Source organism: Juglans regia, chromosome 14 (assembly GCF_001411555.2).
Source record: "Juglans regia cultivar Chandler chromosome 14, Walnut 2.0, whole genome shotgun sequence".
NCBI lineage: Eukaryota > Viridiplantae > Streptophyta > Magnoliopsida > Fagales > Juglandaceae > Juglans > Juglans regia.
The window spans coordinates 9519995-9663266 of record NC_049914.1 but is presented as its reverse complement, the minus strand read 5'-3'; the positions used below and the strand labels follow the sequence as shown (position 1 = coordinate 9663266).

At 34.9% G+C, this 143272-nt stretch overlaps 13 protein-coding genes and 2 non-coding genes across 23 annotated transcripts; 6 read left to right on the top strand and 9 right to left on the bottom strand.

Moving 5' to 3' along the window:
• Nucleotides 1-23076: 23076 nt before the first annotated feature.
• Nucleotides 23077-26208, top strand: LOC108992964 (organelle RRM domain-containing protein 6, chloroplastic-like). The gene is made up of 4 exons (XM_018967691.2): nucleotides 23077-23194; nucleotides 23295-23363; nucleotides 23477-23583; nucleotides 25764-26208. Exons 1-4 carry the CDS (start codon nucleotides 23098-23100, stop codon nucleotides 25830-25832), a joined length of 342 nt encoding a protein of 113 aa, XP_018823236.1. The 5' UTR covers nucleotides 23077-23097; the 3' UTR covers nucleotides 25833-26208.
• Nucleotides 26209-29263: 3055 nt separating this feature from the next.
• On the bottom strand, nucleotides 29264-32261 carry LOC108999661 (glycine-rich RNA-binding protein 2, mitochondrial-like). Of its 3 annotated transcripts, none has more exons than XR_004798369.1 (6): nucleotides 32067-32221; nucleotides 31054-31122; nucleotides 30853-30959; nucleotides 30683-30745; nucleotides 30445-30529; nucleotides 29264-29999 (listed from the first exon to the last, which is right to left on the bottom strand). XR_004798369.1 is itself a non-coding variant. In XM_035685601.1 (6 exons), the coding sequence occupies exons 2-5, from the start codon at nucleotides 31416-31418 to the stop codon at nucleotides 30698-30700; spliced, it is 264 nt and encodes an 87-aa protein (XP_035541494.1). In that variant the 5' UTR covers nucleotides 31419-31445; nucleotides 32067-32177; the 3' UTR covers nucleotides 29264-30529; nucleotides 30683-30697. The 3 variants fall into 3 exon arrangements, 2 of the variants coding, with proteins under 2 accessions (XP_035541494.1, XP_035541493.1); XM_035685601.1 differs by adding an exon at nucleotides 31379-31445 and having other exon boundaries at nucleotides 29264-30529; nucleotides 32067-32177; XM_035685600.1 differs by having other exon boundaries at nucleotides 29264-30529; nucleotides 32067-32261.
• A 4599-nt stretch (nucleotides 32262-36860) lies between these two features.
• On the bottom strand, nucleotides 36861-38117 carry LOC108992963 (probable histone H2A.4). The gene is made up of 2 exons (XM_018967690.2): nucleotides 37782-38117; nucleotides 36861-37369 (listed from the first exon to the last, which is right to left on the bottom strand). Exons 1-2 carry the CDS (start codon nucleotides 37977-37979, stop codon nucleotides 37130-37132), a joined length of 438 nt encoding a protein of 145 aa, XP_018823235.1. The 5' UTR covers nucleotides 37980-38117; the 3' UTR covers nucleotides 36861-37129.
• A 19413-nt stretch (nucleotides 38118-57530) lies between these two features.
• Nucleotides 57531-58463, top strand: LOC108992961 (histone H2B-like). The gene has a single exon (XM_018967687.2). It carries the CDS (start codon nucleotides 57829-57831, stop codon nucleotides 58276-58278), a length of 450 nt encoding a protein of 149 aa, XP_018823232.1. The 5' UTR covers nucleotides 57531-57828; the 3' UTR covers nucleotides 58279-58463.
• Nucleotides 58464-61026: 2563 nt separating this feature from the next.
• Nucleotides 61027-61490, top strand: LOC108992958. The gene has a single exon (XM_018967684.2). The coding sequence runs from the start codon at nucleotides 61121-61123 to the stop codon at nucleotides 61469-61471; it is 351 nt and encodes a 116-aa protein (XP_018823229.1). The 5' UTR covers nucleotides 61027-61120; the 3' UTR covers nucleotides 61472-61490.
• Nucleotides 61491-62623: 1133 nt separating this feature from the next.
• Nucleotides 62624-62697, bottom strand: TRNAV-AAC. Its single transcript has one exon. It is a non-coding gene; the product is annotated as a tRNA-Val (tRNA).
• A 55-nt stretch (nucleotides 62698-62752) lies between these two features.
• Nucleotides 62753-66707, top strand: LOC108992972 (THO complex subunit 4A-like). 2 transcript variants are annotated; one of them, XM_018967706.2, is made up of 5 exons: nucleotides 62753-63054; nucleotides 63236-63364; nucleotides 64628-64696; nucleotides 64781-64962; nucleotides 66184-66707. In XM_018967706.2, the coding sequence occupies exons 1-5, from the start codon at nucleotides 62884-62886 to the stop codon at nucleotides 66356-66358; spliced, it is 726 nt and encodes a 241-aa protein (XP_018823251.1). In that variant the 5' UTR covers nucleotides 62753-62883; the 3' UTR covers nucleotides 66359-66707. The 2 variants fall into 2 exon arrangements, with proteins under 2 accessions (XP_018823251.1, XP_018823252.1); XM_018967707.2 differs by lacking the exon at nucleotides 66184-66707 and adding an exon at nucleotides 65423-65474 and having other exon boundaries at nucleotides 62767-63054.
• Nucleotides 66708-69480: 2773 nt separating this feature from the next.
• Nucleotides 69481-83002, bottom strand: LOC108992971. Of its 2 annotated transcripts, none has more exons than XM_018967702.2 (11): nucleotides 82612-83002; nucleotides 82151-82235; nucleotides 81653-81849; nucleotides 80199-80281; nucleotides 71381-71426; nucleotides 71229-71285; nucleotides 70983-71037; nucleotides 70769-70875; nucleotides 70578-70641; nucleotides 70360-70493; nucleotides 69481-69919 (listed from the first exon to the last, which is right to left on the bottom strand). In XM_018967702.2, the coding sequence occupies exons 1-11, from the start codon at nucleotides 82696-82698 to the stop codon at nucleotides 69749-69751; spliced, it is 1086 nt and encodes a 361-aa protein (XP_018823247.1). In that variant the 5' UTR covers nucleotides 82699-83002; the 3' UTR covers nucleotides 69481-69748. The 2 variants fall into 2 exon arrangements, with proteins under 2 accessions (XP_018823247.1, XP_018823248.1); XM_018967703.2 differs by having other exon boundaries at nucleotides 70769-70869; nucleotides 82612-83000.
• Nucleotides 83003-84435: 1433 nt separating this feature from the next.
• Nucleotides 84436-91221, bottom strand: LOC108992994 (ACT domain-containing protein ACR9-like). Of its 2 annotated transcripts, none has more exons than XM_018967741.2 (6): nucleotides 90740-91221; nucleotides 89829-90047; nucleotides 89633-89738; nucleotides 87468-87819; nucleotides 85234-85485; nucleotides 84436-84871 (listed from the first exon to the last, which is right to left on the bottom strand). In XM_018967741.2, exons 1-6 carry the CDS (start codon nucleotides 90891-90893, stop codon nucleotides 84725-84727), a joined length of 1230 nt encoding a protein of 409 aa, XP_018823286.1. In that variant the 5' UTR covers nucleotides 90894-91221; the 3' UTR covers nucleotides 84436-84724. The 2 variants fall into 2 exon arrangements, with proteins under 2 accessions (XP_018823286.1, XP_018823285.1); XM_018967740.2 differs by having other exon boundaries at nucleotides 85234-85518; nucleotides 90740-91105.
• A 1817-nt stretch (nucleotides 91222-93038) lies between these two features.
• On the bottom strand, nucleotides 93039-93770 carry LOC108993012 (histone H4). Its single transcript, XM_018967775.2, has one exon. It carries the CDS (start codon nucleotides 93682-93684, stop codon nucleotides 93373-93375), a length of 312 nt encoding a protein of 103 aa, XP_018823320.1. The 5' UTR covers nucleotides 93685-93770; the 3' UTR covers nucleotides 93039-93372.
• Nucleotides 93771-107777: 14007 nt separating this feature from the next.
• LOC108992926 lies at nucleotides 107778-110162 on the top strand. Of its 2 annotated transcripts, XR_001996412.2 has the most exons (3): nucleotides 107779-107984; nucleotides 108082-108124; nucleotides 109923-110162. XR_001996412.2 is itself a non-coding variant. In XM_018967648.2 (2 exons), the coding sequence occupies exons 1-2, from the start codon at nucleotides 107864-107866 to the stop codon at nucleotides 108126-108128; spliced, it is 168 nt and encodes a 55-aa protein (XP_018823193.1). In that variant the 5' UTR covers nucleotides 107778-107863. The 2 variants fall into 2 exon arrangements, 1 of the variants encoding a protein (XP_018823193.1); XM_018967648.2 differs by lacking the exon at nucleotides 109923-110162 and having other exon boundaries at nucleotides 107778-107984; nucleotides 108082-108128.
• Nucleotides 110163-112648: 2486 nt separating this feature from the next.
• On the bottom strand, nucleotides 112649-119616 carry LOC109008364 (UDP-glucuronic acid decarboxylase 5). 2 transcript variants are annotated; one of them, XM_035685598.1, is made up of 13 exons: nucleotides 119429-119616; nucleotides 118840-118959; nucleotides 117981-118067; nucleotides 117680-117767; nucleotides 116564-116655; nucleotides 115844-115908; nucleotides 115680-115768; nucleotides 115033-115110; nucleotides 114828-114921; nucleotides 114466-114532; nucleotides 114277-114340; nucleotides 114130-114170; nucleotides 112649-113243 (listed from the first exon to the last, which is right to left on the bottom strand). In XM_035685598.1, the coding sequence occupies exons 2-13, from the start codon at nucleotides 118927-118929 to the stop codon at nucleotides 113058-113060; spliced, it is 1041 nt and encodes a 346-aa protein (XP_035541491.1). In that variant the 5' UTR covers nucleotides 118930-118959; nucleotides 119429-119616; the 3' UTR covers nucleotides 112649-113057. The 2 variants fall into 2 exon arrangements, with proteins under 2 accessions (XP_035541491.1, XP_035541492.1); XM_035685599.1 differs by lacking the exon at nucleotides 119429-119616 and adding an exon at nucleotides 119120-119322 and having other exon boundaries at nucleotides 112672-113243.
• Nucleotides 119617-124485: 4869 nt separating this feature from the next.
• On the top strand, nucleotides 124486-124557 carry TRNAH-GUG. Its single transcript has one exon. It is a non-coding gene; the product is annotated as a tRNA-His (tRNA).
• A 1393-nt stretch (nucleotides 124558-125950) lies between these two features.
• On the bottom strand, nucleotides 125951-129276 carry LOC109008363. The gene is made up of 3 exons (XM_018988433.1): nucleotides 128831-129276; nucleotides 127779-127953; nucleotides 125951-127687 (listed from the first exon to the last, which is right to left on the bottom strand). The coding sequence occupies exons 1-3, from the start codon at nucleotides 129274-129276 to the stop codon at nucleotides 125951-125953; spliced, it is 2358 nt and encodes a 785-aa protein (XP_018843978.1).
• A 4256-nt stretch (nucleotides 129277-133532) lies between these two features.
• LOC108992996 lies at nucleotides 133533-140698 on the bottom strand. Of its 2 annotated transcripts, none has more exons than XM_018967745.2 (7): nucleotides 140484-140698; nucleotides 138389-138842; nucleotides 136970-137124; nucleotides 136037-136144; nucleotides 135092-135348; nucleotides 134248-134468; nucleotides 133533-134089 (listed from the first exon to the last, which is right to left on the bottom strand). In XM_018967745.2, the coding sequence occupies exons 2-7, from the start codon at nucleotides 138734-138736 to the stop codon at nucleotides 133715-133717; spliced, it is 1464 nt and encodes a 487-aa protein (XP_018823290.2). In that variant the 5' UTR covers nucleotides 138737-138842; nucleotides 140484-140698; the 3' UTR covers nucleotides 133533-133714. The 2 variants fall into 2 exon arrangements, with proteins under 2 accessions (XP_018823290.2, XP_018823292.2); XM_018967747.2 differs by having other exon boundaries at nucleotides 140450-140696.
• Between the last annotated feature and the right edge of the window lie 2574 nt (nucleotides 140699-143272).

Here is a 143272-nt window from a genome sequence, read left to right as displayed (position 1 = left end):
TCTTCAACATTATTTTTTTTAAACCCATGCACATTTCTTCCTATTTTTCTTTCCTAGGGTTTCAATTGCCTATATATTTTATATATCATCACATTGCACGTAGAACCTCCCTCATTTGGGATTGCCGCTTGTGATCATATTTCCCTTTAGTTATTTTTGTTCCCTTCATTTTCTCTCCCACACATCTACACCTCTTTTTCCCGAATCTCTCTCCATCTTTCTTTCAGCTTTTCCCATGATCCCAACGGTTTAATCTCTTTATTTTGTATTTGTTTCTTACCATTTTAACTTTCAAACCCACTACAGCAGATGCCTCTCACTCTCCTGTGTTTTGGCAGTCTCTGTGGGTTCCCATTGATGCGTGACTTCCATTCCACGCTGTTGGATACTTCTCACGAGTGAAATTCTTCATTTTACTTAGTAGTTTTCCTCTCCATTACCCACGCCCTTATCTCAACAACTACTCTCCCTCATCCTTTTATTTTTTTTCTCTCTCGTGCGCCTTTCAATGCCATTTCGGGTTCTCAGATAAACTTCACCTTCTAAATGCTCTCTTTCTCATCTTCCCCGTCAGTTTATTTGCTTTATCCACTACACACATCCTGTTTCAAACGTGCACCCACTTCGCAACCAATGTTCTCTTTCTCCCTCTCATTATACGACCAACACCTCTATTAGGTTCTCCTCAGCCCTCTTGAAAACGTTGTTTCCAGTCGAACCCCCTCTCTTTTCTTCTCTGTGAATTTTCACCGTAGCAAACAACATCCCAAAGCTTCTTGCACACCACCACCACGTACCGAGACCACCCCTGCCAAACCTCTTCCTTGCTTCATCTCCACAAACCACCAGCCAAAAGTTGCCGTCAACCCCTCCGTCGCTGCACCGGGACAGACCGAGAGAAAAGGAGGCAACCTAAGGCTCAGTTGCACGTCCTCAGCCGCAGCAGCAGGCTGTTGCCTTTGAGATCCTCCTAGCCACCACGTTGCTGCCCTCTTCAACCACCCCATTGCTGTCGTCTCCTTTTCTTAGCACCTTGCCCCACATCAATCACCCTCACCAAAATTTGAGCAGGTGGCTCACAACAAAGACCCCAGTTTTTTTTGCCCATAACAAAGCGAATTCAAACTCACCACCTCTGCAGCCACCATCCACTCCGAAAAATCCACAGAAATCTCCGACAACCCCACGCGGTAGCCACAGTTCAGTTCAAACACTTAAGTACCCCGTAAGCCTCTGTACTCCGTACTCCTCGAGACACCACCCAACTAGTACCTGCACTTCCATGTACGTAGCACCGAATAAAGGCCAATACAACCCCTCTACCTCATAGATATTCCCACCTCCACCTAGCTCCACCAAAGGCGCACCTTGAAAAGGTCAAACCACTGAGAACACGACACGGGAAAGGAAGCCGCCATGAGTTTCGATTCAAACCAGCCACCCGAGATCAAGCCACTGCACCACGTTCTCTCTCTCTCTCTCTCTCTCTCTCTCTCATACTTTCATGTTCTACCGCCATGGACAGCCGCCGTCGCTCACCCACGCAGGAAGTTGACGAACAAAAATCACAACCCACATCGCATGGTTACTTTGCCATAAGCTTTCTCCTTTTCACTGGTTAATACAACAATTGTTAAACTCTTGAATTTAAAGTTACATGTATGCCCCTGCACAGTAAGTGGTCGTAGCTTTTGGTAGCATATTCTCGTGATTAAATTAAGAGAAATTAGATGGTTCCAATGTGAGGATATGTTAGAGTTTAATCATATGATGATTTGAAAAAATTATGTAAAATCAAAGTATTTTGGGTAGTATCGATATTTTAGGGTTTCGAATATGTTAGATATTAGAGAAGTATAGATCTTTAATATCCCGAGTTTTAATTACGAAGTACGTATTCAATTAAAAATTTACTCAAGTTACGTGATTATTTTATAGATGATGATTGATATCTCATTAGTACTGTTGTAAAGAAATTCAAAGAGACTAAAAAATCTAGGTAAACGGAATTCCTATACTAAATTTGCATAAAAAAAAATGAACTATGGTTAGTTTGTAAAATGTGAATAATATGTTTTAACAAAAAAATCGTAAAAACAATCTCAGTATATATGTTTTGCATTCATTCATGAAAATCTATATGAAAAAGAAAAATGTTTTTTGACATGAATAGTGTGGACATGAGCAATATTTGATATATTTATGAAATGTGCAAAAGAGCGAACATGAAAATTGAGATTTTTATACATGTGATATGAAATGTTTTGGATCTGTTATTGATCATCTGAAAGTGATATGAATGTGTTCGGCACATAGTTTGATATGATATGGATATGAAAAACATTTGGCATACTTATCTGTTTTTATTCTGATTCTGAATATGGTTATGATATGATGATACTGGTTAACGTGATATGGTTGGTACCAACATAATATGATATGATATGAGTGCACCCACTTTGAAAATAAAGTGGTCTTTTATGTGTTCTTTCCTGTGTGCACACTTGGGATCTGAAATTGAAAAATGGGAAGTTTCACAATATGATACTGTCTGGTTTGGCCACCAGGGATAGCACAACCCTACCACGGGGGTTAAACATGATATATGATATGATATGATACGATATGATATGATATAATAATATGAAGATGTTCAGTTATGTTATGCCAAAATATTTTTGAATATGAAACGGGTTTTTAAGTTTGAACAGTTAGTTTTTGAATATGAAAAGTGTCTTTAAACATGAACAGTTGGTTTTTAAGTATGAAAAGATTGAAAAGTCGCTCTGATTTTCTGATAACACGTTTTTGAGATTTGCATATGAAAATGAAATGTTTTGTTTCTACAACTTTCTGAAATGACTCATGTTTATATACTAATATATATTTTCTGCTTACTGAGTTGTTGATAACTCACACCTTATCTCTATAACAGTTTTCAGATAATTTTTTATAGTATAGCTGGGATCAAGACTAGAAATCATGTATAGGGCCACTTGAGCATAGTGGAATAAGTACAAAGAGGGTACTTTGGTTATCTGAGCATTTTATTCAATAGGTATGTTTTGCTTTGTCGATTGGGTATTTTGGAATGTTGAGGTTTATTTTGAGATTTTATGGTATTTTAGATTATTCATTTTGGAGTAATCGATTTGAAACAACGAGTTATTTGTGTCATTGAAAACTTTCGAGTCTATGACTATATGATTGAGACATGATTTTGAGTGACAAGTAGTACCTCTCAGACCCATCCGGGGCCGGGGGCGTTACATAAGTCAGCATATGTCCTCATGGGTTTTATCATATCTAATATAGTTCTATTTTGTATTTCTGTAATGCCATCTTGTTGATGTTTGTATGGAATTTATGTTTTATGCCATTTAATTTGCAGAAATTATTTAAAACTTCAAATTTCATCTCTCATTTCACTATTCAAACTTTTAATAAGTTTACCCTACTGGATTTCTACTTCTACTTTATATTCTTTGAATTTCTCTATAACCTCATATTTGTGTCTGAGTAAGTATATATACTCATATCTTGAATAGTTATTAGTGAAAATAATAAAGTATTCTATTCTCTTGGGTGCTTTTGTTTCAAAATGTCCACAAACATCATAATGTATTATTTTAAGTAAATATGCCGATTTTCGATTTTTGGAAAATGATCTATTACTCAGTTTGCCTTTGATGCATGGTTCATACATATCAAAATCATCTGAACTTATTTATGGTATTATCCACTTTTATACATTTTGACCATTTTATTTTTATTTACATTATCTAATCTTAAATGTCATAAATATGTACAATTAGAAGACACATTGAAATAGGTATTTTATTATTAATATTAATATTCAATAAATACATATTGTGCCTTTTCACACATTGATACATTATCCTTACTAATAATAACGGTTATAGCCTTTTTATCTAGTACAAGCCCAAATATTAAATTCCAAAGAATACTAAGTACATACAATATATCATTAAGTAAAATAACGGAACCGTTTACATAAAATTTGTAAATACTTTGCACCAAGGCATCGCAATGTGTTATTACCCATATATACTTTGTTTTCACCTGCCCGTTTCTCTTTTAGTTTGAAAAACGGTTCTTTATTTCTTAAAATATGTCTTATTGTTGTAAAGTCAATCAATCAAGAATTTGATGTTAGTTTCACGAGCATTACTTTTTAAATTGTCCTCACAATTTCCTTATTCTTTTACATTCTTTCCTTATTAGGACACTATTATTTGTAAGAGTAATGCTACGTACAGTCGTGGAATGCGTAAACGTCGTGCAGTTACTTTAAAAAAGAGTGAGGTTCATTATTAAAAAATTAATTATTTTCATGTGGGTCCCGTATTTATTTATTTTTTTCAAAATGACTGCACGACGCTTGCACACTCACGACTGCAAATATCATTTCTCTATTTGTAATGCTCCTTCTTTTCACATTTAAAATAGTTTCCAAATAGTTTACTTTACCTCTTTTTCAACCAATTCCTTTTCTTGAACTATTTTTGTTTCATCTTATTCTATGAAAAATATGTGTCTGGAGGTTGGATAATCCATTCTCACTCTTTCTTCTTTGTACGTAAGGGGAATGCGATGATGTGGCACTTATAAATAGGAGCAAATATCATGTTTTGGATAGAGAGAGAGAGATGTTTAGATAATCAAATTTCTAAGAGAAATATATATAAGAAGCAAAGCTCATGTTTCAAAATCATATATGTTGAAGATAAATTATTAAATTAAGCTCTTGTAATCAGTTTTTTTTAACTAATTTTGAGCTAATTCATAATGAGAATCAATGATTTAGATTCCAATTACATCTAGAGGGATGAATTATAAGTGTTTTCTAAATTTATCAGATTATTTAAATTAATAGTCAGTCAATCAATAATAAATTAGACAACAAGAAATAATCAACACAGAGATTTTGATAATGAAGTTGAAACTTGTTTGAAGAAGAAGGCGATTATATAATTTCAGATTACCTACTCCCATTTCAATCCTTCGTTAAAAATATAAACATATAATACCGTTACATCAAATAAAACTATAAGAAAAGTAATACAGTCTCAACCACAAATAGATTTTATAAAAATAATTTTATAGACCGAGTAATTTCATTTGATCCATTAGATCTAAAAGTAAATTTGACAGATTATATAAAATCATGTCAATTTATAAATTTAGTGTTATAAAATTCCTTCATGGACGCTAAAGTGTATATATTTCTAACAAATACTTACTGTTAACATTATGATTGCAATTGTTTGGAGCAGAAGGCTGTGTATGAATAATTAGTAATTTACTTTGAGAAATTAGCTGCGAGGAGCAGAACAGCACTTGGGTGCGCACTTTAGCCAACCCACGAACAAAGCTCTTAGTTTCTGCCACGTTGGCATTTAACTGAAACAGTTGATGAACAACGACGTCCTTCTTGGCAACTGCTCTTGGTTGATACACAACGCTATATATCATATCATTATCATCATCATCTTCTTCTTCTTCTTCTTCTTCTTCTTCTTCTTCTTCTTCTTCTCCTGAATCTTTCTCTATACGCACTGCTAAATTTCATAGACTGGTATATCTCTCAACCATAATCATGTATACTCTCTTTCAACTGTGTCTTTCCGGCTTCTTTATTTTCCCTTCTCCGCGTTACTAAATTAATTTAATGTTCAACACTTTTATTGTTTTTTTAAAAAAAAAATTATTTTGCAGCTGCAACATTTTCTTGAAGTACTTTAATTTTAGAACATTTGAAGTTTCAGAGCTGCTTGAGCAACCAAGTTCGGAATGGGGAGGCTCTTCCTCATTGAATTCGATCAAGCTCCTGGCAAGACGTTCTACTTGTGCCGTTCATGCCGTACCCAGATTGCATTGAAGGAGGACTTCATTTCCACGGTACAACTGACCCAGCTGCTCTCTTTCTCGCTCTCTTGTATATGCATGCTCTTCTTTGTATGTGTGAGATCCAATACCTACGTATCTGTCATGTTACCTTGAAGCCTAGCTGTTGCACTATTTGAACACCTTTTCAAATCTTTTGGGTTTTCTTGGATAGTTTTATACGTAAAAAATAGACGTTGTTGGAACTTGGAAATTATACGAGTAGGAAACGTGTTTTGAATCTTCTGGTGAATCTGATTCTTCTTGGGATGTGTTTTGGAGATACGGCCCGCATTTTTTGGTTGATAAACTTTGCTGAAATTACTATTATTTCAGCAACTATTATTTCGAAATTACAAACTTTGCTGTTCGTTGCATTTCCATCCACACAGGCATTCATCCTCCACACAAACAGTGTAAAAGAACCACCGCCCCCTTCGATAAATCTCGCTTTCTTTATGTACTTTACTAACAACATGCAGTTTAATTTCCAAGTACTTGGAGATCGAACTCTAGCTATATATATATATATATATATATAGAGAGAGAGAGAGAGAGAGAGAGAGAGAGAGAGAGAGAGAGAGAGAGTTTCTGTATATATAGTTTCTGTGATCGTCTTGCCCTGGTACGTACAGAGTATTTACTGATCTTCTTGTTTTGTTTTTGTTCTGCTTTCTTTATGATGTTTATAAATCAATTAGTTCTCTTCCTGTACAGTACATACAAAAATATTTAAATTAATTAACTTTTCATTCAAAGAAGGCCCGAAGAAGGTGATACTGCCAGGGATATTAATTATGTGCTTCAATTTATTTTCGTTAGCATGTATATGATATAATCGGTAATGGTGTTCAATTTAGGTCCTTTTGGGGACCGCATACCTTACAATTCTGTTAATTAAGTACTGCATATATAAGATATAATCCAGTACTCATTAGCTTACAAAAAATGGTCACACTTCTTGGTATCAGTTGTTCTCCTTGTAAAGAATTGAACTTCATTATTACTAGAAAAATAATATTTGCAGTCGATCATCACAGAATGTGCAGAGTCGCGTACTTATATTAAAAAAATTGAATAAACATTGGACTTATATAAAAAATTAATCCTTTAATATTAGATCTCACTCTTTTTCAAAAGAAATATACAGCGCTTGCATATCCTATAATTATATCTAACATTATTCTTATTGCTATTACTTTCAATTCCCTTCAGTAGTTTTGTCTTTGTCATGACTTTTTTTCCCAAGATACTTGTTTCTCTTTTTCCCATTTCGCTAGAAGTAGATCATCTTTGTACGAGCACAAAACTTTTAATTTTACTTGCAATGTTACGTACAAAACTTATTTTATTACTTCTTTTTTTAATTTTAAATTTCATAATATTTAGTATATCAATTGACACGTGGAGAATAAAATTTTTTGTACATTTTTTGTAACTTTTTTTTTCAAGTACAGTTAATTAACATTTTTCTGTCTCACAACTCAACTGTTTGCAATGCATTTTGCAGATTTTCTCCGAACCCTTGGGCATCTTTCTCGCAGCGTAAGATATTATTCTAACTTTATTTTGTATAACAAATAATTAAATCTATCTCTTTTTACTAACTTAAATTTTTTTTAAACTTTGAAAAAAGTGATGGTTTATTTTTTCTTTAGAATTCTTAATTAGCACATTGAATTTTGAACAACTGACTACCTCGATCTATAAGATTTTTTCTTTTATATACATGCATGCATGCATGCAGTATCAACTTGGTGATTGACGACGATCCAGCCCATCACTTGAGGAATGCAAATAAAGTAGTGGCGGATGTCTTTTGTACCAGATGCAACATGCACCTAGGCTTTAAATTCGTAAATCTCTAATATATATTATTTTCATTTTTCTTTAGAATGCTTAATTTTTAATTCTTGATGCGAGTACATGAGATCATCATCTCCTAACTGATTCTTTATTTCCAGGTTTATGTTAAACGACCAGGCGCGATAGTGAATGTACAAGGCAGAATTTTCATTTTAATGTAAGTAGTTCTCAACATCGATCATAATTATGACACTGCATTTATAATTAACTCCTAGTTAGCTGTTTGGTCTGATCCAAGATTGTTTTTGAGCAGGAAAGAGCTCTTGTTTTGGAATGAACAGCAGCAGCTGGTTGCTGCAATTTAAAAACATGATCAGAGAACATCATGATAGCTATCAAATTAGAGAGTTCAAGAACTTGATCCTATGATTCTATATATGTAGGCATCGTTTAAAATTCATTGAACATGAGATTACTGCACTTGGTTCTTGTCTCTCTCTCTCGTTTATCTTTTGTGTTTTTTCCCTCCATTTTCTTATTCTTTGTTTGGTGATTAAGATTAATTATTTCTCTCAGTACTTCCTACAAAGCAGCCGGTACATGATGTTCGTGAATCCAACTTAATTTCTTGTTGTTTTGAGTATTTTTGGGGTCATAGTTGAATGCATTATGAATATTTATTCGCGCAGGAGCCTTTTTTATGCACGTGAGCCGTTTTTTCTTCCTCCTCCAAGTTCAAATGAAACTGAATCAAAGTAAATTAATTTAGCTTTGATCACTTTTATTATTTAATCAGAGAATCGAATGGTCTTTATATATATATATATATATATATATATATATTGGACACATAATTAAAGGGACTTGTTTTCAGCAAATTAAATTGAATTAGCAAATAATAAATGGTTCCAAATCTAGAATTCAAAAATATTTTAATTTTAAATTATAATAATTTTAAGGGGAAATGTGATATTGATGTGGCTTCATAGGAGCAAATATCATGCTTTGTGTTGATGCGTAAAAAATCGCACAATAGGCCGGAAGAGTAGAAAAAGTCATTCCTAGCCCACTATGCCAGTTTGGGCCTCGATTTGTGTGGTCTAGTGCCCCCGGCAATGGTCCGGCGTGATACGTTGGTGCGTACATCCATAGCGGTGCATAGAAAATAAATGTAGGGAAAGTAAAGAGATTAAGACATAAAGATTTACGTACTTCGGCATAATACCTACGTCCATGAGAATTTGAAGAGAATAAATCTATTATAATATGCTTATTTACAGTCTCTCATAATATCTCATTTCTCACTGTACAATGAAGATCTTGAGTATATTTGCTGGAGAAGACCCCCTTGCTAGAGCTCCCTTTCGAGAGGTTGAAAAAGAGGTCTAAGTCGAAGTCATCTGGCCACTTGCTTTTTATCTAATAACCTCTCTTCTTGCGTGTGCCTTAGTAGTGGTGAGAGACATCCACTTTGCATGTCTGACTACCCTCTCTCTTTCCCACTTTCTCCTAGCACTGCCCCTTGCCTCCTGACACACTCTTCTCCCTTACCTTTTTGCTTTTCTCTTGTCTTCTAGTGGTGGCCTAGTGGGCTAGGTCTAGTCTTGGGCCTGGATATTTTGTCACTTACAGTTGCCTGCGATTTTTAAGGTCAACTCACTCCGAAAGAAGGCCTTGAGAATCTTCAAGATAAAATATGCGATGGAGATGGGCCATTAAAACCCATAAAAGAATAAATTTCGGGAGTTGGTCCCTCGTTTCGGTTTCACTCGCATTAAGCAATAAAGATTTCTAAACTCAAGATTAGGTGGGAGGTGTACTCGACCACGTAATATGTGAGTGCGAAGCTCGAACATGGCAGGAGGTGTACTCGACAGCGTAAGATGCAAGCGTAGAGCTCGGACGTGGTAAGAGGTGTACTCGACAGCGTAAGATGCGAGCGCGAAGCTCAAACGTGGAAGTAGGTGTACTTGATCGCATAAGATGCGAGCAAGGAGCTTGGACGTGGTAGGAGGTGTACTTGACCACGTTAAATGCGAGCGCAGAGCTCGAATGTGGCGGGAGTGTACTCAACTGCGTAAGATGCAAGCGCGAAGCTCAGATGTGGAAGGAGTGTACTCGACTGCGTAAGATACGAGCGTGGAGCTCAGATGTGGCGGGAGGTGTACTCAATTGCGTAAGATGTGAGCGCGGAGCTTGGATGTGGCGGGAGAGTGTACTCGACTGCGTAAGATGTGAGATGTGCTCAACCGTATAAGATACGTAGTCTAGTGGTGTGTCTATATGTATGTCTGTTGTTATTTAAAAGTGTATGTTCGTTCGATATTTTTGTTTTGATTTACTGTTAGTATGAAGTAACCCATGCAAAGTGGTCAGAGTGCCCATCAACCCCCTGGGTCCACCTTAGGCAGTTGTCGAGCCTGTCGACTCATTCCCAAAGGTAACACGCGCAAGGCGGTTGTGGAGCTCGAAGGCTCGTTAACTCCAAAGGCTCGTTCTCGGAGGTAACCCACTGGCAACAGTTATGGCTCAAGTGTGACACTCGGCGCGAGTCTAAGGAGTCGTATCAGCTCAAAGGTCAGCAAGTCAAGAGACTTATGTCCAAACAGCCGTCTGGGCAAGTCCTGGGACTAGTGTCTGACCTAAACTTCGCAGTGAGTCTAGGGACTCAGCTTGGTGGCACAAAGGTCAACAAGTCAAGGGACTTGTATCTGACATGTCGTGTGGGCGAGCCCTAAGGCTCTAGCTTTACCAATGCATCGTGGTGAGTGACCCAACTTTGCGACATAATGGTCGGCCAGTCAGACCCAACAAGTTAAGGGACTTGTGTTCCACAAGCCGTGTGGCCGAGCCTTGGGGCTCTAGCCCAACCAATGCATTGTGGCGAGTCAAGGGACCCGGCTTGGCTGGCGTGACGGCCGGCAAGTCAAGGGACATGTGTCCGACCGTTGTGTCATGGCGAGTCAAAGGACCCAACTCTACTGAAGGAGATGGAGATGCTTGTTCGTGCCAAAAAAGGTCAATTCGGTTAGTGTAAACAATCCAAATCACAAACTGAGGTGGCGAACCTGATTTGTCCTAGCAGAGCGCAACGAAGGTTGGAGGCGTGTCGGTTGAGGCTTGTGTCCGTATGCACGTTAGTGCCAAGAAATTCTGATGGAGCCATATTGGGACGTCTGAGTGGTGCTCGAGTGGGGCCATGTTGACTGAAATTGTCCACAGCTAGTCGTCATTTGTCTCTTCTTCCTTCTTCTTTTCTTCTTCTTCCTTTCTATATTTTAATGAGTGAATTTCATTGTGTTGAACGCGGCCGACTAGTTACATTTTTCAAGCGAGGGCTTTGTAGCTTGTGGCCTGTTGCTTGAGCAGTTGAGGCGAGGGGCTTCATGCCCGAGCTTGTGGTCGTCGTTAGTGCCCACCATCCATTGTGTGCCTGAGCAAGGTGCATGTGGTCATGCATGACTGAGGAGAGTGGGTGTCCGCCATTACATGGCCGAGCACGATCTCGGGCCGAGGGACGGGTTGCCCACAATGGGTGGCCGGCTGGGAGGTGCTCGCCACTGGGTGACCAAGCTGCACCTCACGTGGCCGAGGAGGAGTCGGCCAACTGCATGGCCAAGAGGTGTGTGGTGAGACACTAGATCCCTGACCGAAGAGGGGTGCTAGCCGTTGGGTGATTAAGTAAAGTGCCTGGCTGAGGAGGGAGTGCCCACTATGTGACCGAGGAGGCGAGACCGTGTCACTCATCTCGTGGGTGAGGAGGCGTGAGCGGTGGGGATGGACCCATCAGATTTTTCTGGGGCCAAGAACCACTACGCCACCGACAGAAGACGTCGACGTGGTGGCGGCCACTAGGGGGCTTCAGAGTCTGTAGGCAGTTGATGGCACCATGCACACTTCCCTCCACGAATAGGAGTCACCACGCACGGCACGCATTGGTTTCTAGGTCGAGACCACCTTTCCGACAGTTAGAGCATGCCTAACTAGCTCTAACTATGCACCTGTCGCCTCGGCGTGCATGGCGTGTATGTCTCCCGCCAATGGGAGACTGCTGAATGAGAATAGAAACTGTCGGCGTGCCACTTAGTGACCACCAGCATGTGCGACGGGCTCACGGGTGGTTGTTGTGAGCCTCTTGGGTGCACTGGCTCTGCCTCTGGCGATGGGGGCAAGCCGGTCAGGGACGAAAACCTCTGGCAGCCCAAGTGGTGGCTGCCGGAGGGTCAAGCGGGCTCACAACTAGCAACCGTGAGCCTCTGGGTTGCATGGGCCAACGTCCAGTCGTTGCCCACCGTGCACAATGTGCACAACCTTCATCACCGGTGACCACCACGGCCGCAGCAAAGAATGCTGGCGGCCTTCGTGGTGGCTGGGAGTTCTTTTTGGTGGGCCCATGGCGTGAGCTCAAGGTGGATCTCGGGTGCACAAGATGTACACCCGTTGTGTTTCCATGCATGGCGCTGTGCACTTAATTGCACAATTTCGTATGTGACACGTGTAGTGCATGTGTACAGTGCGCCTGAGCGAGTCTTAGTGCACATTCGCTCACGTTCTCGTCTCTCTTTATATACAGTGGTGGGGACATGTATGGTATTGTGCACTCCCTTTGTGCACTGTACCATGTGCACATTACCCTTGACGTGTGCAGTGCATGATGCTAATGATTCAAGAAGTATATGTGCCTAGGTAGAGTGCCTTTTGCATAAATAGTACTCGCCTTGTATTCCCCTTTTTGCATAATGCATCCAAAGTGTACTGAGTGCAGTGGCGAGGAGCTTGAGTTCCCGCCTAGGCGAGAAAAGATTTATTTGCCCATTCTCTACAATAGTGTTTTTCATAAACATAAAAATTGAAAAACTAGGAACACTTATATGTGAGGATGTTATCTGCTCATCTAGTAATTATTTAGCGTGCCAGAAAATCATCATTCTCCCACCTCTGGTGTAGAGAGTAAATCAGATCCCATAGATGGTGCCAATTGTCGATTTGTAAAAAATCGCACAACAGGCTGAAAGGGGAGAAAGAGTCATTCTCAACCCGCTATGCCGATTCGGGCCTTGATTAATGTGGTCTGGTGCCCCTGGCAATGGTCCGGCAAGGCGGTACGATGTCAATGCATACATACATGACAGTGAATAGAAAACAAATGCAATCCTCGGTAGTGGTGAGGGACGTTCACTTTGCGTGTCTAACCACCTCTCTTTCTCACTTTTTCTTGACATTGCCCCCTTGCCTCCTGACACACTCTTCTTCCTTACCTTCCTGCTTTTCCTCATCTTCTAGTAGTGGCCTGGTGGGTTGGATCTGGTCTTGGGCCTGGATATTTTGTCTATATATATATATATATAGAGAGAGAGAGAGAGAGAGAGAGAGAGAGAGAGAGAGAGAGATCTAGATGAAGATTACTTATAAGAAAAGGATCCGTTCTTATTCTGAATCTGGCTCAACTTCTTGCCCTGTTCTGCATGATACAACAAAAGCGCAGGGTTCTGGAATGGATCACGTAATCATTCTATATCTTAATTCTTCACCATGTTTTCTTAAAAATAATCTCTGATCAGCTCTGTTCTTGAGAGAGCAATTCTACATGAACGTGCTAGACCACTTCTGAATAATATAGACTGGTATGTATAGTTCTCAACCAAAATCTTGATTTCTTTTTTTCCTCTGTATTTCTGGCTTCTACGTTTTCAGCGTACAAGCATGAATTTCTTTTCCTTAATTTTCTTGTTTTTTCCCATTTCTATTTGCAGCTTCAACATTTTCGTGAAGTACTTTTCAGAACACTTGAAGTTTCAGAGCTCAGAGCAACTCATTAGTTTCGAAATGGGGAGGCTCTTTCTTATTGAATACGACCAAACTCCTGATGGGAAGTTGTACTTGTGCCGTTTATGCCATACCCACATTGCGTTAAAAAAATACTTAGTAATAAAGGTAACAACTCTCTCTCTCTCTCTCTCTCTCTCTCTCTCTCTCTCTCTCTCTCTCTCAATTCTTCAGGAAAAAGTTCTTTGGAAATCAGACTTTAATGAAGTCTTGAACCATATGTTGGATTATTTGCGTTGAATTTGATTGTTCTTGCAACCTGCCTTTTGGTTTATAACATATGCATTCAAGATGATCACGAACTTGGGAGTCTTGGACATGCAGCGCCACTGCATGGGTTCTTGGAGACTTGAGCTACGCGTACTGCCATTAATTGGTACTCATCAATGAAAAATGATAAGTGCCAATATAGAGAAGGAAAAGGAAAAAAAAAAAAAAAAAAACCCAAAAAGAACTACAAAATACACGAGTTTCTTCTTAAACTATTGAATATTAAGATCAGAGTAAAATAGTATTTGTAAATATTTTAACAAATATCTTTTCATCATCGATCTATTTGAGTACATCAAATGAGAAATGAACTTTTTTAATCATTTGCACAAAATATTATGTTACTTTGGCCATTAATTATATATTGAAGATGACATTAATGTTTCTGTGTTACTTTTATTGTTGGAAATGCATTTTGCAGACTTTCGCCACCGGCACCTTCGATAAAGCGTAAGATATTCTTCAAACTTCATCCAGTACTGCCACAATTACTCTTTGTTATTTGTTCATCTTCACACAGGCTTTACTTTGAAATCACTTTTCGTGTTTTTTAGAACACATGCATGTTATCATTCACTTTGCCCTCTTTCTTTCCAATCAAGTATATAGGGAAAAAAGAATATGATTTTAAAAAAAAAATCAGTGGGCACTGTTTCAATTATTTATTATTATGAATATGATTTTTAAAATTTGAATTTTTTCTATTTTTAAGATTTTGAGTAAATTAAATGAATCTTTATGTTTATATATTTGTGAAGAAAAATTATATACATCAGTCATTATTTACTACCCCACATCCTATAAAAAAACACTCAACATCCTATGAAAAACACCTCAATATCTTATGAAAAAAAAAAAAAAATGTAAGTGTGGGGTGTGAGAGTGAATAGTGACTGATGGGAATTCCTCTTTTGCGAAAGAAGATGAGAAAAAGAGAAATTCTCATAGAGTGTGGGGGTGTAGGGTCATGAATTGTGGTTGATAAGAAGAACTTTTTTTTACAAAATGAGATGAGAAAATTTTCATGGTTTTTAACTATCAAAACATGAACTTTAGAGTCCATACACAAAATGTTGTGATTAGAACAAAAGAAAAAGAAAAATGTTTAGTGCAAATTAGAGAATTGCAAAAAATCGGTTTAAAAACTAATGTAGTTTAATTTGTGTATAGTATGTTAAGTTTTTTTATTATAAGATAGATCCGAAATATTCTATCAAACCACGTTAATTTATAAATACTTATTTTTATGATATTGTATCTTGAAATTAAAGATTATGAAATGCATGTTTGATATGTAGTGTGAACGTACTGATTGACGATCCAATACATTATCGGAGAGTTCATAGGAATATAACAGTGGCGGATGTCATTTGTACCAAATGCAACAGACTTTTGGGCCGAAAATATGTAAATCTCTATTTATTTTAGTTTCGAGAACATGATATGTTTTCACATTAATCTTTCAAGTTCATAATATTTTGAATACACTAAATAAGCTGTGATTATTTATGTTGATCAGGTTCAAGTAGAGGCAGAAGCACGCAGCATTGTAATCAGAGAAGGAAGAATTCGAATGAATTTGTAAGTTCTAATTAAGCATAATTAATATGACAACGCATTGTTTCTATTGGATTGAATAGTTCTACGTGTTATATCTATCTTTTTTGTTTCGTCTCTAAAAAGAGAAACTCTCCCTTCTCTCTAGAAAATTTATTCATCTTTTTTTAGTGTTTCCACTAGAGAGGACCTCTCCGTTCCTTTTCCTGTACCAGTATGTGTATATATTTTTATGCTAATATTTTTTTATCTCTCCTTTTCACCCGCTCTATTTTGGTCAAATCTACCGCACTCTGACGACCAACTAACAACACCCGTCCCACCATGCAACTCCGCATCCACCGATCTACAGGGACAAAGTGGAACCACGACGAAAATCTTGGCGCGTGACACTCACGTGCGACTTGTTCTGCGTGTGGCCGTCAAGCACCATAATGCGCCTGTTGGATACACGCACCGCATCAATAGATTCTCCAACTCAAGATCTTCCAGATCTGTCCCACCCCATCTCACAATCACAGGCGCATGTGAAGAAACATGGCCCTCCAGAATCCAGCCCATTCAATGCTAGTCTTCCTACTATCATGTTTTCACTTTTCCTAACAGATGATCTTGAGGAAGGGAATACGATTCTCTTCAGGAAACATCTAGAGACAACAAACTGCAATGTACTTTCAGCTTCTACCGTCTCCAGCAGTAGTTTCATAGTTCGCACAACTATGCGAACTGTAAAAAATCATTATTTAAGATGATGCCCTCTTTGTAGGGTATGGGTGGAGATCAAGTTTTTGTCCCAAGATCCAATTTCCACTTTTGCACTGTAGTTGTTGTAATGGAGTTTTTTTTTTTAACCCCACCCTCCTCTTCGTGTATATCATTTTCCTTATCTGAATGATATATTTGCTTGCTTAGAAAAAAATAAAAAAGAATAGTTATACCTGTGGTCTGATCCAAGAGTTTCGTGAACATGCAGGATCAATCTTCTGTTTTGGAATGGACACCATCTAGAGGACCCAATGACGAGGGCACCTATCAACATATAAGTGGGAAGATTACCCTGATCATCATCTCGAGAACAAAGCATGACGCTATACGTCATTTTAAATTTTATTATCCTCAATCACATTTAATATAATCCAATTTAAGTGGTTTCGTTTATCAACCATTTAAATGAGCATGGTAAGTGTGACTGAGAATATTTCATAATATTATTTTGGTGCAAAAGTAAATTTTATACTGGAGCAAACTGGTCCAACCTTCTCCAAGTTCTAATGACTTGTAATCACAGACTTGTTTGGGAATGAATTTCATTTTTCTTTTGTTTTAGTCTTTGGTTTTGATTTTTATCGATAATGGATAATTGCACTTGGATGCTTGGCTTTGATGTCTATTTTTTTAATTGGTTTAAGTATCATAAAACCCAAAAGAAGTCTCTATACATACATATTTAGAAGTATCATATGTTTTCACATTAATCTTTCATTTAAGTAATGCGGCCTTAAATTGGATTATATTGAATTAGACAATTTAAGATCACCCACCGCATGAGCAACGTAGCACCGTCCAATCTATAAATATCAACGTAGCTCCTTGTCCCTGGCACTGCTCACAGGTATCATTTTCTCTCCCTCTTTCTCTTTGGTTTCGTGTTCTTTGGGTGAAATTTGTGTTCTTGATTCTCTTGATGTGTTCTTTAATTTATTTGTGCAAGAACCTAGCTCTTGAGCATGTCGAAATGATGGAGTTGTTCTGAGGCCCGTGGGCTGAGATCTAATGAAGAGAAGAATGGGCCCGAATTGATCAAGTAATGGCCAGGCCCAGGAATGAAGATGGAAACGCTGCATTTTGCAAGTCATTAAGGAGGCGTCCATAATGAGAAAATAAAGGAGATGTTTGTTATTTTTATGTTGTCAATTTAATTTTATACCATGCTTTACAGTTGTTAGCTTTACACTTGTAAGCCATTGATTGGCTGAGTTAGTTATTTTCTGAAGAAGGAATCCAGAAAAGGGAGGGACGTGTGTGCTATGTTTTTCATCTGGAAAATTGTAAGAACTTGCTGATTTGTTCATGGAGGTTGGGTGTTCCTTGAAAATGCCCTATTACAATGAATGAAATTATGACTCTCTTCTATCTACTCTGATTTCCTTTACATTTACATTTACATTTACATGTAAGACCATAACAAATGGTATCAAGTCTCCGATCTTGTACCCAAAAAATAACCGCAAATTTTCCATCCCACCTCAAACCAAACACCAACCCATAAAAACCCACCATACATCATTTACAGCATACAACCACCAACCCTCATGGCCGACAATACACGCTCCAAACACCAAGAAATTATGCAGAGGCAAGATGCTCAAGATGAAAGGATCCAAGCCATGCGTGAAGATCTGACCCAGTTAACTAAGATGGTCCGAACCTTAGTGACCAACTCTGCTGTCCAGGTGGCCTACTGTGACCACAACCTGCACCATGAAAGAGAAAACAATGAATTTCACAGAGATATACACAGAGGTATTAAGCTTGACTTCCCTTACCATAATGGTAAAAACCCAGCTGCTTGGGTATTTAAAGCTAACCATTATTTTGAATATTATCAAACCCCACCTGCTCAGAAGTTGTTAATGGCTTCATACCACATGGAGGGTGATGTCTTAAATTGGTATCAAGATGTAGCAGAAATAGGCCAATTCAATAACTGGGAAACCTTCACTAGGATCTCGTTATTTCACTTTGGACCATCAGCTTATGATGATCCTATGGAGGCCCTCACTCGCCTCAAACAGGTTACTTATTGTGTCTGATTACAAAGTGCAATTTGAGACCCTTTCTAATAGGCTTTAAAATCACCCTGAAGCTCACAAACTCAATTACTTTCTTAGTAGCCTGAAAGATGAAATTCGTCTTCTAATACGGATGTTCAACCCACTAAATCTTATTGCAGCCTTTGGGCTAGCAAAAATTTAGGAAGAATACTTGACTAGTTCTAAGCGATAAGTGAAAGGATGGTTTGTGAAAACTGGTCCCTCTAGCTCAGGTTCGATTCTAGGAACTCACCTGAGTTTTCCTCCAATGCAAGGGCAAGGGCAGAAGGTGTTTAAACCCACTAGACAAATTTCATCCACTCAAATGGATGAAAAGAGGAAATAGGGTTTTTGTTACCACTGTGATGACAAATGGAACCCCTTACATGTGATGACAAATGGAACCCCTTACATTTTTTGGTTAATTTATCTGTTACTGTCAGATGTGTTTTAGCGTAATGGGTATCATGGGATTTGACTCTTTGAGTAGTATCATAGGATTTGACTCTTCGAAACATATCCCAGTTACTGCATTCCGCAAGACCCGCTATTGGCCCACCCAACAAAAGTTGTGTTCATCAGGTCAAGTGGAACAACAGGTTGGCTACATATTACATCAATCAAAACTGAAGAAACCGATCACAAATTCAGTTTTGAATCAAGTCTCCTCAAACCCTAGCCAACTCGTCGTTCATGGTCGTCATTGCACTGCGAAAGACATGATTCTCTAGGCATGGCATGTGGTCTCTGATCAAAATTATCATGCAGGGCATATGAGATTATCGTGCAGGGTAGTTTGGAGTTGGACCCAAAAGAGGAAAAAGAAAGAGAATATGGAGGAGAATAGCAACAACATCATATCAAGAGAGACATTGGACCAGGTGGCAAGCTGGGTGGGCTCCACGGTGGTCTCTGCCTTCTCCTCCCTCGAGTGCTTCTCTTGCCTCAATGTCACCACCACCGACCCCGACGATGATGAATTGACGTCTTAATGGACTGCCCTCTCACCCTCCACCACCAGGACTCCCAAAATGACGTCGCTGATCTCCCTGTTTAATCCCCCTTCTTTCCCTTTTCGGTATTCCAATTCCCTTTTTTCAATGCGAGAATCGTCGTTGATGTGTCTTGTGGTGTTTGTGTGCGTGAATTATAGCCTATTGTCGTGGATTTCCAAAGGACATAATCGAATTGTTGCTTATAAAAAGGTTTGGTTTTTTTTAAAAAAAAAAAAAAAAGATTATCATGCAAGAAAAAGCTGTTGTCGATTTCTAGAGAAGCACAGGCCAAGCGAACTTTGACCATGCCCGCAATTGGAACTTCACCCACTTGAAGATTCGCTTCTGATATTTCAATAAACAAAGGGTTGATAACACCGGTCATTGATGAGAGCAAAGCAAATAAATGTAGTGCTTTGGATCATGTTTTTACTTGTTGTTTGGTTTCCAAGAAAATGTAAAAGAGGTAGGAAGCGATCTATATGATGGAAATTGTAGATAAGATTTGGAAGTTGAAGCTTTGATCAGAATGGGTAAAGGTCCATCTCCCGATGAAGAAGAAAGATGGGAGTATTTTCTTTTTCTTTCTTTTTTTTTGAAGGGTCGGTTCGGGTCAGGTTGGTGCCTTAAATAAAGATATTCGGGTCGAGTCGAACACAAACCCAATATTTTAAGCTCGAGTTGCAAGCCTAGTATTCATGTGAATTGATTGTGTAATATGTAATTGAATCCAGTGGCATTGATATATGGCTTATTTTGTAAGGGATAGGACTATAAAGTGTTCTTGTTATATGGTTCTGATTACTTCAAGAAAAAGCTGTTGTCGATTTCTAGAGAAGCACAGGCCAAGCGAACTTTGACCCTGCCCGCAATTGGAACTTCACCCACTTGAAGATTCGCTTCTAATATTTCAATAAACAGAGGGCTGATAACACCCGTCATTGATGAGAGCAAAGCAAATAAATGTAGTACTTTGGATCAGGTTTTTACTTCTTGTTTGGTTTCCAAGAAAATGTAAAAGAGGTAGGAAGCGATCTATATGATGGAAATTGTAGATAAGATTTGGAAGTTGAAGCTTTGATCAGAATGGGTAAAGGTCCATCTCCCGATGAAGAAGAAAGAGGGGAGTATTTTCCTTTTCTTTCTTTTTTTTTGAAGGGTTGGTTCGGGTCAGGTTGGTGCCTTAAATAGAGCTATTCGGGTCGAGTCGGGCACAAACCCAATATTTTAAGCTCAAGTTGCAAGCCTAGTATTCATGTGAATTGATCGTGTAATATGTAATTGAATCCAGTGGCATTGATATATGGCTTATTTTGTAAGGTATAGGACTATAAAGTGTTCTTGTTGTATGGTTCCGATTACTTCAATGACCCTGGTTTCTGGATTATTTGATTTTGGTGTGTGGTTGGTGCATGGGTCAATGTGTTGTTTCATTTTGGTTTGTGGTTTCTGGATTTTTTGATTTTGCTGTGTGGTTGGTGCATGAATTCCCCTGCTTGATTCTACATTGTTGGTTCCTTAGCATGCTACCACCCCTTGTTCAGACATTAGCACCAATTTTAGCAAGAAAGCCTGCAGCCGCCCCTTGATCTGGATGTTCATTGTTGAATATTGCTTTCCTAGAGGTTCTCTTTGGTTGTTGGGAGCTCAATTTTGTCTCTGATACCTTAGTTAACACATTTTTTATGTATTACTATATTTTTTATGATTGCATATGCATGTTAGTGATATCAGATATTAGATCCCACTGGTATTTATTTTGTGCTTTGAAAAACTTGAGCTATATATTTTTTTTTGGACAATTTCTAAGGAAACTATGATGTAGCTTCCTCCTGACTTTGGATGATCAATTGTAAATTTTAGGTCTAGACCCCTAGACTTTGTGATGGGAATAGAGTAAACATCCTAGCTCGATTGTCCTCTCATTTTTAATCTTGACAATGCTAGTTTATTGAGTCTTCTTACACAGAAACTTCACACTCTGCACATCACTTAAAAATATGTAATTTTATTTTTTTATCCTCATATTTTATGAAAGGTAAAAAGATAAAATCATAAATTTTTAAGTAGTATGCAGGAGTGTAGAGCTTATGTTTAAAATTTTTTTATTGTATATATGGGTAGAAATTTAGAATCATAAATTCAGTGCCATTCTGCTTGGAGACAAGCAGAAAGTCCAATTACTCTGCTTTCTACATCATTTTCATTATTTACTTTAATCTGGATTGCAATTCTTGTTCTGAATGATTATTCATATGAAGAGCAAATCAGGGAGCATCTCTGAAGAGCAAATCAAGGAGCATCTGAAGAGCAACTAAGGGAGCATCTTGCTTCTTGCAAGTGAGTTTAGGGCTAGTTTGAATTTAGAGAAGAGATGAGATGAAATGAGATGATATAGTTTTAAATAAAAGATGAAAGTAGAAAAAAATATTGTTAGAATATTATTTTTTAATATTATTATTATTATAGAATTAGAAAAAATTAAATTGTTTATTATATTTTATGTAAAAATTTTAAAAAAATTATAATTATAAGATGAGATTAAACATTTTTCAAATCCAAACGGGTCACTTAGCTCGGTTACTCACTGAATGAAGTAGTTGAACTAGGGTGTGATGCACCCTCGTGCAATATGCGCTTTATATAAACAGTATTGCTACGGGCAGGAGAGTTGGCGCAGGAAGTTGTGCACGCCTACCACATCTACAATGAAACACACCGTATCATTTTACGCTTGCGCAACTTCCTGCACCAACTCACCTACATTTATCATTTTCCTTATATAAATGACCAACATCTTTATTTTTCTCCAATGAATGTTTACAGTCTTCTTTTCATTTTGTCTCATATTGTATTTTATTTTCTTCCTCGAGGCTGCATGTTGTCTTCCTCTTCCTGGAAACTGAGATATTGTGGAAGTTCAAATTTTCTGGCACAAGAAGTAGGCTTTTTCACAGATTGGTTATGGGAATCCACATTTTGTTCCTTTTGATATGATAAAAATAAATCTGATAAAAAAAATTATAAAATTAATAATATTTTATTATTATATAAAGTTTAGATAGATAATCTGACGTGAGATTAGATTTTGAGTGAAATAAGCAAAATAAAAAATGTGTGATATAGGTAAAGTTTGACTGATGGGATATCCCATCCGATGCTAATGCTCTAAACTCAGCTCAAGCATTTAATGTGGCTACTAAGCTTTTTTTTTTTTGGAAAATAACGAATATAATTTTTGGGTTATGTTATTCATCATCTCACATCACATACTATGCATATTTTAAATTTTTTTTATTTTTTTCTATTACTTTTTTAGGAAAATAACATGTATATTCAGTTAAACTAATTGAATTGTTCTACTTATCATCCATATACTACATATTTATTATAAGAAAAAAAAATTAAAAAATGTGTGATGTGTGTTGTGTGAGATGTAAAGCGGAATTACTCATATTTTTTCACAATCTTCTATATAATTATGTTTTAAACCACGGATATTTTAATAAAAAAATTTATAAATATAACATTATTTTTTTAAAAATAGTCTAATTTTACCGATCCAAAAAAATCTAATTTTAAAATATAATTATGTAAAAAATTATGAAAATATTATATTCAGAAATGAGTTGAAATGGGATGAAATAGATTGTGAATAGTAGAATAAAAATTAAATTATTTATTATATTTAATATGAGAATTTAAAAAAATTATTTTAAAATTTGAAAAATTTAAATTATTTATTATAAAAATTTAAAAAAATTATAATAATGAAATAAAATAAATTAAAATAGATTTTAAATCCAAACATTTCTTTAATATCACAGCCATATAATTTTTATTCAATATATATATATATATATATATAAATATAAATATAAAGGCGCCCCTAATTCTTGAGATTGATTTGCACTAAAACTGAGATGCGAAGTACTTGTCTTCATCATAAACACTTGCAGAAAGAATACCCATTTAACACTGAGATGGCTAAGAGATTGAAGTCGCAGCTCTTCGTTAGCAGTACTGTATCTCTCTCTCTCTCTCTCTCTCTCTCTCTCTCTCTCTCCTGAATGGGTTTTATTCAGAGCCATGGTTTTTTATTCTTCCTTTTTCTGCTTAGGATTATCCTTTTTCACCACAAATGAAAAACTGAAGACATTGTTTTCGCCATTTGGGGAAGTTACAGAAGGTATGCTTTCTTTATCATCGACTTTTGGTCTGATTTTGTTTCTTCTTAATTGCTTTTGGGTGGAAATTTATCGACAGGTTTTTCTTATGGGAATGTTTAATTTGTTTCTTTAGCGAGGCTAGTTAAGGACCCAAGAACCCAAAGACCCAAAGGGTTTGGTTTTGTAACATTCGATTCAGAGGTTGAGGCTCAGAATGCTTTGAAGGCCATGAATGGCAAGGTATTATCTCTCTCTCTCTCTCTAAACTCCTTGAATTAGCTTAAATTGATGAATTCACTATAAATTTACTCGAACTGTCATGCATATACCTTATCCCTAACATGTCCGACTTTTTTGGGACAAGTTCTCTGTTTAAATTAACAGGTATCAGTAAATTGACTTTTTAAAACACTTGGGTGACTGCCTATAAAAAACAAAAAAGATTAATCGTAGGTCTTTTTTGGGGCAATTTCTCAGGTAAGTAGTGTTCTTATGGTTCGTTTTAAGGGAAGATGAAGCTTTAAAAGATCAATTGTCAGATTCTTAAGAAGTTGAAACATATGGTTAAGGTGCCATCATGAAATCGAGTTTTACATTCATAGAAGTATATATGTAATGACTGGACTAATTGATTGTGCACTTTGTTCTAGTGTAATACCTAAGAATTTCAGTTATATGGAGGGGTTTTTCTCTCACTGCTGTTCATTATGAGTTAGATACTGGAGGTTATTCATCTTTGTGAGGAGTGTTAAAGGTTCATATCCGGTTGTATCTGTAATTTTCTCCTACCGCAGAGTGCAGTAACTGGGATATGTTTCGAGGAAAGTATATACCATTCCAGTTTCAGTACATTTTAATAAGAGGGTAAAAGATGCCCTCCAATTTATCTTGTTAGGAATGAGATTTCTCTATATGAAGTATTTTCCCACGTTTCATATGTAAGTTTTATGCCATCATCCAAAAAGTTAAGAGTTGAATTTATACCATCGGAAGGGGAAAGAAAAAATCAAGCTCTCACATTGGAAGCCCAATAAATCAGATACTGCATAGGTGCCAGTAGCTAAATGGAAAATCACAAGGAAGGTTGCCCGAGAAACTTGAGTGAGAAAGGTTAATTTTCTGCAACCTACTGTTTTAAGGTAGCGGTTTTCCATTCTTCTGCTAATACTGGATATTGGGCAACAGCCTCAGTGGAAAAGTGGGAAACGAACCCTTGATTTACCGGGCTACTTATGTTTCTGTCTTTGTTATAATCTACAAAATCTCTGATGAAACCTCTAGGGCATGGTAACCGTGAGCCAGCTTTGCAGTTAATTAGCAGAAGGCAGAGGTCATTTTCCTTGGCGAAAGTGATGCTGCAAGTGCAATATCATGCATCCAGGGGAGAAACTGGGATGGACTATCCTGGGTTGAGGGGGCAGTGCCAAGGGCATAGGTTTTTTTTTTCCTTTTAAGGAAGAGAACTTATGCCCCAATTTTATCAATAACCCTCACTTTCCGCAGAGGAATACTATTTACAAGTGCCAGGGGCATAGCTATAGGGGCTAATCTTGCAGTATTTGATAGATCAACATCATGAATTACCCTGAGAATTTGTAAATCGTGTGAGTTGCAGAAAGGAGATTAGTGTTCTGGCATTTCCTAAATAAAATAAATCGGCAAGAGAGAAGAGTTCATGGGGGCTGGCTCCTAGGCTAAAGAAGAAACCATAAACTCTTGCATTATGTAATTGTAAAGTGCTCCATAAATAGATATTTGTAATCATAACATGTTTAATACAGGAACATGATGCCGATAGCAGAGAATTCTCCTTAAATTCTCCACAAGGACGCATGTAGGGGTGTAAATGTAATGTCCTTTTTTCCTGTCAGATCTATGCCGCCGCCAACCCCCCCTTTCCCCAAAAAAAAATAGTCTTGCCCTTGATTGTCTCATATTTAATCATGTAGTAGAAGGGGAAAAAAAAAGACCGTTTAATCTTCTGTACAATACACATGTTAGCTCTCATGCTTTTAACTCTTGGGCGGTATCATTTTCTTCCTCACCAAATCATCAATTGATTTGTTATGAGAATTTTTTTTTTTTCCCATGCACTTCTCTTTGAATATGCTTGATAGAAAGAGCCTTCCTGATTTGTTAACGAGAATAATATTGAACTGAAACAGCTTTTCCCCTGTGATGTTTTCCTATCTAGCCAAAAGGAAAAAAGTGTGAAATTTGGAGTATAGTTTTCACTTTTCCTTTGTATTTAGCATTCTATATGGCAATGAGTTGGAGGTTCAACCCTCTTTCCCACATATGCTGTCGAACAATCCAATGATGGCATTAGCATTGTTGTGTTTTGTGGTTGATTATATAGCTAATATTTTCAAATCAGCAGCCTTCTTATTTATTGACTTTTGTTGTTCATAACTGCACAGATAGTTGATGGGCGGCTGATTTTCGTTGAAGTTGCAAAGGCAAGGAGAGATGAAGATGCTGCCTCTTGATAATAAGGCTCACTTTGGTGTTCCATGTAGGGATCGAAAGGAAGATTCGGTGTCAAATGGTTAAAAAAAGAATGTGCCTCAATAGAATAGTTCGGATTCCCCAAAAACACAAATCAGATGGTATATAGGCATGGTGCATTTGTAGTCATAGGTGGTAAACTGAGTTGGGGCGAGGTACGTTTTTTACTCTTGCATGATCCTGTGTTGTTTAAAGGGAGATCGGATTCTGGGAAGATTATATGGGCATTAGGTGGTAAACACTAGAAAAAGCTGGGCAAAAATGTAATTGATTGGAGGTAGGAAAGAAGTTCCTCTGTGCCATGTTATTGTTCCTCCATTATAAGATTGGCTCTACTTGATGCCTCTTTTTTCTTTATCTTTTTCTCTTTTTTTCTAATTTTTTAACAAAAAGTCTATAGACAACCGGCCTGGGGCACCCCGTGGCATTGCATCCGACGTGGCAAAAAATTTGAACGACGTCGCTCATTACAGCTCAAAGATAGAGCAGCCTTGTACGTGAGCATGGTTATCCTCAGCAGCGACTTTCCTCTCATCCCCGGACTTGAACTCGGCCAAGTAGCGATGGTAATCCCCCTTCATCTTCAAATAGGAGACCTTAGACTCACTGGCAGAGGCCGAGGGCACAAGATTGGAGTTGAGGAGCCCGAGAATGCTGTCGCAAACCTGGGAGATGAAGGTTTTCGGTGTGCAAGCTCGCACTACTACCAAACCATCTAGAGCCAAGAACCATCTAGAGCCATAAATGAAGAAACCGGATCCACCTCCAATCTTCTGAGGGTTTAGTTGAAAGTGTATCCCAACAAGTATTTTTATTCAGAATTTTCATATTCTCAGCAACCCAAGCATCCTCACAACGATGGAACCAGGTTAAGTTTTATGATTTTCTGCAAAGCCCTAAAGATCTTCCAGACCCGAAAACGACGATGAGGGCAATCTCTTCTTTCTTCCAAATCCAAAATGGCAGAGTTTTTCTTCTAGAGCCAGGCGCAATCTCTTCTTCTTCTTAAATCTAAATTTTCACTTGGAAGCAAGTTAAGTTTTATGATTTCACATATAGTTGTAGAGGTTAGAGTTCTACAGAGTTCATTGTATTTGGAGTGTTAAAATCTTCTTGTTGGTTTGGTTGCATCAAGGAAGAACCAGTGTAAATGCATAAGAGTTGCTGAGATGGTGCTAAGAATGCATGCAAAGTGTTTGATAAATTATTGAACAAAAAATCACTACCAGCCTGGGCTACTTTCTTTCTTTTTTTTTTCATGTTGTCTTTTGTCCGTTTTCTTTTCTTTTCTTTTTTTTTAATATTAGATGACATGTCAGCCCATGCCACAAGGGTTAACCCCAACGGTTGTCTATAGAAGAGCTTATTTTTTAAAGCTTTACTTCGTACTTGATTAAAGAGAAAGCCAACGATAAAAAGAGAAACAATAAGAGTGGCTAAAACACAAATCTCTGTTAATTTAATGGGAGAATAAAGCAATTAAGAACTTGATCAAGATCCACCAACTCCAGTCAATTTGCCTCCACCTCACCATCCCTTCTTAAATAAGCAACAAGTTTTCCTTCATTGCTCTCATCAACTTGACCACAGAAACAAATGATAAAATCCTCGACCCAAAATTTTCTTTCTAGAGCCATGCAAAAAATGGTCTCTTTAAACTTTAGATGAAGTTTAACATCCTACTCAATGGAGTTGATTCTAGGAGCACGAGAACCCTTGCATTCTCAGTGGTCTCTTCCTTTTGAACTTGTCCAAGCCCCCCAGCACAATACTAGAAATTCGCTGTCAATTTTTTGCCACATACAAGTCAGCATTAAATTAAGTACTATAAACCATAACAAATCCTCTTCCTATTTTTTTTTTTTTTTTAATTTCAGAGAATCTCTCCAAGGCAAGACCCTTCAGACCCACTCCTGTAGAGTAAACTTTGATCCCATGTGCCGCACCTTCAAAAGTTTCTCAATACAGAACTAGTTAAATCGCTGACTTTTCATCAAGAAATATAGTCCCAAACGATTGTTTCCTCTTCCAAAATTTTGACGACGAGTCTATACACATTATTTGACTGTTTAGAGATATATCTACAAGATAACAACAAAAGTTCCGATTCCAAACACAATAATAAAGATAGAAAGGGAGAGAATTTATCTAAAAAGAAATGAAAGAAGGAATCAAGCATGTGGGTAAAGGATTGCATTTCGAAGGAAAAACACGTTCTTTACTTCTTCAACTTGCAGCCTAGATAACATACGAATACCACTTCGAAGAATAAGAAATATTTTTCTTTCATTCTAGATTTTTTCATCTTCAATCACACAATTCATGTCGTACATTTGAAGTAGTCTCATATGTCAGATATTTAACAACAGATAGTCATTTAAAATGCGTAATTAGAAATGATAAAATTTAAGATAAAGAGTATTATCTCCGCCCAAAGAATAAATAACACAAAGAAAAACACAGCATCCTTGCTATTAAAGCAAAATATTATCATTAACGAATGCAAGAGGAAAAAATAACATCAACATAACAGAAATGAGTGATTTCATTCGGTAATTGTAAGAGAAATGAGTTTTCTATTTGAATGTCAGTATGCAAAGCACACCCTCCATTTTAATGACATGAGAATACTTTATTTGTAAAAAATTTTAATTTTAAATTTTTCTAATAAATCAAATCTTGTCATGTAAATAAAACGAATGTTATACTTTACATACCGACTTCCAAATAGAATTTTCCCTTTGGAAAACCTGTGCAATAGAACAGGGTTGATGTTAGGAAGGACACCACCATGAGCAATGGTAACACAAGCAAGCATTATTGAACCGTTATGGATCGAGAAAAATATAAAATTAAATTTAACTGTCATCTTAGATTTTATTAATACCGGTCATACTACTTGATTTAATGGATTGTATTAAAACTTCATATTTACTTTACAATAATTTTAACTTATTATAAATCACATTAGTTTGTAAGATTATTTTCGTAAAATTTCTTTATAAATAAAAAATTTCTCTCATCTCCCTCCCTTCCCTACAACTTCATGAATTATCAAATAAATTATCATACTTAAATTGATAACTCACTGTAAAATAACTCAATCAGTCATCGACTCATCAACATATAACTTACACCTAACTACTTAGGCTTTTTTTTATTTATTATTTAGATATTTGTATTTATAAAAAATAAAATAAAATCTTTTGTATTTGCCTTACTTAGCTTGTAAACAGAAATAGTTTCAAGAACTCAATCTAGAAATGGAGGGAAGATCCCAAATAATTCATCCGAATTTCAAGAATGGATTTCAAAAGAAAATAAACATAAACAACTGGATCTAAACATATAAGCACATCCATAAGCCTCCAACTATATTAAAACAATAAAATTCATATGCTTAACAAATAAATGATCATAACAAAAATCTCGCTTAATTTCAGAAGGAATACATCAGTTAACTACATATAGACCCACTTGCTCCTAACACCACTCTAATTGCCTGCACCTCCACTCTCCCTGCTCAAATAAGCAAAAAGTGACTCTACAATAAATATGGTAGAAATGGAAAATGCTTAACCTCGGAAAAGCATGCAGTACTTCTATAATCTTAAAGCCCCAAAGAAACCTTGAGCTTCGCTCAAACCCTCACCTAAAAAAGAATTTGGATTTGTACTTTAGAGGGGAAAAAACTACTATAATAAATCATTCTGCAACTTCCAAATCATTCCTGCTTGATGTCCGAACCCTTTCTAACTTTCTGATAAAAAGTTGTTTTGCCCTTTCCTTTCTTTCTACTAATTTTTTTTTAATTCATCCCTTGAGTTGGATACTCTTTCAAAAATTGTTTCCGATGCAATCTTTAGGAATTATTAGAAAAGGGACGGGAAACAGGGGGAACAGGGAACTTGACCCAACTATACAATCCTCAAGAAATGAAAGAAAATCATCATCCTTTTTTTCTGAAAGTATACTGCCTTTTGGAAACAGCTTGGTCAAGACTTTGTAACATGCTGAGGACTCAACAGCATGCAACATTGAAAAATCTATCAACACAACCTTTAATAGCATCCGGTTTATCATTTCCTGTTGACACAGATCGAGCCTTGGAGATGCAACCATGAGATGGCGGGATGCTAACTGCTTACCTACATATAGATACACGCATAAGGCAAACTAAATGACATTTACGATAATACGCTCCTATCTCCTTTCCAACGACCAGAGCCAACAAAAATGACGACAACAATGATAAGATTCTCTTACATCAAACATTATCACCAAGGTGAACACATAATGCATGGCAGGTGCGGAAATATGTGAAGAACATGATACATCATTAACTCCCAAGATCTCACCCTAATAACGTTAAAAAAAATGGCCATAGAAGTGTGGCCGACTCTTGGAGCTAGGCAAAAAAAAAAATCATACTTCAATTAGAATGAAATACAACATTGAGTAGGTGAATCACATTTTCTGACAGGTGTGACTCCTAGATGAGATGTTGAGAAGTGAAACTTTAAAAACATGAGATGGTGAGAAGTGGCAAAACAAATAATGAGAGCTGATTGATATTTAGAAAGAAACAGTAACCTTTGACTCAATTTTTCCAATTCAAAGGCATAAAAGATGACCTATTCTTCAGGTACCATTGTTTACAACTTCATCAAGTGAATGCCTGTGGCAAGAAATATTGGAGGAACTGATTAAGTAGAGTGCCCAAGCACACACAACTTAGTCCTAACACCAAATTCCTTTATGGATGAAAGTGAACTTTTTTTTTATAGGTAAAAGTGAACTAAATAAACTGAAGAATATAACAAAGTAGTACCTGAAATTTATGCATTCATCCCCGGTGTGCATAGTGCACTCGAATATTTCTGCCATCTAATGACTGAAGAGGATCATAAAACACAGCTTTCACCAATTACATTATTTTCAATTTTGGCTAATTGTAAGACAATAAAATGAATAATATCGTGATTTGGGGGAAGGATTTACCTGACCATCCATTTCATTTAGAGCTGTGGTGGCTGCAGTTTCAGAAGTGAACCGCACAAACCCATATCCTTTTGATCTCCCACTCACGTGATCACATATAACTTTAGCTGCTAAATATGACAGCTAAATTTCCTTCAGGAAGTCTGAGTTCGTTTAGACCTAAAAAGATAATATACAACCTTTAAGATCCAACTATATTACCTTCAATTATCTCACCATGTTGTCCAAAAGCATCCTTTAGAACGGCTTCATTGGTGTCATAGGAAAGCCCTACAAGTCCAAATACACAATATGCTAACAAAACCGGCGGCAATAAGTAATGATAATTCTCAGGAGACTAGAGAACAAAGGCTCCACAAATCCGAAGCAAATTTTAGAGAACCAATATGTTTTGAAGGTGCATTTCCTGGTACGTGCCTACTGATAATAATATATAAAGAATATTGCTCAGTATTATTAAAAGATTAGTGTGCTGAGTAAAAATTTAAGATCAGCTTATGACACCAGCAACAGCTTTAAAACCTACCATTACAGATTCCATCTTCAATGTAGACTGAATGACCCATTTGGGCGTCACTTGCATCAGATTAACACTAAAATCAACATTTAGACCATGGAGTGAGGAATTTTGAAAACTTAATCGGTACATACAGCACGAACAAAGATACCTCTTACTTATCAAAAAAAAAAAATACAGCACGAACAAAGAATTAATGAGGAATGTTGCTTATTTCGAAATATAGAATAAGCATACTTCTGGAAGCAAAAATTGATTCCAATTTGCTAGCCAAAGAGAGAAGGAAGAAAAGAAATCCGCTAGAATTCAATTTGGGAGCTAATAATTAATAACGAACTCCACCTATAACAGTTTTGCAACTAGAAATAAGATTTTGATACTGAATTTTATTTTCTAACAGAATAAGTCGAGTACAAATCAATACTTCAACATGATTGCCGACTAATTGTAAAATAAAAAGAGAAAAAAATTACAAAATACCAAAAAAAGATTTTGAAGATAAAAACTGCCCGTCCTAAATAAGATTACGACTGAGAGGGGCAGAAAGCCTGTGTTTGGTTACCGAGAAAACCGGGCAACAAAAAAAAAAAAAGCTAGATAAAATGGCTGAACTCAAGCACTTGCGTGGGAAGATAAATGGTAGGAAACGCAAATGTAAAGGAAATCGAATGTTGAAATGAAAGTAAGAGAAAAGGACCTCCAACGAAGAGATTGGTGGAAGAGTGGCGAGGGGCACACAACCATCTGGCTAAGGGAAACGTACGGGAAAAACGAACGCCATCTCTAGCGCATTGCATTTCTTCTTGCCGTACGCCGGCTTTGGGCGTATGATAGCGTCTTCTAGCGACTAGGCGAAAGAAGGGCGAACCCTTTAATTATAATAAAATTTAATAATTTATTAAACCACATCGTTTGGTACAAATAGGCTAATAGCAAAACCAGATGAAGCTCATCTTCGTTCCAAATTTTCTCATATTTAATTATATTTATTAATGTATCTCCTTTTAAATAGTTAACGTGTGAGAGCATTTTCATTGGATTAGTTAAAAGTTAAATTTAATGAAAATTTAATTATTAGGTAGATAAATTGCTCACATTGAATTAGCTATATTCCAAATATAATATAGCTACAGTAATATTCAAACTAATTTTTAAATTTGGAACACACTATTCATTCATCAAATTATTTTTATATTATTTCTTTCTCTCTCCTTTTAATATTAATTATTTCTCTCTCCATTTTAAATGACAATTAAAAAAATATAATTAGAATACAATTACAAATTAATATATAATATTATAAATAGTAAAATATGATAAAATAAAATAAATTCATAATTAAAAAAATTAAAAAATTTTTAAAATTATTAATTACTCATTACTATATAATGAATAAGTGGATAATTTAATTTGGAGATTTGATGTGAATAGTCAAAATTAAATTCATCTTATATTATTTTATTGTCATATAATGAAAAAATGACTATTCCAATGTGGAGATTTATATAAATGGAATAGTTAAAAGTTAAATTCATCTTATATTCATCAAAAATGTACTTTAATTTAGCTATTCCAATTAGAGTACTCTGATGCAATTTTGCTCTTTGGCAGATCTGCTATGTTATAATCAAGTTGCACGTGTGTTAGCAAATGATACTTTATCACGGAGTACTAAGAGCATTAATATTGATTTTATAAAATTTATCTTTAAAATTTGATGAAAAATATATATTTTTTATAAATCTAAAACTTCTTTAACCATAACATTACATTAGATTAACCATTGGATTATTCAAAATAATAATATAATATTTTTAATTTATTTTTTTTATATTTTATAATTATACTAACTATATGTTAATTAATAATTTAATTTGATACTTAAATTATTATTTCTCAACTTAAATATATTGTAGTTCAAAATTGGAAAACAATAATTTAAGTAAATAAAATAATGGTTATAGAGTGTGAACAGTTAGTCTTTAAATTTAAAGATGAACTTAAATGTATTGTAATTCAAAGTTGAATATTTTAGTATATGTTGCATCCAATACAATGATTTTAAACACAAATTTATCAAATTTTAAAGATGACACTTATTTGATCAGTCAAATACCAATGCTCTAAGGGTGTAAATAAGGAGTTTGTATTAAATTGTATTCGTGAATTTGTATTGTTTAATTTGATTATTGGGATGTGTATTTACTGTCAAAAAAAATTAAAATGTTAATCACTTAAATAAATAATTATTTAAAATATGTTACATCAACATATATAATTTGTAAAGATGATAATATATGACACAACTTCGAGAGTAACACGACATAAGATAAACCAACTTGGATTTTATATAAATAGCTTCGGTCAATCAGGTCATTCCGATTAGACAAGATTAATACACGTATTAATTTCTAGTCAACCTTCAAAACTTAAAATCAATGAATAAATTCTATGTAAAAATGTTATAAATATTTTGTTTTATATGCATTGTTTTGTTGTAGGAGTATATTATTAATATTAGTATTTGACTACTTAATAACTCAAGTTATTAAACCATTTTTTGTTAATATATAATTTTACTTTATAAAAATATTCATTTTCTTATATATTATTGGTTTGGATATTGATAATAAAATATTTTATCATAAATCTAATTGTAATTGTAAATTATTTATATGGTGATCCTTGTATTATATATCAAATTTATATTAATTAGATTAAAAATAAATATATAGATCAACTCAACTCATTTGTATGAAACAAGTTAAACGAATTGAAATGGATTAAATGGATCGTATCAAAGTTAATTCAATAAAAGTTAATTATTAAACGAGTCAATCCGGTTGTGTCATATCACTTATTATTTATACGAGTCATGTTAGAATTTTAAAGTTTTACCCGTTTAATTTATCAATTTAATTAAGAAAGTCGTGTTTAGATTGACCTATATAATTTAATCTTTATAAGTTGACACAATACCAACACGATCCATGAATACAAATTGCAACTCCTAAAGATTAGGATTGAAAGCCAAAATTTATCATCTTCATATGTTAAAGTTAGGTTTGGATAGTGAATTGAGATGAAATAAAATAAGTTAAAATTAAAGTTAAAAATTGAATAAAATATTGTTAGAATATTATTTTTTAATATTATTATTATTTTTAAAATTTTAAATTTTTAAAAGTTGAATTGTTTATTGTATTTTATGTAAAAATTTATGAAAGTTATAATAATGAAATGAGATGGATTGAGAGTATTTCTAAATCCAAACTGAGCTTTCTCCATAAGAGAAAAAAAGTAGTAATTTGCTTATTGTATCATAAATAAAAATCAAATTACAACTAGAAAGCCAGACAATATCAAATTGATTGAATTATTTATAAATAATGATTGGGCAAATTATATATACTTACACTCACAATTATTAAAGAATTTTTATTTTGTATCTCAAACTACCAAAACTGATTAGTCTGACTATTATAGTCTCGTCGTACCAAAAACTTGCACTTTGAACCATTATCCAATTATAATTGTTAAGATGGATGAAAAATAAATATAGTACAATCTAATCATTAAACCTTAACAGAGAGTACAAAGGCCAATTTTGAAACCTTGAACTGCAAAATGCAAAACTTCTCGTAATTTGGAAGGTACAAATATATTTATGAATAATTAGTGTTATTTGGGAACACATTTCATTATACTAAGAAAACAAAAACGATAGATGCAACCACCTAGTGCAATTAGTGCGCAACCGACGCATCCATGACACTCCCGTTTTATTTTCTCTTTCATCTCTCTCTTCATTTCGTTCTCCCTCTCTCTCTCTTAAAATTTCATTTTACCTCTCTCTCTCCCTCCATTTCCATCTCTGTCGAACCTCTCCCTCTCCCTCTCGCTTAAAGACGCTAATCATTCCGTTACTAAACTTTAGAGATGAGTTTCTTGCACAAACGAAAGCATACCATGGCCTCTTGCCTCCACCTCTGCCGCATGCTCAAATATCATGGCCCTTGTTTTGAAATCACTCAAGACCCTCAAGTTTGGTTGCCCATTGTTTGGTTGCGGAGAAATTTTGGGGACTGCCCATTGTTTGGTTGCTAATAAATTTTGTTAGGGAAATAGAGAAATTTTTTAATCTAACAAATTGATTTAGTTAGTTTACTGATTTTCCTCTCATTTCTGTTTTTCACAGGTGTGAGGATCAGGAGCTCCTTAACACTCCTCATGGATGATAAAAACGCCACACTTATTGTTCCGCATCGCAAGCTTCTTCTTCATCATGGTAAAAACTCACAATTCACACAACAAAGAAAAAAAAAGTATCAGTGTGGGCTAGAGAGTTCTGAAGAATTTGAGCTTGGGCTCCAGAACCAATTTGAATTCACTCACTTTCTTGTATTTCAAAAACATCTAAACACTCAATTATAACCAAAACTAACAATCCGAATACCTTGTCACTATAACAAAACATCAAAACTAACCAAAAAGAATCCAATACTTCAATAAAAGTTAAAATATTGATTCTTAAAAGAACAGAGACTCAACCATCTCAGTATCTCCTAGGAGCACCACCTGCACCACGACTAAACACCTATGCAAGAACAACAAGCTTCAGCTTCAACAAGCCCAGGGATATCAGACATACCAAGAGCATTAAGCATATCAAAGGTCTCCTTATCAACCTTAATTTCATCAGTCTTAATAGCAAACTCATATGAAACAAACGGTGATACACTTTCTTGTATTTAAAGTCTTAGAAACTTATTGGTTTGGTTGTATTAAGGAAGAAACGGTGTAATTGCAGAAGAATTGTTGCGATGGAGGTTAAGAATGTATACAAAGTGTTTTATAAATTATTGAAGAAAAAATCACTAACTAATTTGGCCACGAGAGATTCACACAAAACACTTTCTCCTTCCACCTCTGTTTGCATAGCCAGGGCTACTCTCTCTTCTTCACGTTTCTTTCATCCATTTTGTTTTTTTTTTTTTTTTTTAATCATTTGACATGGCAGTCAGCCGATTACAACGCGGTTGGAAACCGTGGTTGTACGGAACAGTAGTGCTGAGAAAATGGGCAAAATAGTGTATGAAATGAGAGAATTGGTAGCTGATATTTGTAGCTGGAATTCAGGAAAATATTCAACAAGAGATACGTGCCTTTTACAGCACATAGCCGATTCATCCTACGATTCAGACAACAAACAATCAAATTTCTCATCAATCTGGCTTTCAGAAGTGGAACAAGATTGAAAGACACGCAGCCGTCATCCGACAGAGTGAACGACTGGTCAAATATCTACAAGTCAAAGTACGGATGCCGAATGCAATAAAGAGGGAAAGGGACAGAATTAATGCTAAAAAGGGAAATGAGAAAGAGCCAAGCATGGCTGCATGTGGAAGCAAAGATTGCTTTAAAAGGAAAAGATTGTTCTTCGCTTAAACTTGTAGCCCGATTAGCATATGGACGCCATATCAAAGAATAATTAACACGGGAAATCACATCTCCATTACCCTTAAAGCATCCAAATTGTCATAGCAAATGTTCAAGAAGAAAAGTAATGAGCGACTAAATGTCAGCAATGGAAACAAGTAGTTTCATCCATCCATTAATTGCAAGAGGAAAGACTAGCAGAGACATCGAAAGTGCTTTCGAAATCAGTTTTCAACTGCACGAGCAACAGAGAACAAGATTGGATCTAATCCATATTACATACAAATGGAAAAAGAAGCGTCTAATTTGACTAGAGTAAAGCTACGCCTTCTTTGGGGATTTGGTGGCCTTGGAGGGAGACTTGGGCTCTTTGGGAGCCTTGTCGTTCTTCTTAGGCAAGAGAACAGGATTGATGTTCGGAAGGACACCGCCATGAGCAATGGTAACACCAGCAAGCAACTTTCCAAGCTCCTCATCATTCCTAACGGCCAGCAAAACATGTCTTGGGATTATCCTGTTCTTCTTGTTATCACGAGCCGCATTTCCAGCCAACTCCAAGACCTTTAAACACGTTAAATTCGATCATTTCAAAATCCAGACAGGGAAAAGGAGAAGTTTTCAAGCAATCCGTAGTAGATTGATAACAATGAGAAAAGAATGCAAACACAAACACTTGTGCGTCTAGATCTAGTAGTCCCCGGAATTACAAAGAAACGCATCAAAACAGCGTAATTTTTAAGTTTTTAGTTCCTCAGAAAAATTACGAAATGAAGTAATAAGTTGAACAAGGAAATACATCCGGTAAAAAACCAGAAGTGCAACTACCAAACTGAACACAACCCATGAAACAAACAACATTTGATAAAGCAACGCGAAAGATCTAAGAGATACAGGAAGGGCACCAGGTAAAACCCAAAATAAAGCATAAACTATAGTCACACGCAGAGAGAGAGAGGGAGAGAGATTATCGTACCTCGGCAGCTAGGTATTCGAGTACGGCAGCCATGTAAACAGGAGCACCTGTCCCAACACGCTGCGAGTACCTTCCTTTCTTCAAGTATCGGCCAATCCTCCCGACCGGGAACTGCAAACCGGCTTTGACGGACCGGGAAACCGGCTTCTTTTTGGGGCCACCACCGCCTCTTCTTCCTCCCGCACCCTTCTTCTCCATCGGACCCTACCAAAAAAGACGCCGGACGGCCGACCGAGCACCTCGACTGCAACAAGATCAGATTTGAACGAACGAATTTCTTGGCTTAGGGCAGATTGGCAGAAATGGGGACAAGGTGGAGTAAGATGAGGGGGTAGTGCACGGTTTTTTAATATATAATCGACGTGCGAAGTGCGAACCATGTGCGACTGGGCGTTGAGTGGATTAGAAAGTGTGAGGGTCCTGACCGTGGGATCCCGGCCTTATCGACGGCTGTGGCGTTGGGGGAGCGTGTGTAGTGGAGTTTTGTTCGTTCCATCCGTGTGTTTTGAAATAGACCAATGGGGAGCGAGTTCGATTTTTTAAAAATGAAATTTCTTCCGTAAATATTTTCAGTTTCCCGCTTCCATTTTCACAAGTTTGATATTTTCTTTTTGAGGCTGCGTTTAGATAAATCTAAATTGAGTTGAAATGAATTGAGTTTTTTATAAATAATAATAAATTGAGATGGTAGAATAAATTTTTGAATATGAGTTTAGATGTGTTTAGATATTAATATGAGCTTATATATATTTATGGGAATTTGAAAAAGGTTGTGGGTCACAAGTATAAAGATGTGTTGAATTAAAAAATGTTATAGGTCTCATGTGTAAAAAGGTTTTAAGGTAAAAATAATTTAGTAATTTGAGAATTGAGTGTTTAGATGTTAGACTCAGTTTAAAATTAAACTTAACTGAGTTGATTTCAGTACAGTCCTACAATCAAACAGGGCCTTTTAATCTTCAAAACGGTCCGTCTATTGAAGTTTAAAAAACAGCCCTCCAATAACCGCATGCATGCAATTAGGGGTGAGAATCAGCTAGTCTGGACTAGAAAAACCGACCGGATCGGCCACTTCGGTCCGAATCGGACCGACCCGAGATTGGGCCTGGTCAGTCTCGGTCCGAATTGCATAGGATCGAATTAATTCGGTCCGTTCCACCGTCCAGGGCTTTTTCACCCCGGACCGAATGAATAAATAAAATATATATATTTTTTATAATTTATATATTAATTATATAATAATTGTATATAATTTTATAATTTATAATTTTAACTAATACTAATATTTATAGTTTTATAGTAATACTAATAGTCTAGACTCTAATATGGTATAAAAGAAAAATACTAATAGTCTAATATAGCTTATAGTTATAGTTATACTAATCATAATAAGTTAATAACTAATCACTACAAGTCCATAGAGTATAACTATATATATTTAGTATCAATGTATTATTATATTCTTTAATGTATTACTAATAGTCTAATACTATTAAGAGTTATGGTATAAATTATGATGTATGTATAATTTATAAATTTATAATAGTATGGATAATTAAATATTTTATGCTTATTTATAATAGTATGTTAAGTATGTATCTTTCTCAATTATAGATGTAATATCAATATGTAAGGATAATTAAATTATTTATACTTATTGCTTCATATACAAAATGTTAAAATTTGTATATGGCTCAATGGCTCATTATGCATTAACATTTAACATACTTTAAGCTAGTAATAAAGTAATAATTAACATCATCAATATAATTATATATAAACTAAATCACTATAGTCTATAATTATAAATTATAACTAAATCACTATAAGTCTGTAAGTCTATTGTCTATATATAATATTAAATTATTAATATCACAATGAGTCTATGACTAATGACCATATCACTATGAGTCTATGAGACTATGACCAATTGACCATATATTATTATATAGTATTAATATGACTATTAAATTATTAATATAGTATATAGTAATAATAGTATTAGTAATAATTTATATCAATGTATTATTATATAATATATAATATATATTCCATAGGACCATAATGTATTTGTATCAATGTATTATTATATAATATATAGTATTAGTATCACTATATCATTATAATATATATACACATACACTATAAGTCTATATATAGCAGTAACAGTAACACTATAATAGTATAATATATAGTATTAGTATATATTAATATATTACAATAATTATAGGATTATAGCATAATATATGTATAATAGACTAATAGTATAGTATTAATATCACCATAACTATATATACCTAATAGGCTTATAGGCTTATAGGCTAATACGATGATTTATTAATCATATTACATATACAAAATGTAAAAACTTCAAAGTTTAAAATATTGAAAAATTGAAAATGATCATAGATTCATAGATTATAATACATTGAGTCATTGACAATTTGACATTCTCTAACTCTAAGTTAGTAACAAATTAGCAATTAATATTTAACATCATAAATATAATAATCATTAATTATTTTTTTAATGAGTTAATTAAAAAATCTACATTAAATAGTTTATTTAATTTTAATTTTACTAATTAAAATAAAATTTTTAATTAATTTATGTGCAAAAAATATACAAGTGAAAAACACACATATGAGCTGCCTTCCCAGAAACAGCGTCGTTTGGTACAAAATTGGATCTAAATGGCGTTATTTTTGTCACTGCAGGCAAAAAAATAATTGGGATGCGTGAAATGGAGTCGTTTCATGCAACTCAGTTATTTTTTTTTTCAATTTAACATGCCTAAAACGACACCGTTTGGGTCTAATTTCAAACCAAACGACGCAGTTTCGTTATAACTCAAATCTTCACCCCGGATTCATTTCTTCTTTTCATCATTTTTCCCCAATTCTTCATGAGAAACCATAAGCAGTAAGCACCATGAGCCGCGATCCCCCCTCTGTCCCCTCTGTCGCAGCAGGCTCACAGCCAATTGGTACCTTCTCTCTCTCTCTCTCTCTCTCTCTCTCTCTCCCCCTCCTCGCAGTCCTAAAGCCGATTGTTTGGAATCTTTTATCTTTTATCTTGAATCATTGATATATTTGTTATGTATTTTGTATTTGTTAAGAACTTGAACGTTAATGTATTTGTTGTTATGGTTTTTTATCTTGATGTATTTGTTTTAATTTGTACTTGTATTTGTTGAATCTAAAAATTATGGGTGATTTCTTCACAAAAACAGGATGACAGATAATCATCCTGTCCCATAGGTCATGTCGTTAGATCAAGGAATTGTTGCAAATAATCACAATACCACTTTGAGATACCACATAACAATATTCTTAAATCTTACATGTAATTTGTACTTGCATTTGTTTTGATCTTATTTTCACTACATGGGTATAATAGTTATGATCTCATTTGAACAGAGCCATTGGAATTTATTCTTAAACATAATAGTATAATAGTTTTGAACAGAGTCACTTTGTATCCTCAACTTATAATTTCATGTTAAATTACTTCATATATTGGCAATTGAGTTGAATTGATCTCATTTGATCAGAGCCCAATGAAGTCTTCTATAAATGATGTGCAAGAGTCAACACAAGGTGATCCCACTAAACCTAGAGTTGTTTGTAATTATTGTGATGTTTCGTATGCATGTGATATGAAGACCAACGATACGAAGTCCATGAATTATCACATAGAAACAATGTAAGAAATATCCATTTAAGAAGACGAATAAGTCTCAGACGACTCTAGGTTGGAAGATGGAGGGAGGAAGTGGTAGTGGGGGACTTGTGCCCATTTCATTTAGTGTTGAGGCTTACCGACAAGTCTTAACAGAAATGATTATTCTTGATGAATTGCCCTCTAGGCATGTTGAAGGGTAGAGTTTCAGAAAGTTTATGCTTGTGGTTTGCCCTAAGTGGGTAGGGATTTAATCCCGTATGAAGGTTGCCAATGACTGTTTTAGTTTATTTTTTAAGGAAAATAAAAGTTAAGAAATGCTATTTGAGGGCAACGAATTTCCCTCACCACGGACACATGGACATCCGTGCAAAACCTAAACTATATGTGTCTCACAACACACTTTATTGACGATGACTAAAAATTACACAAAATGATTCTTTCATTTTCTTTGGTTGAAAATCACAAGGGTGATACACTTGGTAAGGGCATAGAGATGTGTTTGCATGATTGTGGCAATCAAAAATATTTGCACTCACTTTTGATAATGCAAGTTCTAATAATGGGGTCGTTTCTTTTTTGAAAAAAAAAAATCAAATATAGGAGAGACATGGTTTTGGAACATGAATTCTTGCATGTTCAATATTGTGCCCACATTTTGAACTTAATCGTTCGTTAGGGGTTGAAAGAATATGATGAATTTATTGCGAAGGTGATGGGTGTTGTGAAGTATGTTAAATCCTCTCCTTGAAGGTGGAGTATATTTAAGAAATGTGTGGGGTTGGAAGATATTCAATTCAAAAGCCAAGTTTACCTAAATGTATCAACTAGGTGGAACTCCACCTATCTTATGTTGGAGATGGCTTCAAAATTTAGAAAAACTTTTGATCGGTTGGAGAAAGAGGATATGTGCTTCCTTGGTAGTATTGGAGATGACAATGATGATGATGTCGATGACGAAGATGTGGTGAATAGGAGAAAGTCAAATAAATTGGGGCCTCCCAATGCATCCGTTTGGGAGAAGGTAAAGCTATTTGTGAAGTTTCTTCAATTATTTCATTATGTAACTTTATGCTTCTCGAGGGTGAATATGTAACTTGCAATGTTTTTTTCGGGAGTTGGTTAGTATTAAAGATGCTATTAACATGGAGTGTGAAGAACGAAGCCTCGTGGAGGGATTAATGGCCACAAATATAAAGAAAAAGTTTGAAAAGTATTAGGAAAACTTGAAAAATCAGAATATGTTGTTGTATGTTGGGGTTCTTCTTGGTCATCGCTACAAGATGCAATATCTTGATTTTGGGTTAGGGTAAATGTACGCACATGATCAATAAAAAAAAAAAAATGTGATTTCAGTTGGAATGTGAGAAATGCATTTATCCGCATGTATGAGGCATACGGGAAAAATGAAGGAGAAAGTTCTCCTCAGAGTCAGTGCACAAGTTTCCTACATGAAGATGTAGATCCTTCAGCTGACAAGATTGCGAGTAGAAATGCACATTTGATGGCTCAATTTAATCAACAATTACAGTCAGAAGACAATTTGAAAAGTAAGTTAGACGTTGATAGATATCTAGATGAAAGATGTGAGAATCAAGATGATAGTTTTGACCTTCTAAATTAGTGGAATGTGAATTCAGTTAAATATCGTGTACTTTCAAAAGTTGCAAGCGATGTACTTGCAATACCGATATCTACTGTGGCCTCTGAATCTACATTTAGCACTGTGGGTCGTGTACTTGACCATTTCCGAAGTAGTTTAAATCCGATGAGTGTTGAGGGTCTCATATGTGCCCAAAACTAGTTTCATTCTTCTTCTACTCCAATAAGTCTTAGGACTTTCATGGATGAAGTTGAGGAATTTGAGAAGTAATTGGATATGGGTATATAATGTATTTACTTTTGATATCTTTTGTGATTTTTTTTTTTTTTATCTTCTATGTTATGTAACTTTATTTAACTTGTTTTTTTTTTTAATTTCTTATGGATAGAACTTGTTGGAAACTTTGTTGATTCTGTGGAGACGTCAAATATAATACCTACCGACCCTACACCCAATGTTGATTAAAGACTAAAGAGGTGAGAAGATTGTTGGTTATGGTTTTTTATTCATGATTAATTGTTGACTAGTAGAAGAAATAAAGACTAGTCTGAAACTTGATTGGGAAATGGTGATTGCTTAAGTAGGTTCTTATGTTAGATTTGGAAGTTTTGGCAATCAGTGAAACTTTGGCTTTGGCTTTGGCTTCCCTCTGCGTTCATACTTTAATAGATGTGCACCTTTTTTAAGTGCTGCAATGGCCTGTATTTAAAAACAAAATAGGCAATTGTGGAAGAGCATATTCTTCAAATTCTCCATCACATGGACAGCAGCAAAAAACACCCATCTTTATGATTTTCCCAATAAATACCAAAGTAGTGACTGTTAAACAACAAAACCAACCAATTGGGGAAATCATGATTTAAAACAAATTATGAGAAGTTCATAACAAATCACAGAACAAAGTTGAGAAATCAATGAAAGCAGCATTTTCTCAAAATACAAACCCCAAAACCAAACCAAACCAAACGTACATATCACATTCTTTCATTCTATTTTTTTTTTTTTTTTTTGGTGTTATGCTTATTTGTTATAAATTTACTATAGGAAGTTACCATGGATTTTAGTGTCTTATTTCATTCAAATTCAAGAGGAGTAATCAAGTACAATTATTTGTTTCATTCAAATCCTGATGCAAAGAGTGTTTTCGTCTTCAAATTCTGTATCTTCTCATTCCCTTCTCCATTCCCACTATGAATTCTCTCTTTCTCTATTGTTTCTAATTGTCTTTGTAGTTTTTCTAAAGCTAGATAATCTTGAAAGCTTTTATTTCCAGGGTTCAAATAACTGACTAAAGAAGCAAATAAATGATTGAGAATGAGCACTAAATTTAGAGGTTAGCAAGGCCGCTGGTGCATATATTGCATGCATATATTAGTTCAGACTTCAGATTTATATAATAATTAGATGCATATATTGCATGATCTCATATATTAACTTATTTACTTTTATTTTGTATAGAACCATAAATAATAAAAGGCTGTATTTTTTCCATAAGTTCATAACAGCCCAGTTTTTACATGCATAAATGCACAAGTTCATAACAGCTTTAAGCCTTTAACCTCTTATTTTTTTATAGGTAAACTGTAAACGTTGAAGACTTTAGTGACGAACTTGGAGTTGGTTGTGAATCTTCCGATTGTGTAGCTGTGCTCTTATAGGCTTATAGTGATGGAGTAGGGCTGCAGACTGCAATGCATTATTATCTGTTTCTTTAATATGACTAATGTAGTAATATTTAACTAATGTTTTTATATTTGTATTAATATGACTTTTCGGTTTATATATATTTGTGTTTTGTATTGATTAATCATGAAAATATGCTTCTTCTTTTTTTTTTTTTTTGGAATTTGAAATTTAGAAAAATTGGATGATTACTTATTAGTTATTAGTTATTAGAGATTTTACTGACTAGGGATTGTTTTAAATTTCTTTATCTCTATTTTTTTAATTTTATTACTATGAATCATAGTCTTGTTTCAGTTGTTTGGATAGATATAAAAAATTTATATTATTTTGTAGTAAATCCTTTTTATTCAAGTTTATTGTATATAGACAATTTTTTTTTTTTTTATAATTATTTTTATTTTCCTTTCAAGTTCTTTTTTGGTATTTTCTTAAAATTAGATAAAATGTTAGTGGGCCGAAATGACTGTTGGGTTGAAAAATTATAAGATTTAGGATTGGGCTATTGGCCCATTTGGTACTGTGGGGAACCAAATGGACCGAACGAGACTGGTCCGGTCCAGTCCACAAAACCCCCAGAGGACCTACTGGCCCGGACCGAGATCACCCCTACACGAATTGATCCCTCGTCCCCTCACTCTACCCCATAACCCAGATATGAGTTTTCATCTCTCCACTCTCTTCACCCCTCTCTCCGTCATCGCTCAAGGAAGGCGAATAATGAAATGAAGGCTTACCACACGAGAAACGCCACTGAGGAAAGAAGTGCACTATGCGGCTGCAGCTCCAGGCGACGGTGAAGCTGAGAGAGAGTGAGAGAGAGAGAGAGGATCGAGAGAGGGGGAGACAAAGAGTGAGAGGGAACGGTAAGAGAGAAAGTGAGCACGCCGTGAGTGAGAAGAGAGAGAGAGAGAGATGAGAGAGAAAGCATACTGAGAGAGGGAGAGGCTAGTGGCAGAGCTTACCGAAGGGGAGGAGCTCGAGGTTGAGTTGGGTGGTGGTCAGTGGCGCTAAGCTGTGTCCGTGTGGAACTGAGCATGTAAAAGATAAGGGAGGAGCTACTTATTGTTCCAATTCTTTGCTTGGATTTTTTAATTTTATTGATTTTGGCTCATATTTTCTTTTCTAGCCATTGACTTATTTTGGAAATCAGAGGTTAATGTTGTTTTTTTTCTGCTGGAGTTCAAATCGATTTGTGTTGGCTTCAGTTTTATTTGGTATCTGAGAAAATGTTGGAAGCAATAAGGGCACCACTGAAATGTGCATGATTTGATCAATTTATTGTATTCTTCTTTCTTTATTTTCTCTGAAAGCAAAGCTATATTATATTAAGGTACTATGTTTTGATGTTTCTGTTATTTTCTTCATGAGTTTTCTTGGCAACCAAGCAAAGATGGGTTTCACTGTGATTTTGAATAGATTGTAGTTTGATTGTGGGTTGATTTTGGAGAGGAGATGGAGATGATCGACAGAGATGGGGGAGATCGACAACAGAGATGGGCAACGTCAGAGATGATGGGCGGCGGAGATGCCTGGCAATGGCCGCAGGAGAAGACGAAAAGATTGAGAACATGGAACGTGAGGAGTCTAGGGTCATACAAATGAATAATCTAGTATGATGCACTCCATTGGCTTAATGTGAAATAAGTGACGTGTCAAAATTTAATTGAAGGTTGTTTATGGGTCAACAGAAGATCGACCCTCCAAAGCGGTTTTGTTTCTTTTTCTCTATTTCGTCTTCACAAAAATAATCAATGGAATATCATGATTTTAGAAAATTATTTTTGATGCCCATTAATACCCGATTTGGATACAAGAGTGAACTCAACTTATCTCAACTCATTTAATCTAATTATTACAACTTATCTAAACTCATTTAATCTAATTATAAAAAATTGTAAAATATTATTTTTTAATATTATTATTATTTTAAAGTTTGAAAAAATTGAATTGTTTATTATATTTTATGTGAAAATTTTAAAAAATTTATAGTGATGAAATGAGATAAGGCTGCTTATGGATGTTAGTTAAGCTCAGTTGAGGTGAATTCTTTATGAATTGTAATGAGTTGAGTAGTGGAGGGAGTTATGTGGAGCCTATCTAAAATAAGTTTAAAATGTATTTGAATGTTAAGAAAAATTTAATACTTTTTATGAGAAATTGAAAAAGGTTACGAGTCTCACGTATAAAGACGTTTCAAGTTAAAAAATATTATAAGTCCCACGTATAAAAATGTTTTAAATTGGATCTTTAAATATTAGAGTCAGTTTAAAATTAGACTAAATTCAATTGAGTTGAGAATCAAATGTAACAAATCATCTCTAAATCCAAACAAAAGCAGCCTACTTTTGAGTTTTGGGACTTTTCAAGCAACCGGCAGCCCCAGTTCAAGTAGTACCGCTTTAGATTTTATTAAAAGTAAGCTGATAAATTCAGTTAATTTAATATAAAATGTTGTATTTTAAAATTATTTTTATTATAAAATATATTTAAAGTATTATATAAAATTATTTTAATTTATGAAAATTTTTACGATATCTTTTTTGTCAGTGTAACAATTATTTAGATCAATGCATAATACCCTACGGGTTTATTTACAAATATATTTATTTTAATCAATAATGCATTGAAGTCAAAAACAAAATATAGCAAGAGATTAGGAGCGACGAATATAAAAATTCGTGTAATGTTATATACAGTCGTAAAATATGTAAACGTCATACAATCGTTTTAAAAAAGAGTAGGATCTATTATTAAAAAATTAATTTATTTTTATGTAAATTCTAGATTTATTTATTTTTTTTAAAACGACTATACGGTACTTACACACTCACAACTACAAATATCATTTCTCTAAAAATTCCGTTACAATAACTACGGTACTTAAATAAATAATTGATAAAATAAAAAAGAAATGAAAATAAATTACAAGTTCGGGCCCACATTCATTGACTCAGACATGGAGAAGACCACCAAAGGTAATTTATGGTAATTTATGTTGATCCAACAAGTAGATATCCATTAGTTGCGACTTCAAATCACAACCACAAAAAGAAGCTATGGTCGAATGTTTTGATGTATTTCGTAGGAGGCCTTCAATTCCACTACTTCAATGTTCTCGTTTGGATAAAGTATAAACATAGTTAGAAAAACAATATCACTATAGGCACCGATTAAGAGCATTTGCATTGACTTGATTAAATTTATCTTTAAAATTTAATTAATATCATATTTTTTTATATTTACTTATTCTATTTAAATTTAATCTCTATATTGAATTATCCATTCACTCTCTATATAATAATAAAATATTATTAATTTAATAATTTTTCTATTAAATTTTATTTCTATCACATTTTGTGACTCTATCAATTAAATAGTAATAATAATTATATTCTAATTAAATTAATATTAAAACATCATATTTTCAAAAATCATTTAATGCTAATAACAAAAAATATTCCATTAAACTCATCTAGAATTTTATCCAAATAGTATTTTTATTTGGAGTGAGAGATTAATATTTTAATATTTACTTGGAGTGATAAATTAATATTTTAATATTTGATGAATTAATTGTAATTTTATATCTTTAACTAATTACTATAACAAGAATCTAAATTATTTTAAATTTATTCAATTTAATATATGATGTTTTTTACGTCAATTATATAAATTTTAATCATTTTTTTTTTTTATCAAGCCAATAAATATGTTTTGAGCACAACCAATATGCCAGCGTGTGGGTCTCACAAACTGTCAAGAAAGAAGTGGGGTTGACAATATTTTAAAAATCCAAAATCATATAAACCATTGGACATGCATATTTATGACGATGCCTTAACCCCGAGCGTAGCATGTGCGACACGTGAGCCATACGCGCTGGTCAGGCGGTGGTGATGGTGCTTGTTTTTCAGGCTCATGCCAGCACATTTGGACTCGAGTTAAGGGCTTTACTGCATAGATTTTCTTAAACAAGTCTCAAGTACGCCTGTAAGGTTGCTTTTAAAAGATAAAGTCAGTTGAGTTGAGTTGAGTTGAGATGATAAAATATTATTAGAATATTATTTTTTAATATTATTATTATTTTAAAATTTAAAAAAATTAAATTGATTATTATATTTTTTGTTAAAATTTAAAAAAATTATAATGATGAATTGAAATGAGTTAATCAACCAAACGAAGCCTAAATAAATTGGACTATTCAATAAGTTACTCAAAACCATATTGGCTAAACTCACACTCAACTTGATTTGTTTATTAAATGAGTTATTTATGAAGATAAAATTAAAATTGATTATTAATTGCTACAATTCATACAAAACTTAGTTTGATTCATATAAACTATAAGAACTTGATATTCATAACTTTTTTTAGTATAATTTTAACTTTAAAAGGATAATATCTTTAGTATTTTAAAAGATGAGAGGAGATCATGTCCCTAATATTATACATATGTTTGAATCCTTATGATTATAATCATTGATGTTTATATATATATATATACACACACACACACACAAACTATAAAAAATTATATATATACGAAATTACAAAGTTTGTTTGTCAAAATCTTTGATAAAATTGTAAGATATAAAATTAAGCAATTCTGGCTCGTTTGGATTCAGAGAGTGTTTCATCTCATCTCATTTCATTATTATAACTTTTCCAAATGTTCATATAAATATAATAAACAATTCAACTTCTTCAAATCTTAAAATAATAATAGTATTAAAAAATAATATTATAATAATATTTTATTTAACTTCAACTTGAATATAAAATCATATCATTTCTTCTCACAATACAAACCGCACCTTAGACAAACTCGAATTCACTTGAAAGCCAAGTAAGTTGTAACACCCCAAGCGAGGCCCAAGCCACTTCTAGGCCTATATTTCAAAAAAGATTAATTAGTGATACAATTTGAGTCTCATTTAAACCATTAAAGCAATAAATTCATATTCTCAAGTAATGTGGAATATCATGCACAACTTATTTTTATCACTTATCAGTCAATATGGAGTATCACAATCTTCAATTTTAAATTCCTAACGTTCTCGTCGGATTAGTTCGTCATAGGTGGCACAACTCAAATCCTATAATTTTAATTGAGATAAGCTCTGATATCATTTCTTCGCTACAATTGGATTAGGTACCGTGTAAAGATAGGTAGATTTTGGCTCTTGAATTATGCAAAAGTGCAACCTTCTCATTTCTCTGTTCTATTGGTGACCTGAGAGATTATGGAATATAACTTATCTGCTACTCAATCAATTTCACTTGTTCCATAACTCCCTAACAATTCCTCAGCTACAACCTTTTTCTTTTGCATTAGCGGCATCTTCAACCTATTTAAATTTAACACGAGATAAGTGGGACACCCTTTAACTCCAACAAATAATAAATCATTATTCTTATATTTTGTAAACATGCCCTGACTAACCTTAATATAACAAAAAATATCATCTAATAAAACCTAGCAACCAAGTAAAAATTTACAGTTCTTCTATATACCACCAGCACGAGTAACCGTTGGAAAACTGGTTGACGATATATTATTAAAAAAAAAACACGGAGGGAAATACAAAATTCTTTATTCATATCCTTCATCTTGATGTTCAACACCCAAGAGGTAAGTTCATCTCCTTCATCAAATTGAGAGAGTGACGACGTCGTGGGTAGCTGAATCTCCATTGGGCAACACCTCAACAGAGTAAGGCTCAATTCCAAACTTGCTTCCATCACAGTATACCCATTTCACCACCATTTTAGATAACATATCCTGATCTCCGTAACCACTTCATCAAAAACAAAAACTAGAACAAAAAGCAAAGAAAATGCAAGAGATAAAAATGTAAAGAAAAATGTCTATTTGCAACAGGCCACGTGGGACGCAGTGCCCTCGCAGTTCCCCTGGCCGGTTGCAAATAGATTTTTTTAAAAATTTAAGATCATATTTCTAAAGAGTCAAAATACTCCTCTAAACAATCATTATTATTTATTATAATTAAACATCAAAACCTAATATTTCAAAATCATGTCCTATAATTATATCATGATCGGGCTCTACAAATTGTAATGCCTTAAGGGACGTCCAAATCACATTTTGGCTTATATTTCAAAAGCATTAGACATCATTATAAATTTATAAAGAGTAAAAACTTTTCATTTCTAAATAATGTGGAATGTCATACATTATCTAAGTCAATACAAGATATCGCATGAGCTATTTGAACATAAAACATAACTATCTAAAAAGCTCAAGGCTCAAGCTTACTACTCACTCAAACTTAATTTGTTTGTTGTCCTAATCCCAAGTGACAAAATGCTATCGTAACTCATGTTAACAATATGAAATAAAAAATTAAATTTAACTCTTCTCGTAGCTTTAACATCATGTAAAATTATTACTTATTCTAAAAATATAAATTGATGGAAATAAATAAAATTTAATTATTTATATTATATTCTTAATTTAATCATACTTATTTTCTTTTACCTCAAAATAAGGAGATTTGGATTTTGTTAACTTGTTCGAAGAAGATGAGTATGACAAAAATGCACCAACATGAAAAAAAGTATTAAAATACAACACCCTCTTCATATTTTCATGCGAAAAATGGTAAACACACAACTCTTTTCATAAACATATTTTAAATGAAAGATGTTTTTATAAAATAACTTGCGAAAATATCATTGTTTTACAAAATCACTTTCATTTTAAACTATAATTGTATAAAAAGATTGTGAAAAATAGGAATGAAAAATTATGTTCACCGGTCATATTCATATTGTGTTAAGTCATGAGTACATTAGACTATATGGATCATAACTCGCTGAATGAGCTATGATATTAGTTTGTTGTTCAAGTTTTGCCCTACAGTGATTCCAATCAATATCTTATGGTTTCTTTCTTGTGTGGAACTGAAGCAATGAGTGTCTTCTTCTTCTTGTTATATCTACAAGCTAAGGTGTATCATCTTGGATTAGAAAAAATACTTTCTGCTTTGTTTCGAGACTATGAATGCTGAATGGATTTTCACCTCTTTAGGCTCGCAGGAGGCCGATTACGATACAATGCTGTTTAAGGATGGTTTGGCAATACAAATTATCCCATATTATCTCATATAATCGTTACAATTTTTTTAAATTTTTATATAAAATATAATAAATAATTTAATTTTTTCAAATGTTAAAATAAAAATTATATTAAAAAATTATATTCTAACAATGTTTTATACAACTTTTAATTTTCATTTCATCTCATCTCATTTCATCTGTGTAACCAAATGAGTGCTAAATTGCTGGCGTTGTTGGTTTTTAACTCATTCAAACTTGTTATTGAATAGATATGAAACTAGTTTAAACTTTCCCTCGTTTGTTCTTTTGTTGGTGTAAGAGGGTATAACCTTGATGGTCACGATTTTTCAAAGGTTTAGGTTCCGTTTAGATTGAGAAGTGATCTCAACTCATCTCATAACATCATTATAACTTTTTTAAATCTTCACAAAAATATAATAAACAGTTCAACTTTTTCAAATCTTAAAATAATAATAATATTAAAAAATAATATTCTAACAAAATTTTATTCAACTCATCTAAAACTACATCAACTTATCTCATCTCAACTCTCAATCCAGACGGAGCTTGAATGTGTGTAATTTAACCCTCGTTTATTAATCAATGATATTGTATCATGTCACATTATGATTTTCTTATGAAAGCTACGTATAGTTTGATTCAGGGTTAATTAGACGAAACTTAACGTTGTCATGCCTTCCATTTTCCAAGCAACAATGTTATGATTTAAATTCTTATTGATCATATGGTCATTTTTAATCATACTTAATTAATGTGATACACTTGAAGTAATTTTTATGTCAACTATGGCCAACTCAACTAATGGGAAAACTGTTGAGAAATAATATTTGAGAAAACCTGCTGACCGGTTGGGCTGTTAAGCCCCTAAAAACAGCCCACCAATTAGAAGCGGACACGTACACATTTCATCTTTATTTTCATGGGACCGCACCTCACCAAATTCTTTGTTTTCCACTCATATTTGTTCTCTCTTTCATCTAGGAGAACTCTCGTGAATCAGAACCCCCCTGGCGACGCGAATACCACCCCCTCACCCCTCATGACGGTGCTGCGAATACCACCCCCCTCGCGACCGTGGCAAGGAGACGGACAGCCCCAACCCCCTCTAGCGACAAATCCAGAAACCTTAGAATGGTTCGATTTTTCTCTCCCTCAAGATTCTTAATCTTCGATTCTCTCTTCACATCATTCGCTACTTTGGGCTAGAACATTCTCCAGTTCATTTTACAATTTGGGGGTCCGGTGAGATGAGTTGCAGCAGTGGTGCAAATGGAGCCCACCTCAGTGCACTGCCACCAAGCCCGTTGCCCAAGACGAAGCTCAGTTCCACTGCCACCATCTCATTTCGAAGTCGACCATCCGTTACCAAGCAAGAAGATTTTTAGACCACCTGACCCACACGAATTAAGCACCACCGTCGGCCATAGATTTCGCACCACCCCAATCGGCAACTTACGGTTTCTCACTAAAAAGACCCAAAAAAGCTTTCAGGTGCCATTAGGTACCAATAATTTACAATTAATTAGGGCTTTTCGTCAATAATAAAAATTGATAAATTGAACTCCTTGAAACAAGATTAAGAAGAGAAATCCTATAGGAAAGAAAGAAGATTTAAAAAAAAAAAAATGAAACTGAGAAATTCCGAAGACGGAGAGAGAGATTACTGAAAGAGAAAAATGAGAAATACACCGCACGGGACGAAGACGAAGACGAAGAAATTACAATTGTGGCAGGTCTAATCGTGTGTGGCTGCAACTATTTTGCTTTTGGTGTAAATTGTGACGTGGTTGCTTTTGATTAGAGGGCTGTTTATTAGAAATAAAAAGCTAGACCGCTTAGAAGCAGTTATGATAATATTATAGGTAGGCAGCTACAACCCCGTTTGGATTCAGAGTTGCTCTCAACTCATCTCATCTAATCATTATAATTTTCTAAAATTTCCACATAATATATAATAAACAATTCAGCTTTTTTAAATCTCAAAACAATAATAATATTAAAAATAATATTATAACAATATCTTATTCAACTTTTATCTCAACTAACTATCCAAACCTCATTAACATCACAACTTTTGTATAAATATTCATTAAAATATTATTATTTTTTATTTTTAACCCATCCAAATTAATTACTAAGAGCACTAGTATTGATTTCTCTATATGCATATATAAAATCACATCTTTTAGAAATTGATTTTGCATATAAAAAAAAACTTTTACATTGGATTATGCATATTATTATTTGTTTTTTTCCTATTTGCAATTAGCATCATTGCAAATTTTATCATTTAGCACCTACTAGAATTTTTTTCTTAAAATTCTATCAGTTAGTGTGAAGAGAGAGAGAGAGAGGGGAGGAAAAGAAAAAATTAATAAAATAAAATTTGGAGAGTGAACAATGTATCTTTAAATTTGTAGAAATACTGTTCAGAGCTATATAAATTTCTAGATATACATAATCCAATACAACCCAATATTTTAAAATCATATTATGCAAATATATAGATGTATATACAGACGCATAATCCAATACTAGTATGCTTATAATTTTTCTTATGCTTTGAGGCACGGAGTACGGACCCAAACATAGAAGCAGGACATGAAGGCCAAAACATGATTATGAATAGGAAAAGTCTACTACGCCGCCCAAAACATACCGCTCAGTTTGACCGCTCGGTGTTTTTTTTTTAAATACCGAATGATGAAGAAAGTGATTTTAAATATATTGATGCATTTTTTTATTTTTAAAAAATATTTAAATACATTAAAAAAAGTGAATAGAAAAAAGAAAAAAAAAAAAGAAAAATTACTTTTACAACTAGCGGTAACACCAAGCGGTGCTACTCGGGTGGTAGAGTAGCACCGCTCTTATGAATAGAAACTTTGTTTTGGACTTCGCGTGTCATGTTTTTGCATTTGGATCCCTGCACGTAGCACGTCTCAAATTATTTACTACAATATTGCCAATGTCCCAAACAAACAAAGGTTACACAATTTATTCTAATTGGAGTTAAGGGTTCTCTTCTGTGAGGGAAGGCCCACTCCCGTAGGGTCCATGCAAACTGAGGCCCATTTATGAAGGGCCCAAGCTTAGGAAGGTTGAACCACGAAGCCTGAGCTCGAGTTGGGAATCCAAGGGCTCGGGATGAGAGGGTCGGGAAGTCAAGTAAGCGCAAGACCGGACTATTCGGGCCTGTCCATTAAGGGTCCGGGAGGATCGGGGTCTGCCAAATCGAATTACCGAGCCAAGTGGGCAACACATCATCATGTCCCCGACACCAGAGTCCCGAATCCCAGGCACGAGCCAACCTAAATCGATCTCAGGAAATCCGGCGCACAGTGGAGTGTCCCACGAGCCAAGGACGATTTGCCCACAATCTGACATCTCCTGACATGATAGAGAAGTGGTGGCCGCGCAGACGTAGGACAGTAGACACGGTGCAATCCCTCGTTAGGTCACAGACTAGCCCCCATGAGGGCGACAGAGAAGGGGTGGTGGCAGGCCTGGCATCTAACACGCCACGATCTTCCTCAACTGAAGGGCCTGACTCAAGTATAAATAAGGGATGACCTCCTTACGGGAGGGTCTCGATTCAATTTGCATAACTCTTATTCTGCATTGTGTTTTCCCTTATTCAAATAGCAATCAATTGACTTAGGCATCAAAGTGATCTCGGAGGCCACGTGAGTCTCATTTTCTTCTTAGTTGCAGGTACTTGGAAGCTTGGGTTTTGCAGAATTGTTCGAGCTGCCAAACACGATATCAACACCATCATCTAAATGTTTGTCATCCTCAATTTATACATAATAAAATCCCTCTCTCCTTCGTCCTAATTAGCTTGCAACCATTAAATATGGACAAAAGAGAATCTAGTCATCTTTAACGGGAAATATATGTGGACAATGATACTCTTCTAATTGGTTTACAATCAAGCTTACGTGGACATCATTTAAAACAAAAAGAAAGGTAGAGAAGAGATGTAAAACATACAGATAATATTCATGTACCTACAATTCTCTTATAATTTATTTTCCAATGCAAGTATGCAATTTCATTAAAAATAAATTTTAATCTTATAAAATTATCATTAATTTATTATAGAGCTGTAAAAGAGTTGTAAAAAATATCTCATAATTCTGAAATAATTATTTATTTATTTATTTTTCAAACTATAATCTAGTTCTAAATGGTTGGAGGACTGCCATCAGGACAGAAATTGGACTCATTTAAAGAGGGATAAAGGTGAAGTTTTACTAGCTCCGTGTAAAAAGGAAACAAGTGAGCTTGAAGTGGACGATATAGAAGCTATGGTTGCATTAAGGGGTTTACAAATGATCTTATATTTAGGTATTTATGGTCTAGTTTTGATTATTATTGAAGTTATAGGATCCAGAGAACCTAATTTCTCAAGGCAGAGGCTTTTGATTGCATAAATTCAACTTCTCCTTGATAGGTTTGCAGATTATGAAGTGCTCCATATTCGTAGACAGAGTAATGAGGCAGCTCACTTACTTGCACGACATGTCAGGCTAGTGTATAAGACATAATACAATGGTGGCATCAATGTTTTTATATATTATTATTTTTAGAGGATTATTAGATACAATTATGTAATGTACTTCTTTGAATATGACTTATTTATTGTGAATGAAATATGTTCTTTTGTCAAATAATATATATATATATATATATTTATATATAATTCTATTCTCAATTCAGGTGTACAATATATTTAATAAAGTACTAATATAATATAATTTGATTTGAAAGATAAATTTTAAATCTTATAAATAAAATCTTCTTATTTAAATGATGTAGATGATATGCTCAACTTATTACCAAACTATATTTTATTTTTACGATGGATTGTTTTATCTTTTGATTGATTTTAAACTTTTTTATTAATTACTTGATTAGAGCATTGGTATTAGAATCATCAAATGAATGTCATTTTCAAAATTTGACGGATGCGTATTTAAAATTATTGTATTGGAATCAGCATACACTAAAATCTTTAATTTTGAACTATAGTACATTTAAGTTCATCTCTAAATTTAAAGACTAACTGTTTACACTCTATAAGCATTATTTTATTTACTTAAATTATTATTTTTTAATTTTGAGCCACAATATATTTAAGTTAGAAAAAAATCAAATCAAATTAATTATTAATTAACATATAATTAGTATAATTGTAAAATATGAAAAAAATAAATTAAAAATAATATTATATTATTATTTTCACAAACTCTTTCACAAAGAATAAATATAGATAGAAATTACTATTAAGAACATCTATTTTATATACATGATATGGTATCATCTAGACCACACATCTCTAAAATAAATATTAAGAATAATTAACTAAAAATAATCACATAATGAGTACAAAATATACACTACAATAATAACTTCTCTCTCGTATTACTCTTTCACAAATCCAATATCATATCATCTATCTCGACCGCTCCATCTCCTCCAATCAATTTCGTCGGAATAAACCAAGGACCGGCTCAAGTATCTCATTACTGCCGTCGATTTAAACTTCAAACTCCTCCAGATCAACATCCCACATTCTGCCATGTCAGTGATCTGTGGCTTCTCCCATTCACCAATCAAAACCGACCTCACATGTTTATAAATACGAAATACCAACTACATTTCATTTCGACCGCTCCATCTCCTCCAATCAATTTCGTCGGAATAAACCAAGGACCGGCTCAAGTATCTCATTACTGCCGTCGATTTAAACTTCAAACTCCTCCAGATCAACATCCCACATTCTGCCATGTCAGTGATCTGTGGCTTCTCCCATTCACCAATCAAAACCGACCTCACATGTTTATAAATACGAAATACCAACTACATTTCATTTCCATCTCAAGTATATATCTATAGATTCTAAACTGACTCGAACCCTCTCTCCCTTTCGCGTCTCTGTTTGCGTTTGTTTCCCGAGAAAAGAAAATTCCGATGGCCCCCAAAGCTGCCGAGAAGAAGCCAGCCGAGAAGAAGCCTGCCGAGGAGAAGAAATCCGCTGTGGCGGAGAAGGCTCCTGCAGAGAAGAAGCCCAAGGCCGGAAAGAAGCTCCCGAAGGAAGGTGGAGCCGTTGCTGGCGACAAGAAGAAGAAGCGGACCAAGAAGAGCGTGGAGACATACAAGATCTACATCTTCAAGGTGTTGAAGCAGGTCCACCCTGATATTGGGATCTCCAGCAAGGCCATGGGGATCATGAACAGCTTCATCAACGACATCTTCGAGAAGCTCGCTCAGGAGGCTTCACGGCTCGCGAGGTACAACAAGAAGCCTACCATCACCTCCCGGGAAATCCAGACCGCTGTGCGCCTCGTGTTGCCTGGTGAGTTGGCTAAGCACGCCGTTTCCGAGGGGACAAAGGCCGTCACCAAGTTCACCAGCTCTTAAATTGTACGCTTGCAGGCCTAGGGTCTGTGAAGAAATTGGGGAAAAAAACTAGGGTTAGGATTTGTGTTATTCTCTATATCAGTATCCTTATTTTGTCTTTTGATTTGAAGTAGTAGATGCACGTTTAATGTAAGTACCTATATGCTTTAAGATGGAATGGAAAATCTTTTGACGTAATTTATCTATTTCTTTCATTAGTTTTACTTTTTTATAGTTTATGCCAAGATAAAAGTTCTCTTCTTTGGGGTAATTTCAGAGAGAAGGTAGATTCGTTGACGTTCTATTGGTCTTCACTCTCTGTTTCTTCATGTATGTGTAAAAGATCTTTTGAGAAAAATGGTACTGAGCAGGTGCTATTTCATCTGTTTTTTGAGTTTGAACCCGTCTGTGTTAATAAGCTTTGTCCGTATCTGCTTGTTTGTTGGACGCTGTCCCAGTAATGTGTTTGTTTCACGCGAAGTAGTTAGGTCGCTCGAGTTATTTATTGTCTTTACTCTTCTCTTGATTTTAGTCGATGTGAAACATTTTTGTTTGATTTTGGGTTTTATAATCTTTCGGCTAACATTGTTTCGATGTTCGCGGTGGGGTTTCTAAGAATGATGAATTGATGATCATTCGAGTATCCCAAAATGGCGTTAAATTGGCTTGCGAAAGTCTTTGATTGTAGTTAGATTAGGTTTTATTCTACTAATGGAATGCAACCGAATTTGGGTTCCTAGGTGTTCATATTTCAGATTGTTCAATGCAATATTGTTTTATTAATTGATTCTACATCTCTCATGTCTTTGGAGCAAAGAACATGATATGAAGCATGTTTTTTGTACTATTAATGAATGGTTTATTGGTTTGGTTAAGCCTCCTTTCCGGTATAGGAGGGGGATGGAGGAAAGGAATCTGCAATGCTTGGAAGTTTGATTCCTTCATTGAACATCGAAGTCAACGCTCCCCCATCGGTGTGAAGAGAAATGGACTCATTCAAGCCTCCTTTAAATCAGGGGAGTTTGCGGTGTTTTGCAATATAGACATAATATATGCTTGATGCTCCTGGCTGAGTGTGTTCAGTTCTAGTGACAAAGGTTGATGCAATTTACGTATGTTTTTTTATTTTCAATCCGATATATAGCCTAAAATGTGCATGTTTGTGGACTATGGTATGTTTTTCTTGTTGGGACTTCAATTTAGGATGATTTGTATCTCGTGGGTCTGAAATGAAATCTGGTATCATATCAGACCTGTAATGAAAATACATTCTCTTTGAAGGAAGCCTAGTAGGATTGATAGATATAGTTGTCTGAATTCTCGATTGTTGCGTGCAGTTTTTGGCTCTCTCTCGAGCATCTTCCCTTGACGTTCTTGAATCGAATTCCAGATCTACCAAATGGAATCATGGACCTCACAATGTCTATAGGCTCCTCCTTGATATCACATGGACGAACTCTTCGCTTCTTTTCACGAGGATTTGATTGAATTCAAAATTCACTTCAACTTATCTTAATTTATTTCAGCTTATTATTATAATTTTCTTAAATTTTTATAAAAAAATATAATAATTAATTGAATTTTTAAAATTTTTAAATAATAATAATATTAAAAATAATATTTTAATAATATTTTATTCAATTTTTTTAAAACTATTTCAAATTATTTCTCTCAACTGTCTTTTTCCGGGGTAGGTGTACAGGAATCATTGGACGAGTAACTCAAAACTTCTGGTGAGGTACTCGATATATGGAATTACACAATTTTCAAGTTTGGTTTACAACATAAATTGGATTGGCAGCAGTCACAATTTTATTACTTTTTTCTTATTTTTGGGGTTGGTTCTTGAAGTAATACAATCTGCTCCGTTGAATCTTCAGCTTCTCTCTCTCTCTCCCTCCCTCCCGAAATGAGTAACGCTCTTTCCAAATATAAAGATGACCATCAATTCAAGAACTTGGAATTCACAGAATGTTTATTTATTTGTATGTATATATAGGCATATTCGTTGTCGCAAAACTCGGTTATAGAAAAATTCTTCTCATCAGTCACTATTTACTACCTCACATCATATAACTGTAGGATGAGAAAGTGAATAATAATTAATTCATAGAATTGCTCGCTATTAAACTAACTGGCTGAAGAAATCAGCCCTTTTAATAAAGAGCTCCGCTATATACAAACGACAAGTGGTGCAGTTTGTTCTTTACTTACAAATGGCTGAAATTTTTCCTAGTGTAGAGCTCTGATTGTGGTAATAGTCTTACTCGTGTTCTCACAAAGGGGAAAAAACAGTCATTTGTAATTGCAATATCCATGTTAATTAAATTGCCGAGAAAAGAAAAAAGGAAGAAAAAAACAATAAAGCCATGCTATAAATAAGACTTCACAATAAACTTCCCCACTCTACCGAACTCGTCACGTATATATCATGCAGCAGCCTGCAGGTGGATCAGGTCGACCACAGACCTCGTCATATTAGCCACCAAAGCATCACCCTTCACCTAAAATTATAAATCCTCATCATTTATTTTTCTCTGTTCTTTGGTGCCCTCGTATCGTGTCAATCCAGCCAGATGGAAGAACGTGAGTTTCTATAATTATTAAAGTCTCTTGGTTCCAAATCATTGTGCCAGTATTTCTCCATTAATATATTTTAAATAACAAGGGCATTCTCGTTATTCTTTCTCAGTTCTCTCCATAAGAAGTTACTTATATAAACGTGCCTCCATGCGTCTCAAATCTCTCTGTTCTGTCCCACAAAAACTGCAAAAACCAGATTCATAAAAACTGGTTCATTTCACGTTCTCCTCCCAACACTGTTTCCACAAGATAAAACCACCTAATTCGAAAACCCATCATCATGCTTCTCGTTTTCTTACACACTCTCTTTCACCAAGTCACGTCGCGGTGGCCGCTGCTGCTATGCGCGGCAACGTGGACGGTTCTCTTGACGTTAACCGTGGCCGTGGCATCGTTCGCGCCGGAGATCGCTTTTGTGTCGGCCATATCTCCGTCTTCCTCGTTCTCAAAATCGTGTCATGCGGACGGGTTCGTGAGGATTCCTTTGGATAATCCGATGGAGGTGATGTGCTTTCCGGCTCACTTGGTTAGGAGGTCCAAGTTGGATTTTTTCCTTCCGACAGTGTTTGCAGCTCTTGTTGTGGCTTGTTCGGCCTGCATGGTTCGGTCTTTGGGTTTGTGGGAGAGTTAGAGAGGTGATGAAAATGATACGAAAGAGACTTACCTAGAGACGGATGTCCTTGTTCATTCATTATTACGCCGTTTCTGAGGAATAAAAAAAAAAAAGACATGGAGGATCATGTTATTTTTATTTCTATATATTCGAGCTGATCTGCTTGTTTAGAAAATTTTCCAGTTATAAGGCTTTGTGGGAGTTGAAAATGGCAAGTGTATTTCTGGGATCAGGCCGTAACAATTGTCTGGTTTGAGGGCAAGGGATCCGGCATATGTCATGTTGTTGTGAGGATGTGACATAGCCAGATGTAGAGATCTTTGTTCATCTTGTCTTTTGCATTGGACCCTATCATTACTCGCACATAAACAGAACAAAAACTTGTAAAAGAGTGGAGTTTGTCAAATTTTTATTATCTCTTCCCTAAATTCTAGCCAAGTTTTTCTGATCAGAGCATCGTGGTTTTGGAGCAATTGGGCAAGGGAGGAATCAAGGGTGTGCCCTGAAATTAAAGCCACTCTAAACATGAAAACTCACTTTAATTGAGATTAATATGAAAATGATGAGCCTTTTTTTTTTTAGTGCAAGATAATTTTTCTTAGAGATATATCGATCCTACCCTTATTATATTCCCCATTTACTTTAATGTATTGATGATTCCAAAGAGAAAAAATAAATAAATGCACACTACAATTCCAAGTCATTAAAATTGAAGTAGTAAAAGTTAGGATCCGTTTGGATTGAGAGGTGATATAAGATTAGTTGAATAAAATATTATTTTTTAATATTATTATTATTTTGAGATTTGAAAAAGTTAAATTATTTATTATATTTTGTGTAAAAATTTAAAAAATTTATAATAATAAGATGAGATGAGTTGTGATTATTTCTCAATCTAAACGGGATCCCGTCAATAAAAGGTTGTAACACTTCTCTTGTTTGTTGGCACATCGATTGTGAATAAAAAAAGAAATTAAAAAGATAGAATGGCGTCATCCGGATTTGAATTAAATTATTTATTATATTTTATATAAAAATTAAAAAAAATTATAATAATGAGATAAAATAAAATGAATTGAGATGAGTCTAGTCAATAAAAGGCTGTACAATTCTCTTGTTTCTTGGACATCGGTTCAGTTGTGAATTAAAAAATAAATTAATAAGATAGAATGGCGTCGCCCGGGCTCGAACCGGAGACCTTCAGTGTGTTAGACTGACGTGATAACCAACTACACCACGACACCGTCTTGTCCGAGTTTGCTCGAATATTAAATTTCTTTAAAAAGTTAACCTAATAGTAGTAAGACCAAACCTCTTGAGCTCGTCTCGATTCTGTGTCCTTTGACTTATAGCCCCTCCTCCCCAATCTATCGACCCCTTCTCTCTTCTCTCTCTAGCTCGTTAGGGTTTCGGCATCTCTCTCTACAAAAATGTCGGCCGCTTTGGACATGGCCCTCGACGACATCATCAAGACCAACAAGCAGTCCGGATCCGGGGCCAGAGGCCGTAACCGAGCCTCCGGTACCGGAACCGGACCCGGACCCGCTCGCCGCTTCCCCAATCGCGCCGCGAACCGTACGGCTCCTTATGCACCCCCTAAGGTGATTTAGGTTTCCGATCTGTTCTCTGTATCTCATTTTCTCATACTTTCGTCTCTCCCTTTCGTTCGTTAGTGCTTTCCCGCAAGTCCTTCACTTTTTCGTAAAATTTAATCATTTTTTAATTATCCTATTTGTTTCGACTCGTTCTCAATGTTGTTCCGTCTGGTTGTTGTGAAAATAGGCGCCGGAGACGACATGGCAGCACGATTTGTATATGGAAGAGAATTTGGGGCGGGCCTCTGCTATAGAAACCGGGACCAAGCTATACATATCCAATCTTGATTACGGTGTTTCGAATGAAGACATTAAGGTACTTTTTCTAATTTATTTTTGGTGATAAATTTCTCGTGCATGTGCTTTAATTTTAAATTTTGAATTTTTCTTAGCCTTGCCTGCTTGATTTGTTTAGTCTAGAAAATCGGTAAATTACGCTTTTTTCCTCCCTGTAGTATAGGGCTTCATTTTACCAATTTCAAAAGTGTCGCAACGCTTTTATAAAATCCGATCTGCTCCATCTGTTATTATTTTTCAAAGAAATTTTTGGTCCAACAACTTGTATCTTTGTTACTTGAGATTCGCTCCATGAGACTTTTGTTTATCCTGTGCTTAATAGTTGATAGTATAATCTTAAGTTTTTTTTTTTAAAAGACCTAGTTGATAGTATATTCTTAACTGTAGTTTGATGATGGCGCTGTTCTAATGTTTAACATTTTTCTCATTGGATGGTGACTATTCACTATTGCCTACAATCATAGGTTTTAATATAAGTTTGGTTTCTTTGGAAAGCTTACTTGTAATGCCGTCTTTTTTTTTTGGAAACATATGGAGAGGATGTGGATGGGTATCCCATGCTTTTATAAATTTTTGATAAGTAATATGAAATTTTACCAAAACAGGTAAATAGGCATAGCCCAAGTGCCCAGGAAGTATACATAAGAGAACACCTAGTTATAAGTTAGGAGCTAGAAAGTGATACAAAAAATTCATGTAATTTAGAAGGATTGGCTGGATTAAAAACACTGGCAGAAAGCCCAAAGAAATAAAGTATGGAAAAAGAAACTTCTAAGCTCATCCAGAGAATGTTCCCTATCTTCAAAGCTTCGACCATTCCTTTAATACACAGCATTAGACCATGCATTTATATTTTAGAAGGATTGGCTGGAAACTTCATTTTTTTTGTTTAGATTGTTGAAGCCCCATTCGGCTGCGCATTATACATGTTAGAGATCAATACCTTTACTAACATAATTTTGCTTGCAAGGATGTGGACTGGATGCCAAATTTTATTTGTATGATGTCCTAAAAAACTCACGTTTCCTGATATAAGAGCAATTTTTTGTTATTGTTTTAATCTTGTTTTTTCTGAGTTCATGTTTCAACTTTCTGTGTATTGTTTGGCTACCTATGAAATTATTTTGATCTCGTCTGAATATTAATTCTTTGTGGTACTTCTATGTCTGTTTTTGTAGAATCTGGAGATGCATTCTTATAATAGATGCTATATTTTTTCCCTGTATAAATATGAGGTTATCAGAATTACATTCTGTTTTTAATCTTAATCAATTATGTGCAGGAACTGTTTGCCGAAGTTGGTGACCTCAAACGTTATTCAATCCATTATGACAGGAGTGGGAGATCAAAGGTATCTGGTCAAGTCTGGCATAAGTATGTCATTCTGATGAATTCTTTCTGTCCTGCTGTAGTTTAGAAAAACTCTTTTTCTTAGGGAACAGCCGAAGTAGTCTTCTCCAGACGAGCAGATGCTGTTGCTGCTGTCAAGAGATACAACAATGTGCAGCTTGACGGGAAACCAATGAAGTTAGAGATCGTGGGAACAAACATTGCAACACCTGGTGCACCTCCAGCAACTAATGGCACTTTTGGAATTCCAAATGCGATCCCAAGAGGGTATGCACAATCTGAAACACATTTGTCTACTTTTGTTCTCATATTTTGTTCTCTTGTTTGTTATGCTTTGGATGGTATATCTGGTATCATGATTATCATGTTTGCTATAATTGTGGCCTAGCTACTTGTTTGTGATATTTATTGTTTTTTATACTTCTTTAGCATTTCCCCTAGTACTTCAATTATGCTTTCTTATCCTTTGTTCCATCCTACTTAGAATGAAAAAACAACTATTTGGCACTCTCAGTTAGAGTTCCAGCCATGGTGGTTTGTCGTAGCTTAAATTTTATTTTCTGCATAAAGGATGCATTGTTCTCACAGTTAATTGGATTGAAAATAGGACTATCCGGCTGACAGTGCTGAAGAATGATTATGACAGTTAACTTTTCAGTCGTATCACTTAATTTTTTATGTATGCATGATTTTGATTCTGTTTTTGGTGTGCACATTGTTTTTGTAGTGACAGTGTGCATTTTGCTTATGTAGCAACTTGATGGGAAATGTACAAAGTTTAGAGGTGATTATGTTAAACTGTTGTTTATAAACTGTAAAGCAATCTATTACACATAATTTTTAAGCATCTTCTGTGTATTCTATGTAGCTACCTCATCATTTCTTTATTTTATATTATTGACATATCCTAACCTGTCACATGCAAAAAAGACCTATTGTATTGTCTTTATTACCACAATAAACCCACTCGATTTTTTGACATTAAGATTAAGAAAGGGTTTGAAGACAAGAGTTCTCTTTACATTCGTGATTATTAATCCAATGGAGGAAAATAAAGGCTTTTCATCTTGATAGTGGTTATTGATTTCTCATTACTTTTCTGACATTCCAATGCTTAACTCTTCTACCATTTTAGTATTACTTTTCCAATGAAGAAAAATGATTATTTATCTTACTGTAACTATTGACTCGTTATTTACCCCGTTTCTTCCTCACCTCTTAACCATTCTACTTTAGTTATTCCCCCAGTCGACTAGTTATTAATATTTTCTGTGGCCTTCACAAATTGTTATCTCCCCTCACCCCCTTTTTTAACTTTATTTATAATGGTTAATCCACCCTGAAACAATGTTGAATGTCTGATGCTAGTATATGTGTTGCGCTACTAAAATAAAAAATAGAACTTATCTGAAGTATGTGTTGTGCTGCTGATGGAAATGATATGATATTGCTGCCCTGATTAATGTGTTCAATTTGGTTAATGAGCAGTGGGCAAGGTAGGGCTGGTGCAGCACTTGGACGGCCACGTGGTGGCGGAGGTGGCCGTGGTTTTGGAAGGGGTCGTGGACGTGGACGGGGAAGAGGCCGTGGTGAAAAGGTATCTCAGGAAGATCTTGATGCTGATTTGGAGAAGTATCATGAGGAAGCAAAGCAGAATAATTGAAGGCGTTTGTCATGTTTTATTGATTGGTTTTTACACTTCTGTGGAAATACTTGTCAAAACAAGAACAGTCTTCTGTGGAAATTTCCTGTTTGGTGATGCAACCTCTTCTATTTTGTTTGTCTACCAAAATCCTGCTTAGAGAGAAGAGGAAAAACTACCGTAGAGAGAACTGTTAGATCTTTGTTCTAAGGAGTGTGGGCGTTTAATGTCAGTTGCTCCCTTGACTTAATATAAATTATTTGGGTTGACGGACAGCTGTCAGTGTGTAATCTGAACTGATACTTTTGGTTTGTTAGCATATTTAGTCCCTTCCTTTTCTTCATTCAACGAATCGGAGTTTGGAAGCGAAGCTATTTTCTCTCTGGTTACTTCATATGCAAAGAAAACTGTGGCTGCAGTGTGGGAGAATTGAGCCTTGCTGAAATCACCCACAGCTGCAACTGTGACTGCATCATAAAACCGACTTCAAATTGAGGTAGATCTCTATATTTTCCCTGCTCTCTTATAACTGTTATAGTTTTATCCCATGTTCATATGATGAAGTTGATTTAGATGTGAAGGTTTTTGTGTGGTAGAGTTATGTGTCCTTTATATTTTGGCTCAGTGAAGTGTTAGTTCCCGTGTTTATTAGTATGGATCTTTAATGTATCATAGTGGATCATGTGGAATCCAGTTGCTTCTGTTCAACTTGATGCCGTGTTGGTGGGAGACATGGGTGTCAATACATAAGCAGCAGGTTCGACATATGTATGGAACCTGGGTGAACTTTTAAGAATTGCATGAGTGAACAGCACTGATGTTCAGAATCACTAAGGCTTCTTTGTCTGTGCAAGGAGTTTTTGTATATGCCTTCTTCGTTGAAGATAACTTTGCCAAACTCTGGGAAGTAAACAGTTTTGAAGTAATAAGCTCTGTTCAAATTGACATGGGATTCAGAGTCATTTCTGTTTCTACTTTATCTGAAAAAGATTAATAATTTGCGGCATGATGGTGAAGGGAATCAATCGCCTCTGATCAATTTTGTGCATATTAGAGCATAGTACAAATCTAGTTTCTTGTTCCTGTTGGCCAATTGATGGCTGGTTTTATGAGAGGGAATGACATCTGTGAACCCAGGGACTTGCCGTGTGAGCAAGGTCTATTGCTTCGCTGTTGATGCTTGATACTCACGGCTTCGTCTATACCTTCTAGTTACTGCAGAATATGTTCGAGACCTTGTAATTACTGCAGAGTTGTGTTTAGAACCATATGGTACCTCGGAAAATTTAGAATTGCCAGGCTATATTTGCACCATGAGTTCGCAAAGTTTGTGCTACGTTTGCTTGCTTGTGTTCTGTCACGAGAGACAGCGTTCCACATTTGCTTCTTGTTTCATATTTTTTTTCTGAATGGAAAATCCTGTTCAATTCTGATCTAAGAGTTCCTTGTTTTTCTTTTGGTAAATGAGGTTCCTGTTGGTTTGTTTTGTCATGTTGGACCAAGGTGAAAACATCTCACTTTGTATTTAGTTCAACTTATTTGAGTGTCGTTTCATGTTGGATAACGGCAATATCGCTTGGAGGAAGAAACGGCAATATCGCATATGTTTTGAGCTACAGAGATTTTCATGATACAATGATTTCATTATTTTCAATAGGGGTGAAAAATCGACCTCCCGGTTTGGTTCTTTACAAAAACTGAAACTGATCGAAGTTGGTATTTTGGAGAAGAAAATCGGTCGTATAAGGGGTAAAACTGTTAGTTTCGGTTGCCGGTCGTCTCACGGTCGATTTGTCAGTTTGTTGGAAATTAGTTCTTGCAATTTTACCACCAAATTCAAAAATATCCAACAATCCTGAAGTAGCCATTCAATCCCACAACAAAATCAAGAAAATAGAATTAACACTAGACAAAATAAGATACCACAAAATACAAATCATGATGCCACCCTCTGGAGTGAAACTATTAACTAAAAATCAAACCTTAAAATAATTTTTTTGGAGTGAAAACTGAAAAGACCAGTGAGTCTGGAGTGGGATGCGTCATTTGACATGGACGTCATGGAGGCTCGGCCACTATTGCTATCGCTGCAGACGTCACTGTCGTAGCCACTGGAGAGGAGGGCTGTGCAAGGCTAAAGTTGGAGATCAAGGATGAAATGAGGGTTGGGGGCTCAAATGAGAAAAGAAGAAGGGGCACACCCTTTTTGAATAAGCCTTGGGATGAAACAATGATGCCAAACGACACCATTCTCCTTTAATTTTTATTTTTTTTAAATACAAGAAAATCGATGCCGTTTCACTTACGTTGTTTTAGAATGTCATATATATATATATATTTATATTTATATATAACAAAAGGGGTTGCTAACGTCGGCCGGTTCATCGATTTTTTCATGATTCAAATTGGGACTGAACCGGCTGACGTTGATTTTGTTAAAATTCCACTGCTAGCTAACCAGTTCACTGTCGATTTCTATCGATTCTGAGCTCCAACGGCCGGTTTGGGTTGGTCCCCGGTCGGTTTGCCGATTTCGTGTACAACCCTAATTTTCAACCAGGAACATTTAGTCAATCAAACATGTTCTTCCGTCGATTATTTTGATCTGCCCTACTTTCCTTTCCCCCCAACCTCCTATCACTAAACTCTCAGTCAATTGTTACTTATAATTTTTCCCACGTATTGCAGACAAAACCTTATCAAACACGTGTTGATTCCTCCAAAACGACATCTCTCCTATTGCCACCACCACCATAACCAGCTCCGAGTGTGAGATGCCATCGGTATATCACGCTCAATTCATGTGATGGACATATAAACACAACCTAACGTTCATGGAGTTTGTTATAACATCTAGATATGCTTAAACCTTTCAAAGCCTGGCCAAACCATGAGGAAAAACAACATTGATTTTATAGAAATGATTGGCCCACAATACGAATTACAATCTGGTTTGGATGCTCCATTATTATTAATTCCTGCTTCCACTATTGTTTCATTTCTCGCTTGTTCAATCAAAGGTATTACATTACCGAGCAATTATTACCAAGGCACGGTCAGAAAACATTTAACAGAGAAAAAGGAAAAAGGAGAAAATAATAAATAAAGAGAAATGCTTTGTGATGTCCCAAAACAGCAGAGTATAAGAATGAGCCCTGATGTTCCAAAAAGACACTACGAACTTTCAATAGGATCCAGGTACGAAGATACAAAAAGAAACATCCGTATGATTGAATAGTTGAATACCCCTCAAGGAATTAAAATGTGAGAGGCTAATGAGGAAAACAAAAGCGGGCACATATGATACACAAACTAATTTGATATGCTAAGTGCTACACATTTGTAAACTTTCAAAGTGATTTTTAAGTTTTTGACTTTACACGAGACTCTGCCTCTGGCTGTCCTTAAGTATTATTCTTTTGGCCTTTTCACCTTCTCCCAACTAGAAAAGATCATTCTTAACAGAGAATACAGTATCGCCTTTATGCAAGAGATCACAAAGTTCCAACAAGAAGAGGGCCAATACCATGGATATAGCAGTCGAAAAAATAGGCTTATAAGATGCCGAGGGTAGCGCCCAACCTGTACCACAATGTTAAATGTTATTTCAGAACAATCCTTAGACAAAATATAAAAGCATCATAGGGGAAGGTCCATAAAATGTGCTGACTGACATCTTCAAGTTTGCTACTAAATTCCTTTTTCAGGTAAGTTTGTGACTAAATTCTAACAACACAAATCGGCCTATATAATAGTCTTACTAAATGTGGAGTGACAACCCACACAGATAGATACTGCTTGGTAATTTATAATCCTCCTCCTCCCCCCTCCCACCCGCTAACGCTCTTTAATTAAGTCAAATCATCTTTAAGCAGTATATTACTGTGGATAAAAAAGATTTACTTACAATTATAATGAACTCGTCATGAGCTTTATGCAAATACAAGTTCTTTCACTAATAGCTTTGCAATTTTGAAGTTTCTGAACCATTGGGCTAGTTAATTTAGGAAGATATAACTCACCGGAAAAAGCAAATCTAGTGCATTCCAGGCAGCATGACGAACAGATCTTGTAGTATACATTGGACCACCGGGCGATGTGAAGCTATATAAACAAGTCTTGAACCTTGTACTTGTGGTCATTCTTAGTTCCAAGCCTGCAAAGATTAATTGATCATAAAAATTGCAAAAATATGTCAAATGCAAAATATCTTGGATCTCGTAGATGGTTAAAAAAATACCCTGGAGAACCCCAATGTGTGAAAGGTAATGGAGCAGTACTGGTTCCACCTTCAACTTTTGAAGCTGACAAAAAGAATAATCTAACACTAGATTAAAATGATGATATGTGCATGAAGTTCTTTTTCTACCATACAGTTAATTTCTAAAATTTTTTGAGATATATGCAGTAAAGATGATCTATCAGATTAACCTGATCTGTAAGTTCAATAACAAAGATGTCTGCTGCACCACCAACCAAGAGAGCATTTGGAAAAACAGGAAATTGCTTTAAGAAGCTTTCAAGCTTGTCAACTGTAACTTACCCAAAAACAAAAAGAGGCTCGTCAACTGCATAGATCAAGCAATGTTATAAAGAAGTATGCACTGATTTGTTAAAGATACATTTCCTGCATGGTAACGCCTACCTGAATTGTAGAAAATTATGAACCTTGACAGTAAAAGACACAGATCTCTCTGGGCCTGAGATAAGATGGATGGACAAACATTAAGGAAACACATGCTACAGATAGTGATAGGATAATGGTTCCACAATCTGTATTTTATCTTGTCTGATTAAAGCTCACTGACACAAAATGAAAAATTATCAGCATGACGATCTTTTGATTAAGTATCAGCATGTAAGATCAGAAAGGACAGCATCGATGACTGACCTGCACGGGAATTTTATTCAATCGTTTGGGCTCCAGTGCAACTTCCTCAAGAAGATACTGAATTCAAGGATGAAAAAAGGAAAAAAAAATCATGACATTGTTCATCCAATAGATGTTAGAATGTAACATTTCATCCTTGGAAGGACTCTTACACGAAAGAGGGATTGAAAGCGCCAAGTATTGGTTTGGATGTCAATCCTGTAAATAATCATAAACGGTTATTACAACAAGATGTTAAAATCTTATTGTTGATCTGAAAGGGGGAGTGTCAAAAATATGCAAAGAGTGCTGTCAAGTATGATGAACATTGTCACATGGTCACTCCAAAAGAGAAGAATAAAAGAACCAACAATGGCGACGAGCATAATAGCATTGATAACACCAATAATAATAAGAATACTAATAATAAACTTTTAGGGCCCAAGTACAAAGTCTCCAAATCCATTCACAGTTCTACTACATGCAGGCCCTGGGCATACAAGCTCGGGTCACACCCTGCCGTCAGCAATAAGTTTGACTTAAAAAAGAAAAACTCAAGAGAAAAGAAGTAAGCCGTCATTGTCAGACCAATTCAGCCACCCTTCTCCATTTTTCAGATAAAGATTGACCATTTTCGCTCACTTCCACAGCATCTTTCACACCAAACTATCAGTCTAAAATTATCTTTTTCTTTTGCTTGAATACATTCTCTCTATTATCATGCAAGTAGTTTTACTTTGTCAAGCTTCAATGGCGACACTACTTTCTTGATGAATTTATGAGAATCTGGGGTAACACCCATCTGTGCTTGACTTGAAGTCTAAAGATTTGGCGAGGGAGAAGAGAAAATCAGAACAAAAGGAAAATGAGTTCAGAGTGCTTGGTCTCACCATGTGGCTTCTTACCATTACATCTGACTAATTTCAGCTTTGTGGGACGAATCTGAGAATCTGAAAACAACTGTTTGTCTTTAGATTTGTGTTAGACCCCAAAGCTTCCGGATATGTGTGGACGTGTGGAGAATAGAAGTAATTGTGTAATGGGGGGACAGTTATTTGCATGTCTAAGATTGTGTACAGCAGTTATTTTGTAGAATAGCAGTTATTATATTAACTATCATCATCTGTGTGACTGTATATACATGGCAACTAAATAGGTGTATAGCAGTTGTGTGGCAGTTATGTGGGGTTGTAGTACAAGTAATTTGGGTGTCTAGAAAACTGGTCAATTGTCTAGTAATTGCAAACTAATTGTACCGTGGGTTCCTCCACACCCCAAGTGGAGAATGATCTATTTTCTATCTTTTGACTTCCATCCGAGGGAGGTAGTTCAGTAAAATACATATTATTGTTTGTAATCTCTGACTGGGACCTATCAATTTGGTTTGGAACGAATCTGAAATTCACTATAGATACGACTAATTTTGATCATCTCTTTGGAAATGGCTCTTAGATTGCTGAAGCAGGTCATGAGGATGAGGAAAGGGAAAAAAAAGTCGGGCAGTTTCTTGAAGCAGAGTCACAAGGTTGGGGAAATCGCAAAAGTCTTTTGTGAATCAGGATGGGCAAAAAAGCAAGAGACAGCAGGCTTTTGTCAACTTTTTTAATACCACCCACATAGCATAATTCCAATGCTGCAGCGTGCACAGGGCCTCTGCATGGGGGGCTGCAAGAAGATTTATCCATCCATTTATAACCACCCTAAATCTCAACTACAATCAAATTAACTGGAGAATGATCTTATACACCATTTACGATAGTGTGCTACAAGTGAATGACTATAGAGGTACTTGTATTGAAGTAAATTTACTGTTATCCTTTTTTGCTCTGAAGGATATTTTCAGAGCAGAGAGAGGGTTCAAGACCATGGGTTACAGGTCAGAGACGAACAAGGATAACAGAACTGCAGTACAAAATATAAGTTTTCGCTACAAAGCATGACTTCTTGATATACAGAAACACAAATTGATAAAAATGTGAAGCTAAGCCCACTGTCTTCCCAAGCATATAAAGAAAGTAAATACACTCCACTCTACACTATGGGTCACTGGCAAGATTTTATTAACGTGCATAGAACAAAACATTTTTAATGGACAAAACATTGATGTTGATGTCATAGAACAAGTAATACCTGCATAATGAAGAAACAGAGGAGAGCAAACAAACACAAATAATTTGAAATAATTTTTGTTATGATATGAATTAAATAATTAAATTCCACTCTTTCTATCAAATTAACATTTGGGACAATTGGTTAAATGATATTAGAGCAATGGTCTCAAGTTTGCACCGTGAGGTGGATCATCTTGTACTTTACCGTGAGGTGGCAAGGATGTTATGGGTGGAGATTTTTAACAAGACTGGAATTGCATGGGTAATGCCTAAGAGGGTGGTAGATTTGTTCGCTTGTTGGCAAAGGATTCGAGGCAATTCCCATACAGCGGATGTATGGAGAAGGATTCCTTTATGTATCATAAAGGGAACGTTCAAAGCATTGAAGATAGGGAATGTTCTCTGGATGAGCTTAAAAGTTTCTTCTTCCATACTTTATTTCTTTGGCCTTCTGCCAGTGTTTTTAATGGAGCCAGCTTACATGATTTTCTTCTATCACTTTCTAGTTCCTAACTTGTAATTAGGTATTTGTTGTTTGTATACTTCCCGTGTACTTGGGCTATACCTATTTACTAGTTTCAATAAATTTTATATTACTTGTAAAAAAAATTGAACCATGTCGGATCCACTTATTACATGAAGTCTACCCATACATGAGGGGTGTTATATTATAGATTAAATGATTGAATTCACCCTTTCCATATCATAATCTGTTTGGATAACTAGTAGAGAACACCAAAATATTCTTTGTTCCATAACCTCAGAAGTCAAATAGCAAAACTAAATTTCAAATGTGTTTCCTTAAGGCCCGGTTTGGATGACCAAAGCATCTCATCTGTATCTTATCTGGGCTGTACAGTTCCAGAGTTTTGCCAATCCAAACATTGTATTTCATCTCTAAGTTTTGAAAACATCCACTTAAATAAACAGTGAACAGTTCAAAACAGTAAATGAACAGTACAACCGTACGTGAACAGTGCATGGACAGTATGTGAACAGTGCAAAATCTCAAGGATTTGAGTACTCTACAAATACGGTGGGACCCCCAACTTTTTCAAATCTCAAAAAGTTAAAACTATATCATCTCATCTTAACTAAAAAAATCTCACTACTATTTAACATATCTCATCTCATCTGAATTATGTATCTAAATCGGGCAAAGCATGATCTACAAAATGCACTAACAGGTTGAAAAATGACAGTGCAAATCCAAAAGTTATTTGTAACCAGCTTGATAATAACCAATCAGCTAATTATAATCGAATTATATTTTCCATTGTTATGTAGCATTTTTTTTTTTCTCTCCTAAAGTATTCTCTCCGTACACTTTTGTTCCGTTGGTGTTTTGCCAATGGTGATGGTTCATTAATGGCAATAATTCCCTGTGGAGATTAGCGTGTTATTTCAGTTTGGGTTGCGGTGTTGGTTGGCCTCAATGGGGGCTGTGCAGAGAGGTTTTTATTGATCAGAAGTTATTTGCGTTCAGAAAGGAAAATGAAAGGCGGTGGAGAATAGCAGAGAGTAGTCGTTGTGTGGTTAAATACATTTCCTTGGATCATGAAGCTCTGGGGTGGTTGAGTTCTATGGTGAGGGAATGTGTAGCATCATTGGGTTCTTTTGAGTTCCTTAGAACTCGTAGAAAAGGAAACCTAGTGTTAGTGGTGCATAGGGGCTGCAATCACAATGGCAGGTTCCTCTCTCTTTCAGAGTTTGGACACGAAAAGAGGAGAGGCCTGATAGTGGTGCCGGAAGGGAGGATGGGGGAGGGGTGGAGGAACTTCGGAGACACCTTGAAGGAGCTCACTTATCCTTCCCCTGTTTCGAGTGTGAGAAACAGAGTGGCTCATGATCTTTCGTGGCCTACCCAGGCAGGCAAGTCAAAGGTGGATGGAGGAGACGAAGGTGCTCCATTGTCGACAGTAGACTGCCCATGGTCGTACAATGAGGTGCTCCAAGCGCAGAGGGTACTGCCTCGAGCCGCAAATGCAGCGTTGCCAAGCGTGTCCATCTCAGAGGTTGTGCAGGGGAGCAGGGGAGATGGTAGCGAGATGTCGGGGCCAAATGAGGAAAAAATGATGCGGGTGTTAGTTGATATGCAGGAAAAAGTAGGGTTTTTATTGGAAGAAATTCTCTGCCTTCTGTGTTAAGGGGAAGGAAGTAATGCAAACGGGTCTGGGCCATGATTCGAGCTCTAATGAAGGGAGGGGAAGGCCTCCAGTTTCGAACCAAAGGTATTCGAACTTGGGCTTGGACTGGGAGATGGGCTTTAGAGCAAGGAGGGGTAATGCAGTGTAGTCTAGGCTGGTGAAGGGTCCTGGGCTGGGCCAGGCTTTAGGCCCAAAGAAGGTCTGGAGGGCAATGAACCGGGAGCCCGCCGATATTTCGGTCCAGGCTTTGAGTCATCCTTTTGCGGTGTCAATAAGTATCTTGCCGGACTCCACACCGGCACAGAAAGATTCGCTGGTCGCTGCGACCACCATAGTGAGCTGGTACAATCACTTCGATGGGAGGTTATTGAGGATGGCAAGTTGGTAGAGGATGGGCCTTCGAGTGTTGATTTCCTGTGGCCGTCGTGTGCGCTGGAGCTGGAGCTTGCACAAACTCAGTCGCACAAGGTGGTCAGAGGCCCCGTTGTTTCTCTTGTGCAGTCAGACTCGTCGTAGCGTGGCCTTTCGTTTATGGGGTCTCTGTTAGGCACTCCAACCCTAGAGATGGGGGGTTTTGATAGGAATAAGTTTGGGGATTGCAACTCTTTCGAAAATCTGAGACTTTCTGAAACTTTGGTGGCACCTAGAGGTGAACCAGATTTAATGTGGCTCGGAATTGGCTCTGTTTGATAATGATTGTGCTGGGGGGGGGGGGGTCATTCTAACTCCTCTGTGTACACTCCCTCCGAGTTCAAAATATGGAAGTTGTTCGTCAAATTGGGTTTTCAAGAAGATGGAGGAGTTACAAGCTATTATTAGGGTTTCTTTTGGAGGTTACGAAGAACAATTTGCGGCCCTACTCATGGCAATTGAAGATAGCCGTTCGAAGTTAGCCACAAAGCGGGATAGGGAACTTAAAAGGCTAACTTGTTCCATCAATTATGATTTGAAAGAAGGAAGTAGTGGAAGGGATAGATCGAAAGGGAAAGGCAATCTATGTTTATATGAAGCCTAAGATTTTATCTTGGAATGTGAGGGGAGCTCAATGATCGCAATAAACGCCTTCATATCAAATCATTATTGTGGATGTGGAAGGGTGATGGGGTGTGTTTTCCAAAAACAAAGTTGCGATTCATTGATAGAAGAATTGTGCGGAGTTTATGGTGGTGCTTGTATGTGGGTTGGTCTTATTTGGCCTCTTTGGGAGCCTCAGGCAGAGTGTTACTAATATGGGATAAAAGGTAGTTGAGGCAATTGAGGAGTGTATTGGAGATTTCTCGATTGCGACTTTATTCAAAAACGTTGTTGACGGATGGGAATGGCATTTGTAGGCTCCTATGGTCCTAATGTGGACAGAGATAGAAGAAGGTTGTGGGAAAGTTGGCGGGCCTATACTCCTTATGGGATGTGTCGTGGTGCATGGGGGGTGATTTTAACATTACTCGCTTTTCTAGCGAGCGATCATGGCGGTATCGGAATACTATGGCTATGGAGGAGTTCTCCGAGTTCATTTTTTATCTGGATCTCATGGATCTCCCCCAGTAGGGGGCAAGTACACTTGGTCAAACAGTCGGGTTTGGTCAAAGTTGGATAGATTTCTTGTCTCTCATTCGTGGGAAGCCCACTATTCGGAAGTAAGTAAAAAACGGTTAGCTCGAGTTAGCTCAGATCATTTTCCTACTCTACTAGATTGTGGGGGCATTCACAGGGGTCGCCAGTACTTTAAGTTTGAAAACATGTGGCAAATAGCGGATAAGTTTGTAGAGATGGAGCGTGCTTGGTGGTCATCGTATCAGTTTATTGGCATTCCAAGTTTTATTATTGCAGATAAGCTGAAGGCACTGAAACAAGACCTGAAAGTGGAATTTGAAAGTTTTTTGCCACATTGACAATCAAAAGTCTACACTATTGGAGGAATTGCAGGAGTTAGAGGGCAAGAAATTATTGGGAGATACCTCGGAGGAGGTGTTATTCAGGAAGGGCATGATTATGACAAATTTGGAGAGGGTTTTGTTGTCGGAGAAAACTTCATGGCGTCAAAAATCCAGGGCCCTTCGGTTGAAATAAGGTAATAAGTGTACGAAGTTCTTTCACAAAGTGGCTAATTCACATCGGTGCAACAACGCTATTGAGTCACTACATTTAGGTTCTCAGGTGCTATCTTCTCCTCCCGAGCTAGAAAACCATATTGTACATTATTATGAGACTTCTCCTAGAATTGGCTTCTTGGAAGCTGAAGCTTGATACCTTATCCTTTGAGGCAATTGACTCTCAGAGTGCGCGTGTTTTGAAGAGACCTTTTGTTGAAGAGATCTACAAGGTCATCTTTGGTATGGCTAAGGATAAAACACCAAGTCTGGATGGTTTTTCAGTGGGTTTCTTTCAAACTTGTTGGGACATTGTGAAAAGTGATGTTATGCAGGTCTTTAGTGAATTTCACTATTTTCAAAAGTTTGAAAAATCCCTTAATGCGACTTTCATTGCTCTCATTTCCAAGAAACATGGGGCTTCGACTATTGAGGCCAGATTATTTCAAAAGTAGCGTATATAAGATTATTTCAAAAGTTCTAAGCCCTGTGTTGGAACATATTATTTCTAAACGCCAGAACGCATTTATTTGTGGGAGACAAATTCTTGATTCGATGCTCATTGCAAATGAGTGCTTGGACCATAGACTACAGAAGAGAGGTTCAGGTATTCTTTGCAAGCTTGACATGGAGAATGCCCATGATCATGTGACCTGGGAATTCCTCTTGTACCTGCTTGAGAGGTATGACTTTGGGGATAGGTAGATTTTCTGGATGCGTCATTGTATTTCAACTGCCCGATTCTCAATTCTAGTTAACGGAACACCTGCTGGTTGTTTTGATAGTTTCCTGGATTTTTAGTAGGGAGATCCTCTATCTCCTCTTTTATTGGTAATAATTATGGAAGCTTTAAGTTGGATGGTGCAGGCCGCTATTGGTGGAGGTTTTTTATCTAGTTTTCAAGTGGGTAATGGCTCTGGTGGCCATATTATCATCTCACACCTTCCTTTTGTAGATGATACTTTAGTCTTTTGTGAAGAGGATAATAGCCAGATCCAAACTCTACGAGCACTGTTACTTTGCTTTGAAGCAATGTCGGGGTTTAAGATGAATCTTGGTAAGTCCGAGATGGTTCTGGTGGGTATGGTCTCAAATATCCTCAATTTAGCAAGCATCTTGGATTGTAAGGTGTCCACTTTACCAATGAAATATCTAGGCCTTCCGTTGGGAGCAACTTTCAAGGCTAAAGCTATATGAGATCGGGTGGTGGGGAAGATAGAGAAAAGGTTGACTAGTTGGAAACATGTGTATTTATCGAAAATGGGCCGCCTCACTCTTAGCAAGAGTACTCTCACTCACCTCCCCTCATATTTTTTATTTTTATTTCCTATGCCTGCAGGGGTGGTGAATAGGATTGAGAAACTCTTTAGGGCATTTTTCTGGGGGGCCATGAGGGAGGAGAAAAAATTTCATCTGGTTAGATGGAAGACAGTATGTGCCTTAGTTGTGTATGGGGGGTTGGGAGTGTGTAACTAGAGAACTTTTAATAAAGCTTTATTGAGGAAATAGCTATGGAGATATCACTCGGAGGGGGGTCATTGTGGAAGAAAATTATCGACGCTAGATATGGTACTACTTGGGGTGGTTGGTGCTCCAACAAAGTGAGAGGGGGGGGGGATGTATAGTGTGGGTTTGTGGAAGTTTATAAGGAATGGGTGACCATGCTTTGAAAAACAAGTTCGCTTTGCAGCCAGAGAGGAAATTCGAATAAGTTTTTGGTAAGACATGTGGTGTGGAGATCACGCATTGGAAATGGCTTTTCCGGCTCTCTATCATATTGCAGTTAATAGGGAGACTTCAGTGGCGGATATGTGGTTATTTTCTCATGATTCTCATCAATGGAATATTCTTTTTAATAGGAATTTTCATGATTGGGAATTATCTATTGTTTCATACTTTTTCAACCTACTATATTCCACAGGGACTCTTATGGTACAGCGTGATAGATTGAAGTGGAGGTCTAATAATCACAAGAAATGTACAGTTAAGGCATATTATAACATTTTGACAACACAAGATCATACTCCATTCCCTTGGAAGAATATTTGGAGGTCTTGTGTGCCTTCTAAAGTAGCCTTTTTTGTATAGAATGCCGCTCTTGAGAAGATCTTGACCACGGACAATCTGAGGAAGAGAGGATGTGTAGTGATAGATTGGTGTTATATGTGTAAAAATAATGGAGAATCTGTGGATCATCTCTTACACATTGTGAGGTAACATGGTGTTGTGAGATTAGATCTTTCAAAAGGTTGATATTGCTTGAGTTATGCCTTTGAGGGTGGTGGATTTGTTGGGTTGTTAGAGGGATGCAAGGCTATCATCAAGTGGCAACAGTGTAAAAGATGATTCCGTTGTGCATCGTGTGGTGTATTTGGACGGAAAGGAATGCGCGCTGCTTTGAAGATAAGAAATGCACAATGGCAAAGCTGAAGAATTTTTTTCTCCACATTTTAATGCTTTGGTTTTCCGCAATTGTATTAAATGGGGACAATGTTCATGATTTCTTGTCTTTAATTTATCGCTCTTAGAATGTATTTAAGTGTTCTTCTATATACTTCCTATGCACATGGGCTATGCCTATTTCATTCATATCAATAATATTTATCTCTTACTTATAAAAAAAGAAAGATCTTTCATTGTTCATACCAGAAAATATTTGTGGCACCTTGAACAAGAGCCGATGAGTAGCGGAGGAGGACTTCAGAATTGTCGAGTTGAACTTCAAACAGCTACATAAGAAAGACAAATATGTACAACTTACCATCATGGGAACAACAGTGTATAGAGAACATAAGTATTCATCACAAGCCATAAATGAAATAATCAGATTTTTTGGAGCCCATACATACATAACACCATAAAAGAAGCTCCAAAGGGGCGATACATGCTGAACAAACCCTCGTATATGCGAATTTTTTAACCAATATATGAGCCTTACATGGGCACATACGTCAACCCCCAAGACGCTAAAAGAACTCAAAGGTAACCGGATAAAATCCTTTAAAATGCGTTCCATAAGAGCACTGAACCCTTTGAAACCCCCCCCCCCCCCCCAAAAAAAAAAAAACACACACACACACACACAAAACAAAAACTATAATTTATTAACTAAATTCAAGCTCTAGACAACGGTAAGATGTGACACCCCAATAGAAGGCCCAAACTACAAAGTATATACTCCAAAAAGACTAGTTAATGATACAATTGGAGACTCATTAGAACCTTATAAAGAGCAAAAACTTCTCATTCCCAAACAATGTGAGATCTCATACATCACCTATCTTTATCCTTATTATATGAGATATCACAATCTATCCCCCTTAAATTCCTGACATCCTCGTTGGGCCAGTCTGTCGTAGATAGCACTGCTCAAGTCCCACATTTTTTGTTGTGATAGGCTCTGATGTCATTTGTAACGCCCCAATGGAAGGTCCAAACAACATGGCTTATACTCTAATAGGAATAATCAATGTGGGATCTTATACACTACCTATCCATATCCTTATCATATAAGGTATCACATAAAATAACTTAGATAAGTACCGTAACCACATATTACGGATTTAAAAAAAAATAAAATAAATAATGAAAAGAAACAATCGCTCATCAATTTTGTAGAACAAAAGTCCATAGAAACTGGGTCCTTCTAATCTTGTTCTTCAAGAATAAGTTTAAAATCATAAACCTGTAAGTGGTTATCCATCACCAGAAGAGTCAGCATCTTGGATTCTTGTGTAGTGGGTAAGCTGCAGATGTTCTTTCTGTAGCTTAATAACTGATCTCCTTCTCCTTTGCAATAAAATGAAAACTGAAGCTACAAAAGCTCCCTTCGTACCCAAAAAAAATTATTTATTCATTTTCTAATCTGCTACTTTGGCCAAAAGCTAGCCTTCAGGATACCCTTTCTTTCCTTCCCTTTTTTGCCCAAAAACTGATCCCTTGAAATTACCCTAGAAACTGGACTAGAGGGGAATTGTAAGAATTAATTTGTGTGCAAATTTTGAAAATGCTACCCAGTCAAACTGTAGGACTTGGAAGTATCAGACAAGATTACTAATATTTACAAGAATATGACAGGATCTATCTATTTGCCAACGTACCCATTTGTGGAACAAAAGTGTAAAAATATGGGATGCAAAAGACTGGCTCCATAGCTGGACAATTAATTCAAGGATGGGCTTTGCAATCTCAGGCAGCCGAACATAATAATCCGCAAGAACGTCAAAAAAGCATAACGGACCATGAGTACCATCCTCTGCAGGGGAAATCACGTCTTCTTCTCTGGTGAGAATTATATCTGTTTTCAATTTCAGCTGATAAAAATGAGAACCACACATAATAGTTGTTTAAAACACCTACAGTTGGCGCAATTCACTATAAATTCGAAATAAATTACAAGATTCAAGCTAGTTGTAATGGATCAATATTCCATAAGCTATGCCATAGACTGTAATGAAATCAATTTCTAATCTTATATCAACCGTCAATTAGCATGATTTGCAATTGTACTCGAGTCGCCAGATTAGGTTTTCAATTTTTTTTCCTTAGTCTAAGAAAGCATTGCATCAAAAAGAGATAATATGACAACCCTGACTTACCTTTCGCTCGGTCATCAACCTCTAAGGCAATGTCAGCAAATAACTCTTGCAACAACTTGGGTCTCTGCGAAGGAGAAGCTCGCGCCTGCCACATATTAAGCACCGATGAACGAACTCTTCAAATAGACATAGTTAATATTTGCGCTTTCATTAATGCGATTTTCTTGCCGTCAAAAGCATACTGAAAACTAACCTAAACTAATTCATTCATAGAAAGTATGTACATAATAAAGAAGCCTGCCTATGAAGAACAACTATAAGCAAATTGCCAAATTCATCGTCTAAAGCAGAATTATAATCATCTGCATTCGTTTATTGTGATCCAATTACGGAAAGACAGCTCCGAAAGAAACCAAAAACCTAGTTCAATACTCCCACTTCCTTTCTACTTTCATACATTTTCTCAGCAACCAACGGAAAATCATAAGCGGAATTTCAAAACAAGAGCTACGAGGACCAACCCGTTGGAGCTTCTTCTCGATCTCTGAGCTGAGAGCACTAAGATAAGCGGAGCTCCGAGACGTTACGGGGGCTTGAGCATGTGGCATTTTGATAAGACCAAAAAAAAATCAAACCATAAAAAACCCCGAACCCCCGATTCCGATCCAAACACGATCTCAACACCGACCGATGAACGGTTATTCTCTTGAATTGCGCTGAGCAGCTTCCGACGAAGCGCTCGGGCAAAACGGAAAATAAAGTCGGACAGGAAGATTTTTGCAGTAGTAGTTTCGTTTCGAACTTCACACCGATATTAATAATAGCGTATCTATTATGCCGAGGGGCCAGTCGCTTTAAATGAGGGGGATTCGAATTTCTACGTTGTGGCGTGGCGGAGAGGGAACGCAGCGTTTTGGACGGAAAAGCGGAAATTGGCGGTGTTTTGGGGTGGGGGGGTGTTTTGACGTTGATGGGAATTTCGGATTTTTTACACGTGGTGGATGATTTTGGATAGGCTCGTGCGTGCGGAATACTGCCACGGAGGATTTATTTTTTGCCGACCTCACTGATGCTTGGATAATGCTTATTGGAGAAGTGATAACTTCACCGGAGAAGGATAGATAGAAAGGTCACTGTTGCTCTCTGATCCCACCATGGCATAACATATCTGAACACGTGCTCGTCATTGGACGGTCTGTGTTTAGGTGGTGAGATAAAGAGACCTGCTAGTTGGCATGATTGCATCGTTTCCTTCTCTAATGGACAATGTTTTCTTTTATTGTCAAAGAACGATTTAATTATTCACATGATAACGACCAAAAGGGTTATAATTGTAAATAGATGTGATTGATTTAGTTTGTTAGTATTAATCAAACGAGTAAAAATGAAATAATATGGATCATAGAATATTTAAAGTTGTCACATCTATTCATCTTAAGACTTTTCAGACAAGAAACATTTAAAGCATGGAAATATTTTCTTTTGATGGTTGGCCCGAATAACACGGACACGGCTAAAGGATTTATTACGCGTCTGCATGACATAACGTAAACCTCCCTCCAAAATCTATAACCAAAACGTCTTCAACACAGCACGTTTGTAATTTATCTAATTAAGGAAACGTTTGGATTCACAAGTCATCTCAATTCATCTCAACTCATCTCACTATTATTTATTATTATTCAGCAACTTTAACTCACAAATCTCATTACTATTCACAATTCATCTCATTACTATTCACAATTCATCTCAAATCATCTTCGCATCCAAACGTCTCCTAAAAAGGGATAACAGCCTTCGAAATGAGCCAACCATAAGGAGGGCAGAAAAGGACAGAACCACTAAAAAGCCGGTTTGGATTGAGAGAATCTCGTTACTATTTATAAATTTCAATTTATAAATTTTATTATTATTCATAAATCATTTCAACTCATCTCATCTCATCTCTAAATTCAAAACAAAACCTAAATATAGATAGAATCGGCAGAGAAAAACATGTTTTAAAGACAAGTCTGGTACACAAAAAACTTCCCTATTCTATAAGACGCATTTTTGTGTGATACCTATACAATACATTTCACAACATATTTCACAACACATATTATAAAATAAAGATATTTTAATAAAATGATACTACTTTTATAAGGCAGTTTACAAAAATAACTCTCCTCTTAAAATATTATTGCGTAAAATATTATGAAAAGTTATGTGTTTATCATTTTTCAAAATATACCCTTACTTTGCATATTATGGGTTGAAACCCACACCCCTTTAAAGCCAAACAGTACCTTGTATAAGAAAGAAAGATCAATCTGGCTACTGAAAAATGCATGGCTAACCGAGCATAGACCATGAAGCATAAAAGGCATTCACCATTATTAGGAAATGTGCTCAACATACAGTCTGACTTGCGGATTAAGGAATACAAGCTCTATGCATCAGATAACCGCTAACTGATGCACCATACATGCTCGGGAAATGGAGAAAAAACAAAAATTGAAATATTAATGCATCCTTGATATGGGTCATAGATCTTCTCATCCAAAATGCATGGGAGGGAGGGAGGGAGGGAGAGAGAGAGAGGTCACAAAGATGAGATCGACTCAGAATCTTGGTAAAAAGGAAAAAATATACTCACCAACCCATCAATGTTCTTCTAACTCTGTCTACAATCTGACTCCTAGCTATCATATTGGATAACTGAAATTTGCAGTTCTCATCCAAAAGAAATCTGTAGACCTCCCATTTACGACCTGATGTTGAATGCCTTCCTATTTCAGCCTATAAACCAAGACAGGATGTGTTACGAGTATATTAAAATTTGAGTTGGCAATTTATGATAGAGAAGTGATTCAAAAATCCCATACGCACTGCCTTAATTGAGTGAAAAAGCTAGTATACCCTATCATAGGTTGGGGAAAGTCAATCCCAAACCAATACACAGAAGGGAAGGGTATTAGCAATACATGGAAGACGCAAATCACAATTGCCACATTACTTGATGGAGATTTAAAACTCAAAACTCCAATCCGGCACCACAATCCATCGGATCAGTGCCATTTAAGCACCTAAGGATGAAAATCATGGAAATTGCAGTGTGCTGATGGCTTTTTGAATCATATTGTGATAGCAAGTATTCTTACCGTGAAAATGCAGATCCCAAGTAATTTTAGAGCAAGGGTAACATCATAGAAAACTCGAGGTCTTCCCTCTCCAGATAACTCAACTGGATTAGCAACCAGCAATTCGGTGTCTGGTCCTCGGTTTGCAATAATGACACGCAATGGATGAAGCATTTCCTCTTTCAAACGAGAACACAATGTATTCTGTTTCTCAGGATCCACAATCTTTTTCCCATCATTTTGCTGAATAAATAGGTCCAAATCACGATGGCCCTTTGTATTTGGTGAGAATCGACCATAAGCTATCTAAATAATAAGAAACAGTGCAAATACAGCACAGATTTAAGGAAGTGGAAAAACATGTTAATACTTGTCAGAACACATTGACATGCATGCATATATGGTGGTCGTAGAAAGGAAAGATATAAATCTAGCCCAACATTTCAACTCTTTCAATTAATGGGATTAATCTACCACTAATATATATTGATGCAAGAAATGAAACCCAACAGAAGTCCCCTAACATCTAGTGGACCTCATCCTCTCAGAAATCAAATATAATTTCAGAACTAGCACATAATTGTTTATTTGGCTAAGAATATATAAGATAGAGGGACGGCCAGCTGACTCGAAAGAACAAGTGTGGAACCATGGTAGTTTGTACGTGTTATATGAATGCCTCATCATATAACTAGAATGGTAGCTAACCTTAATTAACAAGCAAGGTAACCTGATCTTATTTTGAGGTACAAGAACTATGATCTTGCGAAATGGATGGTAGCAATCAAGCAATAGCCAGTTAAGATGGTAGGTAGGGGTGCAAGAAAACCGGTCTGGACTGATAAAACTAGTGGTCGGTCACTAGTTTCCAGAATTTCGGTTTTCGGTCCGGTCCCGGAGTGTGGTTTTCTTGGATCAAACCGACCGAAATATATATATTTTTAAATTATTTTTATATAGCATTTTATATAAGAGTTGTATAACTTAACTACGTAATTTTCATCTAACCTATGATCATTGACCATATAAAACACTACATATACTATTAAATATTAACTAATATATTATATGAAATTATGAATACATGATAAACCTTATATATTTATATGCAATGGTACATACTCTAGTATCTACACTAAAATAAAATAGTTAGGTACATTTTTTGTAAGATACCTAAGTTACATTGATGAAATATCCAATGTACAATTATTCATTAACCACATATGAAATATTAAAATTTTAATATAGGTCATTATGTATTAACAATCATAATTTTTTTTATAAGTAAAATATTATATATATATATATATCAATAGTAGTAACCAAGTACACTAAATGTATACAAAAAAACACCTTGCCCATATTAGAAAGCCCCTAATGACCCAAAAAGCCCATGAAAAAAACCCAAAATACACCAAGCCCGACCCCAACCCCTTGTTTCCCGTCTTCACAACGCCCTCCCTTTAGACTTCTATTAACAATCATAATTCATACACATACTATTAAGTATTGACTATTGAGTACTAAGTTAGTAACATCATCAATATAATTGAAATTAATAATTTTATTAATGACTTAATTAGATAATCCACATTAAAGAGATCACTTAATTTAATTTTATTATTTTATATCATTTTCATCATTTAATTAATTTGTTAAGAAAAGAAAATAGAATAAAAAATGTTTATAGGGGTAAATAGTTTATATTCAAAAGTGTAAACATTATGGGCTTTTTTGTATAGATGGGCTGAAAATACACATTAGAAGTGATTTTGGGCTTTTTGTATGTTTGGCCCATTTTACACTGGCCTGGACCAAATTGGACCGATTGGACCAACCGGATAGATAGCTGACGGTCTGGTTCGGTCTGTAGCGGTAATAAGTCCATTCACGGTTCGGAAAAAGGGTGGACCGAAATTTTCTGTCCGGTCCAAACCACCCCTCCGCAGACCAAACTGGACTGAACCGACCCCTATTCCTAGGCAGCTTAACTTTTTGTTCCAAACAACTTTAAAATTGATAAAATAACTTTTAAGTGAAAACTAGGCCAGACCCAAATTGTCGATCACTCAATTTGGAGTACAGAAAAATCCATACTGTCATTTGGAAGAAGTGACAACATGGGAGGAGAACCCCACTACAAGACAGCTAGGATTCCACAATATATGAGACCAAAACAATAAAACCCCAAAACAGATTCAAATTAAGAAAAGCTGAATGTGAAAGTACTGATGGTGAAGATTAGAAATCCCTACCCGGATATTGCAGTCTTTCAAAGTTCTCATGATGTCATATAATAGACCCTTGTGATCAGCGCAGTGTATTTGAAGTAATGTATGAACTGGACTCAATGAATTGTCAATGGTCACACTAGCCTTCTTCAATATTGCCATATCTGGACTAAGAGCTTGAGAGCGGGTTTCCTTATCTGATAACTCGCATCTAAATAGCTCCTCGGCTACTACAGGAGAAAGAGAAGATATCCCCTGAAGGCATTCATACTCGGGACCTGCCAACAGAAGTTCACAGCTGATACAGGATTCACCCAAGACAGCATGCAATTGTTCCAATGTCTCATCTTGTCGTGTCTTTGTGTGTAGAATCTCCCTGAAAAGAATTATGGCAGATATGAAAAAACAGGCTTGCAAATAGGTTTTTTTCTAACCATAATAGATAGCTCCTCTGCCCGACTGGAACATTTATAAATAAGAATCTCATGATTACTAAGAAACTTAATCAACCAAAGTCAGGGAAGTAATCTTGTGCAGTCAATTCTGCTCCATGCCCTAGTTTCTTTGATGTATCTGATTTATCAATTTCCAGTTGCTCAATAACGGAATTCCTTCGAGAAAAATCGAAATTTCCATGGACATAACGGGATTCTGATCTAAGCCCTAGTTGTAAAAAATGGAAAACACCTAATTACAAGCTAGGAGCTGGAAATAGCAGCAATCATGAAAACTAATCTCATCCAATACGATAGACAATGCCCAAAGTAACAATGTAAGGGAAAAAAATATCTCTAATCCCTCCCAATGAACGTTCTCTATTTTCAAAACAACGTTTGTTCCTCTCATTTCATATACACCACATAAGACATAATGGCACCCGCACCACCTTCCAAACAGCCTCAATTTGACGATAACCCTGGATTCCTCTCCAACAGGCCAATAGATCCACCACCCTCCTAGGCATCTCCCAAGCAATACCAAGCCTATCAAAAATCTCATCCAATAGAACTTTTACCACTTCACAATGGAGAAGGTGGTGGTCCACCAATTCACCATTCCTTCTGCACATAAAGCACCAATCCATTATAAGTATATCACGTTTTTTCAAATTATCTACAGTCAGAATTTTCCCATGAGCTGCCAACCAACCAAAAAAAAGCAACCTTGAGGGGCACTTTGCTTCTCCAAATGCACTTCCAACGAAAATCATTAGATGATTGGTTCAACGTAACCTTGTACAATGATCTGACCGAAAAGTTCTTATTCCCATGATGAATCCTATCCCCCCCCCCCCCCAAAAGCTCTCAATATTCAGGGCATACAACATGCTGGAAAAATCAGAGATATCTCCCATCTCCCAATTCCAAACAGCTCTAATAAACATCACATTTCACTACAAAGAGTCATTAGAGTTGTCCATATAGTCTGCCACAGAAGCACCCTGATCCAATGCAAACCTAAAAAGAGAAGGGAAAACAATCTTTAGAGCAACATCTCCACACCAAATATCGCGGGAAAATCAGATTCGAGATCCCCTACCCATCACATATCTGAAATTGCAAATGAAATCTCCCATCCGTTCCGAATAAATTTCCACACTCCCACACCTCTCACCCCATTTGAACACCAGCACACCCCCCCTCCCCCTCCCCCCAACCCCACAACAACAACAACAAATACTTCCAAATTGGGAGTCAACAACATTCCTCCAAAAAGCACCCCCTTCCTGGTGATAACTCTACAACCATTTCCCTAAGAGTGCCTGATTAACAATTCTTAGTTGTATGGGAACCATATATGAAAATGAGAATCAGAAAAGTGAGCACAAAAAAAAACTTTACAATATCCAAGGTGAGGCAAGTCAGTGATGTGATAATATAAAAGACAAATGAAAATGACAAATCACATGACATTTATTTCTATGGCCAGAAGGGGACCGCTTATTAAATGGTCCAAAACAAGGAAATTATATGAGGCTGCAAAAGCAATCGAATCAATTGACAATATATACATATATATACTTATAAGAAAATACAATATATATAAATATTATTTTCCAGAGAATTGGAAATTCCTATTGTAATGCATGACTCCTTAACCGGGGGAGTATCTGTGTGTGTCAAAATACTTATCAACAAAAAGCTCAGTGCGTTAGAAAGTTTAGTAGAAACTTCAAAACAAAATCTCACATGCTATCCGTAATGAAGAAGAGGTCAAGAACTCTGCCATCTGGAGTCGTCATCACTTTTACTCTTTGAATTTTAAGCTCAAGCTCGCAGAGAACATGCGTAACGTCTAAAGAGATTTTCACAGCTGCATTAGAACCACAATACAAAGAAATAAAGCAACAAAGGACACACAAGGACTAGAGAGAATTGCTAGTACCATGTAGCAGACCATTCCGGTCAAGGCAAAAAAACTTCAATAGGTAAACCACAGAGGACATCGAGCGTGTAGATGGTTGGTCAAAGTAAAACGACACCAAACATGATGGGCATATTGATTGGAGGCGGTCTTTTATATTCGACCATCGCAAGATGAGGGAGCTGGAACGAGGAACTACCCATAATATAATGTAGCACCACCTCCCATCAGTGGAAACATCTATAACCAGAATGTAGAGGATGATAATCAAAATAGTGTGGCAGAAAAAGAATTTCACCGAAAGTCATGGTATAAGCATATCAAATTTACAACAATTTTCACTCAACGACCACATCATTCATTACAAATATCTTCCTATAGGCTACTGCATAACAAAGGCAAAAGCTAAAGTTCTTTTTTATTACTTAGGAAACTGGAAAGATAATTACATTTTTAAAAAGTTATAAGCTAAAATATGTATAAATGAATAGATAACAACTTTCTATACCCACCTCGAACAAAATTCTACCAAAACTAAAAGTTTTCGTTTAAATTCGGATGATGAATCAAATAAAAAGGTTAAGAGTATCAGACAAGTCAGCGCTCCACGAAAATTAATGAGGTAGATAGAAATAAATGAGGTTGTTCACAAAGTAGACGAGAAAAACTGGAGTTAATCACTACTTACCAAAAAAAAACTGGAGTTAATTACTGGTCCAGGAAGCAGAAATAGTTAAGAGAAAAATTATTAATCAAAGAAAGCACGAAGATTCACCAATGAATTAAAATCAATAATAATAATAATAATAATAATAAACTAACTCCGAAGAATTTGAGTGTCAACTGTCAAGCATCGGATATTCAAGACATTATTGCATAGAAATAAAAAAACAAAATAATAATCAAGATTAAATCTATGGTATATACCATACCTCCTTTAGTTATGTAGAGACCGAATTCGAGGATTACTCTGCAAATATCGCATCCGAGTCCGGTTTTATCGGGGCAATTAATCGTGATGACGAAGGGCTCGCCCTTCCCATTTCCCTTCTCGATCACAACGACGTCGTCGCTCGGTAGTCCCATACTGACAACCGAAGAATGACTGCCGTAAATGCCAGAATCGTAAAGCCAGAGCTAAAGCCTCCCGCGGTGTGCGAACGTCCGGTCTCCGGTGGATGTGTATGTGGAGTGAAGGAGGAGGCGTGGTGTGGTGGAGGCGAAGGCCGAGGTTGTTCTGTTTTTTTATTTTATATATATAGGCTGAGGTTGTTCTATTTTATTCGAGAGCGAGAGACGAATGGCTGGCAGTGAAGCAATTTGTTGAAGGAATGCTCTCGTTGTTGTTGTCAGAATCGGTGGAAATATCCACGTCAGTGTCTTCGAGATGCAATCATTGAGTGAAAATTTTGCTAATTTTTAAAAAGAAAAGACGGTATTTATAGAGGCTAATTTAACATATAATAACTAATTCTGACTCTAGATATTGACTATTGATTCAAAAACCGAGGATGAATTTTCAAAAAACAAAAAACCGACGCTGCAGTAGAATGAATAAGAGAAAGTGGAAGGATATTTTTGGTTAGTGAGGTCATTGACAAAATGTTAAGATTATCTCTTTATTATTTCAGCTTCACAGCATTTTTATATACTATAAATTATATATATTTTTATTTTTATTTTTTATTCTTTTAAGTTTTCTACTTTTTAAATTAATTAAATTTTTATACTCATTATCTATATATTACATATTTAATAATAAATAAATAAATAAAAATAAAATATAATGTGTAAAAATAATAAATAATATTTTTCTTATTATTTATAAATTTTTTTTATTATTATTATTTATAAATAGTTCAACTCAACGTCTAGCCATATGAAGAGAATGTTTATACCCTCCAATTGCCTTTTGACGCATCACTATTTTTAAGAAGATTAGAATAGAACCAACCATAGATAATCCTATACAATTTCTCCCGTTTATCTCTCCCCTCTAGCCATAGCAGCCGAGACAATATGGGAGGAGCTACTGAATGAAGATTTGATTGCTGGAAATGCCAGAGGAAGAAGCTTTGGTGGATTAACAATCAGAAATCGATGCAGAAATAGAGGATTTGGTTGCACAACCAGCCAACTGCGGTGAGGATTTGCAAGATCTTGTAGATCAAATGGGTGATTTCAGGTCGAAGCCATGACCAAAGTTATAAATGAAATATTGATTGATGTCGTGTTTTGTTTGTTGGGCTGGTCTCTGCAACTCCATCTCCTATATCTCATTCTGGGTGATTGAGGATGATTTATGCTTTCTCGTGCAGCAGGGATCTTGAGTTGCTAGGAGGCCAACACATCCATCTGATGGATCCTTTACTCAGTTTTCCATTTATCGTTTAACTCTTCTACTGTAGTTCGAATCATTTCACAAAGTTAAGATTTGCCGTTTCTTTTCCTCTTCTCACAACCAAGCAGACGTCGTTCGGCTTGAGAGAGAGAGCACGGATGCGATAGCCGTGACAGTTTCAAGCTGCGATGGCTTGAATGGAGAGAGACAGAAGGGTGCGGCTTGAGGGGAGAGAAAATGGGATTTTCTATTTTTATCTTTTATTAACGGCTACCTGTCGAAAGGCTATTCAAGGGTATAAACCCCCTCTTGACACCATCCAGTTTGAAATTACTCTCTTGTTCTTTGTGACCACATAAAACACAATACAAAGTCTAGGGTCCAAAAAACAACGAACTGACCCAAAAAGGAAATCCTGAAAACAAAAAGAAGAAAATAAAACCCCAAGCCAGAATATGTTTACAATTAGCATCAAGGAACGAAACACGAAAGCAAAACGCCATCGACTTTTCTCGGAGCGCAGGAAGAGATCAAATGAAAACTCTTCTTTAACAGAATAAATACAGTGGATTTCTTATTTATATAATTCTACGAACAAAAAATCCAAAAGTAAATTGGTTAACCATATGAGCAATTAAATCAACGGTGTCAAATGCCATCCCTACTTTGGACACAGCCAAACAGAGAATAGGCGACAATCATAGGAAATTTCAAATCTCCAAGGTAAACGAGGGTAATTAAACACAACAAAGACCAATTAAAACTCATCGTCAGAAGCAGGGTATCTGGAGGACCAAAAATGCAGCAATCCTGTGACAGTTCATGGGGAAGGATAAACTTGCAAACGTAAAACACTACTGGCCAAAGAGTTAACAAGATAAAAAGAGAGATAACCCATGAAAACCTCACTCACCATTATTCACGACGAATAACATAGAGATTATATTCTTTTTACCACGTCAGAAAAGTCTGAAGGAGACCTAAAAGCTTGCGGACTCCTAACTTACCCAGCTTCAAGATATTAAAACAGATTGACAACAATAACTTCCAAGAGCCACGACCAAAAAAATACCTTTCCAGAAAAGAGAAATCAAATACTTCCAATTTAAGGTTCGAATCACATAGACCAGGAAACAAACACAAAAGAACAGTGGAAACTGATCTATAGCCAAGACCTACAAGCACCGCTAAGACCTAACCATCTTAAAGCCCCAAGTATACAATCTAACCGCCAAACCCATAGAGGGTCCTTCCCTGCCTCTTCAAGGCGTAAACCACATCCATAGCTGTCACGGTCTTCCTCCTAGCGTGCTCAGTGTACGTCACAGCATCGCGAATGACATTCTCCAAGAAGATCTTGAGAACCCCTCGGGTCTCCTCGTAGATCAGACCACTGATACGCTTCACACCACCCCTGCGAGCCAAACGGCGAATCGCGGGCTTGGTGATGCCCTGGATGTTATCGCGGAGAACCTTACGATGCCTCTTCGCTCCTCCCTTACCCAAGCCCTTACCTCCCTTTCCACGACCCGACATTTTCCCGGAAAGTTGTTGAGAAAGAAAAAGTCACTGCAAAAACTGAACTCGTACAGATGGTTGGTAGTCAATTGGATGAAGATATACGGAGTATCTGGGGGTATTTATATAGCGGGGGTCTTCAGTTTTGGGTTTTTGAAGTTCGAGCGGGGATAAATGGGAATCGTTGGATATTGGAGCCTATCAACGGTTGATACTATCAATCCTCGTGACTGGTAAAGAGATGATTTGAACCGTTGATAAGATATAAATCGACGAAGCATAGTGTCGCAAGTGGAGTGTCACGGGTTGTGCCTTTCGTGTGAGCAGGTGATTAGTGTCTGCTTTGGCGGTTTGCGGAGCGGAGCCAAAAGGCCGTCAAAATTTTCAATTGTTCTTCCAAAATTTTGAAATTATAGTTAGGGAATAAGATTTGGCGCTGCTCATTTCGCTTGAAATACAAAACAGAATATTAAGGATGAGTTTGGATCTTAAATTCATCTCAATTCATCTTAATTTATCATTATAATTTTTTTAAATTTTAACATAAAATATAATAAACAATTTAACTTTTTCAAATCTCAAAATAATAAAATATTAAAAAATAATATTATAACAATATTTTATCATCTCAACTCAACTTACTTCAACATCCAAACATATCCTAAGCAGAGATGAAATGAAATTATTTTAAATAAAATTTGAATAGAATATTATTATAATATTATTATTTTAAATTTTAAAAAAACTAAATTAATTATTATATTTTATATGAGAACTTATAAAAATTATAACGATAAAAAAAAATGGATTGAGAATGTTTCTTAGGTTGCGTTTGGATGTTGAAGTGAGTTGAGTTGAGTTGAGTTGAGATAATAAAATATTGTTAGAATATTATTTATTATTATTATTATTATTTTAGGATTTGAAAAAGTTGAATTGTTTATTATATTTTGTATTGAGATTTGAAAAAGTTGTAATGATGAGTTGAGATGATTTTTGGTTCCAAACGAAGCTTATAATCAAGCTATTCCAAAATCATTCCGAGTTATAAAACTTCAAAATTTAGGAATAGTAATACCTCAAGTCAACAAATAATATTTTCATATAAAATTCAAATTAATGGTTAATATTGGCAAAAATAAATAAATAGTTATATTATTTATGATATTGCGAGACTAAAATAGCCACTAAATAAATATAAAAATTAAATCTTTTTGCAATAAATAATGTGAAAACTTATAGCATCAATATTTTCACATCATTTCACTAGTAACATATAGAACTTCTAAAAAATGAACGATTTAGGCCTAATTTGGATACTGTATTCTCAAAATATCTCACTTTTATTTATTATTTTTTTTATCTATTTTTTACTATTATTTACTACTATTCAATATTCTATCATTACTTTTTTATTATTTTTTCATTATTATTCATAAAATATTTGAGAATCCTCACTACCCAAACGTAACTTAAACATCAAATATAAGATGTACATTATAAATTCTGATTAGTAATAATGTTTGTTGTGAATTTTGATAACTTGCATATAAAATAAATAAATAAATAAAAAACGCATAACTGTTGAAGGGGGGTTGATCTTCATAAACTAATCAATACCTGTACAAAATTTTAAAAATAGTTTTCCTCTATTATTTATATTACAAAAGATTTGTAAGTGTTTAAATAGATTGTAATTGTTTACTTTTATAATAAATTTTCGTGTGTTATTGAGTGCTAAGAATTATAAAAGTTCTTAAAAATATTTTCACTTTGTCAACATAATAGCTATGACTTTCATTTATTTGTTTATATAATTACAAGTTGTGATTTCATAATTATGGCTACTAGATAAAATCATAGCTATTGAAATTTTATATTAGTTTTCAGAAAAATTATATTCGTAAGCTCTATTTTTTATATACATAACAAATCGCTGATATAAAAGTATTCTAAATAAAAGTTTTTAAAAGAATTGAGAGATCAATTTTAAAAATTGAGTGTTACAAATCATATCTTATTATTTAAGTTATGTGAATGATGTGCTCTAGATACCGATTTGAGAGTAAAATAACTTTATTAAAAACGATTAGTGTTTGATTTTTAAGTTAAATGGATCCCACAATAAGTAATGTGTTAACACATTAACTTGTGAATAATTCTACTTGACATACACAACACACCACACATCTTTTATTTTATTTTTTTCCTTTTTCTCATAATAAGTATGCGGTATATATTATAGATGATGAGTATAATAACTCAATTAATAATAATAAAATAAGTAATAAAATATATATAATACATGTTGAGACAATGAGTAGCATCACCCCAGCTTAACAATGTTGTGGACTCTTTTCTTATTTATTTCATTGGCGGTCTTTTATTTTTTAAATATTATCACATTGACTTAGCATAAATATATTATACACAGTGTCACCAAGTAACACAACTAAAAAGGCAAAAGAAGTTAAAATAAAATACCAATTATTTGATATCTAGGAATGAACGCATACCACTTTGTCAAAAAATTTATAAACTAAATATTTTTAATAAGTGATATGTAGAAAGACCAATTTAATTTTAATTATATTTATAATATTAATAGCTTAGTACTTTAATATTCATAATGGTCTATATTAAAATTCTAACATTTTATATATGGTTGAACCGATCTCAAGTTGTAATCCTACAAAATCCCTCTCAAAGTCATCCAAAACACGCAAGAATGCATTGACATGGTCATCACTTGGGGATACACGCATATCCAATTTCAAACATATTTTAACCACAAGGTCATATCCTGCATCCGCATTGACCCGCAAGTCATCATAGCTACTCTCAACAACTATGTATTTTCTCTTTAAGTCTTTTCTCCATCAGTCCAAGACATATTTATCTATCACCTCCTTAATGTTCTTCATATGACAGACTTTAAATGCATGCCTACAGATAATCTCACTCATCTCAAACAGTCCACACGTGCATTTAACTTTGAATTCCTCCTCGTTATAGTGAATTAAGTACTTGACGGTTTTTACATGATCATCGAAGGTAGATTTTTTCTTCAAAAACATCGAAGGTAGAAATACAACCTTGCATGTTGACAATGCGAATTACACAAAATATTCATCAAACCTCTTGTTGGACCTCTTTAAACTTTGCATTCGTTTACAATGTTTAAAACTGCCTCTCAATGCTCCATGATGATGCACATGGGATCGTTTGGTTGGAATAATTGAAATCAGTCGTCGTCTCCACTTCCACCTTCTTCCTCAGGGCATTGTCAATTTGATCGACAAATTCTTTAAATGATTATTATAATGCACAAACCGTTGTGTAGTGCTCATACTAGCCCAAAATACACTCTTCAAGTATACTGATACCCAAAATGATCTCTCATTGTACAACCCATGCAACAATGCATTATCAGCAAAGTCATATTTATGAAGTAGGTGCCCCCACTTCTCCTCAAACTCTTCGCAACTCTATGTATCATAGAGTGAACTCTGAATGGAAGTCTTCAACCTTGTGTTGAATTCAAGTGTGATCCCAATTTCTTGGGCAATTTTCTCATTATATGTCATAGACAATATCTATAATGATTATTTGGGAATATAATGGCAATATCACTATTCATTGCCCGATTTTGATCTGTTATGATGAATTGGGGTGCCCATCCATTCATATATTGCAACTATGCTTCAAACAACCACATAAAAGTACTTGTGTCCTCACTTGAAATTAAGCTTGCCTCTAACAATATGGATTGTCCATGATGGTTGATACCAACAAAGGGAGTAAATGGCATCTCGTATCTGTTTGTTAGGTATATCGTATCAAACATAATAACATCTATGAAATACTCGTACATCGCTCGATTTCATGCATCGTACCAAAACACATTCCTTACTCTACACTTGTCATCCACATCCACGATGGACACAAAGCCATTATTCTTTTCCCTCATTCTATTAAAATAATCATTTAATGCTTCACCACCTCCTTTTCCCAATCTTAAATGTCTAGTTTTATCAATAAAATTGAGACAATTTTTTTATTAAAATTATAAATTCTCAAACCCCCTGCATCAGTCACTAATGCTTGGAAATTTTTATTCATCTGAATACCCGTATTCATCTAAAATTTGTAAGATCTAAACAATCTAGAATTTCAATCTAGAATTTTGTGGACTGACAGTATTATGATTGTGAAGCAGATCAACAATGGTCACCACTCATACCCCATTCACCAAGTAAGCATTTTGTCTTCACATTACAATCCGTTTTATTTGTTGGTCATGGCTTCGATAGATTACAATGGTTAGGATAGTACCTGCAGCCATGTGCATAGTCAATCATCACATACTTTGCACTCTCATCTGCCTCTCTATTCTTCATTTTTGTGATAACACCAAAACCCTCTTATTTGGCATATTATTTGTAATAGGCTGCAACCTCTTTATTAGTGGCAAACTGCATACCAGATTTTGGAGGCTCAACTCGTTCATCATCATCATCTAATACTTCATTCATCCCCTCCGCATCCAACTCTATATTTACGTCGGATGAAGTTTTTGAAAAGATTGTATGGTTGGGATTATCATTTCCATTATAAACAGTGAATATTAACCCATCCGGTTAAAAGTGTACCTCTAACATTCTTTTCATTTTCAGCACTAAATGACATAGTTGATAAATCACTTGTGCAATGTGGATAGGGTTTACTTGGTCTACATGGTGGCATATCTGAATGCTAAAATTATCCAGTATGTTAAAAAGACTCGGTAGTACGAACATACAATAAAACTTTGTTAAAACATGAAAGGGCTACCTGGGTCGTATCTTAAACTCCTCTCAACTCCTCCAGAAGGGCATGGTTGTAACAAAGGGCGGCATGTTCGGATGCTGAAATTACACACCGTGTTAGTCAATTCGAAAAGTACGGATGTACAAAAAAAATCATTAAAAGAGTGAAATTGAACTATTTGGGTCATATCTTGACCTAGTCTCAACTCCTCCGGATTACTTGACGGAGGGTAAAGTATGGTTGGTCCAAAGGGTGGCATCGCTAGATGCTGCAATTACCCACTGTATTAGAAAGACTCAAACGAACGCACATAAAAAAAAAAATCAATATACTAAAAATATATCTACCTGCCTACCCCAAACGTACAGATATGGGTTTGGATATGTATTTGGAGGCATCATATATGGCAAGTAGTGTGGATTTACTGGACCATAATATCCCTATAATATAAAAATAAACAATTGATTAACTAAATGTTGCAATATATGACACTACGACATTTTCAAATAACCAATGTGTCATACATAGGTCAGTGAAATCGATGTAGAAGGCTTGGGTGGCCTTCCAACTTTCTCTTCGTCCATCACGCTATTTCAACAATTATCAAGTAAATTAATATCAACATAAAAAATCCATCAACATACCTATAACACTTACGATAACAACCAAACCAACATGCATCTTTCGCACACAATAAAAGACTCAAAGAAGGCTAAATTGATTGGCACTAAGTTAGAGTTAGGTCTTGATCATCACGCGATAGATTAAAGTGAAGACAAATATTAATCTTAATATGAAGTTGGAGTTAGGTTTAAGATGAAGACAAATATTAATTTTATGGAGCTGCTACAGATACACAGGGATCCCACAAAGATTGTGCCATGTCAGTTTTTTTTCTTTTTTTCTTTTTTTAAAATTTAGCCTCTACATTACTACCATGATATCCCGTCTGTAGTTCACACACTCAATGTCCCGCACGTCTCCTTGTTCACACACTCAACATTCCACTTGAGACTTGTAACTCTCTCTCTCTCTCTCTCTCTCTCTCTCTCTCTCTCCTTTGGTTCCCATTTCTTCATTATTCTTCTTCTTCTTCTTTTCTTGGTATCTATCGCTGACGTTGTCCTTTTACAGAAAGTGAGTTTCAGGTATCGATTCCTTTTACGCAATATCTCATCATTATGCTTTCCAATATCTCATTTTCACACAATTTAGAAAGTGAGTTCTAGGGGATAAAAATGGCATTTTTACACATTCTCTGAGTTTTCATTTTTAGACATTCCAGAAAGTGAGTTATAAGGATAAATTGACATTTTTGCACATTCTTAGATTTTACACATTCAATATACAGATTTTACACATTCGGTTATATAATTTTAATTTTGTATAGAAATGTTTTATGTATATTTTTTATAGCTATAATCAAGATGAAACCGTATCGATTGATATTTTTCGATGAAGAACACGACAGTGAGGGTCCTAACACTCCACGAGGTTATATGTTAATTATTGAATTTTTAATAGCATTGTTTTATGGACTCTTTTGAAAATCGATTATTTTATGACATGCTTAAGGGTTTTAAATAAATCACGTTTTGCTTAATGTAGACCAAAAAGAGCAAGCTAGATCTCAGTATATCGAGAATCAAAAAGTTGAAGAACCAAAGGTTGATATGATATTTAGGACTCAAGCAGTTGTTATTAAATACTACACAAAGTATGCCAAACAGGAGAGAGGGACTTGGAGTGTCGAAAAGAATATCGACTACTGGAGATTATGGGGAGGTAAAATACTTCACCACAACATGCAATCGTCATCATAAGCCAATAAGCAAGTCATCAAAAGTTTATCAATTAAAACCGATAGGAGGGACAGATTGCAAGATTAAGATTAATGTAAAGCAAATAGTTGATGGAATGTATCAGTTATCCAATGTCGTCCTCAAACACAATCATGTAGTGAGCCCGAGTATGTCAAGACATATTGCTTGCCGTAAAAAATTATCAAGTTCGTAAAAAAAAAAGAATTGAAATGATGGATAAAGCCGAAATCCGTACGGCTAAAAATTACAAAACTATGCTTTTTGAATGGGGCGTGTATGAGAATCTCACTTTTTAAGAGAAATAGTGCATGAATCATATCAACAAAGTTCGTAATGAGTTGCTTGGAGAAGGAGATGCAGAGCCATTTCACAAGTATTTGGTACGGCATCAAGATAAAAATAATAGGTTTTTTTATGCGATGGATCTAGATGAAGAAGAGAGGTTGAGAAATGTGTTTTGGGCGGATGCCCAAAATGAGGCAGCATATAAGTCATTTGGAGATGTCATAACGTTTGATATTTGACAAATAAATATAAAATGTCATTTGCCCCTTTCGTGGGAGTCAGCCACCACAACCAATTCATACTTTTTGGATGTGGCCTTATATCAAACGAAGAGACAGATACATTTGTGTGGTTGCTTGACTCACGATTAATGTGTATGTCAGGAATGGCTTATAATACGATTATAACCGACCAAGATAGAGCAGTGAAAGCGGCAATAACAATAATTTTTCTAAGGGCCAAGCATAGATTCTGTTTATGACACATTTTATTCAAATTACCTCACAAGCTGGGATCTTATTCACAATATGACAACTTTAAAGACCCTTTTTAAAATTGTATATATGACTTTTTGAGCTCTCAAGAATTTGAAGAAAGGTGGCACAATATCGTTTAGAGTAATGATTTAACAGACAATGCTTGGTTGAGTAAGTTGTATGAGGAGCGGCATCAATGGGTACCAGCATATGTGAGAGGTACATTTTGGGTCGGAATATCCACAACCCAGCATAGCGAGAACATGAACGCATTTTTTGATGGCTATGTAAATGCAACCACACCATTGAAGAAGTTTGTTGGGGACTATGATAATACTTTAGCCAGGATGGTCGAGAATGAGAAGATAACTGATTTAGATTCATTTCAACGAAAGATCCATTGCATTACGGTCCATGCAATTGAGAATCAACTTCAAGAATTATACACGAATGTCAAGTTCAAAGAGGTTCAAATAGATCTTAGGGGGACTATGAATTGTTTGTCTTCCCTAAAAACAATGAAGGCATAATATTGATGTATGAAGTTGTTGACCACTTGAGCATTTATGATGATTTTGTAAAAAAGGTGAAATATTGTGTATTTTTAAATGACGATAAATGTGAAGTGATGTATACCATAAACTATTTGAGCTCAGAGGAATTTTATGTAGGCATGCACTCAATTTGGAAGAAAGACATGGAGTTGCCATCCAAGTATGTTCTTGATCATTGGAGAAATGATTTGAAAAGAAAGTACAAGATGATACAGAGTATTTATAATGACCTCGACAATAATCAAGTTGCACAAAGGTTTAATGATTTGTGTAATGATCATTGTAAAATAGCTTTAGTTGCTTCAAATGATCATAACACCTACATAAAGTGGAAGAATCATATGTGCAAGTTTAAGGAGGTAGAGTTGAGTTAAAACAGTACAACGAGTGAGTATGTTTTATGTCAGGATGATCCAAGTGAAACAAAATAACAAAATCTTGGGATTCGTAGTCTTGCTGGTATTAAAAGTAAGGGTAGACCTCCATCCAAATGGTGAGTCTCTACGGTTGAGACAATACAATAAAAGAAAAAAGTCAAAAAAGAAACAAGATAGATGAGGTGTCATAAAATTGTGCAACTATAAACGTTTTATACATTGTCATGTCCAAGCCTTTCCTTTAACACTCCACTAATCGTTTTTTTTGTGTGATTCGTAGGGAGTCAAGATAATATATTTACCCAACCATGAGTACTCTGTAATCTTGGGATTTTAATGTAATTAGGTGATTATATTATAATTTTGGAATTTGAATGTAACTTCGGGGTTTAAATGTAAATTTTGGTGATGACATTCTAAAATTTGATATTGTACAGAAAACTAAGGAAATATATTCAGTTGTAGTGGAAACAACTTATTTTGGTATTTAAATACTGATTCAGCAATCATAGTACAACTTATATAGTACAAAATCTCATTTCTATTTAAGCATTACGAATTCTTGTAGAACTTGCGCAACTACAATTATGTTTTACATACTTGACAAAAAAGTACTTTGTCAACAACTGCTAACATTACAACTGAAAGTACATTATAACTGATTTATCAACTTCTACTCAAGAGTCATCAAGGCTATCTTTAGAGAGACTTGTAGAGGTGATGTATTTGTTGGAAGCAAGGTTTCCACGACAACAGCTGCGTGGTTTGCTCTAGAAGCCGCTTTACATTCTAGATTTGCAACAACCATATTTACAACAACATGGTCAATTTTGGTCTTGCGTTCATAAGATGAATTTAGCATTACAGTAACAACAATTCCACAAAGTGCTTCAATGTGTATATGAATCTGCAAAAGAAATTTTTTCATTCAACAAATCACCAACCACACACCAAAATCACACAACAACCACGCACCAAAATCAGGGGTATTCACGCACCAAAGACACACCAAAATCAAACAATCCAGAAACCAGGGTCATAAAGCAATAACACTTTATAGCCCTATCCTATACAAAATAAGCCATATACAAATTTCCTCATGTAAATAATGCATAAAATCAAACCAATTGATGATCTAATGCTAAAATCACAATCCAAAAACCAGTTCCAACTTGTATACACAAATCAATCAAATGAGCAAATAATTTCAATGTGGAAATTCGAAGCCCCATATATGCACCTAATTGAGTACCTAATTTCAAAAGAGAGATACCTGGCATTGTCAGCGACAGAGAGATGGGCAGTGGGGGAAGAGAGTGGGTTGTCGGCAGTGGGGTTGTGGGCGATGGTGGTACTAGGTTGATGCCAAAAAGACGTTGTTGGCGGCACTGGAAGGGTTATGATCGTCGGCTGGCAGTGATGAGAGTGGTGGAGGAGGGGGCTTTCATGCGATTAGGGGTGTAAGTTGAAACCGGAAAACCGGTCCGGACCGGACCGGTTTTATCGGTTTTGAACTGGTTCGATCCGGTTTGGGACCCATTCTTAGAATGTGAAAACCGGCCGATTCCGGTCCATTTCCGGTTTTATGATTTTTCAGACCGGACCGGTTGATAAAAATATATATATATAAATAATATTTATATTATTGTATATATAAGTTTTATACAAAATATTATATATATATATATTAATATATATAAGTTTTATATATTATGTATAATTATAATTTTTTATGTGAAAGTTTTATATATAATTATATATATTTATATATGAAATAATTTCTTATTATAATTTATAAATTATTACATAAAATGTTAATACTAAATCACTAAAAGTTTATAACTAATACTAATATTAAATATATAGTTTATAACTAATACTAATATATAACTTATAATAAAAGTATAAAACAATATTTTTTAAATTAGTTTTTTTTTAGACAAATTTATAATGACAAATTGTGAAACTTACATTTTAAAAAAACTAGAATACCGGACCGGAAATCGGTAAAATCAGAAGTACCGGTTTAGGAAAATCGGTAAAATCAGAAGTACCGGTTTAGGAGGGTAACCGGTGCGTAATCGGTTTTAAAAAATACAAAACCGGTATATACCGGTTCGATCCTAGATTTTGTCTAAAACCGGACCGGACCGGACCGGTTACACCCCTACGTGCGATAATCACAAAGAGGGAGTGAAGAGTGGCGGAGAGGGGCCTTAGAGATGTCGGGGAGAAGGGAAAAATGGAAAAAAATAGAGAGTGTGAGATTCTATTGTATCTATAGTGTTTTCCTTATTTTTAATATTGTCACGAAAATTATAAATTTAAGTTATCTAAACAAAATAATCAGTCAAATTTGACAATTTTTCATTAAAAAATATTTTTCATATGCATCAAGGATCTCACTTTAATTCAAATTGCATATTACAATTAAATACATTATTTATCTATTTTTCTTTCAACATGTATTTACTTTACCAAGTCAAAATGACATCTAAATTATCATCTATGCAACTCAAGTGAAAATGACCTTTAAAATATCATCTAAACGTTTCAAATTTGCTTTGATTGTTTACATATTGATTCCATTAATTTGGATAGATAATGACTAGCAGATGTATTACGATTTTGTATTTTATCACCACCACTGATATTGGGCGTTGGTTGTGTGATAATATCACCACCACTTATATTACAAATTTGTTGACACTAATATTGGACACATTTAGTTTAACCAAGAAATTTTCACAACAAAGTATATAGACCATTTCGGAACATATCACTTTCCACAACAAAATTTTCATAATAGTGAAGGGAAATGGGATGGAGAGAGAGAGAGAAAAAACAAACCCTTATGGAACAAACCACTATCGGCGGCCACAAACAGCACCATTCGACAGATGAGAGGTGAGAAGCAACACTATAGGCCATGGGATGAAGCTGTACGAAAGAGAACTTGCAATTGGGGTGAGAAAGCTGGGGGGAGGGGGATGCGCCGGGGGGGAGGGGGGGGGAGATGATTTACTACATTAAAATGCACGTTTGATTTTTTTTAAAATAATAATTACACGTAGGCAGTGTGTGGAGGTTGTGCTACAGTAGGAAGGTTGTATAATAAAACTTTTATCTGAGATCAACTTACTACCTAAACGTAACCTGAAACTATGAGTTGAGTCTTGGGCAATAGAGAATTTACATTGACCCAATTGTAATTGAGGCTCAAAAGACTGGCCCTTTATTTTATATCCCAATTCATCATTCTTCCATTGTTTTATGAATAAATCTATTCCTAGGCCGGTCTGTTTTACCAACACCACATGACGTGACGTGGCAAACTCGGTCTGGTCGTCACGTCACGATTTTACACCCATTCCCTTCATATCCCGTTCTCACGCAGATCCCTTTTTTCTCCCTCAATTCCCCTTAGATCTCGACTCCTCCCGTCTCTCATCTTAGACTCACTTCCTTCTCGTCTCTCATCTCACTTCCCTCCCGTCTCTCACTCTCTGTCTCTCCTCAGATCTTGACTCCTCCAATCTCAGACTCACTGGTTTAGTTATAAATTCTGAGCTCCCAAAGTTCCTTCTGACCAAGTACCACAAGTTGTGCTGCAGTTAGAAAGCATTTCTTCATGACCATCTCCTTGAGGGTCTTAATTGTAAATTAGCTGCTGGAATCATTTCTGAGACTATTAACATTTTTTTTATGCCTTTAGAGCTTCCAAGATTTGCACTTGACAAGATAATTTTTCCACTTGGGAAAAACTTTGTAGGCCTTTGAGGCGTTTGGCATGAATATGGGTTTCCTGCTTGCATGGCTAGAGCAGCTTATGAATATTTCTCTTAAATAAAAGAGTTATAAAGAAGCTATAGTTGAACGAGCTCATGCAATGCAGGAGAGGAGATAAAAGCTCTGGAGACAAAGCTTCTAAAAGCAAAAGAGAAAATGAATAGCCTCTATACCAAGATTGATAATCTAGATGTAACTGCCGACAAGCTTGAACTTTTGTTTGTAGAAGTGGCTAATGCCCCTTGGCAATGAGGAGCCTTTGTGTTGTTGATTAATTGTCTTATGTAGACTATAATATATTCCAGTGGTCGAAGGGGTGAAGGTGGGCACAAAGAAGAGGACGAGTGTAAAACCTGGGTGTGAGTTTGTTTGGTCAGTAGACTTTGTCGGTGACACCAGATGGTGGTCGAAAGGACAAAGGCGGGCACAACGCGAGGCAGGGGAAAAAAATTCGAAATGAATACTGGGATATAGATGAGGGTAAAATGTGCGATTTACTTAAAGGGAAAAAAAAAACAAAAGCCATGTCACCACAGTGTGTGTTGTTGGAGAAAGAAGCACTGTTTTAAATACCGTACTACCGGTCGGTAAGGCTGTAATCAAGCCGAGCCAGTCTTTGGTTTGCCGAGCTCGACTCGACTTGAAATACTTGTGTTCGAGTTCGAGATTTTTTTTTTTTATTCTTTGTTAGAGCTCGACTCGATAAGCTAAACTTTCAACTCGAGCTCGAGCTTGAGCTCGTCCTACAAACGAGTTCGAACCGAGCCGAACTCGAACTCAAATTTTTTTTAATAATATTTAATCATTAATAAATTAAATAAAAAAATAAAAGATCTAATATTAAATTTATATAACTAACAAGTAAAACATCTATTAAATTATAAAATATTAAAAAATTTATAAATAATTAATATCTAACTAGTTGATATTTATCTAAAATAACAATATATAATATGCCTATATATATTATTAATACACACACTTATATATGATAACATATATCTATTTCATATATGATTCTCACATACTAGTATATAAAATTGTTAAATTTTATCGACTAATTATTATACAAATTATAAAATATACCTATGAAGGATATTCACTATATAGACATAAGTAATTAGATTACATATTATATATTTAATTATAAAAGTAGTATGCTTATATTATTAGTTAATACATATATATATATATACATAGGTGTATATATATATTTATCAATATATGAATGGGTTTTAATCGAGTTGAGCTAACGAGTTGACTCAAGCATAAATGAGCGGGCCTTAATGAGCCTTAATCGAGTTGAGTCAAGTTTTATCGGGTATGTGTCATTTACAAATTGAGCGAGTATTTATTTTCACGAACGAGATTTTTTATTTATTCAGGAGTTGAGTTCGATTCGAGTTTAACCGAGCGAGTACCGAGTGGGCTATCGAATAGATTGGTTCATTTACAACCCTAATGATCGGTATATGCTGTACCGACCACTGGTCTAATACATGTATAGTGGCCGGTATAGGTATTGCATATATTTCGTATCGGCCCAAATACCAGCCGTATCGACATATATTTCTGCTTTAATTGGTCTGTATTTCGACCTTTAATATATATATTTTTTATTTATTTATTTTTTTAAATTACAAACTTATTTTTTAACCTTCAATTTAGACTAAACTATTTATAATTTATATATATATTTATATATAATTTATTTATCTATAAATTATTATTTTAAAATATAATATATATAATTTATTTATATATCAACTATTTTAAAATAATACATAAAATAATATCAATATCAAAATATTTCATTTTAATAACTTTACCGGTACTATATACAAAACTTTGGAAAGAACGGCATATGAGCAGAAGTACTCTAGTTAGATTTCTCGCGACACCGAAGTCGGAACCTCTGGCCCCGGACCGCTAGATTTCATATGTGCCAAATCCAACGGTCTCAAGTGGCTGTAAGAGCTTTTCCACTTATAGCCTATAGGCTCGCTGCGAAGTAATTAGGAATCCATTACCCATAGCCAACCACGAGACAGAATAGAATTTGGAGAAGGAAAAACGAAGAGAAAATGCCTAGGTTCGATCCGTGGCCGGTGTTCTTCAAGCGAGAGTGGAATCGGAACTGGCCTTTTCTGGTGGGGTTCGCCATCACGGGAACCATCATCACTAAGTTCTCTCTCGGTCTCTCGGGTAATCCACTTTCGGTCTCTCGTTTTCTATTCTAAATCCCTAATTTTATTTTTATTATCTAACCAAAGCTTTCCGTCCGTCCATTAATAATGCGCAGAGGAAGACGCGAAGAACTCTGCCTTCGTTCAGAGGCACAAGAGGTAGCCTTTCCAATCCCCAAACCCTGGTTTTCATCTTCGATCCCCGTGTTTATTTTGTTCCTGTTTGGTCCAACAATCTGAAAACCCTAATCTCAATGAGCCACGCATGGACAAAGAAACTTAGATTATCATATTGAAAATGAAAGATCTTGGTAAACATAGACTGAACTAGCTTTTTTATAGAATGCTTACTAGTGAGTGTTAGGCTTATGAAAAGATGTATCTTAGGAATCTGCTCATGAAAAGATGTAGGTGGCTCCAGACAATTGCTCTGGGAACTTGGGCAATTGTTCAGAGCTAATGATCTTGTACCGTTACTGTGGTCTTGATTTGCTGAGATGATTCTAGGCTATTTTTGCTACGTACAAATTGGTAAAACCTGTGTTTTTTATGAGTTTGACCCTCTGTTTTTTGTGCCATTGGCGCGTATTTAGTTCTGTTGTCAAACACGAGTACCTTCAAGTGGTTGACGTGTTCCACTACAATTTTTTGGGTCTCTTAGGAGCCAACAACATATTTAACTGACTATCCTGGAGCCATCTGCTCTGGGACTTCCCGGGTTTTATTACTGCTGTTGAGTAGTCCTAGTCAACTCTCATATTTCTGTTAACAAGAGAGGTGCAATGACAGCTAAGAGTACATCCTTTAGGTATTTATACTTGTATATTTGTATGGTTGTGATACTTAAGTTAGCTTAGGTGGTCTTTTAGCACCTGTTATATGAAGCTTGGTGGGAGGTTCCCATGAGTGATTATCTCAGCGGGAGGTTTCCAACCTTCAACTATGACGCAATCCATGATGAAGGTGGACGTGTCTTTCTACTTACAAAAAAAAGAGTGGATGTGTCTTCCATGAAAAGTAATTTGTAGATATGGACCTCACCTTGAGCAACTTTGCATCAAGAGGCTGCTCTCAAGGATCTGTTTGCTTCTTCTTCTCCTTTTTTCCTCCACCTGTTCTCATCAAATTCATTAGTGTCTGGTGTTATCCCTTAAGTTCCCAGCTTTAATTATTAACTTCCCATTATTTTTTCTTTGTTAATTGTTAACTTCCCAGTAGAAGAGCTTGAAGTTATCCAGTAGAGACCCTCAGTTAAGATTTAACTTTTAAGATGAACAAAAAATTGGCCATGCTCCGCAGTCTTAACAGTCTGATCTAAACTGATAGTGTAAATTAGAAAGTATAGATAATTTTTTATAAGTAAAAAATAGATAGTTTATGATGCAAATTATAACTTTTTTTTACCACTTTGCACCCTAAGTTACTTATCTTCTTCAACTTGCAGCCTCAATTAAGATTTGACTGGTAAGATGAACAAAAATTTATCCGAAGCATAGTGATTAGATCTAAACTGAGGGCCAAAATTGGAAATACAGATAGTTTTTTTTATAGGTGCAAATTGAAACTTTTAGTAGTTGGTACAGATTGGAAACGTATGGTAGTTTATCGGTGAAAACGTAATTCCCCCTCTTTATTAATTGCTTTTCGAATGACGTGATCAGGGCTATGGTTTCTTTACTCTATCTAAGATAAGTAGCCCTGAGTGGCATGAAGCAAGACTTGGATTAGTGGCATATGTGATATGGGATAAATATGCTTTGGTCTATCACTGTGTTATCTATTTTTTTTTCCATGAGAGTTTATTGTGAAAGTGTTTGATCCAGTTATATTGCTCAAATAGGATTAATTATTTATGGCGTGTGAAAATTTTTTATATTCAAATGTAATGGCATTGGAAGGTTAATATTTCACAATCTGTCGTGAATAACACAACTCAAATTTTGCCCAAATTTTGTAGGTGATTTCTTAATGCCAGGAGATGTTCTGGTATACTCGACTTTATTTTCTCGTCAGCTGTTGTTTTGACATGAATAATATTGACGACTTCTGTTGATTGGTCGCGTGCCTTTGTGCACTTTTGAACTGACTATTTTTTAAAATCAAAATGAAAATGTTTGAATGGGTTAATATTTCTTTATTTATGATAGCAATTTCGTTTGGATCTCCTCGGCCTTTGGTCGGGGTCAATTAAAGAATCTATTCACAGTTGTCTCATTTGGGTGGGTCGGTGGGTGTGTGTAATGCCAATTTATTTGTGGCTTGAGCCTCAAGGCCCTCAACATCCTAACTCTTTCTTTATACGGGCTAGCTCAACATCTTGCTTGAGCACTGATTATACATCTGCATATTTGTATAATATGACTTTAAATTAGGTAGCATTAGATTTTGCATATCAAAAAATTTACATAGTTATGAGTAATATTTTTACAAATTTGAAGATGTATTATTCACTCTTTAAATATTGTTTTATTACTTTTTTCTCTCTCCTGCCCCCTCTCTCTCTCCACCAACTGATAGAATTTTAGGAAAAAAATTTTAGTGGGTGTTGAATGATAGAATTCGCAGTAGTGCTAATTGCAAAATATAAAATATAAAATAATAAAATAATAATAATAATAATAATAATAATAATAATAATAATAATAATGTTTATTATTATTTGGTTAAAAATGCATAATTTGTGAGAATTTTTTATGATATGTAAAATTAATTTTTAAAAGATGTGATTTTGCTTCTGTATATAGAGAAATTAAAGCTAGTGCTACAATCATCTTGATGTTTATGAAGAAGGAAAATAATAAGAACAATAAGAGGAAGATGTTGACCTCCCTTCCCACTTTAGTTTTCACTGCCGTACCTGAACCGGTGCTCTTGGGGTTAGAAGAAAACTTAGCTATAGTGTTATGTACATTCCTCAAGGGCTCGTTTTGATAGTCATATGAAATATAAATTTATGAATAATATTGAGATGGTCTGTGAATATTAGTGAATAATTTGAGTTAAGATTTTTATTAGATTTTGAGAAATGTGAAAAAAAGTTTGAATAAAAATATTATAAGTTAAAATATTGTTATAATATAATTTTTTTATTTTGAGATTTGAAAAAGTTGAATTATTTTTGTGTTTTATATGAAAGTTTAAAAAAGTTGTAATAATTAGATGAAAAAGTATGAAAAATAAATTGAAAAATGTTTATGTTTAACTATTTAAGTAGTGATGAGATGAGATGAATGACTATTCAAATGGGACAAAGTGTTATGAAAGTTTAATTATTTATGCCACTTTTTTCTTTTTCTTTTTTAATTTGTTTTAGTTGATGTATCGACATCCCATTGGTACTGCTTGGCTTTCATGTGAATATGGAAAGTTATAATAATTAGATAATGATTTGATGAAAAAATTGAAAGTTTGAAAATTGAAAAGTGTTTGTATTTGTAATGTTTAAATGTTGAGACGAGATGAAATGAGATGAAAGAGAGCATCTTGCAATCCAAATGGAGCTAAAAATATTTTACAAACCTCGAAATAAATCTCGAAATTTTTAATTTTTTTTATCTAATCATTATTATTTTTACAAACTTTGAAATAAAACACAAAAATCAATAACTTTTTCAAACTTCAAAACAAAAATATATTTTAAAAAAATTTTATAATATTTTTATTCAATATTTTTTCTTATTTTTTAAAATTCAATAAAATATTTTAACTCAAATCATTTCATTACTATTCAGAGATTATTGCGATACTTTTCACAAAATCATAAAATACTCCAAATGTAAAACGAGCCCTAATAGTGCCGGTTTTGTCGATGAAGGTTAAGGTTTTGAAGTTGTCCATGTAGTTTGGCATTTGAATACTTTAATTTTAACTTCTTTTTGTTATTATTGTGGGAGCTCCCCAAAATGATTTGGGTTAAGATATTTTATAGGATTTTGAAAAATAAGAGAGAAAAATTTAAATAAAAATATTATAAAGTTAAAATATTGTTAGAATATAATTTTTTAATATATTTTTTATTTTTTTGTGTTTTATTAAGAAGTTTGGAAAAGTTGTAATAATTAAATAAAGCACAACAAATAGTTCAATTTTTTCAAATCTCAAAATAAAAATAATATTATAACATTATTTTAATTTTATAATATTTTTATTTAATTTTTTCTTTCTCACTTTTCAAAGATAATGCTAATATGCTGTCCCATTTTGCCCCTTCATTTTCACCGCTCATGCATTTAATTTTTTTTTTACACTTATTTATTTTGTACTTACTGAATAAGGAAGATATTATTAGTGTATTGATATATTTTTTTATTTTTTTTAAAATGTTTTAAAATATTAAAAAAATATGAATAAGAAAAATTAAAAAAATTAAAAAAGTAAATTTTGCCTAAAGGGCAAGCCCAGCGGTCATTACTGGGCAGCATCCTAATAGCACTTTTTTTTCAAATCCTATAAAATATCTTAATTCAAACCATTTCACTGTTATTTACAAACTATTTCACTAATATTTATAAATCATCTCATTTAACCATCCAAACAACACCTTAAAATTCAAAAGTGTTCTATTTTAAGTAATGTATAGAAAGAAAGTTTTGAAAAATTTTAAAAATTTCTCATCTCATCATCCTACGTAAACGGGCTAAAAGGCAACAATATCCTAGTCCAACTTAACCAAGCACAAAGGTAAACAGAACTTTAGGAGCATAATTCAACAGCACATATGCCTTCATTATTCGTGGTAGAGGCAAAATTGGAGTATGGTGTAATTGATTCAACCAAGAACAATCTTCTGTTGTCTACAAAAGAGTGGCCAATGCCATGTTTAAGGACTTCCATGGTTTCTCAGTATTCATAATTTCCAAAAGGAGAAAACTCAGTATTCATAATTTTCAAAAGGAGAAAAATAGTATGGAAAAGACAACACTCATTCACCACTTATTTGCTATGATGAACACCAAGAATGGAAGAGGAACAAAGGGAAGCACAAAAAGCCGATAGGAAACGTTGATGATGTATCTTAAAAGCACTGTCATGTATGATGCAAAACCTGTGACAAAAGGTTCTCTCCCCTTTCTCTATATTTCAGCCAACAGATTCATTTCTTTGTGGCCACTCCAAGCCTGTGTCGGAAATCATCCTCCATGAGGGGAAGGCCATCCCTCAACTTGATTTTTGGCTCCCACCCCAGCAATTCTTTAGCCTTTGTTATGTCAGGTTTCCTTTGTCGCGGATCATCAGGAGTGTTGTCAACCATCTTTATCTCTACCTCAGGATTAATAAGCTGCAAAACCATATGGTCGGCATTAATGATAGATAAATACGTTAAATTTTGCAGAGGCACCTGATCCCATTTTTGCATACAGCAATCTTCGAATCTATGAAAATTGGTTCAAGGCACTTAATAATTTCTTCTTTGATCAGCTCTCTGCTGATCAATATTCTAAGGCCTCGTTTGTTTTCACAAAACTTTTCAACTCATCTAATTATTACAACTTTTCTAAATTCTCAAATAAAATAAAATAAACAATTCAACTTTTTCAAATCCTAAAATAAAAATAATATTAAAAAAATATATTCTAACAATATTTTATTCAATTTTTAACTTTTATTTCAACTCATCTCATCTCATTTGCGAAAACAAAAGAAAATAAAAGTATAGGTTACACCTAAGTGCTAATGATGCACACAAGTACAAATTCAGACAGACTGTACTTTCTTTGACCTTAACCCTTTTTAGTTTCGTACTTGAGAGGAAAAACTCTGCTAGTCCAAAACTTGCACAACACAATCAGCCATCAAACTACTTCCACGTCACGTCTCAACAAATGCATCATATTGAATAAGGGTAGTGATAGGGTTACTACCCTTTTATTATCTATTTACTACTTATAATGTATTTATTTTTTTATTATTTTCTTTTAAGTATTTTTTTAAAATTCTTAAACATTAAGAAAAAATTAAAAAAATATATAATTTTATTAATAGTCAATTCCTTAACCATTAAGTAAAATAAATATTAAAAAAAAAAATCAAATACAAAAAGAATAGTAAATGGGTAGTATGAGGGTAGTAACCCTATCATTTTCCATTGAATAAAGAATCCAACTTAAAAGATAACATATCAGAGTCACATAGCGTTAAAAAATCAGTGGCAAATAGAAACTGACCTCCTTTACTGTCTCGGCAAGTTCAAGCATGGTAAATTCACCTGAAGATGTACAAGAACTACCAAGGTTAGTATATGCACATAATTACCTACAACATCAGGGACCTGGATGTCTCTACATATGCACAATCACAGTTTGTAAGACCACCTGGATTTCCAATGTTGATTGGCCCAGTGTTCTCTCCTTCCATTAGACGAATAAGGCCATCAACCTGAAACATTTAGACAAAAATCTATATTTTTTTGGATAGAGAAACATTTTAAACAAACATATTGCCCTTTCAATCGAGCCCTGTAAGTCAAAGCAGAGTTCAAGCAAATTATACATCTTGCATACCATGTCAGAAACATAACAGAAACTGCGAGTTTGGGTTCCGGGATGTTGGACCGTCAATGGTTCATCACTGCAAAGCATGAAACAGGGAGCTGAAGTTAATGGCTAAACAAAACTACACTAGTGAAGAAATAAAGATTTTAACAATTCCACCAAGTCAAGGTACAATGAACCAAGTTATAGAAAGCAGTGTAACAACTAAAAAGCTTTTCGAAATTGCCATATTTGTTGACAAGAAGGCACATCAAACACATTTTGGACTTTTATAAGGCCTCCATAAAAGAGATCAGTAAGCTGTATCAATGCTACACCAAGCCGATGTCACTATCATGGTAAGAAGAAAGCAATGAAACAGCACTACTTACCGAATTGCTTGGGCTATGAAATTGCTGACCACCCGCCCATCATCAATATTCATGCGTGGCCCATATGTGTTGAAGATTCTAGCAATGCGAATTTCTGTTGTAAAAGATAAAGTGAAATAAAATACATCAAAAGAAATTATAATTGGAAAATCTTCTAATTTAGCAAGAAAAGGAGGAAAGGCTTTACTTATACGAGGACTTTTACCTATCCCATGCTGCCTGTGATAATCAAACATCAAGGTCTCAGCTACACGCTTCCCCTCATCATAGCAGCTCCGAACTCCTACAATTCAGAAAATGCATTTGGTGGTGAGAAGTCATTATGAATTTATGAGATTCAGAAAAAAGTTAAGAATAGAAACTTGTTAATCAAGGAAATAAGTTCAGTGTCCCTAATCTCTCCAATCAAATGGTAAATATCAGACTACGTATTTACATAAACATAGACACACACACACACATGTGCATATATTAACCAATTCCATTTAGTGAGTACCAAGACAATGGTGCATTCTTTCTACTTTCTTCAGTGACAATAAATTTCCACTGGATATAAAATCTTACTCGGCCAAGCCATAATCATCTTATTAGATTGGGCAATAGAAATAAGTTCAGTGTGTCTCCAATCTCCCCAATCAATGGTAAATATCAGACTATGTATTTACATATACATAGACACACACACGTGTGAGTATATTAATCAATTCTATTTAGTGAGTACTAAGACAATGGAGCATTCTTTCTACTTTCTTCAGTGACAATAAATGCCCACTGGATATAAAATCCAGCCAAGCCATAATCATCTTATTAGATTAGGCAATGGATCACAGGCTAAGTTTGATGGATACCTACCAATTGGGTTAACATTTCCCCAGTAGCTTTCTGGCTGGGGATGCACAAGAGGATCTCCATATACCTCTGAGGTTGATGTAAGTAAAATCCTGTTCAACAGTGTATTATTACTGACAGTTGATGACAGCAGTCAAAGTAATAAATATAACCTCAAGTCCCCAGACCTGGCACCAACTCGCTTGGCAAGTCCTAGCATGTTCAGGGTGCCAATCACGTTTGTCTTTATGGTCTGTTAAAGCAAAAAGAAAAAAAAAATGTTGGTTAGACAACATCCACAGTTCTTCACATTTTTAGATTTTTAGTTTTTTGGTTGAAAATCTAAAATGAACAAATGTGAAACATCTAAGAAGAGAGTACAACAAAATAACAGTTTTCTTTGTCTACACTCCACTGCTGCAGTCTGTCTCCTGAAAAATCTTGGTTGAAAGAATACAATTTTTAGTGGCGTCTTTTGTGTAAAAATTACTGTGGCCCCATTGATGCAGCATTAACAAAAATGAGATTCAGAATAGACCCCACAACAGCAAGGTATTTGTCTCTTTGGAAGGAACCGAATGGTTAATGATGGTATACATGATAGTCAATATGCCAATCTAGATTGTTGAGGATGGTCAAAATCCCCCCACCTTTATTCATGGTAATCAAATTATTAAACAGGGATCTGAATTTCAATCCGATGGCCTTTTTTCCCTTTTAAACTGATAGTGACAGGTGTTGACAAAAAAAACATGAAAGAGTATTCAAGTAAATTAAAAGAAGGATTAATATACATTAAGCCTTTGATAAGTAAGTAGGTTCAATAAATAAGAAAAGGAGAAGATACTTACTAAAATGCTGATATAACACATTCATATATACAATAATCAAACATAGGTAATACACACCTTCACAGGATTGTATTTGTAGAAAATTGGAGAAGCGGGGCATGCAAGATGGTAAATCTGATCGACCTCAATCAACAATGGCTCGGTAACATCTATTACAAAAAAAGAATCACAGTATATTTCATATTCATCAAAACTAACCCTATAAATTTGCAAAAGAAACAACAGGGAACAGAAAAGTGGTCCATTGTAAACTTAACAAAGACAATCATTTTTCTTGAGAAGTTCAATCCGTTACCATGTTCTACCTATCAAAAAAATCATTTTTCTTCATAAGTAGTATCATTTTAAAAATGAGCAAAAAGGTGCTTCCAAGTACACATGGAGTATATAATTGATAAAACCTAACTAAAAAGAGTCAAAAGATAAAAAAAGAAAAAGAATCCTGAAAACTTGTCTGGGATAACCATTTCAGGCGGAAACCGATTTCTGTAGTATTGGCACGATCAATTATAACATGCAATGATAATGGTTAAAAGCGTTCTATTATGAATTGCATCTTTTTCAGTCAATCCATTCACAATAAAGGCACGTGATGGAAAAATCACAGCATGAAAAGTTAAAGAAATGCTAAGCGTATTAGTCAACTTGTTGACGGCATAACAATGCCTCATTTCAGCATATCCTGAATTTTCAATTAAGGAGGGCACAATGTACAAGCTTGATCTGAGATGCCAAACCTAACAAAAACAGCACTTTTAAAGAAGATGCGTACACTGGAACAATTGCACTTTAATCGCAACTGAAAGTCTAAAAGACTAAGGGTTTGTTTGGATTCACAAGTCATCTCAGCTCATCTCAGCTCATCTCAATTCATCTCAACTCATCTCACTACTATTCATTACTATTCAGCAACTTTAACTCACAAATCTCACTACTATTCACAACTCATCTCATTACTATTCACAATCCATCTCAACTCATCTCAGCTCATCTCAAGTCATCTCAAGTCATCTTCAAATCCAAACATCTCCTAAAACCATTAAACAAACATAACCCAGCATATATTGCTCCATTGGATCTAATTACTACAACAAAGGAAAAGTTTAGGACCATGGCATTTTCATGCAAGGACTTAGAAATATGAACACTTAAAAATCAATGTTGAGAAAATACCATGACGAATGAGCTCGAATCTTGGATGACCAATCCATTTTTTAAGATTGTCCTTTGATCCAGTGAAGTAGTTATCAGCAACAATTACCTGAGTATATATGGAATATAAATTGTTTTATTCTGGTCACATGAAGTCAGAAGCTATATATTTTGCTGGCATTAGTGACTCAGCATATGTAGAATGGCTAAATTCCATACCTAGGGTGCTAATTCTAAGAGCACCTATCCCTTTTACATCAAATCTTTCAATCATGAATAAACACAAAAACTGAGCCGATGTATGATAAGAAAAAATGCTGACCTCGTTCTTTTCATTTTCCATCAATTTGTCGACTAAGTGAGAGCCGATGAATCCAGCTCCTCCGGTTACCAAGATTCTCATATTTGACTGTCATTAATGGTGAAAGTCATCATGGAATGGTAAATCAATCAACCAAATGACTGTAACAAAAATAGAGAGTGCATTGCAGTTTTGGAAAATTAGCACAATTACAAATGTTCTATTCCAATGTACTGAAATAAAAGAGGGGCATCTTACAATCCATCTAATAATTGGAAAGAGGGAGTTACATATTAATCATGATCTGTCAGTTTTAATTGATGCAAAGCTGTATTGTTCTTAAAATACAAGATCTCTGATCCTTGAAATCCTTTATACGAGTTTCAACATACAACCCCTGGAAATTATAGGATTTGTTTCATTTTGAGCATGCATGATGTGATCAAACATAAGATCTAAGTAATGGTACATATTCTGCACCCATTCGATAGACCTTCTTAATCTGTACAATATGTTGTGTGCAGCGGAAAAATAAGAAAACATATCTAAATCCAATAGTAATGAAGCTTTTCAGCAGATCCAATAGTACAAAAAAATGGTAAAAGCAATCTGAAAACAGAACCCAAAGATGCAAGAAAAATAAATTAAATCACTATTGGTTAGAGCAAATGCATCATGCACAGTTGTTATAAGTGAACAAAAATAGTATGATGTAGTTGACAACAAAAATGTCGGAAGTAATAAATGCCAACAAACAAAGGCAGCTAGCAGTCGCAGATGCAGAAATACAGGATCGTAATCACATAATAATCAATAGCCATGATAACGAAATTGCGGGACCGCAAAAACTGCTATTCAAAAAAATGAAAATATTTTTTACCTGAAAAAACTTGGAAAATCGCAGTGGAGACGGCAATGGAGGTGGCTTGGTTGTTGTCTGGTGCTCACCGTTGGCAGTGTCCGTTGCCATTTCTCTCAGATCTCCTCTAAAACCCAATGCCTGCCACAATTTCCCAGACAATCAAACTTGGTAGTAATAAATACTCGACATTTTTCAAAATTTTCACAGATGAAGGAACAAAACAAAGGCTCGGACAAAATTATCAAAACTAAACGAGATCATTCCGAATCAGATGAGCGAAAGATGCAGAGGCGCGGACCTAATAGTCGGTTCAAATAAGAGGACCACAAACCCTAATTACGCTTCCGATCCGCGAACACTCAACGATCAGGGACCGGTATTTATAATACAAAACCAATTCAAAAATCGAAACTTTCGCGATCAAATACTGAATTAATTAATTTTTTCCTAAAAAAAATTCAAACCAAAGGCTTCAAGTTCACGGAATCCTTAAAAGTATGATAGCTACTCGATACCATTGTACCAATAACATAAATAGAAATCCCACCAAACTGAAAAACCAAAAAATAAAATTCCAATTTTCAGCATTAATTTCAAAGTCAATTACCTAAACAGAGAAGATAATTGAGGGATTTTACTGGAAGGCTTTGGGATTAGCAAATTAGAGTGAGGAGATTAAAGAGGGATAATTAGGGTCAAGGATTAAAGGAATTTTGGGAGATCTGCCTTGGTATCAACTGGTTAGCGGGGAAGGAGGTTCCTTTCAACTTGTTGAGCAAAAAGACAGAACGTGATTCTCCTCTCCATGCTTGAGTTGTTTTTATACGCTTTACGTATCTAGGGTGCTGCCACGTGTACCAATAATAATATTATTTATATTATTAATAATAATAATAGGAAGAAATTCTGTGATTGAGTTTCGACTATATATTCGTATTAGTTATTAATTTATATATTAGTATAGTTATATAAATTATTAGACTATTAATATTAGACTATTAATATAATTATATATTAGTATTAGTTATAAACTTATATATTAGTATAGTTTATAACTAATACTAATACTAATATATAACTATAATAATACTAATATATAAACTTATTACTAATACTAATATATAACTATAATAATAGTCTAATATTCATACTATTATATAGTCTAATAATTTATATAACTATACTAATATATAAGTTTATAACTAATACTAATATATAAGTATAATAATAGTCTAATATTAATACTATTATATATTCTAATAATTTATATAGCTATACTAATATATAAATTTATAACTAATACTAATATATAGTTTATAATTAATACTAATATATAACTATACTAATAGTCTAATATTAATACTATTATATAGTCTAATATATATTATATAGCCATTACAACTATTTAACTAATACCAATATTTTAATATAGACCATAATTATAGTTATACCAATATAATTATACTAAATCACTAAAAGTTTATAACTAATATTAATATATGACTACACTAATAGTATAATATTAATAATATTATATAGTCTAATATATTATATAGCTATACTAATATATAAGTCTACAACTATTTAACTAATACTAATAGTTTAATATAGACTATAGTTATACTAAATCACTATCACTAATACTAATATATAACTATACTAATAGTCTAATATTAATACTATTATATAGTCTAATATATTAGACTATAGTATATTAAATGTATTACAAATATATATATATCAATGATTCAATATATATATATATATATTATATAGTCTATATATATATATTACAAATATTATATAGACTATAGTTATACTTATAATTAATATAGTAATCATTACAAGTTTATAACTAATACTAATATATAACTATAGTTACTATACTAATAGTCTAATATTAATACTATTATGTAGTCTAATATATTATATAGCTATACTAATATATAAGTCTATAATTATTTAAATAATACTAATAGACTAATAGTTTATTATAGACTATAGTTATACTTATATTAATATAGTTATACTAAATCATTATAACTAATACTAATATATAACTATACTAATAGTCTAATATTAATAGTTAATACTATTATATAATCTAATATATTAGACTATAATATATTAAATCAATTTTCCAAACCATAAAAAAAAGTTTTAATTACTATTTAAAAAAAAACACATTGAAAATATTAACTCAATAGAAAACGGCGCCGTTTTCCCTATCCTAAACCCTAATTCCTAAAGTCTTATTCTCCATCCCATCTTGTTCTGTGTCATTCTCTCTCTCGTCCTCTCACGGCTCACTCTCTCGTCTGCGTCTCTGCCTCGTGGCCTCACACCCTTCTCACTCTCAACTCTCTCTTCTCTCAAGTCTCAACTCTCTTGGCCTCACTTTGTCTCTCTGTCGAGTTTGCTTAGTGCCCCCTCAAATGTTTTTTTTTTTTTTTTGAAATTACATACTAGGCTTTTGTGATTGAGTTTTGTGATATTAGGATTTTTGAATCCAAAATTTAGGATTTTTTGTGATTGTGTTTATTATTCTTTTTGTGATATTAGGGTTTTGTGATTGAGATTGTGAAATTACTTTGAAATTATGATAGACGATATTTGTGATATTATGATTTTTTGAATCCAAAATTTACTTCGATTGAGTTTTGTGATTGAGTTTGTGAAATTATGTTTTGTGATTGGATTTGTGAAATTACATTGATAGGGTTTTATAATTTTTTTACTTGAATAACATTTGTCTTGTTTAATGTTTATCAATTAGAGTTGAAGATTTGAATAAACTGTGAAAGCTCAACAATTAAACCATTTTTTTTCCTTATAAATAGATTTTTAATGATAAACTGTCTAAATTTCATTTTAAAAAAACCGAAAAATTGTAAAGGACAGGACTGGAAACTGGTAAAATTGAAAATACTAGTTTAGGAGGGTAATTGATGCGTAATCGGTTTTAAAAAATATAAAACTAATACATATTGATTTGGTCTTAAATTTTATCCAAAACTAAACCGAATCGGACTCGTTATACCCTTAGTTTCGACCATTCTCATTATAATTAATAGAGAAAAATTAAGAGTTTGTATAATACCATTTGTCTTTATCACTTAAGTGAGAACAACCCAATTTTATCGATATTACCAACAGATAGATGGTTTTTTTAACAAAAAAATAATCATTATGAAGGAAAAGTTTCTTTAATCACCAAAGTCAAGACCCATGATGAGATGAGATAAAAAATTTATAAATAATAATAAAATAATTTATAAATAGTAGTAAAATAATTTGAATTAAAATATTTTATTAAATTTTAATAAGTGATATTTTATTGAATTTTAAGAAGTGGGAGAGTAAAAATTGAATAAAAATATTATAAAGTTAAAATATTATTATAATATTAGTTTTTTTTTATGATTTGAAAATGTTAAATTATTTTTTATATTTTGTTTGAAAGTTTGAGAAAGTTGTAATAATTAAATAGTGATTAGATGAAAAAGTTAATATTTGAAATTAAAAAATATTTGTATTTAAGTGATGTTTGCATGTTGAGATGAGATGAGATAAAATTAGATGAGATAAGAATAAAAAATGACGGATAGACCTAACAAATTGAATTCATATTCTTTAAGAATTAAGAGACATAATTTAGCCACAAAGAGATTCCATAAAAGTAAACTTATAAATTGATATAACTTGATGGGTCCGTTAGATTTTAAAAATATTTTTACTATAAAGTAAATCTAATACATCATATGAAATCATATCAATTTGTAAATTTATATTTATGAGATCTCTTTATAATGGTAGCATTTTTCATTTTCTACTCAAGTCAAATTAAGAGGAGAATTGCCAGAGAGACAACTTGCACGCGGTTCAGATGGTGGACTATGAAATTGCAGTTGGAACTTGGAAGCTGCAACCAAGAAATTGAAAGAGAGATTATAATTGACTGATTTGGTGAATTCGTATGACTTGTTTGTTTGCATGAGCCTTATACACTATTAATCCTAACTTAATAACTTTGTTTCTTTCAATTATTAGCAGTGATGGGTGTGGATGGAATGATATGAGAAAACTTGAAACCTAAGAGTCCAGTAGAATGGTGACATGAGGCACGACGACACGAGATTCATGTGCAAGAACGAATATCAACAACCTTGGAAATGGCTAGTGGGGAACCACAACTTTTAGGTTGTTGAAAAATCATAGATTGAGCTCCTCCCTGTTTTACGTTCTTATGAGAAACGAAAAAGTAGGACTTTTAATCCGGACTGTTTTTTTGTTTTTGTTTTTGTTTTGTTTTTTGTTTTGTTTTGTTTTGTTTTGTTTTTTTGTTTCTCCCGCCTGGTCCAGTTCCAGATTCCGACCTGAAACAATTCTAAATAAGAATCCGAATTGCAAAATCCGAGTACACAAAGCTTGATGTTCCATCTTTGTAAATCTTTAAGTCGTTTCCTATAATATTTAGAGATCCTGTGGTATTATCTTATTTGATATATTAGCCTGGGCGCATGGGTGGGAAGCAGATGATAGTTATTAAATCTATATGGATAAGGAGGATGATTGATCTGGTCTTTAGCAATGCTTGCACACAGATGCACCAATGAGCTTCAGCTCAATCATACATCCTCCCACTAAAAACCGAGGTTTATTCTCTTTGATGGATGCTTAAGAATGGATTACTCAATTTGGTAGCACACATCCGCAACAGCATGCTGTGTGCTTATGATTGGCGATTAACCCATTTTTGGAGTGATAGGCTATGTTTTCTTATGCTGGATTCATGTCTGTCAATCGGATTTTGTAAAGTTTGCAATATTTTGGAGGTCGCAGGTGCCGAAGGGAACTTTGTGTTTGTAAAAGATGCTTTCTACAAGAAACCTGACATTTCAATGCTTCCATTTCCTACTTAAATCGCTGCAGAGGATGAGGACACATCAGAGTTGGAACCACTAGTTGCTGATCTTGGCGAAGTAGATCTATTTATGGTGGCAGATTAATCCGGAGCAGACTTGAATAACCATGAAAACTGGCTGCTTATTTGCACGATCTATTATACCTTTTACCTTCCTGTTATTCTTTTGGCTATATGAATTGGTGGGATCGTGTTCTAATAACAATCCGAGGATTTTGATTTTCAAGTTAAGGTCCGTTCAACTTGGAACTTGGAATTCTGATTTTTTTAAGACCTGGATTCATCCGGTTCCATCTCGATTTTGAAACCCGGGTTTTGATCCGAGTATATACGGATTTCTGAGCCGGAATCCGGATGTCCTAGAAAAAATATATATGAATATTAATAATATATTACAAAGAATTAGATTTATATTTTTTTATTAACTTAAAATTTTGAGATAAATGGTGATTTTATATAACATCAAAGTAGAGGTTCTAAGTTTGAATCATATCTTTACACTCTATTCTATTTAATTAAATATTCTACATATTGAACCTACTTATTGTGCAAAAGTGTTAAAATATAATAAAAATAATAATATACATTTTTCTATCAACTTAAATTTTTTTAAAAAAATAATGATTTCATAATGAGGAGGGATTAGGGATCTTGTCTCTATCTCTCATTGAAAGCAAATAAATTGGAATATTGAGATTTGGTATAGAGTAATATTAAAATGCAGAGCTAATCAGCACCCGGTGGCTGTAGTTTAGTGGTAAGAATTCCACGTTGTGGCCGTGGAGACCTGGGCTCGAATCCCAGCAGCCACATACCCCTTTTTGAATTTGAAATAATATCAGTTTTGAGGGTTTCGGGCCTATCAATCTTTTTTTTTCTCCGGCATAGGGCCCATTGTTTTTCTCGTTTAGTGTTAGGATGTTTGGTTTTGATCCTTGAGATAAATGAAAATAAATTACGTAGCATGATCTTGACGTTTGTATTTTAATGAAACGTTCAATATGTTATAATTTTTTTAATAGTTTGAAGGTGCAATAGAGTTTTAGGAGTGTAAATTTAAACTAAAAAATCGGTTTGGACCATACCGAACCGGATTGGTTGGTCCGGTTTTGAACCGGTTTGGTCCAGAACCGGTTTCTATTTTATGAAAAAATGGCCGGATCCGGTCCGGTTTCGGTTTCGTAGTTTTTGGAACCGGACCGAACTGGACCTGTTGGAAAAAATATATATATATAAAAATTAATTTTATATATTATACAAAATATTTATATATATTTATATATATTAAATTTATATATATAATATATAATTATATATCATATATAAAATAATTTCATATTATAATTTATAAATTATAACATAAAATGTTAATCTTAAATATGAACATTTGTAATTTGTTTGATAATATATTATTAATATAATTATATATAAGATAATGTTGTTATAATTTATAAAATAAAAGTTTAATCTTAAAGATGAAAATTTAATTGATCATATGCTTTAAACATAATATATATATTAAATTGTTAATAACATTTTATCATAAGAAATAACACTTTATTATATATTTTTTATATTTAAAAAAAATAAAAAAAGGGACCAGACCGGACTGGAAACCGGTAAAATCGGAGGTACCGGTTTAGAAGAGTAATCGAGATGTAATCGGTTGTAAAAAATTTAAAACCGGTATATACCGATTCGGTCATAGATTTTGTCCAAAACCGGACCGGTTACACCCCTAGTAATTGTACATTACATGATTTGCTTTACCTTCTTGAAATCTACAATTATGTAATAGTGAATGTAATCAGCTTGCACCATATAGTTCTGGATTTGATTCAGAGATGAGATAAAATAATTTTAGATGAAAAATGAAAATTAAAAAAAATATTGTTAGAATATTATCTTTTAATATTATTATTATTTTAGAATTTAAAAAAGTTGAATCGAGATTTGAAAAAGTTAAGTTGTTTATTATATTTAGTGTGGAAATTTAAAAAAATTGTATGAGATGAGATAAAATGAGATGAGATACTTTTCGAAATCAAACAGGACCTAATAATTAGTTGTTACTTGATTTCTGCAACATTGCAAGCAGAAATGTTGATTGTATATATTAATGGGAATTGTTACACTGTTGATTGTATAAACTATAAAGCATGTAGCTAGCTTACATGATATTTCCTGCATAGCCATGTGGCCTAGCTAGCTAGAAGGATTTTCCCATTGAACGAGTTCTTTGATTTCCATTCCAATCTCAGCGGACTCTCTCATAAAACTGCTGATGCAAAATCCTAGGGCAGTGAAGCTTAGAACCCTTTGGGAGTAGTACTTGAGCTCGTCGTGATCACTACTTTCAACCTGAATTTTGTCCAGAAGTTCTTTTGAATGTTGGAGATATAAATCTATTATTATATTCTTCTCCATCGCATGTTCATCTAAATTTGATTCCATGATAATCATGTTTGGGTAATAATTTCTTCTTGATTTTCCCAACTCGAGATCACAAGAAACCTTATAATAATTCTTAGCAAGCTCCTTTTCGAGTACTGTGAGGGATTTCATCGAAGTGACTCGTTCATAACATTTTATTGAAGAGCAAACCATTTCCTTGAAGAGTTTAAGGTCATCATGATCTTCTAGCTTATTGACATGCTCTTTCCAGGAATATTCCGCAACTGATCCTTGTGATGCTTGCTCAAGGAATCCCACCGCATGAGCACTAAAAAGCAGGATATCACCCATTTTTGATAAAGACTCGAATATCTTAATGTAGCAGGCACTATGAAAAGGTAAAAACCAGAAATTGGGTTCCACATCAGCTTCCGTAATGATCTTCCCAAGCTCGCTTACTTGGATTTTAAGCCTCTTTTGGTTCTCTTCCAATTCGGATATGTTGCATCCAAGGCTTACTGAGGCGATACAGGCGTGCAATGTCCCAAGACATTTAGAGAGTTGAGTTCTCGCCGTGGTTGAAGCTCTAGTAGGCTGCAAGAGTAGTTCGACCATTATTGAACATGACAATCCAATGAAGGTTTCAGTAATTCTTGCCATTGCAAATTGACTTGGAGGACCAAAATTCTTCCTGCCCAGGATGATTACTGCCCCGATAACTGCAGAAATTCCTCCCGCCTGACCATACATCCGGCTACGCTGTAGAAAGCTCGTGAAAATGAACCAAGGGAGAAGAGATAAGAATATTATTGGCAAGAATTTTCCATGAAGTGAGCAACCCAGTAATCCATACACGCAACCCAAGACAGTCCCCTGAGCTTTAACGTTGGCAACTTTGAATGTTGCCTCCCTGGCTGATGCAAGACTGATCGCTACAGAGAGTCCTGACCAGTACCCATTTTCCTTGTTATAGAGCAACCCAAATAGGACTGCAAGGCCCAGGGAAAGTGAGCATTTGAATGCTGGCATTAGCCTATTCCAACTTACCTTCATGGGCAAATTGCTCCAGACCCCATGTAAGGAGATCCCATTCATGTGACATGCATCAGTACTAGAGTTTTCATCTTTCTGAACTGTGTTGCCTTGTTTGGAAGCAGATGGTTTGGCCAATAAATTGCAGTGAAGGAGTTTCATGCAAAATAAGAAGAAATAGGAGGGTAAATCTTGGTGGGCTGTTGGAATGGTTTGAAGGGCAGCTTGGAGGGACTTCATTATATCTTCTGCATTGGACTCGGGAACAGTAGGTGGATCACAAGGCAAAGAGCTCTTGGATTCTTTGATAAAAAGACACAAGAGCTCCTCAAATCGAAGCAAACCATCTTTCAGCTCTCCATCCATTATTCTAGCTGGATATGAAGAGTTTCTTGTTAAAGCCATTTCCATCCCTCTAAACGGTGTCATTATATCTTGCCATCTGTGCTCTCCTGCCTTTAAGGCCGGCCAGTGTTGAAGCTTTGTTACAGAAACTCCCTCCCACTGCATGCTTTCCTGTTACAAAGAAGATAGAAGAAAATTAGCCAACGTACAAGTGGATGTTTATAACATTAGAAGACATATTAACACTGCTAAAGTTGCCTACTTGGTGCCTTTTGATACTTGAAAGAAGTTCGGTTCCTGTTCCAGCCAAGGACTTGGCTCGAGAGATCGATACAAGCGCGGATGCGCTGTCCTCCGCACAGAATGCTCCCACAAATAACTTTAGCGTCTCTGAAACTTTCTCAGCGAGTAGCTTGCTGTTCTGTTTCACCTGCATATATCATATATATATATATATATATATGAAAATTAAGATAAAGCGTATATATACCTTCTATATAGACGTTCCAAGCTGCTAGCCTATTCAGCCAAATTAAGGTAAAATGATCATCAAGAACGTCTATGCCTTGGGAGTACTACTACTTCAGTAATTTCTAATTGACATGCACGTTTTAGGAAGTTAAAAAATAGTTGGATCAATAATGTTATATTAGATGCTTGCAGCAGCACTCATCATGACTAACTTCTAACTATTAATAAATATTCGGGGCGGCCACGGGAGGCTTGCGACGGTATATCATTTATTGTTTTATCTGTGTTATATATATATTATAATATGCATGCAATAAAAAATGATGCTGGAAGGAAAGATGTTCCTCTAACTTGTTACTCATTTAATATTTATTACTTTTATTTGAAATGTCTATAAGAGCAACAATAAATATTGTAAAGGTCAATTGATGCGTCTATTTCTCTTCTACTCGAGATCCTCAAGTTTGAACAGCAACATGAGAGGACATTGATCCTTTATTTACATATTTATTTATGAGAAGTGTTAAGTTCATAAAGGAATCTCGACAAAATATATAAAGTTTATAAACTAATGTGACTGGATCATATGATATGCTAGATTTTTTTTATAATAAATTTTTTTTTATAATCTGACATGCCATAACAAACTACGTTATCTTATAGATTTTATCTTGTGACATCTTATTGTAAACAAAATATTTCTATTTATTTTTAACCATATATATATATATATCAATGTCTTCGAATGGTATTTCCTCATTCCTAATCATGATATTATTAAATAATAATACTAATAATTAATAATCATGATATTATTAAAATTGGTGCTAATCACCTCGGAATAGGCTAGCCATTGGGTAGGGAAGCAACAAGGCAAGAACACAAGCCAAGACTAGTCCAACAGCCGTACTTGCTGCCACATGGAGAGGGTGCATGACGGGGTCAGTGTGCGCGCCATTGATGAAAGCTACTACGTACACAATCACAACCTGACCCAATCCTATCCGCTTTGCTACCAAGTGAGTGGACTCGGGCAATGCCACCACAAACGAGCCAAGCGCCACCGCCAGAGCAGTGGTCACGCTCGAGAACCTGGCCGGTTCTATCACCCGCAAGCACAAGATAGCGCCCGGACCAACACTCTGGACCGTGGCGAAGAGCGCGAGCCAGCAGCCACGCAATGCATCGCCTAGTGTTGCATCAGACGTTGTATTAATGATCAGGATTACGGTCACATAGGAAAATGCTGGGAAGGCTATCTGGCTTTGGAGGAAGGCAGGACCGTACATGGTGGTGCAGCCCACAATAATGCAGGCGAAAGCAGTCCGGAACGCTGAGGCAATGCAAGCACGCCACCCTGCACGAGCTCTGTTAATGAAATATTGGTCGGGAACGGTAAGCATTGCGAGGAGAAATGCTCTAATAATTAAGTTGTGAGTAATTTTAAATGCTCAAGTACTATGTAATCGTTTTGAAAAAGAGTGAGGTCTACTATTAAAAAAATAATTTCTTTTCATGTGGGTCTTATATTTATTCATTTTTTTTAAAACGACTGTACGGTATTTATACACTCACGACTGTAAATATTATTTTTCTTAAATTATACGTAGGATTTGGTATGTTTCAGAAAGAGGATAGGAGTGCGTATGTATTGCTAGGTACTTTGAGTGTTATGGTAGGGGTTTTATAGAGGAGGGAAAACCAATTGGAATGGAATTAATTACCAGTACTTGGATTGAAGACTAGTCTAATGGGACGCACTCATGTTGAATGGTATTGGTACGTGTATATATTTTTTTTTTTTTTCAGTTTGCAACTAGTATATATCATGTTGGTAATTATTGACGTTAACTTACCATAATATTTCTTTTTTCATTTACATATTTCATATATATATATATATTCTTTGTTTAGCTTCCCCTTTTTTTCAAAAACATCAATATACAAGCAATACTTCACTCTTTAATTGATATGTTTATCTTTTTACTCCATTTGAATATAAATTTCTCAAAAATGATTTGGCTTTACTAGTGTAATTGCTACCTATATTTGGAGAACAACCGTACCATACACGCATATACTGATCAAGATCTACAATAGAAAGCATGCAATGGGTATAGTTCGATGGAGGGTTAATTTTTAAGAGGAATTCTATGCATAAACTGCTACTAACTTTCACACTCCACACCTATAGTTTTTTTTTTCATAGAGTGTGGGGTGTGGAGCAGTGAATAGTGACTGATGAGAATAATTTTTTAATTTTCAAAGCCGGCACAACTAGTGGGATCATGAAAAGAAATAAGATAACTTGGTGATTATCACACAGCTAGCTTTCAGTTAACATTCTAGGCAGAAAAATATTTTTTCAATTCCTTGTTTGATTGAGCTGACATGCATGAAGGACCTCAAGTAGTAGCTAGAGAGATAGATGCATGCATATATAAAGTGAATACTATTATACTACAACATTTATTCACGTTATAATCGATCCATGTAAATTATTTGTCGAAGATGATCTAACATTTTCAGCAACAAAGCTATTAAGTATTGTACATGCATATATATATGCATGGTATCGATAACAATTAACAAATTTCAAGTGGGGATTCTGTAGATTTCCACTCATCAACTAGCACGCGCGTCACTAGATAGCTAATTACGCATCTTTCACGATCGAGGATGATCAAGATCAGTGTTCAAGTAGTACTATTCATGGTGCTTGGCTGATGCTCTCACAATTTATAAAATAGTTTATATGATCTAGCCAGAAAGTTAATTAAGAGGGAAAACACATGCAGATGCCATTCATCTCAAGATGCATGTAGTACTGTCAATGCAGACCCGTTTTAATTATCATGTACGTAATCAATTAAATGTGCACATGAAAGCTCAAATATATATCATGCATGCAGTACTGGAGATGTAAGTGAAAGATCACAAGCAATGACACCCATTTCCCCTTCTATGGCCATCAAGTATAGTGGGATTGATCTATGCGAGAAAGTGGCATATATAAATTTGTCCGCGTGATTGTAGTCATGAGTGCATAAGCGCCGTGCAATCACTTTAAAAAAAATGAATAAATACGAGATCTAAATAAAAAAAAAATAATTTTTTAATAGTAGATCTCACTCTTTTTCAAAACATTACATGGCGCTTGCGCACTGCACGACTACAAGTATCATTACTCTAGTATATATCTTAGGGTACTTCAAAAGTTGGATTTGAGCTTTTAGAAAAGTTTATTAAAAAATATAACTTAATCCAAAGATGACACCGTGCGTGGATTAATCTTGATATATATTGACAAACACATGATCGTTTTAAACATGGATATCATGTACAAAGATATCTTAAGTTTTAAATCTATATTAAAAAATAGAGATATGTAAAGATTTGATATGTTTGTAAACTATATTAATTAAACAGAAACATGTAATGAAATAAATGAGAGTTTTTAACAAATTAAAACTCAAGTACCTTTTTATATCCTCCCATCTAAGCAGCCCTAGCTGTACATGCACCATCTCATGAACCGTCACAGGCCAGCACATGATGTTTTAACACTTAAAAATTAACCCACAAGGGAAAAGGAAAAAGCACTTAAAAATTCCGTACGTGGAAAGGAAAAAAGTACTGGTCCTAGCTGAATTCTTTTTTTTTTGATGGATAGCTGAATTTTAAATACAAGCTAGGCGTCTATATTGGAATTTTCTTAGAGATCAGCTTAAGATATGGATCCATATGCAAATGGATCAGTTGATGAATTTTACCCAAGAGTTTGGATGAATGCAACTAAAGTCACTAAAAAGGTCCCATTTCCTTTTCTTAAAGTATGCAAACATATTATTAAACCTCAAAAAGCATAGCCATGGATATTGGATGATTGATTTTCTTACACCCGTAATGAGATTAGCAATTTTGTCGGGTACTGTGCGTAATTAATACCATGCATGAGTCCCCCCCACTCATTCTCTATCCATGAATTAGGTCGAGCCTCCAAAACAAAAGGAAGATGTAAAGAAAAGAGAATGATAATGAGAATAATGGGGGATGGGAAAGGAAAAAGAGGGTACAGTTCATGGATCTTTATCTTTCTATACCATATATTCTTTAGTGTTTGTCGCCCCAATTACATGCATTGGTGGAAAAAATACATTTTTCACCCTACAACTACTAAGTTGAGTTTGAGTAGGTGATATGAGATTATTTGTGTTGATCTGTAAATAGTATTTGAATGTACATCCTATTAATCAGATGTGTTTAAATGTATAAAATAAGTTAAAATATGCATTTGAATGTATAAGATAGATGGATACATATTTTACTTTTTATGAAAAGTTAAAAAATAGTAAGTTTTATCAATAATTAATTTAAGATAAGTTTGACATCAAAACATACCCTAACAGTGTTATATGAAAACACCGATACATGTTATCAAATACTTGAAATTTGCATCTTCATCAAGTTCTAAACGTCGAGATTATACAACTTAATTTGCAATCTATTCCGAATATGCCCGTCTCCACTGTTTGTATTTGAATGGTTTTAATCTGTAAATAATTTTACTATCTCTTACGAAAATGGATGTATTGGTTTTTTTATACACCAAGTAATATTTATAAATATATATATATATATATTTTACAACAAAAATTATACTTCGACAATAAAACATAAGTAGTAATGTGAAAAACTTTAACCTTTTTTTCCTCTCTCTTGAGGTCCTTTTCTCTCTACCCAATTGTCGGCATCCTTCTATTTCCTTTGCCCAAAGGGGGGTTGGAGCTTTGGCTCCTCCCTCCCTCATTCTGTCCGACCAACGCAGGAGCTATCTATAGAGTTTTTTAACTTTTTTTTTGTTGTTTTCTATCCGTAGCACCAAGATGTGCAGATCTACTGCCTACCGGCCACCTACGACCACCACGCGCCTTGCTAGCAGACTCTCCAACTGCTGATCTGTTAGACGGTAAAAAAAAATGGTGCATCAATATCACACACGGCTCATACTGCGTGAGTTTCACGCGCCGCCGCGCTAAAGAGAGCATGCCGCCGTCACGCGCGGCACCATTGGGATTAGTGGCTTCGGATCTCTAAGATCCGACCACCGCCTTATTTCCTAGAGTGGCGCATGAATCACATGCGCCACCATAGACAGTGAAGGTCCTATGCCGAAGATCAAGACAAAGTGGTCATGGAAGACTCCTACAGCCAGTCTAGACAAACAAGCTGTAGCACACACCGTTTCACTGTGACTTTTAGTCGCAATCTAATAGTATGTTTATTAGACTATACAAAAAACCACTTCAAGCGGCTTCCCTTTAGTGGAAAATGGGTGGAAGCCAATTTTTGGCTCCAGATCCCACTTTTTCTTTTATTCCTTTGGTATTGCATTTGTTTGTTTTGGGATAATTATTGGAGACTTCCACCCCATTGAATCTTGTATCATGTAACCATTTAGTTTATCTATGAATTTGCTTGCTTAGAAAAAAAAAAAAAAAACATAAGTAGTACTAATGGTTAATAGCTATAGAAAAATTACCCGTTTAACAGAAACATTACCATTTCACCCGAGACTTAAATTACTTAATGATTTAGGATGCCAATCAATATCTTACAAATAGCAAGTGTTATCAATTCACACAGACGCACATACACAAACATAAATAATAGTAAAACTCATGTAAAGAGAAATGAAAAGGGCCGGTTCACGCTAGAAGTCTTATCTTAATGAGGCAAAGAAGGACGGCTTTCAGGATCCCATAACCCAGCCATAACAGCAATAAAAGCCCACAACATGAGGATGCTTATCATGGCAGTTCTCAAAACCTGGTCATAGTTACCATTCAGATGAGCATCAATTTCATTCTCTGGGTGGCGTAGAGGTAGATCCTCACCATCGCTCACAACTGCAACAGGCTCAATATTGTTCATCCTATACATGGGAGGCTGCTGTGCGAGACAGATGCTTAAGGTTGAACATTTTGTGCATGAGCACTTGCCACCAAGATAAGATGGAAGTATTCCAAGGTACTCTGAGAGTACCTTCTTGTACATCTCCCCTTCAATCCTCAGCTTTTTTCGAGTAATGGGCTTCAGAACCTGAATGAGCAACAGATTCATATTCTTATATTAAACAGAGCAGCTTTTCTGCCATCAGATTCTTTATTGAAGAAATGAAAAGCAAAACATCATACAAGAAAAAGAAACCGAAGAGAAAGAATCTCAAACGCTTAAACCAATCAGAGAAACAAGCTTACCTGAATAAAAGTTTGAGCAAGAACACGAACAACTGGAGGAAGACATATAACAAACAAACACCCAAGACGGTTTGGGAAGTGATCTTGCAGAAGGGAAGAACAGGATCTCATCATTTGCATTGGAACTTTCAAAGGAGACAACCCGTCACAATCCACCAAAACTGTTATTTGTGAATCTTCTGCATCAACCAAATGCAAGACTCCGTGCTCTACCTGAGATACTGTAGTTGCAACCATTGATTGAGTGATAATACCACATGAAAAACTGATTGGACAAATACGATAAAAGAGAATATAATAATGTGCACTGTGAGACTGAAAAGTAACGAATTCCTTCCAAGACTAAAACCAAAATGATGGTGAAGACATTTTGCTGTCTTCAGTCGAGTTCCTTGTTGTTCCATTGATAGCAGGAAAGTGCATGGGAAAAAAATATAAGTATACAGAGAATTACCAGTTTACCGCATTAAGGACTAATTACTATCAAGCTCAGATGTACCATGCCAACAATGTTTTTAATAATGGCGTATAATTGATCAACAAGTCAATGGTTATTCACAGACCAGATTTTGCCACCATCAAAAGTGGTACTGAAGGAAGCTGGTTGCTGGGCTCGAGCTGCCCAAGACAAAAACAATTTCCACCAATGACAGATCAAAAGATGTGGACTATGCACAGCAAGAGGCTTGAAAACAATGACCACAAGTTGGATAGAGAGACAATTCGTATGCATGTACCAAACAAGGCTTGTGAGTTACTATGTCATTTGATGTGGTTATATCATTATTTTTCACATATGTATATTGTAACCCAAAAATTTACCAGTGAGGGAAAATAAACATACTAACTGCTTGAGCGAAGCGAGGTTTGTCATGAGAGGACAGGGTGACGGTAGCGAGTCCAAGCCGCACGATGAGGCAAGGTCGGTGCTTCACATCAAATCCATGCCAGAAAATCATATCTGACCAAATCTCAAGTTCTTGTACTGAAAGAATTCTGTAGGTCTCTCTCCAATGGATTGTCTTCTTAATTGACGAGAGCAAGCATGTAAAGTCACCATTAGCAGCAGTGTAAAATCTATGGAGCTCATCTTCATTAATTCTGCATAAACACTAGTATGTCATGGTCCATTGCACAAGAGAAACCAAGCTATCCAAACATAAATATGCAAACTAAAAAAACAAGAAGCAATTTCTCCAGACTAGTACTAAAAGATTCCATCACCTCAAAGTCCTGATGCATATGAGATTTTTAGATTAAAACTACCATATTACGGGAATAAAATAGCATTATAAGCTCTTCTGAACAATTAATTGCCCTCGGAACTATCTTATATACTTATTAAAAGCAAGATGATGGAATGCAGCCATCAAGTTTATGAGAACTTCATGATTCCGGCAAAGATATAGATTCTAAACATCTGTGGATAAGTAAGGATGAGGTATGTGACAAAAAAAAAGGAAGCAACACCTATGAGTAAAGAGCAAGTATAAACTTAAGTTGTATTTTGGTCATATTCAAGCATCTTGGCCATTCAACAAGATCATAATATGCAAGAGAAGCAAATACAAAAAAGGAACAACCACACTAACATGCAAGACGTTAAAAAGTTGTTGGGCTAATATATATATAAGAGTAGCATAATAGGAGATTGCAACAAACTACAAGTAACATATTTTGAGAAAAAAAAAATCTACAATATTAATTGGATCTTAGCTGCTTGATATATATATATATATATTATGCACGTCACTTGAGAATTGTAAATACATAATAATCATTCAATCACCTTTCTGGCAAACAAATCCCTTGATTTTTCAGCTCGTTATGCAGTTGTATCAACCAGTTTTCAGATGCCAGACTTTCAGGAGATTCATCAGAAGTCCTGGGTATCACACTGGAAGCTATAAAAGTAAGCAACTTGGAAAAATAAATATGAAGAGTACACATACATCATGTACAGACTGGTCACTAATACTTCCAAAACGAGTAGTCACTAACACAATCTCACAAGTAAACAAATAAAAATGAATAAAAAATGGAATCCATGCAAAAGTATTCAACAGTAGGTATACCCAATGCCACTGAACATGATCAGTGAAGAAAACCAATTGGTTATTTAGATATAAATAACCCAAACAGATTGCCTTGTTAGGTCCCATAACAAAATGATCAGCAAGCTTTGTATGGTTTCTGGATCTGACAAAAAACAAGAACAATGCTCACAGCCAAATCTTTCTATATTTGAAATGTTTGGATACTTCTTATTTAAAAGAAAAAAGAAAGAATGCTCCAGATCTTTCTATGGAATCATGTGTCTTACCCTATACCAAGTAATGTATCACCAAGTTTGGAACTAGGGTAGTACCTAAAAACCAAACCAGGTCAGCCTGCTCTAGGTTCAATCTTTGATTCCAATCACACCTAACCTATACATTACAGTTGGACCGCAATTTAAAATTTTCTGAATTCAAAATTGAAACCCTAATTTCCCAAGAGCAAGAGATTTCAATAATTGCCCAAAATTTGACAATGGAATAAACCATTCTAAATGTGAGCAAGACAACTTCATGGTAAAAAATAATGCATAAAGTGTGTTGTCACTCAAGCTACCGTATCAAAAATATTTCTGTAGGAAACATCATTAGAATTTTGCAATACAAATCAATCAAATTTGGCTGATGTCTAAGATCAACATTCAATTTTAGGTTTCTCCATATACCTTGTATCCATATTAGACTGTACAGTGGACAGCTCCGAACCTAATTCTGAATGTGTATGAGAATCACTGACATCATCTGAGGTTCCACTGCTACACTCTGCTTCATCAGAGAAAGCTGCTGCAATTGAAAGGACTAGAATAGGCCTTGACAGTACCTTTAAGCAAGGAAATGCTTAATATTAAACGAGCCAAAGAATGGAAACTTTAAATAATTTGGAAAAGAAGATAAACAGAAAGGCATTTGCCATTTAAAAAAGAGATAACACATAATTTCCCTTGACCACTTCAACCAAAGAAATAAGATAATTTAGGCCATGTATAAAATTGCAGGAGATGTATTCTAATATTTACTAGTCTTGCAATCTGAAAAAGCAACAGCGGTACTTTCAGTCCCACTATTCCAAAGAGAAGAGAACAAACTTATCAAAAAATAAAAAAATCATAATATGAGTTCTGTGAAACAATAAATATTTTTATAAGTGTTGACAACCATAAAGGACCACACTATCAGTTAAATTTGATATGAACCATCCAAGTAAAAATGTTAATGTTTTAAAGGAAAATGGACGGAGCATAAAATTGAGATTTCTGCATGGCTTAATTTCCTACCAGTTTTTCTGTAATTTTAACACGTGTGAACGAAATGCTCGAAACTTTGAAAATTGTGAATAGACAGCGGAGAAGCTTCTTTCTGTGGTTTGGGTATTTTTATTTTCACACATTTTGTGAGTGGTTGGTTGTGCCCCTACAACTATATTGTGTTTTTGTTTTTTTGAAAAATACGTTGTACACCCTCTAACTAACCATTGTATACACTTTACAGTCCAAACTATCAAAAGTGGCACTTGCACCCTCAATCTAAGAAGTTAAAATGCTCACCCTCTGTTGAGACTCACAATCACTAGTAATATTCTTTTGTCTATATGTGACCTATTTTCAGCTAAACTTCATACATCTTTGTTCAGCATTGTGCGCGTGTTATTTGGTAGTTTGAGAGTGCCAAATGTGGAACGTATGCTAGTTGGAGGAAAATTGCATTTTCCTTTTTTCTCTTTTCTTTTTGGTGACGTGTTCCTAGTGGGTCTTGAACCTAAAATCTCACACATTGCCTTAATTTATGGGGTGGGGGTAACATTTGGGATAGAGCTTATTGGGACGGAAAAATAAACTAACTTGTAAATGACATATAGGGAAAAGAAGAAAGAGAGGAAAAATCACAGACAAGCATATCAATGCCTATATATATATGCTTGAGAACTGCTCGAATCAACAGATTTTCCTTTGTTGACTTGCCTTGATATGTAAATCTGTCCATGATATATAGGATGCAGAGGATGTGTGCTGTATGTTACATGTGAAGTTATTGGTAAAGGGTGACTCGATTATGATTAGACCTTTCATAAATTTGTAAAAACAAACCTGCATGCCTTCCACCAAACCCTTGAACGGAGCCCATCTTTGAATCCACTTAAATGGTGGATAGCATAGCATTTGTAAAGTCTGAAGACCACGCCATGCAAATGGACATTTAGCCTTTGAGAACCTTCTTAACGTCTCTAAAGCAGCAACTTTGAGTAAAAACAACGCGGTGTGGCCGACTGCACCTCTTGCAAATATACCATGGCTTCCCAGAGCTATGCGGCTAAAAGTATTTGGAGAAGAAGCTTTAGGGCAAGAAGCCACTAAACTTCTTTTAGACACCTTTTTTGCAGTGGTGACACTCGTTGCTTCAGAGCTTAACCTGGAACTATTCAATGAGTCTCCCATTGACAATATTTGGTAAGCGCTTGCGTTCTGAGTTCACCGGTGATCTACAGAGTAGTCAGAAGGACAAGAACAGGTAACCTGTACATTTGCTTAAGCTGCTGGACTCCTGGATGCATAAAAAAGAGTGAGTTTAAAAATGATGTTAGTAATCTGCAGAGCACATCTCAGCATGCTAATTCCCATGCCATTAATCTTAATTAGTTGGCACATACAATTGCCAACTTGCAAAAAGTACAGAGAAAATCAGCAAATGCATAATGGTTTACATATACAGTAGGCCCTCAATCATCTTCATGTACGGTGGAAACACATTCAATATCCAGAATAGAAAGTTACTTCTCAAAATATATTGTTCAGCATCTGTTTGTTTGGTATTATACATTTTTTCATACTACAGATTATTAATGTTAAAGCAGAAATAAAATTAACAAAGAGCCGTACCAGTGGTTTTGTTTTTATTAAGTACCCTTGAAAAATAAAAAGAAAGAGCATTCCAATAGATCAAATATCAATAATATACACGGAAAAGCACTAGATGCGAATGAATTCTCGTCACTCACATTCAATCAGAACTTTTGTTCTCATTGTTCACCATCAAAGCAGAATTAGCAAACACGATAGCTAATTTTCATCACTTACTCAGAGAGAACAAATGAACAGAAGCAGCAGCATATCGTGAAGGAATAGTATTAAGTGCAACATCACCTTCAAAGCATCTCAAAAAGCGCCACTGTCTAATATGAAACTACTGTCTTATTAGCATCTACATAAGAACCAATCAGACAGAAATCCAAACAAAGCGGTAACTTTTGCACTCCCAACGCAAATGAGGGGCAGACACGAGAAAGAACCATCAGCAAAAAGGTTTGAATCTAATGTTTCGACCTGTTATTATTTCAGGCAATCTTCTGAATGACCAATTGGCATCAACCAATCATAAAGCACATACTAAGTTTGTAGATGTCACCAAAAGAACTTGATATATATCATCCTTTAAACTATACCAGAAAGTATCTTCTCGGTAGTGTACCTCACTGAAATTAACTGAGTAAGAATAAATACTCAACTCAGCGACAAAAAATCAAACTGTCATCGATAACTGTATTTATTAGAATTCGTCTTTGGAGGAATTCTTGTTTAGACAAGCATTTCATATGGCTCCCATGTACTTCAGAAATTGATATTCAAATAAAATTACTTGTTTCCATGAGCTTCCAAATTACACGGAAACACATCCAAATTTGTACGTATCGTTTGATTTAAAACAAAATAATTATAGAAAGCCGTAAACTATTCCGATACCATTAGAAGCCTTACATGATCAGAAGCCTTAAATCATCGCACAGCCAAATATGTCGTCATGAAGTCCAAATATCTACTAGAATTATTCGAAGTGTATTCACAATTTCACATACAACATCGCCAAAAAAAAAAAAAAAAATACGAGCAGAGTGATAAAGCCGCTATTTCGATCAGCCATGTTTAAATCACAAAGGTTCGAAAGAAGATGCTAATTTCTGACATCATATTTTTTAAGTTCCAAATGTGATGCTAATTTGCGAGATAACATCTTCAAACATATCAACGGTCGCACAATTGCAAGCATGGTTCAAACCAAAATAAAGAATAATGGTAGTGAATGGGGGCAAGTTCTTCAAACATGCACAATTTAAACCAGAAAACAGAATTCAAAACTTAAACTAAAACAAAGACCCGGGAATCTGAGAGTCATGTTCTGGATCCTAACTTCGACAAAGAGCTCGCGGGAAGATCACTGGAGCTGGGGCATCGGCACATTTGGGACTTTGAGGTTCAGAAGGAAGCGGCCAAAAAGTCTCTAAGGTATTGATATTTCGACGAATTAGAATTACGGAAGCCTTCGTTCCTCTTCGTTTTCTCCAGTTCCATCGCGGCGGTAATGGTGGAAAAATGAGAACTGGCGTGGCGGAGACAAATGGAGGGCCCTATCACGTGACATTCAAGCTATTGACAGCAACTTACCTTCTTTACACGTGTGCGATAGAAAATTCACCGCAAAATTGGTTGAGTATATGCTGTTGAACAAAAATTCCAAAATTTGACTCCGATGTGGTCTGGAGTCAGAATGTTTTTCACCAAAACTGTTAAGAGAGGAGGTAGCGATGTACCGACTTCGATTTTGATTTTGATTTTGATTTTGATTTTTATATATTTTTTAAAAATTATATATATTTTTTATATAATTATAACTTATATAGTTAGTTAAATTTAATAATATATTAGTATGAGCAAATTATTATAAAATAATATACTTATATTATAATATAAACATACTAAATTAATTAATAATAGTTTAGTATATGTAAACAATATACTATTAACTATTACTATCATGTAACACTAATGTATAATAACAACTAATGTATAAACACTAATGTATAATAACATTTGATACTAATGTATTATGTATAAATACAAATATATAAATTTATAATAATATGTAATATTAATGTTTAATAACTAAAGCATAATAACATGTACTAGTAATGTATAATAATCAATGTATAATAATATATAATACTAATGTATAAACATTAATATATAATAACATATAATACTAATGTATAATAACATTAATTTGTACAATGATTTATTTTTCCAATGCTGGTTATGTTTTAATAAAATTGAAATTTGAAAAAATATTTTTTTAAAAAACTGAAATTTGGAAGCCAAATCTGACCAGTGAGAACCCAAAATTGTTAAATTGAAATTTCAAATGGACTATAAAAAAAATTCCAATAGAAAAGCTCAAATCCGACTCTACTCCGACAAGTTGGAATCGGAGTCAGATCGGAGGCTATGCGAATCGGAGTCAAAGTCCTCCGACAAAGTCAGAGTTAGAGTCGGAGGTAGGGCACTTCGAATCCGACATTGTCGGTGCCCAATCCTATGTTGTTCGATGCTCAGACCTATACTGTTCATGATTAATACTGATACAATTTTAGGACTTTTTAAAAAAAATTAAGATTCGTGGAAAAAAAATTCTAAAGCTAAAAGGTGGAATATTGGAGAAGGCTAAGATATTTTAGTGTTTATGCTTGATACTATTTTTAAGATCAACTCTTCACTACTCTAGATGTCGCTTGGCATGGTGTCTACCTTCTGTCAGTAGTTCATCTAGAAAGATGATTAGAGTAATCGTTATCAATCTGTTATTTTAAAGCAAAGTTTTAAAAATCGTACCGTATAAGTTGGTACGGTTGAAATATATTGAACCGAAACAATAACTGGCATGGAGGAGGTCTGCATTTTGTATCAGGTCAAATACCGGCCGTTTCAAACGGTACCGACCGATTTCCGATGTTTTGGCTGGTATTTGAATTTCGGTCGGTATGTAAAATCCAGTAATGTGAATCGTGATATTAGTGGATGTCAATTTTGTAAATAAACTTGTTGACAAAGGCTTTCAGTAAAGATGAAATCAAAAGGAGGGACTTTTTCGATTTTTAATTTTTTCAAAACCTCAACTACTTATACCGTCTCTCTCTCTCTCTACCATTTATTAGGCTCACAAAAGGGATTATTTACTTTTTTATTTTTTCAAATTATATTCACATTTCAGAATCTATATGGGTCATTAAATTTAAAAATTAAAATACTATATGGGTCATTAAAAATACACCGAATTGGTAGTTGTAACTTGCCATTTGATTGAATTGATTCTATTTATGTGAATTGTCAAGCAGATTGTAACTTGGTAGTTGATTGAATTGATTCAATTAAAATTATTGATAACTTGTATTGAAAAGTATTATTAAGTTTTTTCTTATATTGTTGTTATTTTGAAATATAGTTTATATATATATATATATATTTATATATATAATTTATTTATATATAGACTATTTTGAAACGGTATCCAAAACTATACTGGTATTGAAATATTTCATTCCAATACTTTGATCGAAACGGTCATCGAAATGATATTCAAAACATTGTTCTAAAGACCAACTACAATCCGATCAAATGTCGTTGAAATTTGCCCTACAATGGCTAGGCAGCTAATAATTCTTTTATTTAAATTTTATTTTTTATAATTAATTTATATTTTGGTTGCCTTAGGAGAACTCATTTACTTTATTTATTAAAAATATTGACTAATTTGGTTTTTATATAAATATAATGGGGTCTAGATCATGTTATTTCAATTTCTCTCCAATAAAAATATCAGAAAAGAAAGATATATGTGTTGCCTAGCTGTCCAGCTCCTCCGTGAGCTCTCCCAAACTTTCTCGAAAGGTTCCTCCCCTTCGTCCTCACTCCAATAACAAATGTGACCCTCAATATGATATTCTCTCCTTACTTTCCCCTCCCCCACCATCCAGACCTTCCCTATCATGGAACCTCCTCCAGACGTTGACAACCTAATCTCACTCACATAAGCTCTCTCTTGGAATGATTTAAACCTAGATCTCGTTACTGAAGCTGTTGCTCACACCTCAAACTATACACTGGTAGGTTGTCTAATCTCCTCTTGTCCTCTTAACAAATACACAT

Coding starts and splice junctions, on each gene's coding strand:
- LOC108992972 (XM_018967706.2), top strand. CDS start 62,884: ATGTCGGCCGCTTTGGACATGGCCCTCGACGACATCATCAAGACCAAC. Junction 64,697..64,780: donor ACAGGAGTGGGAGATCAAAG/GTATCTGGTCAA, acceptor TCTTTTTCTTAG/GGAACAGCCGAAGTAGTCTT. Junction 64,963..66,183: donor CCAAATGCGATCCCAAGAGG/GTATGCACAATC, acceptor GTTAATGAGCAG/TGGGCAAGGTAGGGCTGGTG.
- LOC108992994 (XM_018967740.2), bottom strand. CDS start 90,893: ATGGGACTACCGAGCGACGACGTCGTTGTGATCGAGAAGGGAAATGGG. Junction 90,048..90,739: donor TCTCTACATAACTAAAGGAG/GTATGGTATATA, acceptor TTCTGGTTATAG/ATGTTTCCACTGATGGGAGG. Junction 89,739..89,828: donor CCGGAATGGTCTGCTACATG/GTACTAGCAATT, acceptor AAATCTCTTTAG/ACGTTACGCATGTTCTCTGC.
- LOC108992996 (XM_018967745.2), bottom strand. CDS start 138,736: ATGGGAGACTCATTGAATAGTTCCAGGTTAAGCTCTGAAGCAACGAGT. Junction 135,349..136,036: donor GGGATTTGTTTGCCAGAAAG/GTGATTGAATGA, acceptor GTGTTTATGCAG/AATTAATGAAGATGAGCTCC. Junction 134,469..135,091: donor TCGCTTCGCTCAAGCAGTTA/GTATGTTTATTT, acceptor TTGCAACTACAG/TATCTCAGGTAGAGCACGGA.
- LOC108992964 (XM_018967691.2), top strand. CDS start 23,098: ATGCGAAGTACTTGTCTTCATCATAAACACTTGCAGAAAGAATACCCA. Junction 23,195..23,294: donor GTCGCAGCTCTTCGTTAGCA/GTACTGTATCTC, acceptor TTTTCTGCTTAG/GATTATCCTTTTTCACCACA. Junction 23,584..25,763: donor TGAAGGCCATGAATGGCAAG/GTATTATCTCTC, acceptor ATAACTGCACAG/ATAGTTGATGGGCGGCTGAT.
- LOC108992963 (XM_018967690.2), bottom strand. CDS start 37,979: ATGGAGAAGAAGGGTGCGGGAGGAAGAAGAGGCGGTGGTGGCCCCAAA. Junction 37,370..37,781: donor TCGAATACCTAGCTGCCGAG/GTACGATAATCT, acceptor ACGTGTTTAAAG/GTCTTGGAGTTGGCTGGAAA.
- LOC108992961 (XM_018967687.2), top strand. CDS start 57,829: ATGGCCCCCAAAGCTGCCGAGAAGAAGCCAGCCGAGAAGAAGCCTGCC.
- LOC108999661 (XM_035685600.1), bottom strand. CDS start 32,166: ATGCAATGCGCTAGAGATGGCGTTCGTTTTTCCCGTACGTTTCCCTTA. Junction 31,123..32,066: donor CACCAATCTCTTCGTTGGAG/GTCCTTTTCTCT, acceptor TTGGACTTGTAG/GGCTTTCCTATGACACCAAT. Junction 30,960..31,053: donor ACATGGTGAGATAATTGAAG/GTAATATAGTTG, acceptor CATATTTAGCAG/CTAAAGTTATATGTGATCAC.
- LOC108992926 (XM_018967648.2), top strand. CDS start 107,864: ATGCCTAGGTTCGATCCGTGGCCGGTGTTCTTCAAGCGAGAGTGGAAT. Junction 107,985..108,081: donor GTTCTCTCTCGGTCTCTCGG/GTAATCCACTTT, acceptor AATAATGCGCAG/AGGAAGACGCGAAGAACTCT.
- LOC109008364 (XM_035685598.1), bottom strand. CDS start 118,929: ATGGCAACGGACACTGCCAACGGTGAGCACCAGACAACAACCAAGCCA. Junction 115,909..116,563: donor ACAAATACAATCCTGTGAAG/GTGTGTATTACC, acceptor TTGCTTTAACAG/ACCATAAAGACAAACGTGAT. Junction 114,171..114,276: donor AATCAACATTGGAAATCCAG/GTGGTCTTACAA, acceptor GTACATCTTCAG/GTGAATTTACCATGCTTGAA.
- LOC108992971 (XM_018967702.2), bottom strand. CDS start 82,698: ATGCCACATGCTCAAGCCCCCGTAACGTCTCGGAGCTCCGCTTATCTT. Junction 81,850..82,150: donor GGTTGATGACCGAGCGAAAG/GTAAGTCAGGGT, acceptor AATTGAAAACAG/ATATAATTCTCACCAGAGAA. Junction 70,642..70,768: donor TTATTGAACTTACAGATCAG/GTTAATCTGATA, acceptor TCTTTTTGTCAG/CTTCAAAAGTTGAAGGTGGA.
- LOC109008363 (XM_018988433.1), bottom strand. CDS start 129,276: ATGTACGGTCCTGCCTTCCTCCAAAGCCAGATAGCCTTCCCAGCATTT. Junction 127,954..128,830: donor CCCTACCCAATGGCTAGCCT/ATTCCGAGGTGA, acceptor ATATATATGATA/TATGCAGGTGAAACAGAACA. Junction 127,688..127,778: donor CAAGTATCAAAAGGCACCAA/GTAGGCAACTTT, acceptor TCTTTGTAACAG/GAAAGCATGCAGTGGGAGGG.
- LOC108993012 (XM_018967775.2), bottom strand. CDS start 93,684: ATGTCGGGTCGTGGAAAGGGAGGTAAGGGCTTGGGTAAGGGAGGAGCG.
- LOC108992958 (XM_018967684.2), top strand. CDS start 61,121: ATGCTTCTCGTTTTCTTACACACTCTCTTTCACCAAGTCACGTCGCGG.